Consider the following 144,179-nt stretch of genomic DNA (forward strand, 5'->3'; position numbering starts at 1 on the left):
AATATCCCAGTAGGGGAATCTTGCAAAGAATCTAAAATATTCCCTAAAGCTCCAGAGGCTACCTGCACAGAACAAGGTTAACTTTATAGTAATTTTTCATGATTATTAGTCAGAAATCTAATTGTGCAGTTTGTTTCTTCATCAGAAGTCTACATTTTCAGGCCATCCCAAAAGTGGAGGTATAAGGTGTCATTTTGTAATTACTTGAAATTTGATTTCGTTGTCATTTAGTGAAAGAGGCCTCCCCACATTGGGTAGGGCCCAGAGACGTAGCCCACACTGGGTGAACTTTGTTATCAAGTCGTTTGTGTGCCTTTGATCTCATGGTTGCTTTTTATTTCCACTTCTTTTATGTGTTTATGTTACTGCAAATTTGTATGCATCCTTGAAGTAAATGATTTGCATCAAGTTTGGTATAAGAGTATGGCTTCTTGATGCGAGTTGCATGATTAAATGCTAACCAGGAACAAGCTCCAAAAAGGTAAAGGAAAATTCAAATCCTTTGATCCCGAAGGGGGGCGTGGAGCACGAAGATGGAAAATGGCAAGATGAGGAAGCTCAAATAGAGGAAGAGCAAAATTATTGCAAGATCTTTTTCACCATTGCAGAGAAAGTGGACAAATTGTTCGCAGAATATGAGAAGACAATCAGGCTTGAGAAGAAAGAGCCAAATGATCGTGCCTTAGTAAACCATGGTGGTGGAGGAGAAGACCCCCCTTCCTCTCCATCTTCCAATGATAGTTATTCTTCTTCCTCTTCTACTCATTCTAATAGACATCATACAAATGCATCTAAAAATGCATTTTATAAACTAAATGTAAAGTTTGATTTTCCCACATATAATGGAGAATGTAGTGTAGAGAAGTTAAACAATTGGATTAGACATATCGAGGTTTATTGTAGGATTCAGCAGATCGAGGAAGATAAGGCCAACATCCAATCAACATATCTTTGACCAAGTGGCACCACTCACGTTTGGTGGGAGAGAAAATTGCAGAAAGGTAGAAAAAACTTAGGTCATCTCCTTTCTTCTTGGTCCAATTTTGTTTCTGCATTAAAAGATAAATTCTATCCTTTGGGTTATCGACTAAAGGCTTTAATGGAATGACAATATTTGAGACTAGGAAAGGGTCAAAATGTGCAAAGTCTCACCGAAGAGTTTAGAAAACAAGCTTTAAATTTGGGCATTTCACTTGATTCACGAGATCATCATTTGCAATTTGGCAAGAGGAACAATTAAAACATATCATATCAACACTAAAAATATTTATCCTTGGAATAAAGATCTAACTCTTTCAACCTCATCCCATAGTAAGTTTTTTCGCCAATCAACAACCTCAACTCTTACTAACTCAGCTCCAATGTCCTAATATTAGAATTGCAGGTGCTTTGAAATTGTGGCTACAGGTACTCTGAAATTGTGGCATTTATCCATAAGAATTTAAGGGACATTTACCTAGAGAAACAAAGACTCTTGGGCTAGTACAACCAAGAGTCAAAACATTAAAGCAAATAAAAAATCAACGCACACACTTTTACGGAGCTTATGAGCCTTTTTATTCTCGCATTAAGTAATCAAGAACTGAAACAATTGTTGAGAAATCTAGGGGCAACTAGATTAGGTGATTTCTATTACTTTGATAACTGTTTGTGATGTATTTTTACTTAACTTGATTAGCTTCTTCATTCACTTGATTATTATTATGTTCTTATCATCAAACAACTACCAAACTATGAAGATCAAATAGACAAGGGGACACAAAATGTAGGTTGTATGTCAGGGCCAAAACCTCTCCTCTTGAGAGGAAAACCCACAAGAATTCTTCTCTTCTTATAGAATGTTCAGATGATGAATTCCAAGACCTAAGACCCTTGTCAAAAACCCCTCCAAGTCCAAGTCAAACTTCTCCTTCTTGATGAACCTTTCCAACAACTTCGACCCAAAAACTTCCAGCAACTTCGACCCAACAACTTCCAGCAACTTCAACCCATCAATTTCTAGCAATTTTGACCCAACAACTTCCACTCAACAACTTCCAGCAACTTCGACCCAACAACTTCCAGCAACTTCGACCCAACAATTTCCGACAACTTCAACCCAAAAATTTCCAACAACTTCAACCTTCCAACAATTTTGATTTCCCCTACAACTTCTTCAGCAACTAAGACTTCCCCAACATTTTCTTCTATAACTTCGACTTCCCCAGCAACTTCTGCAATTTCGGTCTACCAACTACTTTAGAAACCCTGACATGAGAGAGAGAGGGGTCCAAAACTTTGATCTTGCTTCTCTTTCTTCTTTTCCTTGATCTTCGACCTTTTGTAGCTTCTTTGAGGACATCAAACTTGCTTTCTTACTTGAATGAATGTCCCTCCAAATGAAGTCGAGATTCCCTTATATATAGGCTTCTTAGGAGGTCGAATTGTTGCCCATGAGGCCGGCTTGATCCTTCTTTTAGGCCAACTTGTTTGACAAGGTCTTGGAGGGTCTTTATGACACTTTTGACTTTGACTAATTTTTCTTTACAAGATACAAAATTTTTAAAGGGGTCTTACATGTATGACAATGACTCTTTTGACTTCATAGTTCTATGACAAACCTAGAAGCACTCAATGGGTGCTTGACCTATAAATAAATTTATCTTGAGCATGAAACCCATTGCATCAAGAATGACAATAATAAATTTTCAAAATCTTGGAAAAGCAGCAAAACCAGACTCAAATCGAAGAGCTCGTTGTTCTAAATCCAACGACGCGAATGACACCTCAATCCGACATCGTATGAAGAAGTTATGGCCCACTGGTGCTTTTGGAAACAACTAAATTTTTTGCAGGCAAGACCCATAGGGACACTTGGGAAGCTAAGGCCAAAAGTACTGATGTTGACGTCAGTCATATGGATCTTGATGTTAGCAGGTGATATGGTCATATGGACGAGGGAGACCCAACAAGATTGCAACATGTGGCAGCATGACATTAACAACTCTGTTAGCAACCTAGTCAATTGTACGGGCCAATCAGAGCGTGACACGTGGCAGCCCAGTCAGCGTCACCAAATTTCCTTAAAGAGGCGACAATTTTGACCTTTCTCGTGGTTGGCGACGAGGAATTTGTTCCCTACATAAAATAACAATTGACCCCTAAAAATTGGGAAGGAAACTCGGCCGTTGAGATTTAAATAATAATATTTCAAAACAAATGTCAGTTGCCTGCCGGTGGACGGTCAACATTGCCGACTAGCCAACAGCCAAACCATTACGAAAACCACACACACAAACAAACACATACACATATATAGTTTTAAAATCCGATGGAGGGAGTTGAACTGTCCCAGCGGGTCCGTCAGCGCTGATATAAACCAAAAACGACACACCAAAAAACATTACCACTTGCACCTTTTGGGGTTCTACCCTAGGTCGCTCGGACCCCAAGTTCGGCATGCTACCGTTGAACCATGGTGACAAATTTTGATAAGTCTGCCCACTGTCTTAAACTTAAATTGTCTCAGACCCAATGCCAAGGAGGAGGCCGCATGGCGAAGCGGGAGCCACAAAACCCAACACATGACCTGTGCGCATTGAAATCGAGGTGGGAGAATATTCTTGATATATTCCAAGGATATTCCAAGAATATCCCTGTAGGGGAATCTTACAAAGAATCTAAAAGATTCCCTAAAGCTCCAGAGGCTACCTGCACAGAACAAGGTCAACTTTATAGTCATTTTTCATGATTTTTCGCGAGAAATCCAACTGTTCAGTTTGTTTCTTCATCAGAAGTCTACATTTTCAGGCCATCCCCAAAAGTGGAGGTATACGGTGTCATTTTCTAATTACTTGAAATTTGATTTTGTTGTCATTTAATGAAAGAGGCCTCCCCATATTGGGCAGGGCCCAGAGACATAGCCACACTGGGTGAACTCCTTTATCACGTTTTTTGTGTGCCTTTGATCTCATGGTTACATGATCTTTTAAAATGCAATTTTGTATGCATCCTTGAAGTAAAAGATTTGGATCAAGTTTGGTATTAGAACAGGGCTTCTTGATGTGAGTTGCATCAGTGAATGCTAACCAAGAACAAGCTCCAAAAAGGTGAAGGAAAATTCAAATCCTTTGATCACGAAGGGCGACATGCAGCACAAAGACAGAAAATGGCAAGATGAGGAAGCTCAAATAGAGGAAGAGAGAAATTATCGCAAGATCTTCTTCACCATGGCAGAGAAAGTGGACAAATTGTTTGCAAAATATGAGAAGACAATCAAGCCTGAGAAGAAAGAGCCAAATGATCATGCCTCGGTAAACCATGGTGGTGGAGGAGAAGACCCTCTTTCCTCTCCATCTTCCAGTGACAGTTCTTCTTCTTCCTCTTCTCCTCATTCTAACAGATATCATACAAATGCATCTAAAAAGCCATTTTTTAAGCTAAATGTAAAGTTTGATTTTCCCACATATAATGGAGAATGTAGTGCAGAGAAGTTAAACAATTGGATTAGACAGATCGAGGTTTGTTTCCAGATTCAGCAGATCGAGGAAGATGAGGCCAAGATCCAATCAACATCTCTTCGGCCAAGTGGCACCACTCTCATCTGGTGGGAGAGAAAATTTCAGAGAGGTAGCAAAAACTTGGGTAATCTCCTTTCTTCTTGGTCCAATTTTGTTTCTGCATTAGAAGATAAATTATATCCTTTGGGTTATCGACTAAAGGCTTTAATGGAATGACAATATTTGAGACTAGGAAAGGGTCAAAATGTGCAAAGCCTCACCGAAGAGTTTAGAAAACAAGCTTTAAATTTGGGCATTTCACTTGATTCACCAGAAACTGTAACAAAGTATATTGGTGCTTTACATAGTTACATCATGCATTCTTTGTTGTTGTTTGAGCCTACTACTATTAATGTGGCCAATGTGAAGGCCATTCACCTTGAAATCAAGGGCAAGAATGACAAAGAAGATCAACCCAAGAAATCATCTTTCAAACCTCATAATGGCAAGTTCAAAGGAAAAGGCAAGGGAAAGGACAAGACAACAACTACAACCAAGAAAGGAGGAGTAAAGTCATCTTGCACACATTGCAAGAAGGAAGGCCATGATGATGAACATTGTTGGAAGTCGCATCCAAAGTTGAGGCCAAAGAGATTTGGTGGAAAGGGCAAGCAAAAGACAATGGCAACCGTGCAACAGGACCTTGGATCTGATTCCAGTGACGAGACATAGATCACAGCAGTGGGCATACAAGGTAACCTTTCTCTTTATACTAATTAAAATTTTGAATTGCATGCAAGTACAAGTTCTTCAAATGAGTCTCTTGTTAATGAACAAAAGAGCATTGAATTATTCCACATTAGAGTTGTGATGAAACATACTAAAGTGGAAACCTTGTTTGATTTGGGTTCTCAAGTAAACTTGATTGTAGAATCCTTAGTTAATAAAATAGGGTTGGAGACCAAGCCTCATCCAAAACCCTAACCTCTTGTTTGGGTGTGTGACAAAGCCAAATTACACGTAACCAAACAATGTAGGGGCTACATTGCCTATCCCTGAGGGAGGTCAAGTTATTCTTTTTTTGAGGGCCAAATCATTGTTCTCAAGAGGGCCAAATTGCTTGTTCATGTGGAGGCTGAATCCATAATTCTACGAGGGTCAAGTTACTGACTACATGAGTGTTGGATTGATTAAGATATTTGTTGGAGTTTCTACTATAAGTGTTTATTTGTTTTGCATACAACGTGTTCAAAGATAAGCTTGCACACAAAGTGTTTGTCAAATTCCTAAAAGAGAAAATTTAATACTTTTGCAAGTTGTTCTAGCATATTTTAGCAAAAGGATATTATATTGATATCAAAATTTGGAAATATTGGTAAAATTATTTTTTCAAAATATTACATCTCGGTTGAAGCAACGAATGCGCTACTAAGTTCAAACCGTTGTTGGACTCATAAAGCTTGACGTGACAATGCCACTTGGACCAAGGGTAGGCCATGTGGGTGCCATGTGACGCCTTGGTGATGACTTTTCCTTCTGTAATAGGCCAAAATTTCTATCTAGCATAACATTTAATCTGAGACTCTGATCGAGGAGAAATTTATATGGCTGGAAAGTTCGCACCGAGCTAGATGTTACGATGATGACAAATTTTAATTCTGCAAACTTTGAAAAAGGAGCATTTTTTGTAACCCCCTCTTCATGGCAGATAATGGAGCTGAAGTTAAGATATTGGTAACACCTTCCACAACTCAAGATAGTAAAGGGGTGGGAAGGAGTGTTGCAACTTTCATTTTCTATGTATTCAAAACCAATGACTTGAAATCTGACTTTGTGGTTGAGATGAAACATAATATCTTTAGGATGTTGGCATGCCTAATCATGGCCAGGGTCTCCACCTCTGCTTCAAATTCATTTCCCCTCTTCGAAATCTTCTTAACATCCACCTCCTGCCCATTCCGAAGACTAGCCTTGTACACTTTTTTAGCGCCAACTGTTCCCATCACACTAACTTTGTTGATAGAGACAACCATCCCCATCCTCTGCACCGGAGCTTTGTCGTCCTAGTGCCAAGACATCTCGGGTATTGGCCTTTCTTTGCATTTCCTCATAATTCCAAGATAGATACCTATTGCCCCAAGATCTTGATTCTGAAACAAGATCATGACCTCTAACTTCATAGCAATTCAAATGAGAATCCGCGTCTCTAGAGGCCTGTCAAATGACAGATTGAATGTGGTTCTCAGGGCAGTGATGCACTTCGATTCTCAAATCTCGGCCTTTCTCAGGTTCTCAGCAATTAAATTTGCTTGCAATGGCCCGAAAGCCCAAGACATATATGATGACACCAATTCAAATTGTCAACTAACAAATCAGACATATTTGTAGATTTGATTTAAAAGTAATGGCCCATAGTCCAGCACTTAGGCAACCTAGCTTTCAAGTTTCACATAATACCAGAAATGAATTATTTTCATGTCTAAGTATTGCCAAACGAGATGAAGCTCATTTGATAGAATGAGAATTCTCCACTCCATGTGGAACTAGAATGCATATGTTTGCAGGTCCAGCGTTCATGTCCTCCAAAAGAAGATTTAAAAGAGCAAGCGTGACAGGACCTTCTTTTCCGTTTCCAATTGGATGCTCATCCCACATAACTGGGAGAACATACTCCTCATTTCCAATCAACATCATTTCTTCTACTGCTTTTCCTTCTTCCACCTTTATCTTCTCTATTCAAATACCCTTGATAAGTCCCTCCTCGAGGACTCTTGTCCTTCCTTGAGGATTCTTGGTACAAGAGCTAGCAAATGCTTTGGAGTACAACCACTGAGAATTTTCTCAAATGAAAAATGCGACATTTGCGTTTGGTTCTTCAGCAAAGGAACCTTCATTATCAAGCCAAATATCAACAAAAGATCTTTTTCTTCTACTTCTAGTTTAGAGAGAACATTGGGAAAATAATTTTCATTCTTCATGACTTCAAATTCAAGATGTTACAAGTTTTACACCTTGTCCATGTGGTGATGATTGTTCTTCAATAACCACTGCATAAAAAGCAGTAGGACAATCATATGAAGAAAGCAAGAAACCTCTGGGACTTGCAGTTAACTGATACCTTAACTCTCCTAGTTTGAATTATGATGCGGCCACTGTTTGCACAAGAGTACTTCTCAAATATGAGTGATTAAGAGGAACAATCTTGGCCATTGATGCAGATCGTAAAAACCGGTCTGGGTGGGTGATCCAAATGGATCCAAGAAACACTCTCTAAGTCTTGAAATCTTCTTAAAAATCATTTCAAAGGTCAAACCGATCGCATGAAAACAACCCTTGGAATGGCGAAAAACACTATCGGGAAGCAAAAAGACTGAGAAAACAGCAGAAACAGGCGTATCGATAGTTTAAAGCAACGTTGAATCAGAGCCATCGGATCTGGCTGATCAACGGTCCTGATCCGATCGACGAATAACAATCAATAAGGATGGACAGTGGGTATCAGCACAAGCCACATGACACTTGCGACAGCGATTGGCGGAGTTAATCTGGACCATCGAACAAATGCGCAGATCGACGGCCCATATTACATCGCAGGATCACTATCAGAGCTTGCAGGAGTGCTTACAACAATCCAGGGGTTATTGCGATGAGCGATTGCGATATTGCAATCGGAGTAGCCTAATGGAGCAGGGGGGCCAATACAAGCATAACTTGTGATAGCCAGACCCGATGGAAAAATAGGTGATAGCATATATTTTTTTAAGTCCAGTATGCGAGATTTTACAGTGTTTTAATGTATTTTCGTATTAAACGAAACACAAAGGGACAAAGCCATTGCAATAAGCGACAAAGACCAATAGGCAGACCTGATGGGAGAATAGGGTGCAGATATGAAATTTTGAAGTCCGTTTTAGCAGATTTTCATAGTTTTGAAAGGCATTTCTCTGTGTGACAGTCAGCGGCTGTTACAGGGATATCAACAACCCAATGCACTTATCTGTTAGGAAACAGGTGGCCACCTCCCCGAAAGGCGTTATGCGATGCTTGCTAATGCTTAGCAGGGGGATTCGAGTGGATAGAGGGATCGGGAGACCAAAGGCCAAGAAGGCGAAGGTGAATAGGCAGCCCTGAATGGCTTTAAATCCATAGGACGATAGGGACTGAGACAAAGAGGGAGTGTTGAGGAAGAACTACGATAGAAACTGAGAGTGAGAGAGTCCGTGTACTCAGGAGGCTTGAGTGGTTCAAGCTGAAGCTCTTGTTGTTCTTATTTGTTGTTGATACTCAAGTTGAGCTCACACAGTTGTAAAATTTGCACTGGAAGACATAATATAATGGCCACCACTGAGGCTGGACCGGGAGAAATAGCCCAAGGGTTGGGTGAATTCCATATTAATTTCGTTGTATCATGGATATTTTCTGTTATGTTTTTTTCCCTCACTGCTTAATTGTTCATACTTACTCGCAATCTGAATGATCCATTGCATAAGTAATATAGGCCGATTCATGCATATAAGTCTGCAAAACCTTATTATTGTCTTAGATCTCATTATCAGATCAAGTGGTATCAGAGCTTTAGGTTGCTAAGGTTAGACAAGCTTGTGCTGGAATATTTGTGAATGATAACTAGGTCAAAGATTAAATTAAGAGAAGGAGAACTGGTTGAAACTAACCCAGAAATTGGTAGAGTCTATCCTAGGAGGAAAATGGAAGAAGAAAATCCCTTGGAATCAGACTCTCAGTTCATGGATAGTATCATGACCATGAGATACATGGCAGAAGAAATGTATAGAGAATTTAAGAAAGGTCAAAGTGAAGATTCTTCAACTTCCAAACAAGACAAAGGAACAGAAGAATCTCTTCTAGATGGCCATTCTTAAGGCAAAGGGAAAGGAAAACAGGCTCCTCTATCCACACCTCCTGATAGCCTTGAAAATACAAAGAATAAAACATCTTTGATTAAATTAGATGTTAAATTTGATTTGCCAATATATGATGGAGAGTTAAATGCAGAGAATCTAGATAACTGGATTAGAAAAATTGATGTGTATTGTAGGGTGCAAAGCATTGATTCAGATAGGAGTAAAATTCAGCTGGTCAATCTATGCCTTGGAGGAACCGCCTTGGTATGGTGGGAAGGTAGGACACAAGTTGACTTGAAGAAGCATGGTAAAATTCTTTCTGTCTGGAGTGAATTTGTTTCTGCAATTAAAAAACAATTCTATCCACTAGCTTATATGCAACAAGCTATGATGAGTTGGAAAACTCTTCGCCAATTAAAAGGGAAAAGTGTACAAAGCTACACCCAAGAATTTAGAAAAAGAGCTTTGATTCTAGGCATTTATTTATACTCACTTGAAACTTTGCTGAAGTATATAGGTGGTCTACATAGTTATTTGAGGCCCATCATTCTCATGTTTAACCCTCCTAGTATAGATGAGGTATCTGTTCAGGCTACCCATCTAGAGGCTAGAGGCAAGAATGTGAACCCAAAGATTGGGGGATCATCAAAACCCATTGCAAGCAATAACAACCAAAAGAGGAAGAAGAAATGGAAAGAGAGGAAGGAAAATGTTGTACAAAAGGCCAAACCTTCATGCACTCACTGTAAGAAGGATGGACATGATGATGAACATTGTTGGTCGTTGCATCCGGAGCTAAAACCCAAGAAGTTCGATGGCAAGAAGAAGAAGGCAGTTGCTATTGTTCAGAAAGATTTGGGGTCAGACTCAGGTGATGAAACAACCATCACAACCACAGGTGCACAAGGTAAAAATTCTGAAGCATCTACTAGTAATTCTGCCCAAACTATTGATAGTGAAGAAAATGAGAGGAGATGACCTGAGCTTTTTCATATTAGAGTTATTTCCAAGCATCAAAAGATTGATACTTTGTTTGATAGTGGCTCGCAAGTAAACTTAATTTCTGAAGCAATTGTAAAGAAGCTGGGATTACTAACCACACCTCACAAGAAGCCATATCCATTGGGTTGGTTATGTGATAAAGCAAAGCTACAAGTGACTAGACAATGTAAACTTAGGTTTGCCATTGGTTCAACATTTGTAAATGAGGTTGAGTTAGATGTGATTCCCTTGGATATATGTGGAATTGTTTTAGGAAGTCCTTACTTGTATGATAGGAAAACCATTTTCTATAGAGCTGAAAATAAGTATCAACTTGTTAAAGATGGAATAGAATATATTGTAAGAGCTCACAAACTCAAAAATAATTATACTCTCATGAACTCAGGGCAGATGAAAAGGATTGTAAATTCATGCAAGAAATTTTTATTGATGGTTGTAAAGGAAAAGAAACCTGAAAAAACCAATGTATTTGAGGGTTGTGATGCTAAACAAAAAGCTAATTTAAAAAGAGTTGTTTCAGAATATGATATCTTATTTCAAAAACCTAAAGGTCTGCCACCAAAAAGAGAAGCTATACATGATATTAATTTGCAGCAAGATGCTCCGTTGCCTAACATTGGAATGTATAGGTTATCCTCTTTAGAGAATGTAGAAACCAAGAAGCAAGTACAGGAGTTTCTCGAGAAAGGGTTCGTAAGACCAAGCACATCACCATGCGGATCTCCAATCGTGTTGGTGAGGAAGAAAGATGGTTCGTGGAGGATGTGCATTGATTACTGAGCACTGAATAAAATAATGATCAAGAATCGTTATCCCCTTTGTCGCATTGACGATCTATTGGATCAGCTGAAAGAAGTTGTTTACTTTGCCAAGTTGGACGTATGTAGTGGTTACCATCAGGTCAAAGTAGCAGAGCAAGATTCATGGAAGACCACTTTCAAAAAAAAGCAAGCATTGTATGAATGGCTAGTTATGCCTTTTGGCTTAACTAATGCTCCTACAACTTTCATGAGAGTTATGAATTATGTACTCAAGCCTTTTATTGATGATTTTGTAATTGTATATCTAAATGACATTTTTTTATTCAGTAAAACATGGGAAGAACATTTGAAGCATGTAAAGCAAAGTCTAGATGTTTTGGAAAAGAAAATCTCTATGTTAATTTATCAAAGTTTGAATTTGGTAAAACATCTTCAAATTATTTGGGTCATATTGTAGGGGGTGGTGAATTGAAGATAGATCCCTCTAAGGTTGCAGTCATTGTAAACTGGCCTAAGCCCAAGTCTGCTACAAAAGTTAGAAGCTTCCTAGGAGCAGCACAATATTGGAGAAAGTTTATTGCTAACTTTTCCTTAATTGCAGCTCCCTTACATGCTTTAACAAGATCGAACAAGGTGTTTCAGTGGGGAGGCAAACAATAGAAAGCCTTCAACACCTTGAAGAAAAAAATTAGTACAGCCCCAGTACTAGCATTGCCAAATATTCAATAACCATTTGAGATCGAAACAGATGCCAGTGATTATGCCATGGGAGCAGTGTTGATGCAACATGGTAAACCCATATGCTACCATTCTAAGACTTTTAATTCTGCAGTAGTTAATTATCCTACATATGATAAAGAATTGTATGCATTAGTTCAGAGTGTGAAGAAGTGGAAACATTACTTAATGGGCAAAGAAACAATAATATATACTGATCATCAACCACTTCAGTACTTGCACTCACAAACTAAATTGCAGCAGTCAAGACACTATAGGTGGATGGGTTTCCTACAACAGTTTCATTTAGTCATCAGATATAAAAAGGGCATACACAATAAAGTTGCAAATATGTTGTCTAGACCAATTATAAATGCATCTACTATACTTAAGCATAATTCAGTCATGCATGAAAGCTACATTGAAAAATATGCTCAAGATATAGACTTTAAAGATGTATATGCAGCTTTAAGTAATGGAAAAAATGTAGAAGAATTGGATTACTATGTTAAGGACCAACTCTTGTATCATTTGGGAAAGCTATGCATTCCACAAATAGAGAGAGTTAACATAATTAAGGAGGCACATACTTCCCTGATATCAGGTCATTTTGGTGTAAGTAAAACAGTTGCACAGCTGCAAAGATACTATTATTGGCCAAAAATGCATGAAATGGTGTCTAGATATGTAAGAGGGTGTACCATGTGTGCTAAAAGAAAGCCCAGCAATAGAAAATCAGGCTTGTACACTCCACTACCAGTTCCTTCCTGTCCTTGGGAAAGTGTTTCCATGGACTTTGTCAAGGCAATTCCAAAATCTAGAAAGGGACATGACTATTTATATGTTATTGTGGACAGGTTCAACAAAATGTGTATTTTAATACCTTGTAATAAACAGATTACAGCTGAACAAACAGCGAAATTTTTCTTTCAGCATGTCTGGGTGCATTTTGGGTTACCCACTTCCATATTATCTGATCAAGACTCCCGATTTGTTGGGAAGTTTTGGTCAAGTCTGTGGGAATTAATGGACACCAGACTGAAGAAAAGCACAACCTTTTATCCACAGATAGATGGCCAAATAGAGGTAGTCAACAGGATAGTGATCCAGTTGCTCAAGGGTTATTGCAGCAAGCATCCCAAGCTTTGGGATGAGCACTTATGTTATGTGCAACATGCTTACAACCGTGCTAAACATTCTTCTACACAAAGATCTCCTTTTGAGACCTGTTTTGGTTTCATACCAAGGTCTCCCTTGGATTTTGTCTTTGAAAAAGACATAGCAGTTGTTGGACACAGTGATGTGGACAAAGCAACCAGATTCATTGAACAGATCCAAGAAATTCACCAGGAAGTGCAGGAGCAGCTGGAAAAGAGCCAAGCCAAATACAAGGCAAGGCATGATAAACACCGGGTGGAGCACAACTTCATGGCAATCACAAGGGTTAAAATGGAAATGGGTTCAGTTTTAGACAAGCTTGAACCATAGGGAACTATGCTTGGATTCGGTTTCATGTCTACACAAGCTTGAAATGAACAAACTATGCTTGGATTCAGTTTCATTTTTACACAAGCTTAAAATGAAAAACTGTTCTTGGAACTAGTTTCATTTTTATACAAGCTTGAAACGAGGAAAAGCATTGCTTGAAACTGGTTTCATTTTTACACAATCTTGAAATGAGAAAAAACTATGCTTGAAATTGGTTTACATGCCCCCAGCATGATGAAAGGGAGATTCTCCTATAACCAAATGGAAGTCACTGCAGTGAAGTAGGACGGTTATCCAACACCTTTTGGCTTTTTCCAGATAGGGACAAAGGTGAATGCGGTGATTCCCTTCACATAACCTACAAGGAAACCTAACTTTAGAATTAGGTGCACGCCCCCCAAGATTCATTACATTCACCTATGTAGACTACTCATGGCTATCAGGTGGATGGAATGAAGGTTCTTTCATGAGATCAAGTGAAAGAATCGACTGGGATTTTACAAGATCTACTCAAAGACTCGACTTGGAACTTTTCTCTCGGGGACCTTGTTTCATTTTTTAATGAGCTCGACACAAGACAAAGAACTATGCTCATATCCTCTTTTTCATTTTTTATAGGTTGACACAAGACCATGAACTATCCTCATTGGCCTGTTTCATTTTTTTAATGAGGTTGACACAGTAAAAGAACTGTCCTCGTGCGCCTTTGTTTCATTTTTTAATGAGGTTGACAGAAGACAACGAACTATAGTCGAACCCCTTGTTTCATTTTTTAATGAGGTTGACACAAGACAACGAACTATCCTCGGACTCCTTGGTTTCGCAACCCATACGAGGTCATGAAGGAGAGATCTAGTTCCAATTCCCCTAGTACATGATGTAGAACATCACTGAATTGATCGTCAGTTGATGTAGGTATGGAACAGGTTGCCACATAATTAACCTGGGGTGGGGATGATACCATTGGTACAAAAGGACCACTTAGGGAAGATGGTTGATTGGAAGCCATATTTGGACTCAGAAATGAAAGCTGGCCAATGGTGACAATTCCGCCTTCATGTAGGAAACAAATCACTCGAAAGAGTGTTGAAAAAATAGCTCCCATGTCATAAACATAGTCACGCCCAAGAAGTAAATTGTAATCTAAAGGTCCTGGGACTACCATCACATTCAGATAAATGGTTTTTCCTCCCAAAGTAATGGGTAACCGAGGGAGGATCCCTAATGGTCGACTCATCCCTCCATTAAAAGCCAACAGATTCTATGTAACTGGCACAAGTGGCGGCGAACTGAGTGCTTGCCAAGCAGTTGAGGAAAGGATACTCACAGACACACCTTCATCTATAATAGTGCCTGATACAATCATATTACAAACTTGTACTATGATCTGGAAAGGCACATAAGAAGGAAGGTGGAATTTGGCCACTCGATTCCAATCGAAGGAAGTGGCTAGACTACTTGGAGGGGGTACTGTAGAAATAGGAGAATTAACCCCTTCAGTTACGAGAACTGGAGGATTTTCCTCCTGTCTTGATGGAACAGGAGGATTTCCCCCAAGTTCATAGAATCTAAAGAAACAAAAACAACTTGAGTGGTATCATTTTCACTCTCTTCAGGAAAGGTACGATTAGCTGAAGGTGGAATCAAGTCAACTGTTACCTCGACCTGTTGATTTAGGTTGGGTATAAACTCATAGGATTCACTTTCAGAGAGAGTGGTTTCGATCGACGGTTGATTTTGGTCAGTCAATTCATCAACTAGTGAGGGATTTAGGGATAGTTTCCTGTAACCAGATGGAAGTCATTGCGGTGAGGCAGGACGGTTATCCAACACTTTTTTGGCTTCATCTAGATAGGGAAAAAGGTGAATGGGGTGATTCCCTTTACATAACCTACATGGAAACTTAACTTTGCCCTCCTTTCCATGAACTTTACTACCACTAGTTGATGGTGTGTCACCAACATGATCTCCAGAGGTTGATGACACAATATGATGTGAAAGAGAAGACCATTCTTCTAAGATCTGAGGAATATCAGGACATATTTTGAAGAAGATGGTGCACCGCACAAATTTTGCATGGATATCGAACTTTGTGAGGCTTGACAGAAGGTTTCTCATCATATGTTGCACTCAAAGCAATGGTTGCTTGGTTGGCACTCTACTGAATTTGCTTTTTCTTCTTCTTCTTCCCTTTCTTCATCTTCTTAGCCACCTGGTTACTAGTACTAGTACTTTCACTAGGCGAAGAGGAAGAAGGGGAGGAAGAAACAACCAAGGAAGAAGACAAAGGGTCAACTTTAGGATCAACTGGAGGTTGATTCTTTTCCAGTTGAAGGTGTACCTGATTGCTGAGAAATCACGAAATTTTGAACCAAGGAGGTTGAAAACAACCATACTGGCAAGCCAATGATAAATCCTGGAAGGGACAATGTAGCCATATAAGGAGCACCAATATTTCTGAAAGGAGGAAAAGGATTAGGATTCCCATCAAAAGGAATTCCTTGATCTGTGGACTCTAGATTTTTCGCCATATGTTTCAACCTAAGATCAAATAAGGAGCGAGCGTGGAGGATGTTATCCATGGTCAATTAATGTTTACGACACTGGAACACAACTTCACCTTTTCATTTTTAAAGAGTTGAGAAAAAATAAAAGATGACTCTAGCTTGCTTTCGGTGTTTAATGAGACTGAAAGGAAAAGTGCTCAAATGATCCTTTTACTTTTAAAGAGTAGAAAAAGGAATGAAATTTACTGCTCTAGAGATTCTAGACAAGAGCATTTACCAGAGAAATCGTAAAACTGGAATATACACCTTGGTGATAAATGAAAGAGAAATGACCAAGGACTTTACGTATGGCAGTCAATCTTGCCAAATGATGTTTTCTGTGCATTGCGATTGGTAAGGTGGCAGGCTCGGCTTCCTAGGGATAAAGGATTTCAAGCTATTGGGGTCTTCCACCATATAATCGATGGTACAGGGAGCATAAGTCCATACTAGCACTTATTGAATCACATAGGAGGAATCGCCCAACCTCAGTGAAAACGACAGCCACTAGGTTTAAAGATGCCAGAACACGTCTCTAGCTTAGACCTATAGATGTTTTCGTTAAGTTCCAATGCGTTATTAGATTAATTGATGTAAATTTTAAGTTGATCTTGCTTAATATTTTCCTTTGAGGGTTCACCATGAGATGTTTTCCAAAATTACTAAGAATGCAACTAGAATGAGAAGCACTCTTTCCATTTGTTTCAGCAATGAAAATCCTAGCTATGAGGGATAGAGCATACAAGTACATTTTGAACTAGCAACAAAGAGCACAAACTAGATGCAATTACCTAAACCATTCCTTTCAAGAATTCACAAACTTTAATATTCACAATGCATGTTTTTCTTTTTAGTTTCTCTTAATGTGAATGATGCAATAAGAAAAACTAATACACAAACGATTCAAAAGTCTTTTCATTGAAAATGATGATTTGTGACAATTTCTTTGAAAGGGAAAGGAAGACTATACAACACTTTCGATTTTAAAGAAATGAAGATTTTCGACACTTTAAATGAAAATACAAATCAAATGCACACATCAATCAATCGATCTTTTATGAATGAAGATTTTACAACAATTTAGTTTTCAAAGGAAAAGGTGACTTTACGACACTTTCTTTCAACAAAGATCAATCGACCAAAAAATAACTTTGACTATAGACTAATAATGACAAAGAAAAAATTAAAGAAACATTAATCAATACAATCAAAGTAGGGTTGGAATAAGGAAATAAAAGATTGTTTTTAGAGATAGGACATCATTTACATTCAACAAGAAATTCAAATTGACGAAAATTGACAAAAAAATTTAGTTCCTAGATGGGAAAACTGACCCTAAAGGGATCATCGCAAGCAGCAGTTAGAGAAAGTGCAATGCATCGCACTAGATCTATATAGGAAGTGCACTGCATCGCACTGTGTCAGTCATAGAAGTGCGATGATTACTGAAGGAAATTTTATGCTTAAATTTGATTCAATTTTCAGTGATTTTAGACTTGAATTCCATAAATGAAAAGAAGTACAGTACTTGAAAGTGATTTAAAAGATAGATAAGATACTACAAGGGATAGGATCGTTCCCCAGCAGAGTCGCCATTTTGTTTTGGGAAAATTGAGTGTTTCTTCAAACGCCTAACCCTCTAGACCTAGTAGCTAGTCTAGAAACAACAGACAAAGTAATTCATCACTTTTCCTATAGTTAACAGATAAGATAAAGAAGAACAAAGGTACCAACCTATAACTTTCACTTGATCCCTCTCTCGTTTGACCGATTTCACCACTCCTTTCTGTACTTAACTCGCTTGGAAAGTACCTGCACATAAGCTGAGACAAAAACGCATCAAAGTATACAATAATGACTATCTGTTAACTAAACATATCATTGAATCAAGAATACGATATACATCATATAAACACAAGAATGGAAAAAGCTTAGAATTCTTTATTGATAGAAGGAAAGATTACAACCCATGTAGATGCATGATCGATTTAGTGTCATCCTTCCAGCTTCAAACCCTTCTCTCCTCGTGAAGCAACAATTTGACATCATCACAATACTCTTGCAAATCTCACTCAAACAACATTTCCTTAGCTCCAAAAGTTCCAACCTCTCCAAGCCTTTCAATGATTGGTCCATTTATAGCTGAATGGATCAGGTTAAGCCATTAATGGCCCTCATGAATGCTTTGCCAAAATTGGGAAGTGGTTCCATGGATGAAGTGATAATGGATTCAGGTTCATTCATCCTCTTCCTCATCCAAAAGCGAGCTCCATCCATCTGGAAACTTCCAGAAGCATCCATTGGATGAGGAATCCAATGGATTCATTTCAAGAATTCAATGAATCTCGCTCAGCGGACGTGAAACAAAGGCTAGGTGAGATGCATAGCACCCAGACAGTGTAGGTTCTGCAATGCATTGCAGCCTGATAGAAGGCCACCTGCGTTGATCTCTCTAGGGGCATTTATTGGATGAATGGTGGCATGAAACTCTTGGGAGGCAAGCATGATGTAGGTTTACCTCATTAGGGAATGAAAACAACTAAATTAGGGGTTGATGGACCCTAAAAATACGAATCTGGAAGTCAGGGTTGATGTGCTGAAATTGACCTGTAACATTGTCCCACACCATCCTTTTATCCTAGGGTATGCACATCAGGTTGAACCTAACCATGACTAAGTTTCTAGCCATATCAACCATTGAGTCATTTTTCACTAGGACATTTGATGAGAAATGAACTTCAGGTTGAACCTCAAGTTTTTCATAGTCTTTCTCAGTCAAATCAAGTTATAACTCAATATTTTCCAACCTTTTTAATATATTTTCCTTCAAGCTACCTAAATCATCTTCACTGCTAAATTTCCCTAGAAGCAGAGGTTGAGGTTGTATTTGTATATAAGTCTCACTATTTTGGCATTGCTTTAACACAAATGAGGCATCTGAATTTTTGCAATAATCCAGTCTAACCATTTCAGAAGCATGCATACTTCCAACCTCTTCATTTTTCTTAGTTCCATCACTGATACCAAGGCCTACAACTCAATTCATTTGTATTGCAAAAATGTCCTTATCCATTTCAACACATGCATCACCAGAACCTACACATGTTTTTTGATTTTGCAGTAAAATAATATTATAACCATAAATTAGAAATCAAAGTGGCACTAGAAACTACTTATAGACACAAGTTCAAAGATAATGGAACTATCTTGTAGGAAAACAAGCCGAATAACCATCACTTCCAACCCATTTAGAAGTTGCTAATAGTGAAATGGTTCTTGAAATTTAATGGAAATTGCAAATGAAAACTTATCATATAATATTCCTAGTAAATGATGCCCCCACAACATCCTGAAGATGAACTTATGCTATTATGAAATACCATATTTTATTTTAAATAATTACTAAAATATTTACTACGTAATAGGTTGTCGTTAAGAAATGACTTTACATCAGTAGCGAGTCCAATACAGGGTAAGTCATCATTCCTACATATATATCCACTAAACTTTGCTATTTTAGTGAATCTTAAAACTCACAATATCTCATAATAAAAGCTATATGGTTTATAAGAGTAACATTTTACCTATATTGTAACAACATTCTGAACACAAAACCACCACCCAATAACCCATTATGTGTGCAAGACATCGATAATCAATCATATTAAGGCCTGATCTATATAAACAGAAAAATACAAGGAAAACATAGATTATTAAATTAGGGTTCAGGATAAATGAATAAAACCACAAAAAGTCCATTACTGGGTACATAACAACTTTTTCACTGGAAAACATGCAAGTTACTAAACCATTTATATGTTTAACACATATAAAGTAAATGGTTGAAAAAAACAGTTTGTGGCCTAGGTTGCAGGAACAATTAACCAAAATTATAAATAATAGTTACAACACTTACCATCAGAAACCACTTTTGTAGAAATTTCTTCTTGACCATGTCCTATACCTTGATGAGGATTGTCAGCATGACTTAATAATTTTTCCTCTGAACAATTACTCACCCTTCCAAAGGCAATCTTTAGCTCCTCTAGCCATCTTTTTCCCACAAAATGTGTTCTTGTCAAGAAGGAGTAGAGAAAGATTTCTATACCACTTTTTAATTAAATAATCAATTTTTGTTGCTTCCAACTACAAAATTCTATACTAATCAGTATCATATCCATTTAATTATGCATGGGCAACACAATTCACATCACAACAACAACCATCTAGGAGAGATTCTCAAGTGAAGGAAATAGTTGCACACAATTGAAGAACCACATGAATTGTAATTGTTGGAGGGTCTAGTTGCAAATATTTGAATGATATAATCATTACTAGGTTTTTAATCTGTTTTCATATATCCAAAAGGATTTCCCAAAATCTACGTGAATGGACTATTGCCTTTAATGTTGTCATCGAAAGAAGAATTTTTCCTATTACCTACAACACCTACACTAGCTAAAGTTATATCTTCAGAATCAGAGGTAGGTGAAGTTCCTTGCATAGAACCAATGTTCTTGGAATCTATAGTAAGCTAAAGTTATCATTGAATCATATGGTCAACTATGAGCAATAACATAGTCACCCACTTGGGAACTGAAGCTTTTTCACCTGTCATATAAAAAAATTCAATAAGTCCAATGTATACCAACAAGTCCATTATTGGGTCCTATATCTCTAGTATTGTTGTCTTCACTAAAAACTAATGCCAACATATGAGAAATAATTGATAATGGACTAGTTCCTTTTTTAGATCCATCCACCTTACAAATCTTTAGTTGTTGAATAAGGAGGGAAACCACTCTTAGAAGGTATTGGCCTTTGTTTTAGTTTCAAAAAGTCACAATCAAATTAGTCATGGAAAGAGAAATCACATCTTTACTTTGCAATAGATTCATACATGTAGTTAAGATATCCTCAACGAGAGGATTTTCTAGAGCCATCTCTTCATAAGAAACATCTCTTCCTTTTTCATTATTATTGTCTTTGGGAACTTTTATCACTCAGGTTGTCCTTAAGCTCCGGAAAAGGATACGGTCGAGGTAACCACAAACCAACTTTGGACTGCAGGTTCTAGCCAACCTGCAATCAGAGAGGGCTCTCTCTTTTAGATTTAGCTTTGTTTGAAAAATATTTTAGGCTAGGTCTTGAGTTGAGAGGGTTTTTGTTTTGTTTTTAGTGGGAAGGAAGATGTCTCAAGTAGAGAGGCAAAACATAGTCTGGTAAGTTTCAAACCATTGGGCGTGGAGTCAAGGAGTGGGACTGCTGGTGCGTTTTCTTGGTCACAAGAGAAATAAGGAGCGAGGTAGCTACTGATGAAACAACACTTAAAGCTTAAAAGGATGGAATGAGGGATAAGGAATGAGAGGCAATAAAGAATCTCTCACTCGGCTTAATAGGGGGAAGGTGAATGAGCTCTGTCTAGGAGCAATTAAGAATTCCTAGACAACTATCAAATATGAAGGGATTAGGGGAAACATGAGCCATATGGAATTCATATTCATTACTAACCCAGATGAAAACATAAAGAAATAGCAGAAAATGAGCATAGAGGGCGTTTAAACCAATTCTAGACTATTCTTTATTTCTACTATTTTAGACGGTATATCAATGGAAAAACAGAGGTAGGAAAACTTATTGAGTCATGTTGCAGCACAAGAATTCCAAATTCACTTCTTCAAAACCATTAGACACAGAGCAGAAAGTCTTTCCTCCAAGCCTTTCAGCAGTCTTTGATTACAGAAACATATCAAGTATACAGTGCGAGTCTCAACTGAAGACCATCAACCAACCGACCCTTAAAACAATACAGAGGGTGGTATATATAGGGAAGATTTATCCAAAATTTATCTATTGTAGCCGACCTAACAGGTCTGACAGAAAACTGATTGCTTTAACGTAATCTTATCCAGAAATAAATGCTAGAAAAATATCTTTGAGCTATGTTGGGGGCAACTGTAACAAGATGAGTTGACGTCTGTCCTGGTGGCTGTGTGTTGTTCATCTCTTATAACTGTGCATTGGTCTTTGCACCCTTGCTGTTCGATGGCATTGAATGCTCCTGACTGTGATTTGAGAGCTAGGACGGGTTTACTCTTCTTGTTTTTGACTTTCTGGGGGGCTCATCAATGTTCAGGTGCTTCGGGCCCCTAAAAAATCTTCGGATTGTACTCTTTGGCTCTCCTCCTTCCTCTGATACTCTTTGGCACTAAATTGATGCTGTTTTGGCATGCTGTGGGTCTCATTCACAAATTAATGGCCGTTGTTCAGCCTCTGTTTGTTTCAAAACTATTTTATGCTCCTTCCGGCAAGCTTTGCGAAGAAAAATGGGTCATTCGGCGCCTTTCGGGCTTGTTGGGGGCCGTAGAATGAAAAGATTCCCTGAAGATTCCCCATTCAGGCCCAAAAAATAAAAACTGCCTCAGAATTGGATTCCGGGGCCCGAAGTGCGATTTTTGCCTCTGCGCAAAAAACTGATGATGACGTGATGTTGTACGGCGGGTGACGTCAGCGATGATGTCAACATGATGACGTGGTGGGATGACATCAGCATGACATCATCATGTACGGACGGTGACGTGGCATGACACGTGGCAAGGGGCCACGCAGGCAGATGATTGGACATGTGACTGGGCAGAGGGGGGTGACGTAAGCAGTGACTGTGCAGGGGGTGACGTATGCGGTGATGTCACCGGGCAGGAGGCGGTAAGCGGTATTGTGGCGCACCACCTTTGGGGGAGAGCGGTTTCGTGATGGGGGCCTCCGCCACAGCCCAGGAGCTGATGCGTGGCGGGATTTGGGTGGCAATACCGCCCATCTCCCGGACGCTAAAGCTTGGGCGGTTCGGGGATGGGGCGGCCCTCCAGCCATTGATCTGCGGGGTGGATAATCCGACGGCTAGTGGCGAAGGTAATACGGCGGGGAGATACGGCGGGGGAATATTCAAAGAATATTCCTTTTTTAATAATGTGCACGGTGGGTTATAACTTAGGGAATGGTGGATTATGAGGGTTAATAGGGGCGGGGTTAATATTTTACACGAAAAACTTTGGGTTAGGGGCGACGAAAGGGGGTTTGCGCGCGGTTGAAGTTTTTACAGCTGGGACTTGGGGATGAGGGGTAAAACGTGGGTTTTTGAGGGTTTTAGGGCTAGGGGAGAGGTTGTTAGCATGACCAGGTGTCATCTAACCCTTGCTATGACTCGGATGGGCTAAAAACAGCCCCAAATGGACTATTTTTTCCCGAACTTTATAAAAATATGGCTATATTGCCAGGGAGGGGATATTTACATAGGGTAGTTATATGTACATAGCTTTAGTAGGGGAATGGGAAAACTGATAGGGAGTTATATAATACTGTTAGTAGTTAATATGAAGGTGACTAGCAAGCGCTAAGGTCAGGGACCTTAGGCAAATTTTGGGGAAAAGAACTTGTAGAGAAATGAACTCCTTGAGTGAAGCAGATCTTCACCAAGGCAACTGATATGGAGTATGATGAGACTAAGAGGCTCAAGTAGATCTTGACCTCTTTGGGCCGTTAGTAAGTGACTTGGGAAATTAAAAGAAGGGGGAAGTTAGTGATGTCCAGCTCTGAGCTCCTTTGAATAAAACTGCCTGCACTGATCTGAAAAGATAAAACAGTTTGAAACACAAAATTGATCATCAATCATCATTCTGCAACCACAGCTACCTACCCAGCCTACTCACCTAACATTTTTTTCTTTTTCTTTGGGTGCACTTAGACTTGCAGACCCAGATTTACAATTTTCTTTTGAATTCCTCCTATCTAGATCTATACTTATTTCTGCCAGGGCCCAGATTAAACAGTTGGGTCCCTTTGATTCTCTACCTATCTATAAATCTGCCAAGATTAAACTGTTTGGACAGATATCATTCTCTATATTCTAAAACAGGAAATTGAAACCTAGGGAGGCCAGGATTTAGCTGTTTGGCCTTCCCTTAACTGAAAAAATTATCAAAAATGGAATACAATAGTGGCATTTGGACCAGCACACTTTCATTGCTTCTTGTGGAAATATGGAACACTGCAGCTTGCAAAGTATGACATATTTGGCATGTAAAAATGTCAATCATGAAAGATGAATACCTGCTGCAGTAGGAGGCTAACAGTGGCTCCACTTGGGGATGGCTTTTCCTTGTGAAAAACCAAGAACAGCAGGTCAGACTGCCTTGTATTCAATTGCTGCTGTATTCTGCAAAATTTTCCTGGCCGGCTGCCTTATTAATCCTACCTACCTACCCTAACCAACATTTCCTTTGCTGTTAGGTGTAATGAAACAGCCAATGCAGCCACTTAAGCATTATGAACATGAATGGCTTCTGCTGCTCGTGCTTGCTGTTACTTGAAATGGAGATCTTGCAATCTGATGTGGCTTTGTTAATCTTTGAGAAGATCAGGTAACTGCTCACCTTCTTTGCTGAAATAAAAAACTGTACAAAAGGGTCCTGTAGCATATATACATTATTGCTGGATTGAACTAAAGAACTGTACAAAAGTTTGGGATAGCTATCATGCTTTAGAATTGGGGGATCATCAACCACTCGATACCATGGTTCGCAACCTGCTATCGGAGAAGAGCAGTGTTTTACCTCATCACGCAACTTACTATCAGATGAATTCTACAAAACATGGAATGGTACCTGTAATTCTTTGAAAGCTGGCTCAGATGGCACTTGACAGATTTGCGCTGACTATTCTTTTGTTTCTTCAAATATCTCAGATGGCTGCAAACCCAACGGTGGGGAATCCAGTTGGATTATCTGGTCACATGCTGCCACTTCTGAGTCTTCCTCAATCTGACATTCACTGGCACTTTGGGGCTGCAAATCTAGTAGTGATACTTTAGGAGCAGGGCCTGGATTTTCCTCTAGCTGATCAGTAACAGAATATGGTGACACTTGATTGTTAACGGCATGATAATTATCCCTAATAAACTGAAAAGACTTGAAACAAAATGGTAAAGCTCCTTCACTGAATTTAAAATTTTCTGCCTTTTCCGCCTTTTCCTCATAGTTGAAATGGGCATGCTGATCATTGTTTTCAGGCAGCTGATCCTGAACTGTGCTCTCTGCAAAAATAAGATGTGACTCTTCTGCAAGACTGATTTGGTCGTTAGGCTCACAGTCATCATCATACTGATCATATTTGGGCAGACAGTTGAAAGAAGAGAATCTATTATATTCATACATTATATCAGGAGACTGCTCCATCATGTATGGCGGTATGAATATGTCATCTGTTTTGTAGCTAGTTTGTTTATGAATATCATTACCTTCCTTTTGCAAAACAGATCTGTTCTGGTGCTCTAAACATTCAACTTCTATTGTGCACATCTGCTTTAATTCCTCTGCTTTCTCTAAAAAGATGTCAAGTTCATCCTCTTTTTTTGCTTTTAACTTCTCCTCCCTAACTTTCAGATTAACCTCTACATCTACTGCCATGTTCTGCATCTGTTGCATAGTAGAGGGGCTCCTTTCTCTCAGATGAAATTCCATTTCTGGATCAAATGCTGTTGGATAATGTAATAGGGCCAAATCAGGGGGAGGTCTTATATTCAATGGTATGGAATGATAAACTTGATTGAATCGGTCAGAAAACTGCTGAATAGATTCATTTGGAATTCTTTTTAACTGATTATATTCTTCTATGAGCACGAGGAAATTGACTTTGATCATCCATCTATCAAGGAAGAGTTTGAACAACTGCTGGAGATTTGAGATGCTTGCCTCAGGCAATGCTTTAAACCAAGTCCTAACTTCACTTTGCAAAGAAAGGGCAAACAGCCTAACACTAACATCCTCATCCTCCACTTCAAAAATGTTCAAATAATCTTCAAAGGCCTGAATATGCTTTTGAGCAGTAACTCCACTCTCTCCATCAAATCTTGGGAGATATATGGGATGATTTTTGGGCAAAGGATTAAGCACGGGAGGCAGAATGAGTGGTTTATATCTATCAGAAACTTTACGAGGTACGTGATTGTGTACAGGGACTAAATGACTGGGTTCGATATGAACAGGGATAGGATGATTTGTTTTGACAGTAGTGTCCTCCTTGACTATAAGGTGAGCATTAGCAGCATTTAAAGGATGTTGTTCGGGTGTGCAAGGAGGGCTTTCTTCAACATTTTCTACGGGAAAAACATAAAAGTCAAGTTCAAACAATATGTACAACAAAAACTTTATGGAGGAGAAAGAACATGACCTCTTGGATAATAATCCAAGTCAAAAGCCTGATCTGCTCATAAATTTCTTTTGGGTTCATTTCTCCAGTGGAGTCTTTATTATGAGGATGATGTGGAGTCGCCAGGTGGATACGCTAACTTTGAGTGCCTGATCTCTGTCCACCATCAAAGATCAGAACTTAAACTTTGGAAAAGTAGTTTTGAAGGTCTGGGTCTTCCCAGTGGAGCTTTCCAACTTTCTTTGTGAAACTATCTGAGGAAGTTCCCCAGCGGAGCATTCCAACTTAATCAATAAAACTTTCTGAGGATTAGGTCCCCAGCGGAGTCGCCATTATGTTAACACTCAGGTTCTCCTTAAGCTCCGGAAAAGGATACGGCCGAGGTAACCACAAACCAACTTTGGACTGCAGGTTCTAGCCAACCTGCAATCAGAGAGGGCTCTCTCTTTCAGATTTAGCTTTGTTTGAAAAATATTTTAGGCTAGGTCTTGAGTTAAGAGGGTTTTTGTTTTGTTTTTGGTGGGAAGGAAGATGTCTCAAGTAGAGAGGCAAAACATAGTCTGGTAAGTTTCAAACCATTGGGCGTGGAGTCAAGGAGTGGGACTGCTGGTGCATTTTCTTGGTCACAAGAGAAATAAGGAGCGAGGTAGCTGCTCATGAAACAACACTTAAAGCTTAAAAGGATGGAATGAGGGATAAGGAATGAGAGGCAATAAAGAATCTCTCACTCGGCTTAAAAGGGGGAAGGTGAATGAGCTCTGTCTAGGAGCAATTAAGAATTCCTAGACAACTGTCAAATATGAAGGGATTAGGGGAAACATGAGCCATATGGAATTCATATTCATTACTAACCCAGATGAAAACATAAAGAAATAGCAGAAAATGAGCATAGAGGGCGTTTAAACCAATTCTAGACTATTCTTTCTTTCTACTATTTTAGACGGTATATCAATGGAAAAACAGAGGTAGGAAAACTTATTGAGTCATGTTGCAGCACAAGAATTCCAAATTCACTTCTTCAAAACCATTAGACACAGAGCAGATAGTCTTTTCTCCAAGCCTTTCAGCAGTCTTTGATTACAGAAACATATCAAGTATACAGTGCGAGTCTCAACTGAAGACCATCAACCAACCGACCCTTAAAACAATACAGAGGGTGGTATATATAGGGAAGATTTATCCAAAATTTATCTATTGCAGCCGACCTAACAGGTCTGACAGAAAACTGATTGCTTTAACCTAATCTTATCCAGAAATAAATGCTAGAAAAATATCTTTGAGCTATGCTGGGGGCAGCTGTAACAAGATGAGTTGACGTCTGTCCTGGTGGCTGTGTGCTGTTCATCTCTTATAACTGTGCATTGGTCTTTGCACCCTTGTTTTTCGGCAGCATTGAATGCTTTTGACTGTGATTTGAGAGCTAGGACGGGGTTACTCTTCTTGTTTTTGACTTTCTGGGGGGCTCATCAATGTTCAGGTGCTTTGAGCCCCTAAAAAATCTTCGGCTAATACTCTTTGGCTCTCCTCCTTCCTCTGATACTCTTTGGCACTAAATTGATGTTGTTCTGGCGTGCTGTGGGTCTCATTCACAAATTAATGGCCATTTTTCGGCCTATGTTTCTTTCAAAACTGTTTTCTGCTCCTTCCGGCAAGCTTTGCGAAGAAAAATGGGTCATTCGGCGCCTTTCAGGCTTGCTGGGGGCCGCAGAATGAAAAGATTCCCTGAAGATTCCCCATTCAGGCCTCATCAAAAACTGCCTCAAAATTGGATTCCAGGGCCCCGAAGTGCGATTCCCGCCTCTGCACCAAAAACTGATGATGACGTGAGCATGACGTCAGCATGACATGACGTTGTACGGCGGGTGATGTCAGCGATGACGTCAGCATGATGACGTGGCAGGATGACGTCAGCATGACATCATCATGTATGGACGGTGACGTGGCATGACACATGGCAAGGGGCCATGCAGGCAGATGACTAGACATGTGACTGGGCAAAGGGGGGTGACATAAGCGGTGACTGTGCAGGGGGTGACATATGCGGTGACGTCACCGGGCAGGAGGCGGTAAGCGGTATTGTGGCGCACCACCTTTGGGAGAGAGCGGTTTTGTGAGGGGGGCCTGCGTCACAGCCCAGGAGCTGATGCGTGGCGGGAGTACGGCGGCAATACCGCCCATCTCCCGGACGCTAAAGCTCAGGCGGTTCGGGGATGGGGCGGCCCGCAAGCCATTGATCTGCAAGGTGGATAATCCGACGGCTGGCGGCGAAGGTAATACGGCGGGGAGATACGGCGGGGGAATATTCAAAGAATATTCCTTTTTTTAACGCGCGTGGTGGGTTATAACTTAGGGAACGGTGGATTATGAGGGTTAATAGGCGTGGGGTTAATATTTTACACGAAAAACTTTGGGTTAGGGGCGGCGAAAGGGGGTTTGCGTGCGGTTGAAGTTTTTACAGCTGGGACTTGGGGATGAGGAGTAAAACGTGGGTTTTTGAGGGTTTTAGTGCTAGGGGAGAGGTTGTTAGCATGACCAGGTGTTATCTAACCCCTGCTATGACTCGGATGGGCTAAAAACAACCCTAGATGGACTATTTTTCCCCGGACTTTATAAAAATATGGCTATATTGCCAGGGAGGGATATTTACATAGGGAGTTATATGTACATAGCTTTAGTAGGGTAATGGGAAAACTGATAGGGAGTTATATAATACTGTTAGTAGTTAATATGAAGGTGACTAGCAAGCGCTAAGGTCAGGGACCTTAGGCAAATTTTGGGGAAAAGAACTTGTAGAGAAATGAACTCCTTGAGTGAAGCAGATCTTCACCAAGGCAACTGATATGGAGTATGATGAGACTAAGAGGCTCAAGCAGATCTTGACCTCTTTGGGGAGTTAGTAAGTGACTTGGGAAATTAGAAGAAGGGGGAAGTTAGTGATGTCCAGCTCTGAGCTCCTTTGAATAAAACTGCCTGCACTGATCTGAAAAGATAAAACAGTTTGAAACACAAAATTGATCATCAATCATCATTCTGCAACCACAGCTACCTACCCAGCCTACTCACCTAACATTTTTTTCTTTTTCTTTGGGTGCACTTAGACTTGCAGACCCAGATTTACAATTTTCTTTTGAATTCCTCCTATCTAGATCTATACTTATTTCTGCCAGGGCCCAGATTAAACAGTTGGGTCCCTTTGATTCTCTACCTGTCTATAAATCTGCCAAGATTAAACTGTTTGGACAGATATCATTCTCTATATTCTAAAAAAGGAAATTGAAACCTAGGGAGGCCAAGATTTAGCTGTTTGGCCTTCCCTTAACTAAAAAACTTATCAAAAATGGAATACAGCAGTGGCATTTGGACCAGCACACTTTCATTGCTTCTTGTGGAAATATGGAACACTGCAGCTTGCAAAGTATGACATATTTGGCATGTAAAAATGTCAACCATGAAAATGAATACCTGCTGCAGCAGGAGGCTAACAGTGGCTCCACTTGGGGATGGCTTTTCCTTGTGAAAAGCCAAGAACAGCAGGTCAGACTGCCTTGTATTCAATTGCTACTGTATTCTGCAAAATTTGCCTGGCCGGCTGCCTTATTAATCCTACCTACCTACCCTAACCAGCATTTCCTTTGTTGTTAGGTGTAATGAAACAGCCAATGCAGCCACTTAAGCATTATGAACATGAATGGCTTCTGCTGCTCATGCTTGCTGTTACTTGAAATGGAGATCTTGCAATCTGATGTGGCTTTGTTAATATTTGAGAAGATCAGGTAACTGCTCACCTTCTTTGCTAAAATAAGAAACTGTACAAAAGGGTCTTGTAGCATATATACATTATTGCTGGACTGAACTAAAGAACTGTACAAAAGTTTGGGATAGCTATCATGCTTTAGAATTGGGGGATCATCAACCACTTGATACCATGGTTCGCAGCCTGCTAGCGGAGAAGAGCAATGTTTTACCTCATCACGCAGCTTACTATCAGATGAATTCTGCAAAACATGGGATGGTACCTGTAATTCTTTGAAAGCTGGCTCAGATGGCACTTGACAGATTTGCGCTGACTGTTCTTTTTCTTCTTCAAATATCTCAGATGGCTGCAAACCCAATGGCAGGGAATCCAGTTGGATTATCTGGTCACATGCTGCCACTTCTGAGTCTTCCTCAATCTGACATTCACTGGCACTTTGGGGCTGCAAATCTAGTAGTGATACTTTAGGAGCAGGGCCTGGATTTTCCTCTAGCTGATCAGTAACAAAATATGGTGACACTCTATTGTTAACGGCATGATAACTATCCCTAATAAACTGAGAAGACTTGAAACAAAATGGTAAAGCTCCTTCACTGAATTTAAAATTTTCTGCCTTTTCCGCCTTTTCCTCATAGCTGAAATGGGCATGCTGATCATTGTTTTCAGGCAGCTGATCCTGAACTGTGCTCTCTGCAAAAATAAGATGTGACTCTTCTGCAAGACTAATTTGGTCGTTAGGCTCACAGTCATCATCATACTGATCATATTTGGGCAGACAGTTGAAAGAAGAGAAGCTATTATATTCATACATTATATCAGGAGACTGCTCCATCATGTATGGCGGTATGAATATGTCATCTGTTTTGTAGCTGGTTTGTTTATGAATATCATTACCTTCCTTTTGCAAAACAGATCTGTTCTGGCGCTCTAAACATTCAACTTCTATTGTGCACATCTGCTTTAATTCCTCTGCTTTCTCTAAAAAGATGTCAAGTTCATCCTCTTTTTCTGCTTTCAACTTCTCCTCCCTAACTTTCAGATTAACCTCTACATCTACTGCCATGTTCTGCATCTGTTGCATAGTAGAGGGGCTCCTTTCTCTCAGATGAAATTCCATTTCTGGATCAAATGCTGCTGGATAATGTAATAGGGCCAAATCAGGGGGAGGTCTTATATTCAATGGTATGGAATGATAAACTTGATTGAATCAGTCAGAAAACTGCTGAACAGATTCATTTGGAATTCTTTTTAACTGATTATATTCTTCTATGAGCACGAGGAAATTGACTTTGATCATCCATCCGTCAAGGAAGAGTTTGAACAACTGCTAGAGATTTGAGATGCTTGCCTCAGGCAATGCTTTAAACCAAGTCCTAACTTCACTTTGCAAAGAAAGGGAAAACAGCCTAACACTAACATCCTCATCCTCCACTTCAAAAATGTTCAAATAATCTTCAAAGGCCTGAATATGTTTTTGAGTAGTAACTCCACTCTCTCCATCAAATCTTGGGAGATATATGGGATGATTTTTGGGCAAAGGATTAAGCACGAGAGGCAGAATGAGTGGTTTATATCTATCAAGAAATTTACGAGGTACGTGATTGTGTACAGGGACTAAATGACTGGGTTCGGTATGAACAGGGATAGGATGATTTGTTTTGACAGTAGTGTCCTCCTTGACTATAAGGTGAGCATTAGCAGCATTTAAAGGATGCTGTTCGGGTGTGCAAGGAGGGCTTTCTTCAACATTTTCTATGGGAAAAACATAAAAGTCAAGTTCAAACAATATGTACAACAAAACTTTATGGAGGAGAAAGAACATGACCTCTTGGATAATAATCCAGGTCAAAAGCCTGATCTGCTCATAAATTTCTTTTGGGTTCATTTCTCCAATGGAGTCTTTATTATGAGGATGATGTGGAGTCGCCAGGTGGATACGCTAACTTTGAGTGCCTGATCTATGTCCACCATCAAAGATCAGAACTTAAACTTTGGAAAAGTAGTTCTGAAGGTCTGGGTCTTCCCAGTGGAGCTTTCCAACTTTCTTTGTGAAACTATCTGAGGAAGTTCCCCAGCGGAGCATTCCAACTTAATCAATAAAACTTTCTGAGGATTAGGTCCCCAGCGGAGTCGCCATTATGTTAACACTCAGGTTGTCTTTAAGCTCCAGAAAAGGATACGGCCGAGGTAACCACAAACCAACTTTGGACTGCAGGTTCTAGCCGACCTACAATCAGAGAGGGCTCTCTCTTTTAGATTTAGCTTTGTTTGAAAAAGATTTTAGGCTAGGTCTTGAGTTCAGAGGGTTTTTGTTTTGTTTTTGGTGGGAAGGAAGATGTCTCAAGTAGAGAGGCAAAACATAGTCTGGTAAGTTTCAAACCATTGGGCGTGGAGTCAAGGAGTGGACTGCTGATGCGTTTTCTTGGTCACAAGAGAAATAAGGAGCGAGGTAGCTGCTCATGAAACAACACTTAAAGCTTAAAAGGATGGAATGAGGGATAAGGAATGAGAGGAAATAAAGAATCTCTCACTCGCCTTAAAAGGGGGAAGGTGAATGAGCTCTGTCTAGGAGCAATTAAGAATTCCTAGACAACTGTCAAATATGAAGGGATTAGGGGAAACATGAGCCATATGGAATTCATATTCATTACTAACCCAGATGAAAACATAAAGAAATAGAAGAAAATGAGCATAGAGGGCGTTTAAACCAATTCTAGACTATTCTTTCTTTCTACTATTTTAGACGGTATATCAATGGAAAAACAGAGGTAGGAAAACTTATTGAGTCATGTTGCAGCACAATAATTCCAAATTCACTTCTTCAAAACCATTAGACATAGAGCAGACAGTCTTTCCTCCAAGCCTTTCAGCAGTCTTTGATTACAAAACATATCAAGTATACAGTGCGAGTCTCAACTGAAGACCATCAACCAACCGACCCTTAAAACAATACAGAGGGTGGTATATATAGGGAAGATTTATCCAAAATTTATCTATTGCAGCCGACCTAACAGGTCTGACAGAAAACTGATTGCTTTAACCTAATCTTATCCAGAAATAAATGCCAGAAAAATATCTTTGAGCTATGTTGGGGGCAGCTGTAACAAGATGAGTTGACGTCTGTCCTGGTGGCTGTGTGCTGTTCATCTCTTATAACTGTGCATTGGTCTTTGCACCCTTGCTGTTTGGCGGCATTGAATGCTTCTGACTGTGATTTGAGAGCTAGGACGGGCTTACTCTTCTTGTTTTTGACTTTCTGGGGGGCTCATCAATGTTCAGGTGCTTCGAGCCCCTAAAAAATCTTCGGCTGATACTCTTTGGCTCTCCTCCTTCCTCTGATACTCTTTGGCACTAAATTGATGCTGTTCTGGCGTGCTGTGGGTCTCATTCACAAATTAATGGCCGTTGTTCGGCCTCTGTTTCTTTCAAAACTGTTTTCTGCTCCTTCCGGCAAGCTTTGCGAAGAAAAATGGGTCATTCGGCGCCTTTCGGGCTTGCTGGGGGCCACAGAATGAAAAGATTCCCTGAAGATTCCCCATTCAGGCCCAAAAAATCTAGCGATGAGCGATTTGCCCCATCAAAAACTACCTCAAAATTGGATTCCGGGGCCCTGAAGTGCGATTTTCGCCTCTGCGCCAAAAACTGATGATGACGTGAGCATGACATCAGCATGACGTGACGTTGTACAGCGGGTGACATCAGCGATGATGTCAGCATGATGATGTGGCGGGATGACATCAGCATGATGTCATCATGTACGGACAGTGACATGGCATGACACATGGCAAGGGGCCACGCAGGAAGATGACTGGACATGTGACTGGGCAGAGGGGGGTGACATAAGTGGTGACTGTGCAGAGGGTGACGTATGCGGTGACGTCACCGGGCAGGAGGCGGTAAGTGGTATTGTGGTACAACACCTTTGGGGGAGAGCGGTTTCGTGAGGGGGGCCTCCGCCATAGCCCAGGAGCTGATGCGTGGCGGGAGTACAGCGGCAATACTGCCCATCTCCCAGACGCTAAAGCTCGGGCGGTTCAGGGATGGGGCGGCCCGCCAGCCATTGATCTGCGGGGTGGATAATACGACTGCTGGCGGCGAAGGTAATACGGCGGGGAGATATGGCGGGGGAATATTCAAAGAATATTCCTCTTTTAATAATGCGCGCGATGGGTTATAACTTAGGGAACGGTGGATTATGAGGGTTAATAGGGGCAGGGTTAATATTTTACACGAAAAACTTTGGGTTAGGGGCGATGAAAGGGGGTTTGCGTGCGGTTGAAGTTTTTACAGCTGGGACTTGGGGATGAGGGGTAAAACGTGGGTTTTTGAGGGTTTTAGGGCTAGGGGAGAGGTTGTTAGCATGACCAGGTGTCATCTAACCCCTGCTATGACTCGGATGGGCTAAAAACAGCCCGAGATGGACTATTTTTCCCTGGACTTTATAAAAATATGGCTATATTGCCAGGGAGGGGATATTTACATAGGGGAGTTATATGTACATAGCTTTAGTAGGGGAATGGGAAAACTGATAGGGAGTTATATAATACTGTTAGTAGTTAATATGAAGGTGACTAGCAAGCACTAAGGTTAGGGGCCTTAGGCAAATTTTGGGGAAAAGAACTTGTAGAGAAATGAACTCCTTGAGTGAAGCAGATCTTCACCAAGACAACTGATATGGAGTATGATGAGACTAAGAGGCTCAAGGAGATCTTGACCTCTTTGGGGAGTTAGTAAGTGACTTGGGAAATTAGAAGAAGGGGGAAGTTAGTGATGTCCAGCTCTGAGCTCCTTTGAATAAAACTACCTGCACTGATCTGAAAAGATAAAACAGTTTGAAACACAAAATTGATCATCAATCATCATTCTGCAACCACAACTACCTACCCAGCCAACTCACCTAACATTTTTTTCTTTTTCTTTGGGTGCACTTAGACTTGCAGACCCAGATTTACAATTTTCTTTTGAATTCCTCCTATCTAGATCTATACTTATTTCTGCCAGGGCCCAGATTAGACAGTTGGGTCCCTTTGATTCTCTACCTATCTATAAATCTACCAAGATTAAACTGTTTGGACAGATATCATTCTCTATATTCTAAAACAGGAAATTGAAACCTAGGGAGGCCAGGATTTAGCTGTTTGGCCTTCCCTTAACTGAAAAACTTATCAAAAATGGAATACAGCAGTGGCATTTGGACCAGCACACTTTCGTTGCTTCTTGTGGAAATATGGAACACTGCAGCTTGCAAAGTATGACATATTTGGCATGTAAAAATGTCAATCATGAAAGATGAATACCTGCTGCAGCAGGAGGCTAACAGGAACCTCAAAATTACTCAGTGGCAAGGCAAGAGCTTGGGAAATTTCATCACCTTCTTGCGTTGGAGCCTGAGGATGACTAAAGAGCCACTCCATAGCTAGTTCAACACTATTTGTTTCAATGCGCCTCAATGCTTCCTCTACCCTGGACCTTGGAAATCCCATCTCAACCATCATAGAAATGGAAGCCTCATCCAGTGGATGTTGTCTAAATCATTGACTTATGCTTCCAGGAATACCATTTTTTATTCCTTTAAGATCACATATGGCAGTGTATACATGGGTAATAATGGAAACAACAAAGGTAATCAAAGATGGACTACAATGACAAAACATTGGATTGCTCCACATAGGTAGAACAACCTTGAGAACTTAAGCTTGTAGAGTGTGGACAAAAACCTTTGAATCGCTTGGAACAATGATAGTGCCTCAAACAAATGGTTGCACTAACTGTGACGCAGAGGGAATATTTAACAATGAAGGCGAATTCACAAGGTACTCCAAAAGCCTGCAATAGCTTCCTAATGGCTTTAACAACCAAGGTACATGCTATAGCTTGTCATTTTCAATACCTTTATCATTTTCAATATCTTTATCATTTTTTGTTTCCTTTCCTTGTTGTGACATAATGGTATTGTCCATAGTGAATGACCTATTGCTTCAAAATTAGTCAAAAGGATTTTGATTGTACCATTACCATAGAAAAGGTCACCACTATTGTATTTCACATTCTCTTATGTTTGTCATATAATTGTTGTCATGTCATCCACAAATTTCCTAGGGTAGTGACACTTTGAAGAAAGTGATGACTCTAACTCATATGAGCTACAATTCTCATCCACATCAAGACTATCATGAATTTTTCTTACAAGAGTAGCCACCACGCTTCAAGCTTCAAGCCTGCTATGGTGCTATCCAAGCCTCCTAAATCCCAAAATGATGTTGCAACATGATTACTATAGTCCATAAAAACCTCAAGAACATGAAAAAAAATTGTCACCAAGTGTATGTATTGTGGATCCAAATATTTGAGAAGAGGAAGAAAAGTTGGCATTAAACTCACATCCCTTAAAGCAATGTAGCCAGAAGAAAAAGAAACTAGAATTGTTACAAGAGAAAGCAATGCCTCTAGTAAATAGATAAAACAATAAGATGATTCACTGGAAAGTGAACTTATTTCCTTCTACATTAGACTTAGTAACATGCCATGATGTCCTATTGATGTGATGACATTTAAAACCTTTGACTAACAAGACCTATCCTTATAGAGGGCCCCTAATGCCAATATTTCCAAAATACAAATATCTTCAGTAACCACATAATCAAATCATACCAATGTTACAAGTTCATTCACAAACTTAGCTTCATTGGTGAAAAAAGTATATAAATCATGCTAAGTTTATATATTGTTATCATGCTAGGAAGGAAGGAGGACCCCTTTCTAAACCATATCAATCCTTTGTATTTGAGAGATTAGGGACAAAAACAGTTGCTCGGTATTGTCTTGTAACATGATTCATATCTTATTTCAACAATGTTTCACACCTTAAGTCATCAATATTCAGGTTCATGTTTGGGTACTACATAATATCCTATTGGATGCCATATATAGGTTGCTAAACAGAGATTCTAACTAGCCTCTGTGCAAAACCATGCACAAAGCATTTGCTCATAAAACTTGGCATTGTCATTTGCTCTACTACCAAACTCAAACATTTTTAGCAGACTTTGTTCCATAAACAAAATTCCAAATTTTGAGATTTGGAGGTAAGAGGCTAGTTGTATTTTCCACTAACAACAATATGGAAGAATGAACAATTTCATACACTTTTGATTATGAGCTCCATCTTTGGCTTCTTCAAGCCTTCATAATAGTCAAACAATTTTGTGTGAAATAACCTCGCCAAATATCACAAGAAAATTTCCATCAGAAGTGGTACTTGTGCTTCCTATAACATCTTTGTGATTTACTTCCACCTACACATATAGCTATATCTTGTAGTTTTTTCTATGGGATGGTTGGTTTACTTGGATACTTGGAGCTTTTTTAGAAGCTCATACTAAACACTACAAAAATAGGGTAACTTCATCAATGGTGGGATGGTCAGAATGTTGTATCTTTGTGCAAAGCAGTGCAAGTTGGAGTATCTTTCTTACAGCCCCAAGGTTTGTTCAAGTTGTTGCTACTTATTGGTCTATAGTTTCCATTACTAAATTGTTGTCTATTTTTTATAGAATATGCATTTAAATGCCCATGTAAAAGAAACCAAATTTATTTCTTGATTTTCTTGGTCCATGTAATATCCCAAGACAAAAAATATTCACAAATGACAAAAAGACAATCCCAACTAAAGAAAATTTAGAGTCATTATCATCTTACCAACTGAAGAAAATTAGAGTCATTATCCATAGCTTTCCTCCCTGTGAGTATCTATTAAAAAACAATGTCGTAGTTGTACACATCATACTTCTCATTAAGCCTAGACATCCTTGCATATTCATGGTCAATATAACCAATAACACCCATAACATAGGTATAGGTGTGGGTTTTTGTAGACAAGATACACTTGGCAATGCTAAAGTCTAAAAAATGTGCTTCAAAATTGTCATCTAAGAGAATGTAGGAATTTTTTACATCTCAGTGAATAATATGTGGTTTACAGTCATGATGGAGATATGCTAGACCTTGTGCAGCTCCCAAACTAATGCATGGACATGTGTTCCAGTCTATCTTAATATTCTTTTAAGATCCTACATACAGGTTTCATTTATTCGATTCTCTAAGTAGGCCATTAGAAAATATTCACTATATATGAAAGGCTAGTTAGAATCTTCACCCTTAACCTATTATTATATAAATCAAGATTAAAAATCAGAGAGAAAATGGCTTTTCTGAGATAATGTATGTCGATTGAACAGTAAAATAAGAGAATGTTTTCACGTGGTTTTATTAGTTACAGGATAAGAGAAGGTAGCATTGAATCTTACCAAAATTAAGTCTACCCCATGCAAGAAGTCTGCTTGATGAATAACCAGTAAAACAAAATTCACTTAGAGCACCCTGTATGCATTCCTGGGAGATGAATAATTAGAAAAATTTAATCTCCAATATTTCGAATGAATTCTCATATATGGTAAATCAAACTTATAGGTAAATAAATAGTAATACATGACCATCTGATTGTTCTTACCTTATAAATTTCATAATGAGTATAGGCATCCAAAGCTCTAAAAATGCCATCAAGAAAATAAATATTTGTATCTTGGTAGACAACTCATTCCAGTTGAATTTGTGGTTTTTATCCACCAATAAGGGTGATCCCTCGCTCCCCAATTTTAGTCCGATCTCCAAATTCCATCATTTCTAAATCATTTTGCAGTGCACACACCCGAATTGCATTCTGTTATGATCATGGTCCATGGGAAATACAAAGAGAATGTTTACTTCTATTGTCCCATTCTATATCCATGATGTTTGTGCCACAGATTCCATGCCACCACTCATTTTTACTTGTATGACAAGAAATTGAAAGAAACGTGAAAACGATGACAACATCTAATCAAATTTATTGAAACATTAGTTTGAGAATAACCTGAACAGAGCAAGAGAAAATTCACTGTGAATATGAAAATAATCCATTTCTATCTGATGTAGATGAATATAGGTTGCATAACAGTTAACACTCTTAAAGAATTATGTAGATTCACATTGTGCAATAGAAAATTTATGAAGCAACAAACTCAACAACATAGATAATAGGTTGAAGAAAGGTATTGCAGAAAACTAAGAATCATATTCCAAACCAATAGACCTATTTAGTCTGAGTGGACATAAAAAAATGAATTAAAAATGAAATGAAATTATATAAATGTTGATGAATAACCAAAATAGCCTTCCAAAGTGAAATAGATAATTCTCTAGGAGAAAAAAGATACCCAACAATAACAGTGCACCATGACAGGTCCTTTAGAAATCAACCAAGACTATGGAGGCTTAGGAAGAATAGCATCTTGACTAACATCGAATGAGGAGATAAATAATCATCCACCACTCTTGGCTTATGGGGGCTTGACCTAGGTTCAGAGTTATTTAGCCAAACAAATCCCTACACTACTGGCCCTTTTCGCATCAGCCCGCGGAGCCCAGACTGAAGTCTCACCCGAAGCAATATGGGGGGATGTTGGAACCAAGTTTCTGCACCCTTGAGATGGATGTGATGTCGGTTTATTCCTACTAGACTTGCCTTTGCACAGGTCACTTTGTGCTCTATTCTAACATTCATTACCTTCACGATTTGTTACCATTGGCTTTCGCGTAGTCCTAACTAGGGGCTGAGACACTTTCACTCCGCTAGGGCAGCGAACTGTGATGTTTCCCAAACTACGCCAAGTATCTTACTTAGCTTATTCATAGATCTTAATTATCTTCATGTAAATCAATATTCTAACTTGCGTTCACTTAATCAATACAATTATACACATTTGTTCATTATATAAGAATTAGAAGTGAAATTCATACCGAATATAACATATGCATAAGTCAGGAAATAAAGATGCAGAATTAATAGAATCTTCTCTTTATTAATACTTCCATATGATTACAGACTTGACACGCCCAACGTACTCAGCTACAGGGATCCGTGCAGTGAGCTGCAGACTACTAGGCCTCTGAGCACTCAACTGCAGAGCCTCTACCTACGCTATGAACCAAACTTGGTCTTCTACTCCAGAGCTATCTCATATACATCCTTATTCCATCTTCTACAACTGACATTACATTATCAAAATAAGGGTGGACAACCCTATGACTCTTTAACAACTATATGCTTCGCGCCCACAAAATACGGAGTCTTTACATTGGTATTACAAAATCAGACCAAAATTTGGGCTCTAAGCCCCAAAACGTCCCTTGGAGGATTCTGCGCCCAATAAGTACCCAACACAAACATCATGACTCACCCTTGAGTCACTCTGTAGGTGCGAAGATCTTAGCGTGAAGAACTCCCAACTTTGATTGGATTAATGCAAGTTTGGCAACACACTAAGTGGATGCTTGCTGGACTTCCTCCACGCACTGTTCGGCGACGGTTGTCGTCGAACTACTGCCCTGAATCCTCTCCTGAGTTTCTTGCAGATACTTTTATAAGCCTCATCAATCCATGGTTGTAGGCGCAATTTCAAAACTGCCTCTTTATGCCAAGCGGCATCCACCTACTCCTTGAGTGCCTTTGCATGTTGCATCCTTACAAGCCTTTATGTAAGGGAAATCATCTGCGCAGTCCATTTTACCTCATCGTATCTTTGTCGCAGCTCATGTGCCTCTGTCTCTAGGTGTTCTATGTTCGGGTCCTCCTATAGGGTGGTGAGGGCATCGAATGACTGCTCGAACAACTTCATGTAGTTTGTCACTGCACTGCCAACTGTCGCCATTGTTGTTGTGACTGTGGTGGTATGATGTTCTCTGACCTCCGGTGGAATTGAAGGTTGAGCCTTCAACTACAGTTCTACTATCTGCAGGTTCAGCTCCAGCTGAACCCTGGCCATTTCTTCTCTTGTATTGCGCACCCCTGTGGATAAATTTCGGACGCACACCTCCACCAGTTCGTCTGCTTGAATGGCTAACTCCGGGACCATCTGGTAGGCTTCCTCCACAACCTACACTATCTGTTTGTTCTACTCCACTGCCTCGTTGCGATACAGGCTCAACTGCTCAATGTTGATGTGTTGTTCACTCACTACCTGTACAACGCGACTCTCCCTGGCCCAAAGTTCTGTAGTGACTCCATCCTATGAGGGATAGAGCATCTCCTGAGGGAGCATAGCCATGTTTAACCGACACCTTTCAAACTGCTGATCATAGGCCTATCAACCTCATTCTCTACGATGAATGCTCCATCTGGTAGCACTATTGTGTTGGTCATCTTGGCACGCAACATTTCCTCGGCAGCTGAATTGCTGACTGTGAGGCTGGTGGACACTGTGCTAGCCTATGGACTGCACACCTGTAACTCCTGTATTTGTGCCCAAAGAGCCCCCAATACTAATTGGTGTTGTTCCTCAAACTGTTGTAGGGCCTATATGGTGACATCCCTCACCGTTTCACTGATATCATGCAATTCCCCTTCAGTAAGGGTGATAGGGTCAAAATATGTCTTCGAGGCCTTCATTGTCTTTCGTGGCCCTACCTGCTCTCGTGGTCATGGATATTTTAGCTGTGTGGATGTCATCTTTGGGTCCATGCCACCTTGTTCTGTATCGATCTCTGGTTCAGGTGAAGGTCACTTCTGTCCTTCGCACTCTTCTTCTGCCATTTTCTGCTTCTCTTCCAATATCACAGCGTTGTGCACTGCCTAGGCCTTAGCCGCTGCTTCTTCTTTCCTGCATTTTTCCACCAGCTGCGCCATCTAGAGTTTTGTCTCTTCCTTCTTTAGCTACATGGCAGACTTTTCTGCTTCCACAGTGGAGTCAGCTGGAGCACGCCACTTTAGTGGCCAAGACTCAAGGACCGCAAAAATTATATCATCAGTTTCCAAGTATGGTAACTCATGTGACGTCTTCATAGTGTCCTTCCACTCCCTGATGAAGACATCGTGGAAGTTTTCTTTGAATTCTACAAAGCTTTGTAGACTATTGTATACTGTGGGAAATAACCATGGCTTGTGATTGATCCCCATCCTGATGTTCATCTCCATGAGCACCCAAAATACCTTGCTCTCCCTTATCCTTTGTGCATCCCTGGTCAACCACAACAAAGTGTACTTCACTACCTCTGGAAGGTCCTACATGATCGATGGGAACTGGCTATCTTTGGGCAAATCTCATGCCACCAGTACTATCGACAATAGGAGCCATGCATAATGAAATGTCTTTCCCTGCTCCTATGCCTTGCGACAATTCACAAGGAACTCACCGCATAGATAGTTTGCCCAATTGAACTGGACCACTTCTACACGTTACACTGCTAGTGCAACTACTGGCATGGGTACCTCATCCGCACAACACTTCCACATCACCTTCCCTCCCAATATCTGTGTCATGACCTTGACTGCAGGGTTGTTGATGTTGGAGATGGCATACCCTCACTTCTTCTTCTCCAACTTGAACATTTTTTTCATTGCCTCTGTGAGGGCCAACTCGCCTCCTCTTCCATCTGAAATGTTTGTTGGGTCCTCCCCTGTGCAAGGGAGTCGTGTAATCCAGTGAATCATATGGTCTATGATGGGGATGGGCTTTTCCATCCACAAGAACCCATCATGCACCAAGCAGAGAAGCTTCCTGATGATGAAAACGGTCACTAGGGCATGGTGGTAATGTGGTACCTAGAGCAGGTTTAGAAACCCTGCATTCTCAAAACCTCTGAGCCATTTACATAGCTCCAACTCTATCATTCCAACCAATGCATCTATCTTTCGGCACACTATTTTTCCAGTTGCTAAATGTGGGAACTTCTTGTGGTCTGCGAGGTCCCAATCTTCAAATTTCAATATGGGAACCCATCCCAAGTGTGTGACCTCAAAAATAATATCATCTGGGAGCAGCGAGGTTATTAGAGAGCTCTTTCTCTCATCTATATCCTTTGGAACCTTAGCTTTACCCTTTTGCGGAGGAACATATTCCAGCAGCCTGGTGATAGGGTCCGCACCCTGGGTTTCGACTTCCATCTCTACATCTTCCTCCTCCACTAGGATTTCTTCACACTCTTCCTCCTTATTAGCCTCCAGATTAATGCCCTTCCCCATTTCTCTAGTGTGAGCCTAGTCCTCAGTGGATTTCTAGGCGAGACTCGCACCGATATCATGGCCTGCTTGTCCTGCTTAGGTCTCGCCGTGCGTAGTGATTTAGGGACCTCAGTGATTATTCTGGCACTTTCTAGGGCTTCTACTAATGCAATTTCCTACACGGCTTCCTCAGTTGTCACTACTCTGTTGTCCATGGCTTCTTTGAGTGCTGAAATAGTGCTTTTCCACAGTTCTCTCAGCATCTCTGGTAATTGCTCAAACATATCGAATAAGTCTCAGTTCATGAATAGCTAAGCATGTAGAAACATAGTTCTCAAATAACCAAGTGTTATTTTCTAGACAACCACTTGTAATTTATAATGCCTTTCGAATATAAATTCGACCGTTCCCCCCACATTCAGTCCATTAATGCTAGATTGGCAGCAGATTTTCAAGAATCTAGCCCATAAAGTTCACGTTAAATGCCTACCGCCTGCTCCATTTGGCCTCAAACTAAGCATCACGTCGTGAATAGGGACTGTAATGATCACTTTCTGGCAGACCTGCGTGGCAGCGCAACTGTCTTTGCGTTGTCATGGACCCTGTGACACTTCGCTACTATGCATAGTCCTGACATTGCGCATTTCCTGGGTAGAGTAGTTTATAGTCTCGCAACTCCTTTCTACTGCATGGAGCACTAAGACTGTGGTTCAGTCAGCTAGTCAGCTGGCTAGGCCACCTGTGTATCGCTTCAAATGACTTCCATTCACTTTTCCTAGGAAGGGATCGACATTCAACTTTACTAACTATACCGCGCCACCATCTGTAATCTCCTTAATAATATACGGCCCTAACCAGTGAATTCTAAATTTCCCTCAGAATTTATCAAACTTACGATCATACAAAAAAAAAAGATCATTTACCTTGAATGTGCGTAGCTTGATCTGTCGGTCGTGCCATGCCTTTTTGCACTGCTTTTGGACCTGCTAGTGGAATCCGGCCAAAAATCATTCTTCTTCGAGCTCTTCCAGCTGTAGGAGCCTCTCCTCTAGGGCTCTGTGATCCATCATACCTTTGAGTACTGTTATGCACATACTAGGCACTGTATATTCCATATGCATTACGACTTCCACTCCATAGACAAGCCTAAATGATGTATGTCCCATTAGTTTCTTGCTTTTCATTCGATAAGCCCATAACACTTTAGGTATGCATAGGTCCCAATCACTTCATTGTGCATTGCATGCCTTGGTCAGCATTCCAGTACTTTGTTGAATGCTTCTGCATGGTTTCTCTTCCTGCATAATTCTTCCCAACATTAAGAGCCATCTCTAAGTTCGCCCCCCCAACACATGCTTATTGACGAGGTATTTTAGCGCGGGGTACACGTGCCTCTACGCAGGTTGGGGCTTTTCTCCATAGGCCGATGTCCACTTGGCCAGATACACATGCAAGTCATCCTGTCCATCATACCTGTCTAAAATTTGCATCTTAGGCTTCCCAAAGCATGCTCTCATCATTCTTCTACATTCGTGCCAACCATCAAAACTCCCTTTGTGCATACCCCACCATCTTGCGGGCATAGCCCACAGTACCTAGTCCAAGGCCTAGAAGTGTTTCTTTTCCAGCACATTCCTTTCAAATGCATCCAAGAAGGTATCTACCTAGTTTATACCATCATAAGTATGCATATCTCTTACTTTTGTCGACACACAGTGCAATGAACTTGTCATCATATTGTATTTTAGCATAGTTACTTCGTGTAACCGATTCTACCAGACTTCTATTTCCTCATCATAATCCAAAGTACACGGGCTCTCACGCTCCCATCTAATCCATCAATCCACAGTGGGATTCACCTAGTCTTGGTCTCACATTGTTATCTTATAGATACAGTCCAAATCATCATCACATTCATAGCCGCAGACCGTTTCTTATAGCGTGATCCTTCAGTAGGGTCCAAGGGTATAATTACACATAATGACTTCTTCTCAAATACCATTTTACACTTCTTCAAATTAATTACCCCATTCATATCAGTTTCCTAGTGAATTCCTAGGAGCACAAGATAGGGATTGTTGTCATCAACAATCTCTATTACTTCAAAATCCGCCAGCACGCTCACTCCCTCAATATCCACACTTATTCCCTGCAATCGCCCCATGGGTATTAGTTTCTGCTGATCTGCCATCCTTAGCTAAATTGGAGACCATTGCAGCATGGGTCTCCCTATTTTGTCCCATGTCTGTTTTGGTATAACATTCGCATTTGATCCCAAATCCAAAATGACTTGATCCATCTCATATTCCCTGATATGCGCAGTAAGTCTCATTTCTCATCCTATTCTTGTCTTATGTTTTCCAATCTTCCAGACTACGCATGTTTCTCCTAGCATAGACCCAACACATCTATTGATAAGTTCCTGTAACCCTTTCACAACCTTAATGTCGTGCAATAACTTCATACAGGTTTCCAGGAAAGTTTTCAGCATGGATGGGTCCATTTCCTGCTCCAGTTTATATTTTCTTCCTGAATTGGAGGCATCAATGAAGCTCTTCTTAGCTTCCATGAAGGTTTCCTGAGCACGCTTCAAATCAAACTTGACCCCTTTTGTCGGGGCTTTACGAACCCAAGTACTGTCTTCTCGCTGTTTCCCTTTGTCATCTCCCATCGCGATTCCACTTCAGAGCACAATGTTTACATTCAGATCTTCCTCGTGCGGCTCAGACCTCATCATATGCAAGTTCTGAGTCAGGGGAGGTGGTAGTGCTCATTTATCGCGTATCTTGGCTATCAATGTAGGACAATATTCTGTCTCATGATCAAACAATGTGCAATACTTGCACGACGGGCGCATTGGATTCGTGCAATCGCGGACATAGTGTTGTGGCCCTCCGAAATTGTAGCAAATAAATTGTCCACGACCTCTACCAGGTCCTTGTCCACCTCAGCCTTGTCCATGCCCCTAAAATCCTGTCCGCGCATTCGTGCATTTTGGTCAAAGGGCTGCATTAAGGCTTGAACCATATATCTTGGAGTTTTGTCCATCATCAACTCATAACTTCTGCATGTACGCTCGTCATGTCCCACCAACCTACAAAATTTGTAGAAAAACTGTTGCAAAGTTTGTGTATATGTTTGTAACAAGTGACAATTGTCCGTGTCATGTGTTATCACCTAGATTGAACCTCAAGTTGAAGGAAGGCAATGTCAGGGTAACCGCAAACCATGCTTAGACAAGTAGCTAGCCCTACTAGGCTAGGAGAGGGCTCTCTCTTTAACAATGTCAGCCAAATTGACTTGATATAGAAACTAATATTAGGCTAGGTATAGTAGCACAAGGTTTGATTTGATTTTGAAGGGTTTTGATAGATCAGAAGGAACCAAACAAATAGGGCAAGGAAATTAGGTCAAAATTGTAGGGTGTTCGATGGGGCAAGGTAGGCACAATGATCGGAACCTTAGGGTTTGATGGATGAGGTGAGAAGATGGGTGAGGAGCTAGGAAAATCATGTAAGCCTCATGGATTCTTCCTAAACTGAGGAAAACATAGACTGTGAAATGTCTACCCAAAATGGAGCATAGAAGTTATGGATTCTGCCTTTCAGACTTGTATACATTCACATAAAGAGCATGAAATGATGAAATGGAATCAACAACACATTTTAACACATGAAAACATAAGAAAAACTGAACTAAGCATAATACCACATGGATCCCAAAGAGATAGCTGCAATTTTTTATTAATCTCCTGTTGTAACTGATACAAAATGATGTCTATCAAAGCCTTAGCATCCCACTGAATCCAAACCTTTACTATGAGAAATGAAAAGAAGATATAGACATTAATTCAATCTCCTCCCATCCTCAATGTTCGAATCCCTAATATGAGGAACTTAATCCATCAAAAGCTAAACAAGAAACTGGAATCATGCAATCCTAACAACTTGCATCTAAAGTAAGGAAACTGATTCATTTGTCCTCAAGATAACTTTTGATGCAATGAATCTACCCTCCAGTAACCAATATCCATATTATTTACATGCCTAGTCACCATTTACATTAGTAAAAACATCATCCATGGGAGAAAACCTAAAAATTACAGTCATGGCATAGTAAAGTGAAAATTCAGCATAAAATTGCCCTATGTGCAGCGCTCAAGCTCTATGTGCGCATTGTTTGCAGGGCCATTTTGGAGGCCTTATCGGTGTCCAAATTGATCTCATGATAGCTCATTGGAAATCTTATCCTGTCTACTTTCCAAATCTGCCTTTATTTTCCCATTTCGAGTTGATTTGACATCTCAAAACGGATTCTCCCAAGACTGCTTCTATGCGTAGTGCCATGGTCAGAAAGAGGGAAGAAAGGTCATTTTTTGGGTGTTTCTTGACCTTTTGGCTGAACAATTTTTCTCCAAAATCTTAGAAAATGCATAGGGTGCATGTACCCATCATTTGGAATCCAAAAATTCTAACCATTTCCTCATTGGATGCACCTAGGAAAAGCACAGTGCCACTGCGCTATGCATAGAGCCAATTTTTCTAAGTCAAAAATTACTAAATTCCTCAAAAAGGAAAAAATTCTCAAAACTCACTCAAAATTTGTGTAGAACACCACCATCAAATGCTTGGGTTAGGAAAGGAAGATTCAGTAAGCAACATAAGCCTATCACCCTCCTTTTTGTCTTTGAGTACTTGTTTTAGCCTTGTTTTCATTTGCTTGACTCTTATGTTACAAATCTTGTTTCGAGTCCTGTAATGGCGAGCCATGTGCCTAATGATTTGATTGTCCCTATTGGACCTTCATAGAAGCTTCTCCAAATTCAAATTGACCCTATCAAGCCATGTTTCTCTATCCTCCTCAATCTACTTTTCAAGCCTTTGTTTTGTAGTCAAGGTGGATGGGGTTTCTTCCTCTTGCATTACTGATTTGCCTTTTCACCTTTCCTCTTTGGCCTGAGAAGTTCCAGCCCCATGAGGACTTGCTTTTCACTTAGCTTCTTATTCTCTTGCTCAAGGTATTTAATTACATACTTAGCTCTCGCCAAGTTTCCCATCAGTGCTTGGATTTGTGCATCTTTCTCCTTTATGATTATATTTTCATTTGTCGCCTCATCTTGAGCGTCCAAGTCGACTATCCCAATGCCTTGATAAATGTGTGGCTGTTCTTGTCCATCATGTTCCTTCAAATCAAATTCCATTTACTCTACATCATTTAGGCTTTACTACAACATCTTATCCTTTCCTTTATGCACCTGCTACACCTGTTGTACCTATTGTGTTGATGAAGAAGGCAAAGCCCCTTCCATAGCTTGTGGAGAAAAAATTTGCCTATGAGCTGATGAAGAAGGCAAGGCCCCTTCCACATCAGGTGGAGTAAACACTTTCCTATCCACTAAAAACAATTTTCTAGCCCCTCTCTAATATGTTTTGTAGGTTTCTGGCTTCTCAACAACTTTAGTCTATTTAGCCTTCTTACTTTTCTTTACTTTGGCACTGCTGGAAGGCCTTTCTGCTTCTTGAGGCACTGGTGGAGGAACTTGAGGACAATTGAAGATGTCATTGGCAATAAATGTATCCCAGGAGATGTTGAGGAGGTTGAGATGATGTAGCACAATCATCTTAATCAAGGAATAGTGATAAATACTATTCATCTGTTGGGGGTATGGGCTTTTCTGTATAATGTAGGCCATCTTCTCAATGTTCCTGAATAAGATGTATGGGATGTTCATCATTTTCACTCTTGTCAATTGCATAAGAAGCCTAATATGATAGGTGTACAATGTGGAAAATCTACCCTCACATGTATAATACTTCATAATGATCCTCATCATAGGGGCATACTTTTCGTGAAGGAACCTGAAAGGAAAGGTCCTCTTCTTTTCATTCTTGTACCTAGATTTGATGTATGGCTCATAGTAGTACTCATCCAAATATTGTGCTTGATATCATTTTTCCCCCACATTCGGAATCCTTGTAGCATCAACAAATATGGAGGAGGAAACTGTAAATGTCACCCCGGAAAGAGTTACCTTGTTATCACGGAGATTGACTACAAAATGCCTAGTCAACTCAGGATGATGTTGAACTCTTTGTACATGCTCACAAAACTCATAACACCCTAGATGCGTAAAACAAGAGACAGTCATATGAGACGCCTATAACTCTCTGATGTTTGATGGTTCCTCTTTGATAATTCTACCTCCCTTATGTGGTTTTCTCTGATGCTGAGGTTCATCTCCCATGCTTTCATTGCCACTGTTTTCCTCCTCCTCATAATCTTTATGAGAAGGAGGGTATTTTTTAGTAGGGACTATTTAATAAGTATGGATTTAGGGATTTTGTTTGGGGGATTAGGGTATAGGGGATAGGTGTATTTGACAGTAGGAAGTAGGGAATAGGGGTGATATTTAGGGATATGGCAATAGAATGTGGGAATAAGGGATGTGACAGCAAGATGTGGGAATAAGGGATATGGTGAGTAGGGAGGGTTTTTAGACAACCTAGGGTTTGAAAATTTAAATAGAAAACAAACATAAAAATCATGAAATGAGAGTTGGGAGGATGGTTTAAGGAGTCTACTTACTTTCTTAAAGGCTCTAGGTAGTAAAAGAGCGATTTAGATGGCTGTTAGGTTAGTCTTGGTGTTTGTTGGCCCTATATGCAATGCCTTGTATAGGTGTGTAATGCTCTGTTGTACGCGTAGCGCCATGCAAAAATACACTGGAACACAGGCTCTATGTGCAGTGCTCTGGTTGTATGCGCAGTGCTCCCTGCTCTATGAGCAGTGCCTACACAATCTTCCCCTGTGCGCAACGCTCCTTGCTTAATGCGCAGCGCCCATGATTTGCTTAGCAACCAATTCCTTTCAACTCCCTTCTCTCTCTTTGTCAAATGAGTATGATGAAGTTTGAAAAATTACTTTGAAATCTTATATAGAGGGAGATTTTGATTTTTCCTTAGAAAAACCGACTTTATAATGTTTTTTGGAACTTTTACTTTGTCTTCAAATCTCAATTTAATGCTTTTCTTTCTTTGTCTCTTTTCAAGTGGATGATGCTTTGATTGAACTGATTTCTTCAATGGCTCATTTCTTACAGCAAGGAGAAATGCCTGGGCAGCTTCTGGGAACACTTATTACATGAAATGACTTGAATTACATCAAAAGAATATGAATAAACTAAAATACTCTGTTTTCATCTCAAAAACATGTTTTTGAGATGAAAATTACATCAGTGAAATAACATCTTTGTACAATAACCATGACTTACTATCAATCGCTCTTTGTTTATTGGTCTTCCTCATACCTTTGCTACCCTTTATTTACACTAAAACTATGCTTTTGACCTTGGAAATGAACCCTAAGACCTAATGGAAACATGACTGCCTTGAATCTAAAAATAACATAACTGAATGCAACATGGAGATGGGTCAGCACATGTACCTCATGAGGGAAAATTTGATTTTCTGAGAAGACAACCATGAGTGGACCATTTTGGCATGACCTAGTGGAATGATAAAAAATTTAGTATGAGACACCTAAAATGAAAATGCAAAGAGAAGATTTGATCCCTAATGGAAGTATGCATATACTGACACTAACATTGCCCTTATTAGGGATGGTAGCTCCTTGGAGGTGTCAAGAACACTGTAGAACAAGTGCCTAGTTGATTGAGCCAATACAGTCAAACAAATGAAAGACTAAATTTTTTTTGAAATTTTTGAAAAATTACTCGATACAAACTGAAAGCTAACTCAAAACCGACTCTAGACTGACTCAAAAGCCAACTAAAGATGAAATTTTTCTACCTTGGTCTTGTGGTCATAAATTTTCTTTATCTTCTCTTGCATACAAAAATTATTTTGAGAAACCTCTTCCCTTATTTCTTGGAGGTGAATCATTTTATTGATATGGCGTTGAATATCATCTTCTCCACTACTAACTTCTTGCAATAATCCCATGACAGGGACTGCAAGGGATGTTGGAAATGCTGTATCAGTACCATAAACCAATTCAAAAGGTGACATACCTATTGATTTCTTACTTCTCACTCTATTGGCCCACAAAGCATTGACAATATTTCGATGCCAATTCTTTTTGTTTGCCTCCAACATCTTCTTAATAATGTTTACCAAGGATTTATTTGAAGACTCAGCTAGTCCATTGCCCTGTGGATAGTATGTCATGGAATGACTTGAACATTGTTGCATTATCTGTAATAATCTTGTGAGATAAACCAAAATGGGACAAGATATTAGACTCTAAAAAGTGAATAATTACTATGTCCATAGCTTGCCTTTTCAGAATGGCTTCGATCCATTTGGTGAAGTAATCGGTAGCTGTCAAAATCCATCTATGTTGTGCTGATGATGTAGGATGAATTTCTCCTATGAAATCAAGCCCCCACTACTAGAAAGGCACATTGACTACAATTGGCTTCAAAGGAAGAGGAAGCAGCTTCCTTTTTCCTTGAAAAACTTGACATTCATGGTAGCTCATGACTATTTTATATAAATCTGAAAACAAAGATGGCCAATAATACCCTGCTCCCAAAATTTTATTAGCTTTTGTTTTCCAAAACAAGTGACCCCCACAATATCCTCTATGAAAATCATTCATTACCTGCTGAGCTTCATTTTCAACCAAACAATTAAGAAGAAGCCCTCCTGATCTTTCCAATAGAGAGCACTGCTTGAAATGTAGAATTTTACAGAGTTCGGTTTTAGTGATCTACCTTTACTTTTCGACATTCCAGGAGGAGGAGAAAGATGCTGAAGAACATATACTATATCAGAATACCAAGGTGAGTTGAGGAACATCTCTGATACTTGAATGAGTGTGCCACCATCTTCATCATCTGACATTACTACAATAAGATTTATGTCCAGAGCATGAAGATTCGACTCAGCCATGAGTTTTACCAAGCCTTGACCTTTGATTAGTTTCATAGGCTTAATCTCAAGATCATACTCTAACATCGCTACTATCCACTTACCTCTTCTTCCTTCCAGATCAGTTTGCATGATGACATCTTTGATAGCCACGTTTGGAATATATACTATGGTATGCGAATGTAGAATGTAAACTTGAAAATCCTTCAATGCCTTTATAATATCCAAAGCTTGTTTCTCAATGATATTATAGAGAAGATCCCCATCTCTGATAGTACAACTAAAAGATGCAATGGGCTGCTCCACCTGATCCTTCTTTTGCATCAACACCGCAGCCAAAGTGTGCTCAGATGCAAATGAAAATATAATAAAATCATGAGTATAATCGGGACTGATCACAATAGGGCCTATGGTTAAAGCAAGTTTTACCAATCAGAAAGATTTCATGGCATCCTCTTTCCATTTCACAGTGTTGTCCTTCTTCAGCATATTAGTTAACTCACGCAAATGCTCAGCCAAATTTGGTATAAATCTGTGTAAGAAGTTCATCTTACCGTTGAAGGCTCAGATCTCTGTTTTGTTGCACGGAAAGTCTATTTGCTGAATTTCCTCCAACCTAGAAGGATCAATGTGAATACCATCTTTGGAAATTATATGCCCGAGGAGCTTACCTTCCTCCATGGCAAAAAGACTCTTCTTTGGATTTAAAGAAATCCTGAACTCCCTGCATTTCTGAAAAACAATCCTCAGGTGGTGTAAATTCTCATCATCAAAATGAGAAAATATTGTCAAGTAATCTAAGTAAACCAATAAGAAAACATCATTCTCATTAGCGAAAGCTATATCCATGGCCCACTAAAAAGTGGCCTCGACATTTCTCAGCACAAATGGCATCTTCGCATATTGAAAAGTCCCCCATGGTGTTGTCAAGGCAGTTTTGTCTTGGTATTTTTTGTGCACCAAAATCTGATTGTAACCTGAGTAGCCATCTAGTAGTGACATCCGTGATGCTCCAACTACTCTTTGCAAAATGTGGTTCATCTTAGGAAGAGGATAATTATCTTTCAGGGATACTTTATTTAAGTTCCGAAAATCAATGGACAACCTTATCTCTCCGATATTTTTTTGTACCAAGACCAAATTTGAAACCCAATCAGAGAATCTAATTGGAACAATGATACCAGCTTTAAACAAGATATTTAGCTCTTTCTCGATGGATGGTAGTAGCTTTGGGTTTATCCTCCTCAACTTTTGTCAAAAGGGTTTTTAATCTGGCTTGATAGGAATGGTGTGGTGAATGATGTTCTTGTCATATACTTTCAAATCTGAGTAATCCCATGCAAAAACATCAGAAAATTCAAAAAGAAACTTAACATACTTATCCTTTGACTCGGGAGATAATGTTTTTGATAACTTAACAAGCTTGGGCTCGTCTGTTGTCCCAATGTTTACATATTCAACTCCTTTTTCAATAGGAACCAAGGTTGGTTTTCTCCCCACATCATCTTGATCAAACAACTCCTCTAAAGGTATAAGACCTCTAGGAATAACATTATCCTTCAACTGTAAAACATCCATCTGATTTACCTCAATGTCTTATTCATTGGAATCACAAACATCATCAATGAAAGCATCCTTAAACTTCCCTTCATTCTGCAAAAAGGAATTAATTTCATTTTCATCCCAGAAAACTTGCCAATATCTCAAATTATCGGGAATAGTAGGCCTATGTTTGACATGAATTTCAAATTTATTGCTAGAATTCATTGGAATTTTCATATTGCTCTTTGTTGTTGCAAGTGAATCAGCAATGATGTTTTGATTTATTGGCACCATTGTCAATGTGTATTCTGGAAACATCTTCAAGATATCCAGGACTGTGTTCCTATAAGCTCTCATCCGCAGATGCTTCTCTTGATATTCTCCTTTGACTTGTTTAATCACTAGCTTTGAATCACCATAAACAAAAATCCTTTTCGGACCCAACTTCTTCAAAATATTTAGACCTGTAATCAATACCTCATACTCCGCTTCATTTTTAGAGCAATCGAAAGCTAATTTATAAGAACACACTCTAACATTACTTGGGACTTTGTCTAGTTGAAAAATAGGACTTCGAATCCAAATTCCAATACCTGCACCATCCTTACCCAAAGCACCCTCGAAGTCCATGCTCCGAAGGCTGTCTTCATCTTCCAGATGTGGGAATTCTGCTTTTGTTTTAATCTTACCTTTACTGGTTGCTTCATTTTTCTATTCTTCACTGACTTTCTGCTCCTGTGGAGGTTGCTCAGAAGGAATTGCCACTTTTTTCTTTTCTTGATTAAGAACTTCTCTAAAACCTTTGGAATTTTTGGTACATCATCTACTTCTACGAGCTAAATATCTACATCATTCAATCCACTATCAGTGTACAAAACAAAAGACTCTAAATCTTTATGTACAACATTTGTTGGATGATTTATGGGCTTCTCTTTACTAGTGATCATATATTTCATCTTATTTTCCTGATACAACTTCCTCAATTGACCGAAAATAGGGATTGTAGCATAAGAGAAGTCAAGTTGTAAAGCGCCTTTGACTTTGGCTCCCCACGATCTAGAAAACAACATTGTAAATCGAGGTGGTATATCAGCTACTACCACGTCCATCAAAACATTCCTGGCTAGGATTTCATCTAAGGACACCATTAAATCTTTGATGAGACCAATGCAGTGAACTCTACCAGAATAAAATGAATACAAATCATGATATTTTTGGGTGATATCGAGGACCAACTTTTCCATGAGAGCCTTGGGCATAAAATTGTGGGAAGCTCTGGAATCAAGCATAGCATTATGAAGAATATACTCATGTAGTCTAAGACTCAAATGAAAGGGCGCGACTTCACTATCTTCTACCTGATTTTCTATAGCTAGACCAAAAATAAGTTTAGGATGATCAACCTCAACATTCTCCATGTCGGGAAAAGGATCAATTTGCAGTATTCTAGACACATGGTGTTTGTAATGGTTATTCTTAACAAGCTCAGTCAAAGGAATGGACACTTTCAATTTAGAAATTTTACTTTCTAAATTAAAATATGTGACATTTTCTACCTCTTTGACACTGATGTTCCTCTTATCTGTTTTCTCCTTTGTTGCACTATCCTTTTTATGATTGTCTTTCTCTTTTGTAGCTGTACTTGTTGATGGCTGATTTACCTTGCTAGGATTCTGATCGAAATGCTCCTTTCATTTTTTCTAATTGTTTGAGAGATCATTCTTTGACTGAACATCCTTCCTCTTTTGAATAGGACTGACCAGTAGATCTTTGCTCCTCAAAGAATATTGTTTCTGATGTGTGCTCAAAGCATTCATGTAACCATGTTGATAATCATCAGTTTCGGTCTCCAAAACAACATCATTTTCTAAGATGTAGTCCTCATCCTTTAGAATGTCAGAACTTTCTACATTCTCCTCGTCTTCGGTCATAAATATAGGCATACCTTCTGCAGTGAAGAAGTGCTTTGTTTCAACTACCAGATCTTCCTCCTCTTCCTCTTCCACTCCTTGAACATAATTATGCTATAACGGGGTTCTGATTTTCTGTTGTTGCAGTTGTTCTTCCGGTGCTTTTTGCTCTCTTTTCTTGATTTGGAATTGGGGCTGCTTCTGCCCTCTAAAGTTTGGGTTACAGATCTAAGGTTTAGGTCTGTCTATGATGGACAACCGATCAACCATCCTTTCCATCATTTGAATCAATGTATCCATTTTAACATCTGAAGTAGATGCTTCTTCTTTCATGGTCACTCTTTTCTTTGATCTCATTATTTCTCTTTTGGCCATCAAATTTTCTTCTACCCTCACAACATTCTATTGCATTTCTTCTAGAGTTGTAGGATCATGTTCATGCAACTGATATGCCATATTGGCATCAAATCCATATGCAAACTTAAGCAAGGCCAATCCCTCTGGTGGTTTGATATTTGCAGGGATAGCATTGTATACTGCATTAAATCTCACACAATAGTCTTGCACACTTTTGCCGACATTTCTTTTGATGTTCTCATCTTCAGACATGAAGGGGATTCTTCTTCACCTCCCACTGATCTAGGAACTGCCTTTGGCAGATAGGTAGAGTAGTGATAGAAGCTGCTAGTAGGGCTCTGAACCATTTCTGAACTTCCCCTCCAAAACTTTGTACAAATAGCCTCACCGTCACATCTTCGATTTCAACTTCATGGAGGTCAAAGAAATAATTCATCTTGTCTACGTGTTATTGAGTTGTAATAGTTTGGATGCCATCGAAGAAAGGTATTTTGGCTTGATAATCAGGGGGCATAGCACCAGGATTTTGAGGAAAAACCACGGGGTGCATATTGGGCGACCATAACTGGAGGTGGGGGAGGTAGTGGATTTAAAACAAGGATTGGGATATTTGGTATAATCAAAGGGGGATTAACGATAGCTTGAGTGGTGTGAACAATCTATGAAGAAGAAGGTGGAGGATGAGAGATTGTTTGAGTGGTAGTATATGCAATGGAAGTATTTTGAAAATCAAAATATGGCCTATGAATCTTATTTTTCATCCAAGTGTTTAAGTTTGAAGAAAGGTTCTGCAAATGATCAAGAGTGTGAATAAGTTGTGACCCTGATTTATTGTGTGAAAATAAGTCTTCAACAGGGTTATGTAAAGATATAGAGGAATCAACAACTGTCTGATCAATCCAACTTAAATATTTACTTCGAAATAAACTCTGCTCAAAATTAATATCAAACTCAATATCTTGCAAACTATCTAACCTTCCCAGGAGTGAATTAACTTGAGGAACGAAATCCTCACTTGATTGTTCTCCAGCTAAACTATATTTCCTTGAGAATTTCTTATATTTTAGCCCAATTTTATGAGGATCACTGACAATCGTTGGAGGATTCGTATCTGGATTAGATATGGTGTACTTTCGGGAAGCCAGTATGTCTAATTTTGAAAATTAAGATATTTCTTTACAAATTTCCAATTCAGCCTATGATTAAATTCTAAAACTCATCATCCACCAGCTTAATAATTCAAATAAAACATCTTACCGAGGTGATTAATTTCTAGTCTTTCATTCCCCAGTATGGTCGCCACTATGTTATCACCTAGATTGAACCTTAGGCTGAAGGAAGGCAATGCCAGGGTAACCACAAACCACGCTTAGCCAAGTAGCTAGCCCTACTAGGCTAGGAGAGGGCTCTCTCCATAAGGATCTCAGCCAAATTGATTGGATCTAGAAACTGATATTAGGTTAGGTATAGTAGCACAAGGTTCGATTTGATTTTGAAGGGTTTTACCGGATCAGAAGGAGCCAAAAAGTTAGGGCAAGGAAATTAGGTCAAAACTACAGGGTGTTCAATGGGGAAAGGTAGGCACAATGATTAGAACCTTAGCGTTCGATGGATGAGGTGAAAAGATAGGTGAGGAGCTAGGAAAAGCATGTAAACCACTTAAATTCTTCCTAAACTGAAGAAAACACAGACTGTGAAATGTACTCCCAAAACAAAGCATAGAAGTTATGGATTCTGCCTTTTAGACTTGTATACATTCACATAAAGAGCATGAAATGTAATCAAAAATACATTTTAACACATGAAAACATATGAAAAAATGAACTGAGCATTATACCACATGGATCCCAAAGAGATAGCTACAATTTTTCATTAATCTCCTGCTGTAACTCATACAAAATGATGTCTATCAAAGCCTTAGCATCCCACTGAGTCCAACCCTTTACAATGAGAAAGAAAATGAAAATATAGACATTAATTCAACCTCCTCCCATCCTCAGGGGTTGAATACCTAGGATGAGGAACTTAATCCATCAAAAGTTGAACAAGAAACTGGAATCTAGGCAATCCTAACAACTTGCCTCTAAAGGAAGGAAACTGATTCATTTGTCCTCAAGATAACTTTTGATGCAATGAATCTACCCTCCAGTAACTAATATCCATCCTATTTACATGCCTAGTCACCATTTACATTATTAAAAACATCATCCATGAGAGAAAATCTCAAAATTACAGTCATGGCACTAAAAAGTGAGCATAAAATTGTCTTATGCGCAGTGCTCAAGCTCTATGTGCAAAATTGTTTGGAGGGCCAGTTTAGAGGCCTTCCCGGTGTCCAAATGGAGCTCATGATAGCTCATTAGAAAGCCTTTCTTGTCTAATTTCTAAATCTGCCTTTCATTTCCCATTTGGCATTGATTTGACCCCCTCAAAAATGGATTCTCCCAAGAGTGCTTCTATGTGCAGTGCCATGGTCAAAAAGAGGGCAGAAAGGTCATTTTTTGGGTGTTTTTGACCTTTTGGTGAGCCAGTTTTGCTCCAAAAGCTTAGAAAATGCATAGGGGCATGTAATAACCATTTTGAATCCAGAAATTCTAACCATTTCCTCATTGGATGCCCCTAGGAAAAGCGCAGCGCCATTGAGCCAATTTTTCTGAGTAAAAAATTGTTAAATTCTTCAAAAAGGAAAAAATTCTCAAAACTTACTCAAATTTTGTGGAGAACACCACCATCAAGTGGTTGGATCAGACAAGGAAGACTCATCAAGAAACCTAAGCCTATCACACACCTTTTTGCCTTTGAGTGCTTGTTTTAGCCTTGTCTTCATTTGCTTGACTCTTATGTTACAAATCTTGTTCTGGGTCCTGTAATGGCGAGCCATGTGCCTAATTATTTGATTGTCCCTGTTGGACCTTTGTAGAAGATTCTCCAAATGCAAATTGACCCTGTCAATCCATGTTTCTCTATCCACCTCAATCTCTTTTTCAAGCCTTTGTTTTGTAGTCAATGTGGCTGGGGTTTCTTCCTCTTGCATTATTGATTTTCCTTTTTCACCTTGCCTCTTTGCCTTTAGAAGTTCCTGCTCCATGAGGACTTGTTTGTCACTTAGTTTCTTGTTCTTTTGCTCAAGATATGAAATGATATACTTAGCTCTCGCCAAGTTTCCCATCAGTGCCTGGATCTATGCATATTTCTCCTTTATGATTATCTTTTCATTTGTCACCTCATCTTGAGCCTCCAAGTCGACTATCTCAATGCTATGATGATTGTGTGGTTGTTCTGGTCCATCATGTTCCATAAAATCAAATTCCCTTTCCTCTACATCATTAAGGCTTTCCTCTAGCATCTTATCCTTTCTTTTATGCACTTGCTGCACCTGTTGTACCTATTGCGTTGATGAAGAAGGCAAAGCCCCTTCCACGGCTTGTGGAGCAAACATTTGCCTATGAGCTGATGAAGAAGGGAAGCCCCCTTCCACATCAGGTGGAGTAAACACTTGCCTATCTACTGCAAACAACTTTATAGCCCTTCTCTGATATGTTTTATAGGTTTCTAGCTTCTCAACAACTTTAGCCTCTTTAGCCTTCTTACTTTTATTTACTTTGGCACTGCTAGAAGGCCTTTCTACTTCTTGAGGCACTGGTGGAGGAATCTGAGGACCATTGAAGATGTCATTGGGAATAAATATATCCCAAGAGATGTTGGGGAGTTGATATGATGTAGCACAATCATATTAATCAAGGAATAATGATAAATACTATTCATCTGCTGGGGGTATGGCCTTTTCTGTACAATGCAGGACATCTTCTCAATGTTCCTGAATAAGAAGTATGGGATGTTCATAATTTTAACTCTTGTGAAGTGCATAAGAAGCCTAATATGATAGGTGTACAATGTGGAAAATCTACCCTCACATGTAAAATACTTCATAATGGTCCTCATCATAGGGGCATATTTGTCATGAAGGAACTTGAAAGGAAAGGTCCTCTTCTTTTCATTCATATATCTGGATTTTATGTACGGCTCATAGTAGTTCTCATCCAAATCTTGTTCTTTATACCATTTTTCCCCAACATTCAGAATCCTTGTTGCATCAGCAATGATGGAGGAGGAAACTGTAAATGTCACGCTAGCAAGAGTTACCTTGTTATCATGGAGATTAGCTAGAAAAATCTTGGTCAGCTGAGGATGATTTTGAACTCTTTGTACCTGCGCACAAAACTCATAACACCCTAGATGCCTAAAACAAGAGATAATCATATGAGAAGCCTGTAACTCTCTGATGTTTGATGGTACCTCTCTGATAATTCTGCCTCCCTTATATGGTTTTCTTTGATGCTAAGGTTCATCTCCCATGCTTTCACTACCACTGTTTTCCTCCTCCTCATAATCTTTATCCTCTTTATCCATGTTTTTTGAATTTGAAGCTTTATAAAACTTAGAGAAGGTAATCAAAAAGTGATTTATGGTGAATAGGGATAGGGTAAGGGGAGAGGAGTTTGTGTGATGTAGGATGAGATATGTATGATCTAAGAGTGAGAAGGAGGGTATTTTTTAGTAGGGACTGTTTAATAAGTAGGGGTTTAGGGATTTTGTTTGGGGGATTAGGGTATAGGGGATAGGTGTATTTGATAGTAGGAAATAAGGAATAGGGGTGATATTTAGGGATATGACAACAGAATGTGGGAATGAGGGATGTGACAACAAGATGTGGGAATAAGGGATATGGTAAGTAGGGAGGGTTTTTAGAAAACCTAGGGTTTGAAAATTTAAAGAGCAAACAAACTCAAAAATCATGAAATGATTTTTGGGAGGATGGTTTAAGGAGTGTATTTACATGCTTAGAGGCTCTAGGTAGCAAAAGAGCGATTTATATGGTTATTAGGGTAGTCTTGGTGTTTGTTGGCCCTATGTGTAGTGCCTTGTACAGGTGCACAGTGCTCTGTTGTATGCGCAACGCCGTACAAAAATACACTGGCACATAGGCTCTATGCACAACACTCTGGTTGTATTTGTAGCGCTCCCTCCTCTATGCACAGTCCCTCCACAAATTTTCCCTGTGCGCAACACCCATGTGTTGCTTAGACACCAATTCATTTCAACTCCCTTCTCTCTCTTTATCAAATGAGTATGATGAAGTTTGAAAAATGATTTTGAAATCTCATATAGAGGGTGATTTTGATTTTTCCTTAGAAAAAACCCACTTTATAATTTTTTTGGAATTTTTACACTATCTTCAAATATTAGTTTAATGCTTTTCTTCTTTCTCTCTTTTTAGGTGGATGATGCTTTGATTGAATTGATTTCTTCAATGGCTCATTTCTTGCAACAAGGAGAAATTCATGGGTAGCTTAAGAGAACACTTATTACATGAAATGACTTGAATTACATAAAAAAATAAAAAATGTATCAACTAAAATACTCTTTTTTCATCTCAAAAACATGTTTTTGAGATGAAAATTACATCAGTGAATTAAGATCTTTGTACAATAACAATGACTTATTACCTATCACTCTTTGTTTACTGGTCTTCCTCATACCTTTTCTGCCCTTTATTTACACTAAAACTGTGCTTTTGACCTTGGAAATGAACCCTAAGTCCTAATGGAAACATGACTACCTTGACTCTAAAAATAACATAACTGAAACCATAACTGAATGCAACATGGAGATTGGTCAGCAAATGTACCTCATGAGGGAAAACTTGATTTTTTGATAAGAAGACAACCATTAGTGGACCATTGTAGCATGACCTAGTGGAATGATCAAAAGTTCAGTATGCAACACCTAAACTGAAAATGCAAAGAGCAGATTTGATCAATGATGGAAGTATGCATATACTAACACTAACAACATGTTTTCTGACTATTTGACAGATAATGCACCACAAAGCAAGCGCTACACTAGTTCCTACTTCAACTTCTGGCCTTAAAGGCATCGATCCTCCTCTTGCAAGGTAATTCGTAAAAATTGACCAGTGGTCTTTGTGATGACCCTGACTCTTGCATTTTACACACCACACTTCTTTGCACACTTCTAGTCGAACCATCCTGTCCTGTTTCAGATTGATCTGCATCTCAAGGCATAGATTCTTCAGCTACGTTTGGATCTTCTGAACTGTTAGGATAGGATCTTACATTGGGGTCTCATGTAGCCTCATATCGATCTCTAAGGCCTTTGCCTAGTCGTTATCTTTTGTTGTGATAGTGTACTCCTTAAATGTTGTAGTAGCAAAGCTACAAACTACTCGCAATGTTTTCCATCTCTCAAATTCATATTGGCTTCACGAATTTTACATTTCAACCTTTGATCTAGTTCCCAAGGAGTCTCGCCTGGTAGAATCATCATCTATTTAAATCCCATGATCAACTATGCTTGAGACTTAGGCCTACTAAATTCTCTATTTAGCATTGTTTGGATATTCGTGACTCTCGCATTCAAGTTATCGTTGGAATACTTAATATAACAGCTCAATGCGCGATCCTACAAGGCACTAACCAGTGTCTCTTTCTTTATATGGTCATCTATAACACCTTGTGCTTCCCATACATCTCTTACAATAAACCAGAATTGGTTCGGATCCTCATTTCCTGAACCTTTGAACACAGGAAAAATTACTATGTTTTCCATATTGAATCGCGGTGGTGGTGGAGTTGGTATAGGTGAATATGGAGGTGATGGTGGTGAAGCCAGTGGTGGTGTGGGTGGAGGTAGTATTTGTGGAATTATTTGTCTTATCAGTTGAATAACACTTCACAGATAGACCTTCGTGATCTCTTCCTCATCCCATCATGGAGGTGAAATCAAGGGGCTATTTTGTGGAACCTTATTTCCTTCATTCCTGTAAACCTTTCTGGTTCATGTAGCTCTAAACATCAAGGTAACCACATAACTCACTTTTCACACAACAACATTTTAATCCAAGTATTCAAATACTTTACGTACTTACCTCGCAGTTCTTCGAGAAAGTGATACTCTTGCTCATTATAGCTAACTGAGGTGTCAACCATGAACTCAATAACAAATCCTCCTATAATCCGATCGATTCAATGATCATTGGTGCACGTGATGTTATCCTCTGATGCTTCCAACCTTTGCACTAGCTCTGGGGTCCACACAATGGGACTGTCAAGTTTCCACCTTCCTTGGCTATCTGCTAGCTTCACGATCCACTCGTATAGCTTAGTAGGGAAGGACGTCAAAAAGATTTCATGGATCTCCATATACAAGTAGTCGTCTAGCCACTCTTCTTTTGACAGTCATGGGTTTCTATTCACCTGCGTTGCGAACTCATGAATTATATTGTCCAACCAGCCTTCGAGTTCCTTCTTAGTTGGATTCTAGTGATATAACATCACACATCTCTAATGTAGATTTCAGTCCCGGTAATGGAACCATTTGTTGGCTTATGGGGGCCTGACCCAGGTTCAAAGTTATTTAGCCAAAACAAATCCCTACACTACTGGCCCTTTCGGTTTATTCCTACTAGACCTGCCTTTGCACAAGTTTCTTCGCTCTCTATTCTAACATTCAGTACCTTCACGATCTATTACCATTGGCTTTCGCGCAGCCCTAACCAGGGACTGAGATGCTTTCACACCACTAGGGCAACGAACTGTGATGTTTCCCAAACTACACCAAGTATCTTATTTATCTTATTAACAGATCTTAATTATCTTCACGTAAACATATATTTTAAATTGCATTCACTTAATCAATACAATTATACACATTCGCGCATACTATAGGCATTAGAAGTGAAATTTATACCCAATATAACAGATGCATAAGACAGGAAATAAAGATGCAAAATTGATAGAAACTTCTCTTTATGAATACTTCCAGATGATTATAGACTCAACTCACCCTACGCACTGGACTGCAGGAGTCTGCACACTCAGCTGCGGACTACTAGGCCTCTACGCACTTAGCGGTAGACTACTAGGCCTCTACGCACTTAGCTGGAGAGCCTCTACCTATGCTATGACCCAAACTTAGACTTCTACTCTAGAGCTATCTCGTATACTTCCTTATTCCATATTTGTATTATTAGATGCCTTTGACTACTTAGAGCTTTGCTCTATTTATACAATCCCATGGTCTGTGGACCATGGGTAGATCTTCTATAGCCGACATTACATTATCAAAATAATGGCGAAAAACCTATGACTCTTTAACAACTACGTGCTACGTGCCCACAAAATGCGGAGTCTTTACATTGGTATTACAAAATCGCACCAAAATCTAGGCTCTAAGCCCCAAAACGTCCCTTGGGGGATCCCGCACCCAGTAACCACCACAAGTATGGAATAATTATGGGGTAAAAATTTGAGGACCCCATTTACAGCCCCAAACATCCAATTCCAATAGATCCCTCCAAGAGGAAAGAAACCTTGATGAAAGCATATGTCCATGACCTCTATGGTAAGAATAAGGGTGAATGGTAGTCCCTTTATGCCATATGTGGAGAGCAGTCGGATGAAGTGGTTTCATGATATCTCATGTTGATGGCATATGTTTCAATAATGTGTCATTTTCCATGCTAGTGACAACATATATCCAGTCTCTTCATTCCTTTGATGCTTGAGAGGTGGAGTTGTCAACCAAGTAGGCCTTGAAAATCCTTGTAGGTCACATTGTCTATTAGTGACTACAACTTGCATTATTGGGGTAAACATCTATGGTTTAGGTATTTTTTTCAAAAGTCACAAGCGACTTGCTAGAGTCTCTATATAAGAAATGCAATCTCTCTAGGATCTCGTAGTATATGGGGCACTTGAAACACGAAGTGCTCTTTAGTCTCCACCTCCTAAAAGGAGGTGTCGACAAATCTTGTCCCTTTCAGGAATCTAATGATACATATCTCGACATGTAAATGGTGGGAGCATGATATTATTTGATGAGGGGAATCTTGAGTGCATGGGATTAACGCCTTCATATGTTGTTGTACAAAAAATCGTTGGTTAAGTTGCAAAAAATGCTTAGCGTAAAATGCTAACTTGGATCTAAGACATTGTGACGGAGAAAACCAAGTGATTAGAATGTACTGCCATTAGATGTCCTTCTTGATTGATTCATTATTCTCCTATTTGGGGGGAGAAATCAAGGGTACCTATAAAGAAAAAAAGTGGCCTCAAAGTCTCAATATTTCCTTCGACAAACATGACACAAGGAGACCAGATCTTTATATGAATGGAGAGATAGATATGGATCTCTCTCCCAACTCAAGGTAGAGTCTCAAAGGGCCTAGAATATTACCTCTACACCAAATTATTTTGTGGGTTGTTTCTTAATATTAGAAATAAGTGAGAGTTTCTTCTATTTCCTCCTCGGAGAATTTTATGCAAAATTACAAATTGGTTCCAATATTGAAGCCAAGTTACATAACACCATTCAATTCTTTTAGATTAAGGGAATTTCGTCCTCATTTTCTTTCTAGTAATTACTCAGCCAAAAAATATTGGGTATAACAAAGGAGAAACCAATTTTTTATCCTCTACCCACTATGGGAAGAATAAATATGGCACCTATCATAGGAAGCTTGCCCATTCCAATGAGGAATGTCAAACATTTAGGCCAAAGAGCTCTAAAAGGAAAAATACTTCCTTTCTAAGCATTATTGAGAGGTTGGAGACTTGGAGGTTTATGTCAACAATCCCAGCTACATTGATCCAAACCTGATGCTAATGCCCAAAGATAGCCTTTCTAGCAACAAGGAAACTCTTTGTACACAAAACTGTGAAATCAAGCACAAACTAACATATATGATCATTGATAATGCAAACCAAACTAAACTTCTCTTGCTTCAATTGGAAAAGGAACTCAAGTTACCAACCTCAACTCATCCCAACTCACATTAGCTTCAGTGGATCATAGATGAACATTAGCTTGTGCTAATCATTTGACAATAGATCAGACTGTTGCTAGGAGATGGCAAGATTTTTCCCAATATCTTAAATGTTCTTACAAACAATGATGAGAAGACTTAAGAAAATAAGATGACGATAACAAGTGTAACCAATTTCTCGCTTTCCTTGAAGTAATATAGGTGGAATTTAAAAAATAGAAGGAAGACTAGAAGAGAGGAATGCCACACATGCAGATATATTGTAGTACATAAAATACAAAATATAATGAAGTCAATTAATGGAGCAATTGATGGAGAAATGAATGGGGTTAGTGGTGGTTTTTTTTCTCCTAACCACGGGATTTACAATTAGATGTTTCCACTTTTCACCTAGTATTATTCTCACCTATTCCTCCTTGCCTGTAAGGAATTGTTCCCTAAATTAGCAAAATGGAAACCAACATGTCTTCCCTCACAAGGAAGCCACATGTTTTCCATTGAAATGGTAGGTTGTGTTATTTATTTGGGTTATGAATGGATAAGAACACTAGGACCTATCACCATGGATTTCTTGGAATTCTGCATTAGTTTTCAAGAGAATGGAAATTCCTACATGCTCAAAAGTTTGAAAGAAACCACTAGAGAAATAATAAACTACCATTGTATGGAAAATCTTCTGAAAAATGGCCATTGGTTTGAAAATCAAGGATATGTGAAATGTGAGGGAAGACATATTGGTTTCTGTTTTTCTAATTGACTATAAGAAAGGCTCAACTATTTTATGTACTTCCTCATTGCTGAAATGCTACGGGTGTTTGTCATGGGACCATTGGGACCATCAAAGGGGTTAGCCAAATTTTAGCCAAACATAATGAGTGTACCAAAAGATTTCTATTTAGAGGGGCCACAAGTAATGGTATGAGCTGGTCCACAAAATATGAAAAATTAGTTACTGTATAGTGACACCACAACAATCAATGTTGTACAAGGATTTTGTTGAGCTAGGTTTCCTGTTAGGGTATTGGCAGGCCCTAGACATATTTTTTCAATTTGAGGGGAGTATTACAACAGTGATGTGTTAGAGTCCTATAATTTTTAAGATCAATTGATCATTGAATAATTTCTTTTAGTATTTGAGATTCTAAATAACATAGATTTGTGCAAATGATTTCCAAAAGAAGATGGAAAAATGAAAATAAAAATTGAAAAGAGGGTATAAATAGAAAAAATAGAAAAAAGGAAAAAAGAAAATAAATGATAAATGAACCCCAAAAAAATGAATAAACATGAAAGTGATGTTAGCTTAAGTGCCACTACTAGCTTGTTGGCTTTGTAAAGAATTAATTCATGAAATTGTGTACAACTTGTTTAAAATGCCACAATCTCTTTCTGCTTGAGACATATAGTTTAATCATGTTCAAGCCAATTTCAATTTATCTTAATTAGGTTAGAGTAAATAAGTTAGCCAAATAGTTTAATCTTGGCTAAGATTAGATAGGTAGAATAGGTGAATAAAGTTAATCCAACTATATAATCTAGATTATTGTAGTTGAGTAGATTTGTTTAGTGTTTGAAATAAATATTTTTAATCTCTTTAGAATGAAAAATTAGCAGGGTTTGCACATTTAAATGCATCCTCATTTTCTTTCGAAAAGAATTAAGATAGGAAAATACAGGTTTTTTTTATATAAGTGTCTAATGTGATTCATAAGAAAATTTTGGACCTTGGGTTATAATTGATGTGCATGAAACATATTTTGGGACCAGCTGGTGTTAAAATCCACCTTGTTCACGAACCCCTGATCACCCATTGCATTGTTCCAATGACCCACAATATGTTTTAGAACCCCCCAGAAGTTATAACATTTAACGATAGGGGGAGGTCCGAAAATAAGTTTACCACCCCCTACATGTTGCTACCATGAGATTTCAAACCCCCCCCAGACTTACCAGATATGGCCTTCCCCCCCTCCGAAAGTAGTTTCGCCATCCTACCTCAACCCACCTTCCTGCCATGTCTCGCCTCCACATCCCATCGTAGCTCCCACTCTAATCTCACCAAAGTCGTTACTCCCAACACTCCAACCAATGGTCCCACACCACTTGCCCACAAATCCCCTACTTTCACGTCTACGAACGTTGCACCCTCCATAAATTTTCTTTTTGTTTTCCGTGTCCATTACAGAAATTAATGCCCTAATAAGATAGTTAATCCAATGGTAAAGTATTTTTGCAACTAATAAAAATCAAACTCTCACTTGCAATCACACCTTTTCTCTCATTGCCTCATGAACATCATTCATACCTCTATTCCACACATATCTAATAGTGGCATTTCCATTTCTTATCTTTGGTAAATTTATAGAGGTCTACCACTCTCAGTTCCCACCCATTATTGAACACACTGCGATTTCTTGTTGTTACATTCTTCCACTCTCCATTATGCAACTACAATGGCACCTAAAGTTGACCCTGTATTCAATCATATGTTCACTCCCCTTGTAGACTTAGACCATATTCCTATTGCAGACAAAGACTACAAGATTGCCCAAATATAGTATGAATTCGGCCTCTTCGAATTACACTGCTGGTTTCGAGCTAATTTACTTGATCAATCCAATGAGATACAACTTTTGCAATCCAAATTCCTCTATTTTTTGTCCCCCATTCTTATCATTTTCCCAAATTCTTTCTAATATGCCAAGCCTCTTACCTTTCGAGCAAGAGGGAAATTATTTCCCTAAACGGTGAAATTATCTTCACCATCACAGCTGACAGCATAAATCAAATGCTGAAGATTCCCCACTGTGATTCCCTCTCCCACTTATCGCTTGAATCTCTAAGAGAAGTTTACCAGAAATTTACCTTCCCCCAGAGAGCTGCCATTTTTCAAATTTTCCTCCCAAAAGACTCTCAACTCCCTAAGAAAAATCCCCCATATCCCTCTTCTATGTTCCCTTAAAGAAGAAGAGAGATTATCTCTATCTTGTCATCCATTCTCGGTTACTATTGAATGGGTAGACGAGCCTATTATAGGCTTTCTATCCACCCTTTCTTCAGGGGAAGGACCATCAATCACCTTTGACTATGGTCACTTCCTAGAAAATGTAATTCATGAACAATTCCTCCAGTTTTTAACTCAAGGAATGTTCATATATTGTTCAATTCTTAGGTATATGTTTATGTTCATCAAACAGATAAGTTTCCATTTATAGTGAAGAAGATTGATCAACAAAGAGAGCCTCAGTCAATTGTCTTATGGACTTCCTTAAATAGAAAACAATCACAGGAATTCAACTTCTCAGATTTCATAGATCACTTTGTATATCCAACAACTTGTTTGTTGAATGGCTAGTAGATTCCAAGGATTAGTGAATACATTCAGAAGGTTTTATAACTCAGTGAACATTTCAAAATAGGGGACTGGTACCTTTACAATTCATTCACGTAAATTAGAGTGTATGGTTTAGAGCTGGCACCATAGAAATTGCCCAAATAATTGCTAATGAGAATATTTGCCTTGAAGTACATCAGGAAAATAATTCATTTTGATAACATTCATTTCTTGGCAGCCAAGAAGAAGTCTCAGTTCTGGATCAAAATACAAATAGAACCCTTCATCTGCAATAGTGGAGCAACAAGAGAGGAAGCATACCTCCTGCTAAAAGAAATGAACTTATGTTTGAGTTTTACATGGTCTTATGACCCCTTTGGGGAAATTTCCAACTTAAGAGTGGAATAGAAAGCCACATCCTATGTTCATACTCAGAGGCCAAAAATAGAGAAAAATATGAAACAACACACTTGGGTAGAATATGCATTGCAAGAGGTCGAGGAGCAGGTAATTTCCAGGACAGCTTCAGAGACTCCCACACCCAAAGAAAATACAGATAAGAGATCAAGAGAGGATGATTCTCCATCAATCACATATGTCTCACCCAAAGAATTCAAAATATACACTAAGAATATTAAAACTCTCTAAAATAGACTTCCCATCACTCGAGGATGCACAAGGCACTATTGTGCTCTTAGGTTTGAAGACTTCTAAGTTGGAAAGTGGTACCACAGAGTCCCCATCATCGTTAGCTACTAAAGAGATTCTAGCTACTGTACTTCAAACACTAGAATCATCCACAGAGCAGAGGCAGTTGGACATTTTTCAGAGATAAAATGATATTAAGCAGAGAAATGAGGCAATTCATGACAATATATTTTCTCAGTTTAGGAAGCAGTCTTCCTCCATCCAGCATAGACTCATCTTAGCATATGATAGAGAAAAGGGAAGGACGCATATGGCATGCTTGAAAGCCTACGTCCCTCAACCAAATCCAGCACTGGATTTCAAACAAACCACTTTTGAATTTGAGGCAAAGGATATCCACCCTTTACATCAAATAGATATGCACATTCAGACTTGAGAGATGATATATTCTACATTCACACAGTTCTATTAATGCCTCTAAACTACATCTTACTTTAAATAATGTGCAGTGTCAGCTCAAATTGGAGAAAATGTCCTCACTTGCCAAAGATACCATAATCAAATACTTTGATGAAATGGTCATCAAAGCAAGCTTTGATCCAGACAATTTGAAATCCATGGAGGAGATAATAAAAAAGAATAATGTTGACAGAGGAGCCTTAAATAAGCAATTGAAGCTACCAGCGACAAAAGACCCCCAGGCCAAGGATCTTGGAGAGACAGAGCTACAAAAGGAAGAGATGTTGAAGCTTCTAGTGGAGAAAGGTGCACAAATCAAAGCAATGGAAGCAGAAATGGAAAAACCAATAAAAGAAAAGGAACAGAGTTCACAAATTGCAGTTGTTCCTCTTGATGCAGTTCCCACTGCATATCTACTACAAATAGGTGTCCCTACAACAACCATGACAACAAGAACATCATCTTCTACCGAGCTTCCCATATCAGTTGTAGATGAATCAATTAAGTTAGCTCAATCTATGTAAAAGATATATATATAGGAAGAATAGCTAAATAAAATGAAGCTGGAGGTAATGATTCTACAGGAACAGAGTACAACCTTTGAAAATTCCTACATGACAGAAACACAAAAGTCTGAGACACTGTCCCAAAGATTTAAGAAAATGGAAAAACACTGTGCCATGGGAAATACATTGGCATAGGAAAAGGAAAATATCTGGAAAAGGATCAATGAAAACATGGAAGACATTTGGCCATCAATCCAAATTATTTATGAGCAACAAGAACTAATTGAATAGTCCAATGAAGCCATCAAGAAGGTCAGAAAGAAACTCAGAGATAAACGAAATGAAGTCACTAAGATTATCAAATTTCTCAACTCCAAGAACAATGAGGAATTAGAAGAGTTGGAAATTGAAGACAAAAATGAAAGAGTTTTGGAAGTCAGGAAAGTACTAAGTAAAATAAATCTTATCAGACAGCTTGAAGAGAATGGCCGAATTATGAACACATGTATACATAAATTCTTTGCCAAGCTAGAGCCTCTTTACAAGAAAGGACATCCAAAATTTTTAGTGATTAATGACAAGCTCAGTACGTGGTTAGATTACAGTGAGAAGATTATGACCAAAGAAAGAGATAATTTAAAGGTTACAACCAAAAGACTGAGTATGACAGGAAAGGATTTTCTGGAATAATTATCATACGATCTCGATATTCAGTATGAAATTCCAAATCTATTCATCACTTGGCCAACATTTTCCAAATATATTGAACTCAACGAAGTGTACAGAAAGTTGATGACGATGAATATCCTAAGTGAACAATTCTAGGATAAAATATGTGAGTTATTGGAGTAAAATGTAGTTTTGGTGGCACAACTCAACATTACATCACATGCAAAATTTTAGTGCTAAACAACGATCTATTCCACATTTTTAGTGCAACCACTTCAGATAGTTCAATTTCCCCAATATTATTGTAATAAGTTACTTGATTCAGTTCTATTATTTTTTAGATACATCCTAGTCATTCTGACAATATATTTTTTGTAAATTAGTTATAAATGCTTCAATTATTGAGGTAATAGAGTTTGGTTTTTGTATGAAGAACACTATTGTATATTTTATGGAGCATCAACATATTACCAGTAATACAAAAACTCTTTCACAGGATTCTTGAGTCAAGGTTTTGGTGAAATGCATCTATCTGTCTTATGTGTTTATATTTATTTGTTTATAGCACATATTTTTTTTTCAAATATAAATTATTCAATAGATAAATAAAGGGAAGAATTTGTTTAAATCTACACTCTACACCCAGCTACGAATAATTTCAATGTTTTCTTCTGATCTTTAAATATAGAATTTAGGTAACAATTCTCTATATTTAAAGTGAACCTTAAATATGTTCTTCTTCTCCATTTCATAGACCTTAAAGAATCATTCAGTTTGGCTACCTTGCCCTATGAGATCTATCTATAGACACTGCAGTTAATCTGTATTTTATGTAACAGACTCCATATCCCAATGGCAATATAGTTTTCAACCAACCATTCAAATAAGAATCAAACCCAAAACTTCATATATAGCCTAATATTCAATCCAACAGAGTTAAATCTTACAGAGAAAGCCCTCTCTGAAGCTGGCAGGGGTAGATCCTAGCTTCCAAAGTTAGTTTGTGGTTACCTTGGTGATTTTCTTCTACAACCTTAGAAAATTAATAATTGCTAACATTCTGGTGACCATACTGTGGAATAAACAATTAAATCCTTTATTTCATTATCATAAGATTATTTCCCTAGTTTCTGTATCTTTATTTAAAGGAATCAAATGATTAAAAATTGGAAATAAAGGATTAGAGGTTGTTTTTGTTTTGAAGATCTGGCTCCAAAAATAATTTATATTGGAGCTAATCCTAATCCGAAGGAGAAGTTTGGCTGAAATCCAGCGAAGAAATAGCCCCCTTTCAAGGGCCAATTTGCTTCGTGAAATCCTCGACACCATTCAAGATATTTAGTTCGACCTATCTTTCGAGCATAGTATTTTCAAGACTAATTTTGAATATTTTGTTGATCAGAAAGTAGTTGATGAAACCATTCTTCAACCATATAAACCAATAAGACCATATGTTGAACCTAATTTAGATCAGCAAGCCCTTAGGGAGTTGGAGAAATTGCAAGATCTTGTATCACCATTGGATCAAGATGTACATCAAGCTTACATACAATAACCTATTGAACTTTATTCTCTTACTATTGTAGCATCTGCTTCATTTTCCCAATCAGTTCATCTAACATCAGTTGGCCCTATCTCTTCTATAATTTCTACTACTCATCCAATAGTATCACAAGTAGTAACTCAATTAATTCCCACAAATCCTATATATTCTCCAACCTTGAGACAAAATATCATGGTTGTTTGCTATGCATCCTTGGTTTTACATGCTCAAATGCATGATATGCCCTAGGACTATCAAACTAGGATTCCCCAATTTGATGGCAATATTGCTATCACTGCATACCAGCACATAGATAGGATGAATGAATTTTTTGATCTTCATGAAGTAGATAAAAATGATGTGAAACTAAGGCTTCTTTCTCAGAGCTTAGTTGGAGAAGTCAAAAAACTTAGCAACAGGTAGTATAACTAACCTTGTTGTTTTTTACCAATATTTCCTAACTAGGTGGGAAATTAAAAAGATTCATATGCAAATTCTTAATGATTATTAAAACCTTAAGAGAGTACCCAATGAAACTGTAGAAGAGTATAATGTTAGATTCAATAATTTTTACAATGCAATTCCCATTTCCATTAAAACACCATAGGGCTTGGCCCTGATACATTTCCGAGAAGGATTCGATGTTGATATGGCCTATCAATTGAGAGAAAGAGACCCCGAAACCTTAGAGCAGATGCAATAAAACACACTTAAAGTAGAGATTAATTTATTAGCCAAGAAATCTAAGTTAAACGTTGAAAAAAGAGTAAAAATAAAAGAGGAACCTGCATCTTTTGTTTTTGCTGATTATAAATTAGACAATCTATTGAGAACAATAGAGAAAATGATGGACATAATGTTGGAAATATTGAGGGGGGGTGAATCAGTATTTATTTTTCAACTATTGTTTTACCAATTAAAACATTTATATTCAGAACACAAGATGAACAACAAGAATAAATGCTTTTATTAATATAATCTTTGCAGTAAAATAGATACAATATATAAATGGTTGCAATCAGTTTCCAAACACCAACTTGGACTTTTGTGAGGCTCCAACCTCTAGAGCACCAACTTTATTTTTGTTAGGGCACTAACCTTGGACTTAGAAGCACCAACACCCAAGACATCAATCCTTCCAGTTCTGAGGCACCAACCTTAAAGACACCAATCCTTCTAGTTTTTGAGACACCAGCCCCAAGGACACCAATCCTTCCTACTTCTGAGGCACCAATATCTAGGACTCCAATCCTTATGACTTCTAAGGCATCATACCCAAGGACTCCAATCCTTCTTACTTCTAAGGCACCAATACAAAGGACTCCAATCCTTCTTACCTCAGAGGCATCAACCCCAAGGACTCCAATCGTTCTTACTTCTGAGGCACCAACCCCAAGGTTTCTAACCCAATCTTGTCAAGGCATTTTTGATAGTAATGTTCTGCTCTTAGAACTCTTCTTCACTAAGTTCTATCTATTTACAGCTTCATTGTAGTCTCCATATTATAGCATCAATGATAACCAATCTTCTTATGAAGGAGTATTTACAACTCTTCATACTATCCACACAGACTCTCCAATAGCCTTCACTACCTTTGATAATGTCTCCACACAGATTTAGTAAGTCTACTATTAGCTACACTAAGCTCTGCATAAGAACCAAATTTTTGTTCAAGCATCTGTTCTTACTGTCATAGTAAATGCTTCAGCATGACTGCTTCTCTTCTCACTACTTCTCCCTTCAAACAATGTTAGATAAAACTTTATTTATTACATTCCAAAATTGTTCTATAGACTACATTGTGTACCTGATTAATTCTTTCACAGGGTAACCCGATTAGTAGAGAAGCTCACCCTTCGAATGCCTCCTATCTTGTTGGTCCTTCAGCATTTTTCTGTATTGTTGGACCCTACAGCTAGCTCTATTTCCTCCAACTTTTTCAACAACAATACAATTTCCTTATTCTCTATTTTTGTATCTTCCTAATGCCTCTGATCGTTGGTTTCCTCTTTCCACTAGCTCCTTGGCTTCCTCCTCGGTCGTTGTATTTTCCTCTACCTCACTTGATCCTTCAGCTTCCCTCCTCGGTCACTATGGCTTCCTCTACGCTGGCTTATCCTTTGGCTTCCCAGCTTTCAGCTTTCTCTGTCTCTTTGAGTTCACCAACACTCCAGGTACACGTAAATTCATAAGAGAGGACCGAAATACACAAAGAAAACATGTTGCATATTAAAATTGTAACAGAGTCCCTTTTTCAATGATAATAGGCATACATAAGACTTTATTGTTCAATTGAGAGAGTGTACCAATCAGGAAGCCCCACCTGCCACATCACCATCACACTTCGCAATCGTCATCATTCAGGCCTCCTGAACTATCAGGTGCACTTTTATGCATTTTGGCCTTCAAACCCCGCACAATAAAATTTTTGAAATACACAAGAATATATGGAAGAACTGACCAAAGCACTTAAGGCCCGACTTCAAATTTATTACACCTGCATCTCTAACTACATCGGGTCTGCTGTGTAATCGCATTCGGACTAGGATGACTCAAGATTATACTTCTCTAGTTTATTCACAACTTGATAAAACTTACATTGGGGGTAAGCAATCATTATATCAACAACCGTTGCTTCAATAACCTTGGTAGCCCCAATATCAACAAAAACAATTCCAATAATACCAACCTCATCCTGGACTTGGTAAACAAGCCTTTTTTGGGTTTGGACAACAACAAATGTTTCTTGGTGCCCAACAACCACCTTATACCAGATATTCTCAACAAAATTACCCTTACCAAGGTTACCAGCAGCATATTCCTTATGTTGGTATGCAAAGGCCTATTTCTCAGGAATTTCCATCTTACCCTGGTTACACTCAACCTAACCTAAATCGACAATTACCTTTTGTAGCAACACTTGATTACCGTATTTAAACAGGATTACAAATGATCTGATTATTTATGAACCTTGGTAGCTAGTGATTCAACATAAATTACCTCCTGAAATTCCAAAATTCAATGGAAACCCTAGAGAAGACCCATCCAACCATGTTATGACTTTTCATTATGTTGTTCACCAAAATCCTTGAATGATGATTCAGTTATACTACGTATTTTCTAGCGAACACTTACTGGTCCGGCTACAAAGTGTTACATTGAATTACCATGAGCTTCTTTTGACAACTTTACATCTTTAGCCACCACATTTTTAACCCACTTCCAGTTACCCATTAGATATGAAACTAGAACGAAACTATTGACCAAATTTAAATAGGCCACTTCTACTCATGTTTCTAATCATATTCATGAGTAGTGTTGTCATCGTCAAATGGTCAAAACTTTTGTTTCTGATAAGCTTTTAGCTGAGTGGTTTATAAAATCCTTGTTGCTATCTATCACTGAGGATGTGGCGAATGGATGAGTTGTTATTGAAGAGAAAGTAATTGCTCGTGCCCGATACTTAGACTTGATTTATGCACAATTTGGCACGCTCTATGACAATATTCCAAATGCACCCACACGAGCTTTTACTGTTCCTCCACCACCATCTAGTAAGGACTCTCATGCTAGTGACAGTGTGATTGGTTCTCCGAGCACACAAATAGTAGGTAGACCATCTAGTCAAACACTTTCTATTTTGAATCAAACTCTCAATGCATCTGATAGTACTCTTGCTTTTGAAATAAATTCCATGTCATCTGATAAAGGTAAGAATGAAAAGCAACCTGGAAGTAAGAAGAAGAGGAAGAATAAAAAGAAACAAAAAAATATCCCTCAAGAGAAATCATCTGATTCATCTTCTCCAGCTAGGAAACCTTGTTACCTATGTTTAATCTGTAATGATGAAAATTTTACCTGAGGTTGTCGTTATGGTGCTAAGACTACAAAACTCGACTCAATCCACATAAATGTGTGTTTTGTGTTGGTTTTGGTCGTTTTCATGGTTTTGTAGTGTCTAAAGAAGGTGTTAGTGTCATTACTTGTAGCCTTCCACCAGCGATCAGGCATGCTCTTACAAAGTGGTCTTACGGTGTCAAAGTCAAATTTTTTCATTTCAGTGAGTATTCAAGTAAAAATTTGGTCACTGGTTATTAGGTCTAGGATTGTTTTCACTCTTCCAAATTTTTCCAAGTACTGGTCCATGTCACCCCTCAGCTAAGTGCACCATAATTCAAATATTTTTCATCATTATTAGAGGTTCCAAACTATAATCTATAAGTGAGTGGGACATCTTATACCTTGTTGCCTCAGTTGTGCTTTTCAGGCTAATTTCCCTATCCTAAGGTTTTGAGGGAATTTTTCTTGGTTCCATGAATCCCATGATAAAAAAATAAACAAAACTTATATCCTAATGGTCACATACCTTTCCCTACCCTCCATAGAAATTCTTAAACACTTCCCATCACTTAGATCCCTCAAATTCACCATTTTCCCACAAACCCTAGCCTATTGTTACAATTTGACACTTTTTTTAGGCTAGGCCTATGTTTTTCCCTTTTGGACCCCTTATCCTCACTTAATATCTGAAATTCCACCTTCCCTTGTTCCCTAACATCCCTCCCTACCTCCCAAAAGTTTCCTAAAAATTTAAAATCCCCCATCCCCTTCATTTCCCTTCCTTTCTACAAATCTCGTATTTGCCCTTCACTAAGCCCTAATTTCCTCTCCCACTGAGCTAGGGTTTTCTATGGAATCAGAGATATCTTAATAGAGGAGGCATAAGGGATATCATAAGGTATGAGGCCATTTAATATCATCAACATCATGTGTCCATCATTTGTCAAGAAGTCATTCCAAGGGACAAGTCATTTGCCACACATAAGGGTCGGTTTTTCTTCAAACTGTGTTTCTAACCAAGAAAAGATGAATTGGATTAAACGGAAAGAATTTTTTGTCAATAATATAACAAGGAAGAAAAACCTCCTTCATTTTTTACACAGGTGTCATGGTTTTGAAGAAATGTAAAAAATACAGGTCCCACAAGAAAGTTTCTGCACTTCTGGAGTGACCTTGGGAAAATCACATTTTCTCCTAGCTGGAGTGTCCAAATGACTTTCTTGATTAGTCAAATGACAACTAGACTAGAATATATTTCCAAAGAATTATCATAAGCTCAATTTTTAGTTTAGGAAGACCTCCAAACATTGCCTGCAACAACACTCTCCATGTTTTCACCCTCATTCTGCATTTGTTGACTAGTTTTGGGAGATTTCATTTTTGGCAGGAAAAGTCAACTCCAAATGGGAAACTAAAGGTAGATTTCGAAATTAGACTTGACAAGATTTCCAATGAGCTATCCCAAGCCTAATTTTGACAGCAGGAAAGCCTCCAAAAGTGTCATGAAGAAAGGTGCTACACGCCTATTAAGAGTGTTACACGTTTGCCCAGTGAGGTCCACGACCACTCAAAGCTCAGCAAAATACCTCCAAAGTTTAGAATTTTGTCACCTAAAGGATTTAATCACATGAAACAAGTAGGTTTCTCTCTATTTTATTTTCTCATACATTGTTTACATGATGTATCATTGTGTTTAAGTTTTCCTAAATTAAACTAAAAACCCTAACCCTGAGACACCTATTTTCCTAGGCTCCCTATACCCTACCCCAAATTCACATATCCTATCCATAAAACCCACTATCACTACTACCTCCCTATCATCCCTTTAAAATTCCAAATATCCTTCCCATCCCATCAAAATCACCTCTCATTACCACATACTCCATTCATCTATATACCCCTCCGTCACCTCCCTAGGGTTTTGTTTTTCACTCTAAATTACACAATGGTAGAGATGGACATGTAAGAAGAGAAGGCCTCCATAAGAAAGAAACATATTTTGAACTTATAGACTCAGACACAATGGAGGATGAATAGAAACTGTTATGCTCCTATACCAATAGGTATCATATTTCATGATTGACTGATGAAGTGCCAAATATGTTCATCCTTTCCATGTTACAAAGGTTCCTATTTTGAAAGAATCAAAAAATTTAAAAAATGAAAAGAGGGTATTCCCTAAAAGAAAGATCAAAGGGCAAAAAGAAAAAATTGGTCAAAAACAAAGAAAATTAACCCCAAAGAAAGGACCAGGAAAGTGTGCTAGTCCAAAATGCCACTACTATCCTATTTTTGCAAAGAAGTTCTATGTGTGCACTTAGGTGACTTCTGTCACAGTTGATGGATAGAAAAATAGCTCAATCTTGGCCAATCCATGTTTAAATTTCTTGTTTTAGAGATAGAGAGTGAATTCTGTCCAAATAGTTCAAGCTTGGCAAATAAATAGTTAGGTAGAGAAGCAAGGGTGCTCAACAATTAAATCTGAGCCACTAGAATAAATAAGGGCAGACTTGGATAGGATTGCAGCTAAAAGAAAAGAAGAGAGTAAGGGTTTGATAGTTCAAATGCACCCAATCAAAAAAGAAGAAAAAATGTTAGGTGTAATAGGCTGGGTAGGCAGTTTTGATGTTGCAGAAGCAGGTTTGTGAGAATTTTTTTCTTTTGAAGATGATTCATCTCAGGGATATCATAAAGCATCATGTTAACTATGTGGTCACAAAGTAGATGAAGCATGACTAATTTCCCTCCTCATTTCTCCAAGAACATTTACTAACTCCCCAACAAGGACATTGAGATCTGCTTAGTGCTCCTAGTTCACTTCATTTCATGCAAAAGATTAAGTGAAACTCCATTTTTACCTAGGATAATAAAGCCACATTTCTTGCGTAAAAATGTTTTTCTTCCATTATGCTAGGCCTCCAAAATTCATGACTCGGATCCCTTTTCCATTTCCCTATACCTGAATTTCACTTTTCAAACTTAGAATTTTGATTAAACCTACCTTTCATATTAATATACTAACTTTATTATATAGCTCCTACATAAAACCCCCCCGTATTATATAAAATGCGTAAAACCCCCAAAAAAGTTTAAATATCTTGACCCCTGGAAATTATAGCCATAAATCATTATATTTTGGGAATTAAGGGTTCTATTGGAGCCATGTAATAACCCTCCATGCAATAAAAACATTGGAATTCATTTAACATTTGGTTAAATGAATAGCCAGATCCGCAAACCCCAATAACCAAAGTTTAAATACACCGCAAAACATTACAAAACATTGTTTTATATGGTGGGTCCCCGCGCCGCAGCCCCCGCTATTTCCCGTTCGCCGCCAACTGTTGGATCGCGCCCCGCCCATCCAACAGCTCCAATCCATATCGCAAGCCCTCCTCTGTTCAATGATTAGCACCCGGGGAATGGTGGTTTTTCTGCAGTACCCTGCGACAGGTGGTAGGCTCCCGCTATGCTTGTTGCCCCCCTTCCAATACCACCATTGCCCAAAAGCGGTGCAGGGGCCAAACCGCTTACCGCCCATGGCCCCTCCCCACTGATGTCACCCTCCCATCATCTACTAACATCACAACCACATCATCCCTACGTCAGCGCCACGTCACCCCGCTACATGACAAGGCACTCCCTCATGCTGACGTCACCTGACCGAAATGCGCCAAAACCCGCCAAAATCAATTTTTTTCAAAAAGGCGTGAAAAGGTCATTTTTGTTCATTTCTTTTTGTTTTCTTTGTGTGACCTGTGCATGCGATTTTTCATCCAAATCAACTGTTTGACCACACAGTCCACCACCTAGCTAAATTGAGTCCAGAGCTTGGCCTCTCAGCTCATTCCACGACCTGCTAAACACACAGTACACTATCAAAACAGGTATTTACCCAAATTTCATTCCTAAACCCTGTGTTTCTTCGGTTTTCTCTGCAAAATCGCCCGAAGAACCCAAAGTTGAATTAAATATACTGTGCTGGCTTCAAACACATGCACCATAACCACTGTTTTGCCCATTCTACCAAGAAATCCCATAAACTACACCTCCCTCTGTAAATTTCACCCACTAAGCTAAGTTCAAGCTGGTTTCGGCCTGCAATTCTCTGAGAAAACCCTAAAAATTGTCATTTTACCTATTCTGTTGCAAAAACCCAAGCTCCAAGTTGAAAAATCACAGATAAGTGAGCAATGGAAGCTCCAGTTGCCCTAAACATTGCTCCCCTCAATGCACCTCACAAGGATTTGGAGGGGTTGCCCCTAGCTGATAGGGATTTTCAAATACAGGACTTAATTGGTGACAAAAAGCACCTCCAAGCATACTGCTAAATCAAAAATAGTCACCTACACAAAGTTGATCTCTTTGGGATATGGGAATCCAATCTGCCCAAATATTATGTCCCCTCAGTAAATGTATTCCCAGATTTCACTCGCCTGTGTTGTGCCAATTATGAACCTACTGAGAGAGCAGTCATGTCTCCAACTAGAACTGTCCTTTTCCATATAACTCTTGACTCAATCAATGAGATGCTACACTTCAAACCCACTCAGCCTCTGGCTTCTCTGTCCATGAAATATTTGTTGGACCAAGGCTCTAAATTATCCACTGTAGAAATAGGCCAAATAGCCAAGTTATTCATGAGACCAGATTGCTAGCCTAGAGATTCACCTCCTTTTTGCCAGGTCTGGTTTATTGAAGCTGGAAAATTCATTACTGACATGATATCCTATGTCTTGGGATTCAAAACAAGTGAATATATTGATGAGACCATTCTGGCTTTGATGTCCATGTTTATTCCAGGACATCTTCCTGTAGCCAAATTTGACTTTGCTACCTTCATTAGCAATAAAATCCATGAACAATTCATAAAGTTGGACAGAGAGGGAGTCTTTAAATATAACTCTTATATCTATCATCTGTTTTTATACTATCAAATAGACAGTTTTCAGTGTCCTATCAGAAAATTGGATACTAAAGGAGGAAGGAGGTCTGTGATATTTTGGACTTCAGTCTTCCATGAAGTCCATAGCTCTCCCTACACTTACTGTGAGATCATTGATCTATTTATACATCCAATCTCCTCTCTGCTAAAGAGAACTCCTCCCCCCAAACTCTCTGGTGACATGCAGAAAATCTTACAGCTCTCCAAAAACTACAAAATAGGTGACTGGTACTTCTACTAGAATCACACTGAGATCAGGATATATGGCTGTGAGCTATGCCCCTATAAACTTCCAAAATATGTGCCTATGAGACTCTTTTCTCTTGAATATTTGAAGCAATTTATTAGCTCATATTTGACTCATTTTTATGCTGCCAAGAAAAAGGCTCAGCTGAAATTAAGAAACCAATTAGGCCCCTTCATCATTAAAAAAACGAAGGATGGCAAAATGCTAAAAAGATATCGGGTGAACAACTCAAATTAAAATGAAGTTTTTGGTGGGTACCTTATGACCCAAATGGATTCGTTTGTGATAGAAAGGTAAAAAATAGGCTATCAGCCTATAATCATTGTGGGATACCTGAAATAGAGCAGTATGCTAATCAGGATGAGTGGGTAGAGGGCACATTGATAGAGTAGCTTACTGAGGAAGAAAGAATGGAACAAGCAATGAAAAATCTTGAAAAGAATCTTAACCTAGACTCTTTTGGACAGGTCTCTTTCAATTTCCCTCAGCAAACTGGAGTGGGCACATCAACTACTGCAACTTCACAGAAACCAGCCCAAGAAAGTGTTAGAAAATTATATATTATGGAGCAATGGAACACATAAAATATTGCAGAAATATAAACACAAAAAACGCACAAAACAAGAGAGACACAGATATATGTGGTTCACCTAGTTTGGGCTACGTCCACCCCGAACATCCAGTCCTTCCTTTCTATTATCCAGAAAAATGAAGATACACAACCTACAGCAAATCCGCTGTAATATCCTCTGTTTTCTCTCACAGTCTCACCTCTGTTTCTCGCTCACAGAATACACATCTATATCTCAGCCTCAAATACAATTCCCTCATACAAAGAGAGGGGTTGCCTTCTAGGGCAAAAAACCCTAAACTAAACATAAGTTCTACCATCAGATCATCTGCCCAATGAACGGGCCAGATTGACTAGAAATTACTATACCTTTACAAGGAAATCTTACATTTGTTTTTAGCTTCGGGGGCGCTGCCCCCGAGCCCCCGCCGGGGGACCGCTCGTCCCCGGACCCCCCAGGACCCCCGCGGGGGGGACAAGTCCCCCCCCGCACCCCCGTGCATGGAGGGGTGTACAAGACTTCTTGGGGTATACATCCGGCTGAAACAAAGACCTTTGAACAATCATGCTCCACACACAACAATCTCCCACTTGGAGAATGATTGTAGCAACTCCACTACTGCTTCATTTGCTGGACAATGACTCCTCTTTGGACCTGGTTGTTTTTCATCTTCATCGTCATCCTTGAAGACCAATTGAAACTGAGCATGTTCTCAGTTTCTCCCTGGTTACAAATTTTGTTAGCATATCTGCAGGATTCTTGCTAGTGTGTATCTTTTCCAGCTTCAACTCTCCATCTTCCAACACTGATCGTATGAAATGGTACTTGAGCTGTATGTGTTTAGTCCTGGAATGAAATGTTGAGTTATTTGCAAGATGAATGGCACTTTGGCTATCACTGTATAACTTACCCATATCATGCTCCTTACCCAATTCACCCATAAACCTTTGTAACCAAATCATTTCTTTACTAGCCTCTGTAGTAGCAACATACTCTGCTTCTATTGTTGAAAGTGCAACAACACTTTGGATTTTTGAAATCCAACTGACAGCTATTCCACCAACAGTAAATACATATCCTGTAGTGCTCCTCCTGTTATCCTTGTCACCTGCCATATCTGCATCAACATATCCCTGTAGAGAAATGTTTGCACCACCAAAGCATAACGCTTGATTTGTGGTACCTTTCAAATATCTGAGAATCCATTTCACTGCCATCCAATGTTCCTTTCCTAGATTGTTCATGTACCTGCTTACAACTCCCACTACATGTGCAATATCAGGCCTTGTGCAGACCATTGCATACATTAAGCTTCAAACCGTTGATGCATATGGAACTTTAGACATATAATCCATGTCTTCTTGGGTCTTTGGGCACATTTCCTTACTAAGTTTGAAATGGCTAGCAAAAGGTGTATTAATTGGTTTCGCATTGTGCATATTAAATCTTTTCAACACCTTTTGTATGTACTCATTCTGAGAAAATGTTAATTTGCAATTTTTCCTGTCTCTAGTGATTCTCATACCAAGGATTTGTTTTGCAGCTCCCAAATCCTTCATTGCAAATGAATTTGCCAATTTTCTTTTGAGTACATTTATTTCCTGCATGTTAGATCCTGCAAAAAGCATGTCATCCACATACAATAACAATATAATATAGCTACCATCATTTTGCTTTTTCAGATAAACACAATGATCAGAGTGACATCTAGTATAACCTTGTTCAGACATAAACTTGTCAAATTTTAGATACCACTGCCTTGGAGCCTGTTTTAAGCCATTCAAGCTCTTCTTCAACCTGCACACTAGTTTCTCCTTCCCTTTCACCTCATATCCTTGTGGCTGCTGCATATATATCTCTTCCTCCAAATCCCCATGGAGAAAGGTTGTCTTTACATCTAACTGCTCAAGATGAAAATCTTCAGCTGCTACAAGATTTAAAATAGTTCTGATTGAAGTCATTTTGACAACAGGAGAAAATATTTCATCAAAATCAATACCTTTCTTCTGTGCAAACCCCTTCACCACAAGTCTAGCTTTGTACCTCTGTTTTCCTCCATCTTCTTCCTTCAGCCTGTAAACCCATTTATTCTTCAATGTAGTTTTTCCTGCAGGCAACCTGACTAAATCCCAAGTCTGGTTATACATTAAGGAGTCCATATCTTCTTCCATGGCTACCTCCCACTTCTTCCTGCTTTCAACCTGCATTGCTTCTTCATAACATTCAGGTTCACCAGAATCAGTCAACAATAAATAATATAATGAAGGAGAGTATCGTTCAGGGGGTCTACTTATCCTGGTAGATCTTCTAACACCACTTTCAGGTGTTTGGGGTGCCTGTTGCTGTTGTGGTGGTTTTTATTGTCGATTATTATTATTTTCAGGCACCTTTACCTTTTCAGTGATTTCATCAAGAACTGTGTATTCCTTGTTTTCTTTTTCCTGTTTCTTTTCCTGCAACCGATTCTTATACAAGACCTTTTCATTGAATATTACATCTCTGCTCCTAATGATTTTGTGATTTTCGTAATCATATAAGTGATAACCAAAATCATTAACACCATATCCAATAAAGGTACATTTCTTTGACTTTGCCTGAAGCTTTGTTCTATTTTCTTTTTCAATATGGACAAAGGCCTCACAACCAAAAGGCTTTAAAAAGGAGTAGTTTACCTTTTTACCTGTCCATGCTTCCTCCGGAACACCACCATCCAAGGAACTTGAAGGCCCTCTATTTATTAGATAAACAGCAGTATCTACAGCATCTGCCCAAAACTATAAAGGCAATCCTACATGCAATCTCATGCACCTTGCACGCATGATTGTTCTGTTCATCCTTTCTGACACACCATTTTCTTGTGGTGTTCTTGGAACTATCTTCTCTCTATGAATTCCATGCTCTGAACAGTACCTATCAAACTCTTTGCTGCAATATTCACCTCCATTGTCTAATCTAAGACACTTCAATTTCTTTCCTGTCTCAATCTCAACCAAAGCTTTCCATTTCTTGAAAGTATCAAATACATCAGATTTATTCTTAATACAATAAATCCAAGTTTTTCTAGTTGCATCATCAATAAAAGTAACATAATAACGAGAGCCACCGAGAGATGATACCTGAGCAGGTCCCCATACATCTGTATGCACAAGCTCTAATTTTTCATTCTTCGTTTCTTTCCCAACTCTGAGAAATCTGACTCTCTTCTGTTTTCCATAAATTCAATTCTCACAGAAGTCCAAATCAACATTCTTCAAACCCGGCAACAAATTCCTTGAGTGAAGAATCTTCATCCCCTTTTCACTCATGTGTCCAAGCCTATGATGCCATAATGTTGAATATGCTCCTTTGGAAGTTAAAGCATTAACAGAGTTAGAAATACCATTGCATAAATATAATATACCAACCTTTTCGCCTTTTTGCTATTACCAGGGCTCCTTTGGTGACCTTCCAAGCTTTATCTATGAAAGTTGTCACACAACCTTCACCGCCTAACTGCCCTATTGAAATCAAATTTTTCTTTAGATCTGGAACATGCCTTACCTCCTTTAATAGCCATTGGTTTCCATTCTGCTATTTTACAAGAACCTTACCCATTCCAACGATTTTACAAGGTTTATCATCACCCAGATGAACTTGTCCAAAATCTCCTTGAACATAGTCATGAAAGTATTTCTTATCAGGTGTGGCATGGAATGAAGCCCCTGAATCTACCACCCAGGAATCAGTAATATTTTTGAAAGAAAGAATCAAAGCATCTTGTAACACCTCACCTGTCACATTTGCTTCATGATTGTTTTCTTGTTGTGCATCTCCTTCTTTTCCCTTCCAAGATCTACAGTATTTCTTTAGGTGTCCTTTCTTTCCACATTTCCAGCACACTATCCTCGATCTGGACTTGGATCTGCCTTTCCTTGATTTACTGCGATACCCTGAGCTCTTTCCTCTTTCCATTTTTCTTCCTCTAGACTCTGCACTCAAAGCATTTCCTGACGTCTCACCGGAGCTTTCCCGTCACATTTCCTCACTAAGGATAGCACCGACAACATCATCAAACTTTAAAGTACTAGATCCAGAAACGAAGTTACTAATGGCCATTACCAAACCATTCCAACTTTCTTGTAATGAGCACAAGAATAATAGAGCTCTAACTTCATCATCAAAGTTTACCCCTACAGAACTTAACTAACTTGTAACTGTATTAAAATCATTTAAATGGTTTGCAACAGATCCACCTTCCGACATATTCATATTGAATAACCGTTTCATAAGAAATACCTTATTTGAGGCCGAGGGTTTTTCATATAGTTTTGACAACATCTGCATCAAACCCTCTCTCGTGGTTTCCTTCGAAATGTTTAAGGCGACTGATGCAGCAAGGCACAACCGTATTGTTCCGAGTGCCTTTCTATCGAGAAGGTTCCATTCTTCGTCTTTCATACCCGTCGGCATCTTTGTTTTTCTGCCCAATGGTAGACCTACAGATCTTTCTGATACAGATAATCTTCCATAAGCATCTTCCACAACGAGAAGTTTTGGTCATTAAATTTCTCGACCCTAAACTTACCATCTTTTGCCATTGCTCCCAATCGAACCAGTAACCCTTCTTTCCTGTGAGTTTATAAGCCAAATAAACCTTCGGCTCTGATACTAGTTGTTAGAAAATTATATATTATGGAGCAATGGAACACATAAAATATTGCAGAAATATAAACACAGAAAACGCACAAAACAAGAGAGACACAGATATACATGGTTCACCTAGTTTGGGCTACGTCCACCTTGAATAACCAGTCCTTCCTTTCTATTATCCAGCAAAATGAAGAGACACAACCTACAACAAATCCACTGTAATATCCTATGTTTTCTCTCACAGTCTCACCTCTGTTTCTCGCTCACAGAATACACATCTATATCTCAACCTCAAATACAATGCCCTCATACAAAGAGAGGGGTTGCCTTCTAGGGAAAAAAGCCCTAAACTAAACATAAGTTCTACCGTCAGATTAGCTGCCTAATGAACGGGCCAGATTGACTAGAAATTACTATACTTTTACAAGGCAATCTTACATTTGTTTTCAGCTTCGGGGGCGCTGCCCCCTAGCCCCTGCCAGGGGACCGCTGGCCCCCAGACCCCCCAGGACCCCCACGGGGGGACAAGTCCCCCCCCCCCCCACCCCCCCGCGTGGAGGGGTGTACAAGAATTCCTGGGGTATACTTCCGGCTTAAACAAAGACCTTTGAACAATCATGCTCCACACACAACAGAAAGCACTACACCGGCTGCAGTGACATCTAAAGGCAAAGAAGTGCTGCATACAAAGCAACAAGAAATGATAGATCAAACAACATCATCAAAACAGCAAGGCCAAGGGGAAATTCCTCCTGCCCAAACCAAAGCACCAGAGGTACCAACATTGCAGAATCCTCTAAATGAGGAAAGGGGCAAAAAAAGGGACCGAGAAGAGACCACACCTGTAAGTGGGCCAGTAGAACAGCTAGGGGCAAAAGGCAAAGAATAGACCCTCTACCTGAAGAGGAAATTAGTGAGGAAATCATAGAAAGTCCAAGGGGTGAAAGGGAAACCAGCCCACAAACATCTCCAGTGGTAGAAACATCCACCAATTCTCATAGGCAACAATTGGAGAAACATCATAGTGTGGAAGTTTCCTCCTCAAGGCCGCAAAGCAAGTAAGGTGTTGATATCAAAAGAACATTCATGGACATCAAGGCCCAGAATGAGCCAATAAGACTGTAGCTTTATGATCAATTTCTCAAGATGACCCCTACCAAACAACAAAGGTTAATGTCTGCATATGAAATTAAGGAACGAAAGATGATCTTGAGACACTTCAAGCCTAAAGTGTAGCAGCCACAGTCAGCTGCTGATTATATTAGAACAAATCTGGAGGTTCTTGCCAAAGACATTCACCCTATGGACCAGATTGAGTTGCACAATCAAACTAGAGAGATGGTATATTCCACATTAGCAGACAAAGCAATGCTAGCTCAACAGTTGCAGAATTCATTGAACAACACATCTGCCCAACTGGACATGGAAAAGGCATCTTCTTTGGCCAAGGACAACAGGATAAAGTCCTTGGAAGAGATTATCATTGAGCTGGGACATCATCCGAAGGATGAAAAGGGAATAAAATAATTAATGAAGAAAAAGGAGGATGACATAGCTGCCCTCAAGAAGCAATTAAAGCTGCTCATTACTATGCATCGACAGACCACAGAGGTTGTGCAAGAAAAAGAAGAAGAATACATGATGGACCTACTAATGAAAATGAATCAAAGGTTAAATGAGACAGAGCAGGAATTGGAGAAGGAATTACAGGAAAAGCAGGGAGTGTTGACCTCCCAGCCATCTCAAACAGCTCCAACAGTTACAACTGTTCCTGCCACAGTTACAATAGTAGTCCCTTCCACTGTCCCAACATCAACAACAGGTACTTCATCAACAGCAGTAGCAGGCAGCAGCACTACCATGACCACTGAAGAATTGATAGCGACTATGGAGGATTTAAAACTCCATGTATCAGAATTAAGAGAAGCTAAAGAGAAATTGGCCAAGTTGGAAGTAAGTTACGACAAATCTAAAATGACTGTGGAAGAAAAAACAAGAGAGGTAAAGGCATTAGAGAATAAAGTCAAAGCATTAGAAAAGGACCTCTCTTTAGACAAACCTCTGGGAGAAATCAGGGGCATTCTATGGGCTAATATCAGTCAATCAATTAGCAATATCTGGAGATCTATTCAAACTATATATGAATAGATTGACTTGATAGCAGCAGCCCAAGTGGAGATTCAAAGGGCCAGAAATTTATTAGGACATAAGCCTGAACAGGCCAACAAGCTCATCCAATTTTTGAACACTGAAGCCAAGGAAGAACTAGCAACATTAGACATCAGGGACAGGATAGGCACCATCATAACAATCAAAAGAGTTATGACCATGAGAACCCTGATGCAGAATTTGGAGAGGAAGAGCCAGGACATTCAGGTGGAATTAGATTCTTTTGTAAAGAAATTTGCAGTTTTACAGGAAAAGGGCTTACCCAGTCTAGTGGGAAACAATGAATGCCTGATAAGACAAGCTGAGTACTAGATCAGATTAAATAAATATGCTGATGATCAACAAAATGCATCATCATCAAGTAGTCCAATAGAGAAGACCCTTCCATTTGGCCAATCTCTATACAGCAACTTAGAAAATCTGTTTTATATTGAGCATGAAGTACAACATCTTTTTACAGTCCAGCCTAACTTCTACATGTACACAGACACAGATGAAACCTTGATAAAGTTACAGAGACATCAGTTTCCAGAAGAGCAGTGGTGGTAGAGTATGCTGGAAATTTGTAGGTGAATTTCAAATTTTTGTTTTTTCGAAAATACAACGTATCATAAAGTAGAAAAAGAGCAGATAAAAATCGCGCTGGGCAGTGCTCTATTAAAGCAAAATTAAAGCGCGTAATATCAAAGGAAGAAACCATCGGCCGACTCGCTGAGCAAACAGTCAATGCATCTCACCAATTGAGCGGCCAGCACAGCATCACCTACTTCTGCATTTATTTCATCCTGTTCCCAAGATCATTTACTTCTCCTGTAGAGTAGGTAGAAGAAGTTATTACTAGATATTATCTCATTGAGATATTTTGTAAACATTTTGTACAAATACCTCCCCAAGAAAAGTATTAAGGTTTGGTGATACTTTTTGGAACTGCGTTGTAACTCTGAGAACTCTTCTGAATAAAAGGTTGTTGGAATGTGTTGTTGTTGAACTCTCTGGTTGTGGAATTAATGGTAGAGGACTATGTTGCAGAATTCTCGAATTATCTCATGAATCAATAAGTCTTTTTAACTCTTGTTTTACAGTTTCTGTGTTTTATATATATCATCTATGTTCATAATCTGAATAACGGGGAAAAAGAATAACCCAGAACTTGCTTAACTGTACTCTGTGTTCAATCACTATTATTTTTTATGTTTTCTTCAGAATTAGCATAAGCAGGAATTCTTAACTGCTCCTGTTTCCCTGGTTCTTGCATCTTGAATATAGCTAAGGAATTCTTAACTACTCCCCGGCAATATTCATCCACTTTCCCTCTGTCAGCATGATGAAGGATTCTTGATTGCCCTTCACCCCTTGACCCCATTTCACTTGATTCCAGCTTGCAAATTGTTCCATGGTTAATTACCTTTCTCTGTAGTTCCTCCCTCTATCAAAGAAACCATATCCAATAGTTCATCTTCATAGATTCCATTAACCCAATGGACTGAACTTCTCATATTTTTCACCCCTATTCTATTGAATGTCACCATCCAAAAATCAAACAAACCTTTGTACTTCATAACTAGCCTAATATACCCGAAAACCAAGCTAAATCATAAAGGGAGAGCCCTCTCTAGATTCATATTGGCTAGAATCTACATCTAAAAGATGGTCTGTGGTTACCTCGGCCGTATTCCATTTTCTCACAACTTTTGGGGAACAACCTAAGTGATAACATCATTGGTGACTCCACTGGGGACCTAAATCACTGTGTTTGTTACTGCTGTCTGTTTTCTAAAGCTACAGATGGAGCCTGGAGTTAGCTAGGCAGCCTTTGGAACTGTTTTTACTATGCAATTACAGGAGTAAATAAAAGCTACTTTAGTCTATCTCCAGTTTAGTTTTAGGATTTGAATAGCTGTCTCAAAAATTTGGTCAGTTTCCTTTTTGTTTTCAAACGATCTTTAGGAAAATTCAAGATTCTCACAATTCAAAATTTCCTAGAAAGATATTGTCAAAAGCTATGTTCTTCAAATACTTCTAGAAAATACAAAAAAATATATTTGGAAGCTGGCTCCAAATAAGAAAATCCGTTACACTAGATCAAATCCAAATCCAAATCCTCCAGCTATCTTTGAAAATCCTAATTTGATTCCTAAGAACCTTAGAAGCCGAGACAATCAAGAAAATTTTGTTGATTTAAACTTTGACACACCTCAGCAAAACCTTACCCAATTTGAGCTTACTCCCAGAAAAGTAGCAGTCATTTCTACCATTGTTGTAGCTTCTTCTAGTTCACCATCATCACTTCAAAGCATCTTTTCCACTCCCCCATCCATATCACATATTTCCACTATTATCCCCATTCTCCCAGTTGTCACATTTATCCCTGTGAATATGGAAAATCGATATGCTCCCTTGCAATTGCCTGCAAATCCTGGTGCTATGCCTCAATATTATCAAAGAAAGATTACCTATTTTGATGGTACTGGCACCTACATAGCACAACAACATACTAAGAAAATGATGGATTATTTTGAAAATTATGAAATTGATGATAATGATGTCAGAATGAAAATTTTTGTTCAAAGTTTAACCGGTGATGTAAGGACCTAGTTTAGGGTACTCCATGTGAACACTATTGTTTACCCAAATGCCCTTTATCAGACCTTTTTAAATAGATGGGAAAAGAGGAAGGACCCATTACATATCCTAACAGAATATGAAAGCTTGAAAAGAGGCCCACAAGAAATTGTTCAAGACTACTTTGCCAGATTCAATAATGTGTACAATGCTATTCCTCAGAACCTTAGACCTCCACCAGACTTGGCCTTGATCAAATTCCCTGATGGATTTCATTCTAACATGGCTTACCAGCTCAGGGAAAGAGCTTCTCCAAGCTTCGAAGACATGTAGAGCATAGCTGTTAGTGTAGAGGCCAATCTTATTTCTAAACGAGCTCAGGCTAGAGCTAAAAGAAGGATTGCTTTCAAAGAGGAACCTTTTGCATTTGAGAAAAAACTAGATGCAATTATCAAAGGAATGGATAGATTGGGTGATAGAGTAGAAACAATTGAGAGGAAATCATCTTGGGATGGTCAACCAAGTAACACCGGAAGAAACCCAAACTTCAGAAAAAATCAAAATCCCAATGCTGGGAAGGCTGGTCCTGACCAACACATTAGACCTCCATTCCAAGAAAACTATGTTGAAGCTTCAACTTCTAGCGAGCCAATAGAGGATACTCAAATCAACCTAATGGGTCTAAACACTGAGAAACAAATCTTTTTGACCCAAGATGATCAAGAAGCTCACACCTTTAATTAATTTCAAACCAAATCCGGAGAATCATTTGATTTTAGAGAGGGATATGATGTAGCTATCTATGAGGTTCATAAACAATACAAATTGAGGAGCAGAACAATAGATGTCCCTGAAACCAACAAGCAGAAAGATACCAAGCAGCCTAAAAAAGCAAAGGATAATACTCTCCCTATAGAACTCCCTACTAGAACAGACCTCAACCCAAAAGAACCCATGGTTGAGGACATATCAGATGGCCCACCATTAAATAGTCAGCGTTCCACCTCCTTTCCTCCCAAAGAAAATGCAAACAAATCTCTTGAAATTAATTTTAAAGCAGATTCAGTTCTTAACAGCACTCTTGATAAAGAAAAAAACATTGAAAATGTAGCAGAAAAAGAAAAGCTCGTTGCCCAAAATGCAAAAATTCAAACAAAAAAACCTTTCAATCTTGAAACTGAAATAGGCAAGTTAAAAATAGCCATTCCACTGTCCAAATTGGCTAAACATGATGTCTATAGAGAACAAATCAGCATGTCACTTCAAATTTCAGAAAACAGAGATGCATTGAATGTTTTAGATGACCAGCCAGAATTAATTTTTGGCCCTGAAGTAAATGGTAAATTAGTAGATGGAGGTGTTCCTCCTTTCTATGTAAGTCTAGACATTCATGAAAAAGTACTTCACAATGCAATGTTTGATTCGGGAGCTTCCCATAATCTAATGCCTAAGTCGGTGATGGAAAAATTGGACCTAGATATCACCAGTCCATACAAGCACTTGTTCTCTTTTGATTCTAGCCAGGTCAGATGTCTAGGCCTGATTAAAGATTTCTGTGTATCTCTAGTCCAATACCTTGCCAAGACAATTTTAATGGATGTAGTGGTATCTGATATCCCACCCAAATAAGGAATGCTTTTGTCCAGATCTTGGGGTGCAAAGCTCTAGGGATCTCTACAATTGGACATGTCTTATGCTACCATCTCATTCTTTGGCCAGCCGAAGAGATTGTACCGGGAAACGTTGATGAAATATGTGGTCAATAGTTCGGATATCAATTTTGGGAGACTTTGATTTGATTATTCAACAAATCAAAGGCAACTTTGTCACAATTGATCTCAGGTTAAGAGCTTATAGAGGGGCATCAATTGAAATACTCAATACCTTCCTAGAATCACAGCTTACCAAAATTCCAAGGAACCACAATTTGCATGCTCACAGTTTGGCAACATTCGCCAGCACATGTAAACTGCCATTTGAGCCTAATAATTAATTTACTGCTGAAATTAAACACAGGACGACTATTCCAGACAATGTAAAAAATTGGCAGGTGTTTGAAAATGACACTCAGATCAATAAATTCTTGACTTTAAAAGAAGAATTTGCCAGTACAAATATAGACACAAGCACCATTTGTGAAGCTGATCAAATGGATAGAATTGAAACTAATATTTTAGCTGAAACAATAAATCAAATATTACATCCAACAAAATTTCCCAACAAAGAATTACAAGAGCTAAAACAAATAGACTTTGATGAAACTGCTAAAGGAGAATCTGAAGTGATTGATTTAAAGGATAATTTTTTACCCACAGGCTTGACTCCTCTAGAGGATATTTTTGACTCTAATGATATTCCAAGAAAACCAAAAATGCAGCCATTAAATGCAGAAATTGAGGACTATAATATAGGAAATGCGGAAAGTCCCAAGATGATAAAATTGTCCAAAACATTGCCACCTATCCAAAATTTGAAATATATTGAACTGTTCAAAGAATTTCAAGATGTTTTTGAATGGAGCTATGAGGATCTTAAGTCCTATGACACTTCTGTGATCCAGCATACAATAAGTCTTTTTAACTCTTGTTTTACAGTTTCTGTGTTTTATATATATCATCTATGTTCATAATTTGAATAACGGGGAAAAAGAATAACCCAGAACTTGCTTAACTGTACTCTGTGTTCAATCACTATTATTTTTTATGTTTTCTTTAGAATTAGCATAAGCAGTAATTCTTAACTGCTCATGTTTCCCCGGTTCATGCATCTTGAATATAGCTAAGGAATTCTTAACTACTCCCCGGAAATATTCATCCACTTTCCCTCTGTTAGCATGATGAAGGATTCTTGATTGCCCTTCACCCCTTGACCCCATTTCACTTGATTCTAGCTTACAAATTGTTCCATGGTTAATTACCTTTCTCTGTAGTTCCTCCCTCTGTCAAAGAAACCATATCCAACAGTTCATTTTCATAGACTCCATTAACCCAATGGACTGAACTTCTCATATTTTTCACCCCTGTTCTATTGAATGTCACCATCCAAAAATCAAAAAAACCTTTGTACTTCATAACTAGCCTAATATACTACAAAACCAAGCTAAATCATAAAGAGAGAGCCCTCTCTAGATGCAGATTGGCTAGAATATGCATCTAAAAGATTGGTCTGTGGTTACCTTGGCCGTATTCCCTTTTCTCACAACTTTTGGGGAACAACCTGAGTGATAATAGAAAATTCAAATGGTCATTAAAGGTTAAGATGGTAATATCAATGGGCTCCAAACCAATCTTGATAGGGCAAGATACATTATTGACTTCGTAGAGCAGGAAAACAAGTAGTTGAAAACAAAACACTTCATTGATGAAGCGAAATGCATCAAAGCACAAAGAGAAGTAGAGAAGGCTAAAGTATTTCTTGAAGAGACATTAGAAAAGTATGGTGAACCTGATGATGAGGAGGACCATCCTCCAAGACAGAGACCTAGGAATAGAGGGTTGCAAAGAGCTCTAGAACTATAAAGGAAAAGACAATATGAGCTTGTTGAATAGCTTGCTATTGATGAACAATGGGAAAACATGATCAATCAATATCGAGAATATTGGCTTGATAGAGTCAATGAGCATTTGGAGAAGCTCTTGGCCAAGACAGAGAAGGATAATGACATGCAAAGGAGGATGGAAAACCATTATGCCATCAGAAATCAAATTGGTATAGCCAAGCTCAAAAGAGCTCAAGAAAAAATTGAAAAGCTTACCAAGCAAGAAGAGAATAGGAGGCTTTATATACTTGCAGAGGCATCCCTTGATCCAAAATGGATCTATTTTTGCCTTCGGATCAAAGTCTTCAAACTTAGTTGAAAGCAGATCAAGTCGAAGTTCTTGATGAGATGATTCTAATGGTGTGAACAGCGTGAAAATCTGAGTTCGGATGAAGAAGTTAAGGCCAGTTAAAGTTTGAGGCAAACTAGGGAAAAAAAAGTCAAAAAGTCAAAGTCAAAGAAAGTCAAAGTCAAACAGGTCAGCAGTCAATAGTCAATGCTTACGTCAGTAGGACACGTGTCATCTTGAGAATGCGCCACATGTTTTTTATGATGTCAACATGGAAGGGGACGTGGCAGTTTATGATTGGTGCACATGGGCCAATCCAGTGTTGACACATGGCAGCTTAGATTTGTCCAGTATTGGCATGTAAATCCCAAAAATTTGGGGGTATGAGAGGATCGAAAAACTAACCTCTCAGATTCCTAAGTTTTCGTTGGATTCCACTCACCGGATGAGCTATCACATCTCTTGTTATCAATGTAAAGATATGGTATTTATTATTGCAGTTTGGTTCTGCCAGAAAAAGAGCCGGATGGTTGGGGTCAACCCTAGACCACTAGTCTCTTAACTATATGCCAAACTAATTATCGGGAATCAAAGTAATATTGAAACGTGGTAAGTATATAAACCATACACGATATATTATATATCGTACGACATATATCAAACCATATTACCATATCAAATGAACCATGTAAATCCCAACCATATGATATCATATATCAAATCAAATATATGATATATATTCCAACCATATAAAAAACAAGAAGTGTTGGGTAGGGGTTTCCAGAGCCACCTATACTAGTATGTAATGTCACCCTAGTTACTCCTACTATTACTGGTTTATCTTATACTGAAATGGAACTTTTACAATTACCTGAGGACACTAAAAGTGAAACTAGTGAAATGGTAATTAAAGTTGCCCAACAAGAAGTTGATCCTCAACCCAAAGTTTTTCAACAAGAAACTACTTCTGAGCCTGAATCTTTTGAACTGGAAGTTAATCCTGAACCTATCACATTTCAACCAGACGTTACTTCTGAACTAGAAGTTGTTCAAGAATGTCACCCTGAACCTGGTGTTCTTTTACTGGAACACTTGGATCTCGAAGTTGAAAAATCAGAAGTTGTTACTATACCGAAAGATGATCGACTGGTTTATCCTCAAACATCTATAACTATTGACACCTCCCCTTTACCGCAGAGTCAAATACTGGAAATCTATTACATACCTAACAGTTAAATCCTTTCACTAAGTTTGATTCTTGTTGAAGAGGAATCTGAAGAGTCTCCGCCCAGAACTCCAACTCATTTTGGGCCAGGGATTTATCTTTACCCCTATACTCCTCAATTTACTGTGCCTTTTTATCTTGTTTCCTTTCAAACTCTCCTTGATCCTTTAGGACATTTATTGGGTCATTTAACTATGGCTAAACCAACAACATCCCAGACTATATCATCTGATGCAGCTGTAGGAGAATCTACTGTCACTACTTCTTTGATGTTTACTACAACTCCTTAGTCACATTTGTATAGTGCTCTATCCATCCCACCTGGTTACCAACCTTTATCTGGAACTCACTTAGTTGTTGCTTCTAGTCCATGGTCTTCACCCATATCCTCCACTAGCATTTTACCTTGTTCTTCACTTACGGGTACTGAATAGTTTGATCCATAACAACAATATCAAGCTGGTCCATCTGGTTACCATCCAATGTATCCACTTTACACTGGATTTCTTCCATATGGAGAACAATATGCCCAATATGCTTATCCTTCATTTACTGAGGGTCCATCATATGGCAGTATCTCTTTGTCTTTAGGTCAGCCTGGAATGACTATTTGTAAATGGTAGCCAACACTCCTCGTTCAGCTAAGGCTTGTGTATCCATCACAACCAATGCAACCTATCTCATGTGTACCTACTACACATGTGGTTACGACTTTACCATAGTTGCAAGCTTAGTTAGCTGAATCTGAACCTTTGCAAGCTGGTCCTTCAACCTCTTACCATCAAGTTTCAAGTCTATAGCCTTAGACTTCTCAGGCTGTTTTACAGCAATTGTTTGCTTCTTGAGCGCGTGGTTTCCAAAAGTGGGTTTTCACATCCAGAAGTGGTTTTGACAATGCAAAAGTGGTTTTGTGCAGTAGAAAAGTGGTTTTGCTACAGGCAGAGGTGGTTTTTGAGTTTCCAGGGTTCTAGAGGTCACAGTGCAAATATGGTCAAGTTTATACTTGTTTGACTCGAAATTTCAAGTTGAACGCAGTGGTGAGGTTCATTCTCTCATCTGAGACTCACTAGGAGACATAGCCAGGAAGTCTGGTGAACTCCTTTATTAAATTTTGTTGTGTTTATGTGCTTGAATGTCTCTTTGAGTGATTTATTTGTTTATGTTATTCACAATATTTTCGATTCCATCGCATTAAGTAACATAGGTGAATTCACACATAGTCTATACTACCTTTTTTCATTAATGGATCAAGTGGTATCAGAGTAGCAATGTTTTTAAGGTTTGACAAGTTTGTGTAAACATTTGGATGCTTACTAGGTTGAGGCTCAAACGAGGTGAAGGAGAGCTTGTTGAGGTGAATCCAGAGATTGGAAGGGTCTTTTCAAAGAGAAGGATGGTGGATGAAACTCCACTTGGGTCAGAATCCCAATTCTTGAATAGTTTCATGACAATACATTCCATGGTGGAAGAGATGTATCATGAGTTTAAAAAGGGTAAAGGTGAAGGCACTTCATCACCTAAACTAAACAAAGGAGTAGAGGAACCTTTTCTTTTTACACCTCTAGATAAAGAAGATAAAGGAAAGGGAGAAAAACCTTCGCCATCTCCTCCATCATCACCATCATCATCATCATCATCGTCTTCTTCTCATAAAACTAGTTCTTCTAAGAAGAAGAAAAAGAAAGCCTCTTTGATCAAATTAGATGTAAAATTTGATTTTCCAATTTATGATGGAAAACTTAATGCTGAAAGGCTTGGTAATTAGATAAGGCAAATTTATGTATATTGCAGGGTGTGGAAAGTTGAATTAGAAAGGAAGAAGATCTAGCTTGCTAGCCTTCGACTTGGAGGAACCGCGCTTGTATGGTTGGAAGGCAAGACACAAGCATATCTCCAAAAGCATGGTAAAATCATTTCAACTTGGAATGAATTTTTTTCTGCTATTAATTTTTTTTTTTATCTATTATCTTATATGCAACAAGAAATGGTGAGTTGGCAAACACTACGTCAATTAAAAGGTCAAAGTGTTCAAAGTTATACTCGGGAATTCCATAAGAGATCTTTAACATTAGGCATTTCATTGGACTCACCAAAAACATTATTGAAATACATAGGTGGTCTTCATATTTATTTGAGGCATACCATACTTATGTTTAATCCCACTAACTTAGACGATGTATCTATTCAAGCAACTCATCTACAAGCTAGAGGTAAAAATGTAACCCCAAATGTTGGGAAATCATCCAAACCTATTGAAGGCAAGAATAAAGGCAAGAAGAAACTTAAGTGGAAGGAGAAGAAAACAAACACCGTGAAGAAGGATAAACCTTCATGCACTCATTGTAAGAAGGAAGGACACGATGAGGCACACTGCTAGTCTTTGCATCCACAATTGAAGCCTAAGAAGTTTGGAGGTAAAGAGTGAAAGAATGTTGTTGCTATTCAAAAGGACTTGGGATCATATTTAGGTGACGAGACAATGATTACAACTATAGGTATAAAAGGTTAAAATTCTAAAGCATCTACAAGTACTTCTTCAAAATCTGTTGATAATGATAATGATGAGAGGAAAAGAAATGAGCTATTTCAAATAAGAGTCATTTCCAAGTATACTAAAATTAATAGTTTATTTGATAGTGGGTCACAAGTCAATTTGATTTCTGAAGCAATTGTAAATAAGTTGGGTCTAGAAACAAAACCTCATAAAAAGCCATATCCATTAGGTTGGGTGTGTGATAAAACTAAGCTACAAGTTACGAAACAATGTAAACTTCGTTATGCTATTGGGTCAAAGTTTGTAGATGAGGTTGAGTTAGACATAGTTCCATTGAATATATGTGCCATTGTATTAGGAAGTCCATACTTGTACGATAGAAATGATATTTTCTATCGAACTAAAAATAAGTATCATCTCACTAAGGATGGAATTGAATATATTGTAAAGTCTCATAAACTCACAGATAACTTCTCTCTCATAAATTCTGGACAGATAAAAAGAATTTTAAATGCAAGTAAACAATTTTTACTCATGATTATAAAAGAAAAGGATATTCATAAATCCAATGCATTCCAAGGCTGTAATCCTAAACAAAAATCATATGTAGTTAAATTTGTTTCCAATTATGATATTCTATTTCAACAGCCTAAAGGGCTTCCACCCAAGTGTGAGATAGAACATGAGATTTATTTGTAGCAAGATGCTCCAGTACCTAACATTGGAATGTACAAGTTATCAGCTCTAGATAATGCAGAAATAAGGAAGCAGGCATAGGAGTTGCTCGATCAAGGGTTTATTCGACCAAGCACATCACCGTGCAGATCACCTATTGTGTTAGTGCGAAAGAAAGATGGTTCGTGGAGAATGTGCATTGATTTTAGAGCATTGAATAAAATCACAATAAATAATTGTTATCCTCTTCCTTTTATTGATGATTTGTTAGATCAGTTAAAAGATGTAGTTTACTTCTATAAATTGGACTTGCAAAGAGGCTACCATCATATCAGAGTTGTAGAATAGGATGTACAGAAGACTGCCTTCAAAACGAAGCGAGGACTCTATGAATGGATGGTTATGTCTTTTGGCTTAACTAATGCTCCAACCACATTCATGCGAGTCATGAATGATGTATTTAGGTGATTCATTGATGATTTTGTAATATTCTATTTAGATATCATGCGAGTCATGAATGATGTATTTAGGTGATTCATTGATGATTTTGTAATATTCTATTTAGATGATATTATTGTTTTTAGTAGAACATGGGATGAACATGTTAAGCATGTAAAGCAGATTTTAGGTGTTTTGAAGAAATAAAATCTCCATGTAAAATTGCCAAAATGTGAATTTGGTATTTGGAGTATATTGTAGGGGGTGGTGAATTGATGATAGATCCCTTTGAGGTAAAAGTCATTGTAAATTGGCCTAATCTCAATACTGTTATATAAGTTATAAGTTTGTTAGGGGCATCGCAATATTGGAGAAAGTTTATTGGTAACTTTTCATTGATTGCAGCTCCTTTACATGCTTTGAAAATTGTGAAACTGGTGTTTCAGTGGGGAGGAAAACAACAGAAAGCCTTCGACACATTGAAAGCAAGGATTATTACAGTGCCAATACTGGCACTACCAGATATTGAGCATCCATTCGAGATCGAGACAGATGCAAGTGAATATGCCATGGGGGAAGTGTTGATGTAGCACAGAAAGCCTATATGGTTTAATTATGAAACATTCACATCAGCAGTAGTTAACTATCCTACATATGGTAAATAATTATATGCATTAGTTCAAAGTGTTAAAAAGTGGAAACATTACATTATGGGTAAAGAAACAATCATACATACAGATCATCAACCACTTCAATATTTACACTCACTAAATTGCAACAATCACGACATTACAGGTGGATGGGTTTCCTACAACAATTTCATCTTGTTATTAGATATAAGAAGGGAATACATAATAAGGTTGTAGATATGTTATCAAGGCCAATTATAAGTTCAACCACAATACTTAAGCAGGTAGAAGAATTGGATTATTACATAAAGGACAAACTCTTATATAATTTTGGCAAATTATGCATTCGACAAACTGAAAGAGTTAATATAATTCGAGAAGCACATACTTCTGTCATATCAGGTCATTTTGGACTAAGTAAAACAATTGCACAATTACAAAGATTCTGCTATTGTCCACGAATGAATGAGATAGTTTCTAGATATATTAAAGGATGTACTATGTGTGTTACAAGCAAGCCAAGTAATAGAAAATTAGGCTTGTATACTCCATTGCCAATTCCTTCTCATCCTTGGGAAAGTGTTTCCATGGATTTTGTTGGGAGGTTGCCAAAGTATAGAAAGGGTGATTATTATTTGTATGTAGTTGTGGATAGGGTCAGAAAAATGTGTATTTTGACACCATGTAATAAACAAGTCACAGCTGAACAAACTGCAACGTTGTTCTTTCAAAATGTATGGGTTCATTTTGGGTTACCCACTTTTATTGTATCCGATCAAGATTCTCGATTTTTCGGGAAATTTTGGTAAAGTATATGGGAGTTAATGGACACAAGGTTAAAGAAGAGCATGAAATTTCATCCGTAAACAAATGGTTAGACAAAAGTGGTCAACAGGACAATGATACAGTTGCTTCAAGGATATTGCAGCAAGCATCCCAAACTTTGGGATGAGCATTTTTGTTATGTACAACATGCTTACAACCATGCAAAACATTCTTCTACTCAGAGATCTCCTTTTAAGACTTGTTTTGGTTTTATACCAAAGTCTCCCATGGATTTTGTCTTTGGTAAAGACATAGCAGTTGATGGACATAGTGATGTGGACAAAGCAACCAAGTTCATTGAACAAATTGAAGAAATTCACCAGTCAGTATAGGAACAACTGGAAGGAAGCAAAGCAAAGTATAAAGAATGACATGAAAAGCATCAAGTTGAGCATAGTTTTGAAGTTGGTGATTAAGTCTGGTTGTACATCAGAAAAGAAAGACTGCAAGGGGAAGGTAAAAAGTTGAAACCAATTAGATATGGTCCTTTCAAAATACTTGATAAAATTGGTGAAAATGCTTTCCTCCTAGATCTATCAGCTTATATGCAGATCTATTCTGCCATAAATGTTGAAAACTTGATATTGTACGAACCTTCATTGATTGAAGATCCCAAAGAGCAAGTTTAGCTACCTTCCATTGAAGATCTTTTGCCCGAGTATCTCAATGAGCTACAAGAGAACACAGTTCTTGGCAGGAGGATAAAGACTTCGCGATGGGGAAATGTTGAGTATCCTCTTGTTGAACTCAAAGGTACAAATCCAAGTAAGGCATGATGGATAGAGATTGGAAAAGTGAAGGAAATTTATCATCACTTTCCAAAAGCTTCCAGTGGGGAGGAGTGATCGAAAATGGATCCAATTTTGCCTCAGGATTAAAGTCTTCAAATTTAGTTGAAAGTTGGATCAAGTCAAATTTCTCGATGAGACGATTCCAATGTTATGAATGACGCGAAAATCTGAGTTTGAGTGAAGAAGTTAAGGCTAGTCAAAGTTTCAGGTAAACTAGAGAAAGAAGTCAAAAAGTCAAAGTCAAAATAGTCAACAGTCATTAGTTAATGCTTACATCAGCAGGACATGTGTCATCCTACGAATTTGCCACATGTTTTTGATGATTTCAGCAAGGAAGGTGACATGGCCATTTGTGATTGGTGCACATGGGCCAATCGAGTGCTGACACATGGCAACCTTGATTTGTCCAGTATTGGCATGCGAATCCCAAAAATTTGGGTGTTAGGGAGGATCAAACCCCTGACCTCCCAGATTCCTAAGTTTTCGCCAGATCCCACTCATCAGATGAGCTATCACATCTCTTGGTTATTAATGTGAAGATATGGTATTTATTGTTGTAGTTTGGTTCCAAAGGAAAAAGAGTCGAATGGTCAAGGTCAACCCCATAACGTTGGTCGCTTAACTGTATACGAAACTAACCGCTAGGAATCAGAGTAATATTGAAACATGGTAAGTATATAAACCATACATGATATATTATATATCATACGATATAAATCAAACCATATTACCATATCAAATGAACCATTTAAATCGCAACCATATGATATCATATATCAAATCAAATATATGATATATATTCCAACCATATAAAAGGCTGAAAGTGTCTGGCGGGGGTTTTGACCTACTAACCTCCCACTTACAAATACCAATGACTTCACACCATTCTTTGGATCAAGATGTCAAGTGTTCAGGCTTGATATAAAGCCGAACCACCTTTTATTTAATCCAGTTGCAGGTACAATTTGTTGAGGAGCACGCGGTTTCCAAAAGTGGGCTTTCACATGCAGAAGTGGTTTTGACAGTGCAGAAGTGTTTTGGTGCAGTAAAAAAGTGGTTTTGCTATAGGTAGAGGTGGTTTTTGACTTTCCAGGTGGTCTAGAGGTCGCAATGGCCAAATATGGTCAAGTTTATACTCACTTGACTCGAAATTTAGAGCTGAATGTAGTGGTGAGGTTCATTTTCTCATTTGAGACTCTTTTTTTTAGCTCATGCCTATAACATCATTTTTGAAAAAAAATAAAGAGGTCAAGACTAGAAGTGAAGGTACTAGGAGACGTAGCCAGGAAGTTTGGTGAACTCCTTTATTAAATTCTATTGTGTTGATGTGCTTAAATGTGTCTTTGAATGATTTAATTATTTATGTTATTCACAATATTTTCGATCCATTGTATTAAGTAACATAAGCGAATTCACACATAGTCTATAATACCTTATTGATTAATGGATCATCCCTTCATGCCTCTAACCTTTGATAAGTCATAAAAACACATTTTAGGGCATGTTGAACCATTTTTGAGCTTGAAGGAAGTTGCTATGTTTTGCAGTCTAGTTTTTGCACAATTATGGAAGTCAAACGCGCAGTGCCTTGGGTGTTGCGCTCATTGTTGAGGCATCTAATGAGCAAAAGGTTAGCATTTTTGGGTTTATAGTGATGAGTACATACACCCTGTACTTTTACTAAGGATTTGGAGGAGAATTGGTTGTTCAAAAGGGCCAAAAATCCTCAAAAAATGACCTTTCTGCCCTCTTTTTGGCCCGAGCGCTGCACGCTAAGTAGTGTTGGGAGAATTGACATTTGACAGGGTACATGAACTCCAAATGAAAAAATTGAAGCCTTTTTAGAAAGTATACTTGAATAACTTTCCAACAAGAGATTATGGGCCCAATTTGGACATTGGTTTGGCCTCCAAAAGTGTAGCTAAAGTTGAAGGGCACACCTGCACTTGGTGTTGTGCACTGGCACTTGGCGCTACACATTTGACACTTTGCCCAAAATTCTGTAAATTCGACCCAATTTTCACTTCTACCATGGAAAATGATGTTTTTACCGTTGTAATTGATAAATTGAATGTAATTATGATGCTTATATTCCTTACTAAGGTATATTCATTAGGTAAAACAAGTTTATGACGTGTAATGTATTAGTTTGTTTGGATTAGGGATGAGTCAGTTCAACCACCTTATTTTCTTGCTAGCAGTTTAGATTTCATTGGAAACATCTCCTCCCTCATGGATTTGACTCCTTGAGCTTATGATGAGTTGTTTTGGGTCTATATGATGCATTTTTCCCAGTCATTGTAAGGGTTGGACTCAATGGGATGCTAATGTTTTGATTAGATATCATTTTGTATCAGTTACAACACGAGATTAATGAAAAATTGCAGCTATTTCTTTGGGATCCATGTGGTATGATGCTTAATTTAGTTTTTCTTTTGTATTCATGTGTTAGAATGTATTTTTGACTTCATTTCATCATTTCATTGCCTTTTGTGAATGTATACAAGTCTAAGAAGTAGAATCCATATCTTTTATGCTCTATTTTGGGTAGACATTTCACAGTCTCTGTTTTCTTTAGTTTAGGAAGAATCCATGTGGTTTACATGCTCTTTCTAGCTCCTTACTTTTCTTTTCACCTCATCCATCAAACCCTAAGGTTCTAATCATTATGCCTACCTTGCCCCATCGAACACCCTGTAGTTTTGACCTAATTTCCTTGCGCTGACTGTTTGGCTCTTCATGATCTAGCAAAACCCTTAATAATCAAATCAAAACCTTGTACTACTATACCTAGCCTAATATAATTTTCTTGATCCAGTCATTTTGGCTGAGATTCTTATGGAGAGATCCCTCTCCTGGCCTAGTAGGGCTATCTACTCGACTAAGTGTGGTTTGTGGTTACCCTAGATTTTCCTTATTCAGCCTGAGGTTCAATCCAGGTGATAACATAGGGGCGACCATACTAGTGAATGAGCAAAAGGTTTTGTATTCCCTGGGAAATATCATCAAAGTTTAGATCTAGATCTGATTGTTGATGGTGGAAAACGATCAGACATAGGAACGTTGAAATCATTCACCTGGTGACTCCAAATCAGTTTCGAGATCATATCTAAAGACTGCACTAGAGGATGAACCCGACAAACAGAAACGTGAAAGGACAATATGGAAAGATTCAGTATTCAAGTTTTAATTTCATCCAAGACATTATGTTCTTTGTCATCAATTATTTTTTCTCTTTTCCCAAGAATATCAAAAAGGTTTTACAAAGTATATTGTATTTGAGAAAATATCCTAGATTTGCATCTGATTCCTTCCCTTTAAAGATTGTGAAAACAAATTCTTCGTACACTTTTGATCTTGATCAAGACCCTTATTCTTAATCTTATGATGACCATATTCAACCTGATGAGCCTATAGAGACCAAGACTAATTCTACAGCTTCTGTACATACTCCTACACCTTGTAAAATTCCAAATCAATACAAACCACTCATCTTACCTCCTATACTCCATGCTTTCCCTGAAAATCATTACCTATACCTACCGAGGTTTGATGCTGAATATGACAATATCACTACTAAGAGACATACGCAAAATTTTGAGACTTTCCTCAACCTTTTTTGAATTCAATGAAGAGGATGTCAATATCAGGCTATTCACTCTTTCTTTGCAAGGAAAATTCAAGAGTTGGTTCAAAAACCTGCCTGATGCGAGCATCTCAGATTTCCAGTAGTTCATCAAAGTTTTCCTCGACAAGTGGGTGGTCAAGCAAAACCCTTTCTTGATTCTAGAAGAGTATAACCAGTTGAAAAGACTATGAGGGGACACAACACAATAGTTTTCTACTAGGTTTAACCAAGTCTGTTTTTCAATACCTGCTAATATAAGGCCTCCTCCTGGATGCTCTCTCTTACACTATCTGGATTCCTTTGATCTGGAAATGGAGTTTCAGCTGAGGGAAAGGAACCTTGCAACATTTGAAGAGATACATAATAGTGTAGTAGATGTAGAGGCTAATCTGTTGATCAAAAGGGAAAAGCTGAAGGAATAAGAGAGGGAGAACATTGTGGAGCACCTAACATATTTAGAGGTATAGCTTGACATTTTGGTAAGTAAAATGGAAGAAATGATGCAAATAATCACCTCGAGAGATGAGTTTTCTATTCAAGATCACCATGACCCACCTGTCCCAGAAAAAGAAAAGATTTCTAGGCCTAAAAAATTTCTTGCTAATCCTAGCTACCATAGATTTGAAAATGGATTTGTAGATCAATCTAAGGAGAAACAATCTTATAATATAATGTGTATGATGGGTGACATTGCTTATATTGATTATTTGGTAAAATTTGATCAGTACGAAAATTATTATGTTCTCCAAATAGAAGGTAATCTTGCAGAGAAATCAACAACTGGTTTGTGGGAGGAGGAAGTTTAGTTTCAGTAGATATAATACAATAATCAGCTGAAGAATATCAGCTATGATAATGATGAGGTAAGTGCAGAAAATTTGGAATTAAGTGAAGGATATTTGCCTCTTTGTTTTACTTGATTTCAGTTCATCAGAGGTAACTTTGATGTGATAAAAAATCAACATTCATTGAGTTTTGATCTGGAGAATCAAGAGGATAATCAAATTTTTTATCGAAGCTCCTTACCCTTGTGTTTATCCGCATTTGAAAAAATAAAAGAAAAATATAAGAAAGTGGATAAGCGAGTGGTAAACACTATAAATGATGAACCTTCTCATGCATTTGTCAAGGAAATCATCTGTGACATAGAAGCCTCCCTAGCTCTATATTTGCAACCACCGAGTTCCATTGAATTTCAAATTGCAGATGAAGGCTTGGAAGCTAAAACATATGATCAAATGATGCAATATGACTTTGTACCACTATGTTTTGAAACATTTGAATTTTTAAAGAAAAATTCTCATAATATCTCTAAAGAAAAGGGTCAGCAGCCTGTAGAGTGTCATGCAGTCTCATTAAAACTAATGCAAAATAGGTTGCTGCAATATTTGCAAGTTTTTCATGACCCAATAGCTGATGTGTTGGATGATATATGTATTAAAATTCCTTCTCCATTAGCTAAGTATGAGCTTGAAAATAATATTGATATAAACTTGATCCGACAACTGACTTCATTGTCTTGTTTAGCAGGAGTTTCATTACAAATTTCGTACCAAGATTTGCAGTGATATCAGGAGAGTAATGAAGAAGATTTTTGTTTTGTTGTTGATCATCAAGAAAAATTATTCATTCGTGAGTTTCAGGATCCTTTTGTCAATTTTCTACAGTCATCAAACAAAGTAAACATAGATGTTAGGAAAATTTTAAAATGAAAGTACGAAGACTACCGAGAGTGCAGCAATAACATATTAGATGGGCTAGAAATCAATATGTATTCCTATGAAGATACTTTCGCAGCATTCTTGAGGTCAGTAGGTGGGCTCATGCTTTGCAATTTTATCAATATTCAGTATGTTGACGAATTTTCATGTGAGTTGACTTTCAGTAGTTCTCTTTTCTTACCCATAAACAAGCACTTGTGGAGAATTCAAACAACAACCAGAATGCTTACTTGGTTGTATTGGTTGTTTCATTTCACTTGATCAGGTGATGAATGGAACAGTTAGAGTAGGTTTTATTGAATAAGCTCCATTTTGAGCATCTTTTCCAGTTTGTCAGTTGTGTTTTAGTATTGAGTCAAGATGTTATGTTGAGTTTCAACAATTAGTCAATTTTCTTTAGTTTTTTACCGTATTGACGAGACGAGTGTGTGTTGATTATAGGAATGTAAATCAGGCTTGTCCAAAACACAACTATCCCACTTCCTTTATTGACCATATAATTGATGAATGTGTCGGATGTGAAATATTTTCATTTATGGATGGCTTTTCCAGCTATAATCAGATCAATATTCACCCAAATGACCAATCTAATACTGCCTTTATTTGTCCCTGGGGCAAATTTGCATATAGAAAACTCCATTTTTGTTTGAAGAACACTGGGGAAAATTTTCAAAGGGCAATAAAATATGCCTTCCATCACATCAAACACATTTTTCAACCCTATCTAGATGACTTACATACTCATTGATGAAATAGGACTGATCACCCGCAGCATTTGAGAGCAATATTCTTACGGTGCTGACACTACAAAACATGACTCAATCCACATAATTATGTGTTTTGTATTGGTTTTGGTTGTTTTCTTAGTTTCGTAGTATCTAAAGAAGGAATTCGACTTGACCCTTTAAAGGTTCAGGGAATTCTTGATCTGCCTCCACCTTCCAATCTGGTACAGTTACAAAGACTCCAATGGAAGGCTAACTTTATAAGGAGATTCATTCCCAATTATTCTGAAATGGCTAAAGGATTTATTCATCTTTTGAAAAATGGGATTGCCTTCCATTGGGACCAGGTTGTGCAAGCTTCCTTTGATGCTCTCAAAGATACCCTGATTAGACCATCATTAATGTATTCCCCTAATTATCAAACTAATTACATCCTCTATCTCGCTCTGTAGATACAACCAGTGCTATCGTTTTAGTCCAAGAAGAAGATGGGATTGAACATTCGATATATTATTTGAGTCACAATCTCAATGATATGGAAGTTATGTACTCTTATGTTGACAAGCTAGCTCTGGCTGTTGTTCAAGCTGTACAGATATTTCACCACTATATCCTGCTCCGAACGACCACTGTCATTTCAAATTGCAACCCTATGACATACATCTTGTCACGTCAATTGATGGGGGGCAAGTATTCTGAATGGATTGTTATTTTGCAGGAATTTTGGAATTCATCAAATCCAAGCCAAAGAAATCTCTAGTTTTTGCCGAGCTTCTTTACAACCTTCCCTTGACTTCCATCCTCTCAACAACAGAACCATCAATTATGGATGAGTCTTTGTTTCTAATTTCGTCATCTCACCTGTGGCATGGAGATATACTGATTTATCTCCAAATCCAAACTTTTCAGCCCAATACCTCTCACTCCCAACAATGACATATTCTATACCAAGCCAAAGATTATCTGATCGTTGGTGACACCCTTTATCATCATGGTATTGATACAATTTTACAAAGGTGCCTCACAAATGAGGAAGCCAACAAAGTTTTGAATGATTTCCATTCTAATGCTTGTGGTGGACATTTATCTGGTTATGCTACAACACAAAGGATTCTTTGTGTAGGTTACTTTTTGCCAACCATATTTAAATATTGCGTTATTGTTGTCAAAAGTTGTCATGCATGCCAGATCTTTGACTGTAAAGTTAGATTATCATCTACACCACTACATCCTATTATCGTTGTTGGACCATTTGCAAAATGGGGCATTGACTTCATGACATGTAACCCTCACTTGGTCGAGGGGCATGGGTATATTATAGTCACCATTGACTATTTCACGAAATGGACTGAGGCGATGCCCACATTAAACAACAGTGGCGAGATGGCTACACTTTTCATTTTCAACCATGTGGTTGCACGGTTTGGTGTACCATAGTATATAGTTACAAGTCATGGTTCACATTTTTGCAATCACATGATCACTGATTTAACTGCCAAGTTAGGACTTTCACATGATAGTTCTAATCCTTATTATCTGTAGGCTAATGGACAAGTTGAAGCCATCAACAAAGTCCTTAAGTGAATGCTTCAAAGAATGATAGGAGTTCATAAATGAAACTGGCATGTAATCTTGTACTCATATTTGTGGGCATACTGAACCTTGGTGAGAAATTAAACTAGATTCACACCCTTTCAATTGGTGTGTGGTACAGAGGTGATGTCTACAATTCAATGTGAAATTTCATCTCTTAAACTCACAATTGACCTATTACCTAACATTTCTAATGAGGAAGCTCATTTGTTAGAACTCATCCATCTAGATGAAACCTGTCATGAAGCCACATTAGCTAACGAAGCACATAAGAAATGAATAAAGATGCAATATGATCACAATGTCAAGCCTTGCATCTTCTCAGAACGAGACCCCATCTTAATTTATGATCAGGAAGCTGATAAATTAGGAGGAGGAAAATTTGAACCAGTATGGATGGGCCCTTAAATTGTCAAGCATGTTTTGGAAAAAGGTGCTTATGAGTTGGTGGATTATGATGGAATTCCATTGTCACAGCCTCGAAATGGGTTGTATCTTAAATGTTACTATGCTTGATTGAGTGTAGTAAAAATATTGTATATATGCTTTGATTGTATGTGTGTGTGACAATGTGTCTTTTATATTTTTTATGTGGTTAGTAATCCACTTTGCATTTGTTGCAAATGTCGAAATCTTTGGAACCATTTGTTGGCTATGTCGATGGTGCTAGTCATAGTATGCAGAACCTATCTTCTGTAGCATGGGCCATTTTCACTCCAATTGGTGAGTTATTGAGTTTTTAAGGGATTTTTATCGGTCGTTCTACAAACAATATTATTGAGTATAACACATTGATCAAACTCCTCTCTGATGCCATTTCACTTGGCATTCAATGAATCATCATTAGACTGGACTCACAATGTTGGGTCCCTATAATACTAGTGATTACCCCATTACTATTGTAGTTATAGCCCTTATTTATATTTTTGTGCCCCATAGAATCCCTCTATTGTTATTTTTGTGGCTTTATATTATTATTGTTAGGTCGGCTGGATTATATTGTGACTCCTTAGACTCCTATATATAGAAAGGAGGTTTTGTCATTTGAATCATTAAAGAATTGTTCATTTATGTAATGTAAAGGAGGTTGCCCCCTCGAAGAGGCTAAATTCTAAGGCGTTGATCTATCTTTTCTATCTTTTCTTGCGCTGGTTTCATAACATTTGGTATCAGAGCTTTGGATTCTAGGGTTTCACTGCTCCAAACAGGTCATCGTGGAATTTTTGCTATAACGTTTGTTCTGTGATGTTTCAGAAGTTGCAAAAAAAACCCATTTGAGAAGAGATCATGCTGAACCTTGGATCCGAATTGAACAACTTTTCATGTGATATTTTCGGAGATATGATCTGAGGAAGTTGGTCTTTTTGCAGACTCCTGAATTACATTCAAAATAGGTGACCTGGGGAAAATCGTCATAACTTTCTATCTGAGGATCAGAATGAAATTTCGTAAGAAGGCACAAAAAGAGGATGGATTGTACTTTCTTGTATGCATTTTTCAGATCCATAGGTCGAAACAATGACTCGTGGCACGTCGTACAAGTTTGCTCTACTGAACAAGTCTATAAGCAAGTCACTGTGGGAGATTTCGCATAACTCTTCCTTGAAGAAACCAATTTGGGTCAGACTCATGGCATTGGAAAGAGGACCCAGAAGGCTACTACAGATCAAAATTTCAGAACTAAATGATATGAAATTACAGAGATACATCAGATTCAATATCAGGCTTCTACAAAGTGAAAAAAGGTGTGTAGTTTTTTTTTTAATTTTTGCATAAGCTTGGTTTGAAGGAATTCAAAGGGCATAGTAAAGCATTATTATTAGTAACTGATACCCCGAGGAAAGAAAATGCAAACACGTAGTAAGGAACCTGAAAGCTCTAGCATGACTCATGAAGAAGAGGAAGAAATTCTACATGATATATCAAAATTACAAGAACAAGTGCAACTAATGTCACGCTCACAAAATCTAACAGAAGCTAAGATAAATGGCGTGGAATCTAAGATAAAGGGAATGGAAGCTAATATGGATGATTCAAACACAGATTTGAAGAGAGACATGGCAGATTTGAAGACAGATATGGATGAATTGAAGATAAATATGAATAAGTTGCTACAAGAAATGGGCACTAAGGATGAAAGGGTACTAAAGGAAACTCATGATGAGAATAAAAGAAATGTTAATCATGATTCCATAGATGCTAATTTTTGATCGAAGACTCACCATATTCTGAAAATCGATATGAGGAAGTTTGATGGCAAGGATCCTGCCACATGGATATTACAGATAGAGCAATTCTTCGATCTCAATAATGTGCAAAACACACAAAAGGTACGTATGGCAATTGTATATTTGGAACCAAATCAGTTTGTATGGTATCAATGGCTTTGCTCTCGTAAACAATTTATCACTTGGGTAATTTTTATGGAAGAATTGATATCACATTATGAGGATACAAAAAGCAACACTTTTTTTAGCCAATTGATAAGTCTCAAACAAAAGGGTTCAGTAATGGAGCACATTGAGGAGTTCCAAAAATTGAACATAAGGGTAAAAGATATTCCAGAGGAGCATAGGGTTGATGTGTTCATAGGGTATTTAAAGGATAATATCCAACATGATGTTCACCTTTGGGAACCTGATTCATTAGAGAAGGCATTCAGGTTAGCAAGAAAAATGGAAAGAAAAATTATGGCAACCAGGAAGCATACCACTCACAACTATAAAGATGGAAGTGTTGTTGCCCCTAGTCTTCCACAACCTATAAGGTTGACACACAAAAATTGGAAGAAAAAAGAGCAAAAGGGCTTTGTTACAGTTGTGATAGCAAATACACTAAAGGTCATAAGTGTGCCGAGAAGAAATTATTCTACATAGATTGTGAAGAGGAAGAAGAAAAGGAGCAAGAAAGGTCAAAAGAAGAGGATATACTCCAGGAACAAAGCCTAGATGAAGAAAAACTAAATCCAACCATTCTTGTAATGCATTGGTGGGAATTACCACTCCTCAAACCATAAAGATAGAAGGACAAATCAAGAAGAAAAAGGTAATAGTGTTGATTGATTCAGGAAGCACCCACAATTTTATTCATTGTAGGGTAGCAAAAGAATTGAATTGCTTCCTATATCCAGCACCAGAGTGTCAAGTGATGATTGCAAATGGAGGAACAATAAATTGCTCTGGAATGTGCCATAATATCAAGCTATCCATGGGAGAATATGTATTGACTAGCCCAATGCTTTCCATTCCAATGGGAGGTGCTGATGTTGTACTAGGAGTCCAATGGCTACAATCCTTGGGTACAATAGCTTTTAATTTTCAAGAACTTTTCATCAAATTTTATATGGAAGGAAAGGAAGTTGAATTAAGGGGTATTGAAGGGAAACCAGGAAAGATAATCAGCTCTAATGGTATGACAAAGCTTCTAAAAAAGGAGGAAAGAGGTGTAATTGCACAATTATGTTCGCTAGATGTTTCCACATCGGAATCATCTATTTCTCCAGATCTCCAAAAAGTCCTGGACAATCATTCCAGGGTATTTGAGACTCCCAAAGGTCTCCCACCTATGCGTGATCATGATCATGCTATTCATCTGATTCCAGGAAGTGTTCCTCCAAACATCAAGCTGTACAGATATCCCTATGTCCAAAAAAGTGAAATTGAACGTATGGTTGCAGAAATGCTAGAGGCTGGTATAATTCAACCGAGTCAAAGTTCTTTCTCTGCTCCAGTAGTATTGGTGCACAAGAAGGATGGATCATGGCGCATGTGTCCAGATTATAGGGAGCTCAACAAGCTCACTATTAAAGATAAGTTCCCCATTCCTGTCATTGATGAATTACTGGATGAATTGCATGGATCAATTTACTTCACCAAGTTGGACTTCATTCGGATATCATCAAATCAGAATGAAGATTGAAGACATTCCAAAAACAACATTTAGAACTCATGAGGGTCATTATGAATTTTTGGTCATGCCTTTTGGCCTTACCAATGCACCTTCAACATTTCAAGGTTTGATGAATTCAATTTTCAAACCATTCCTTAGAAAATTTGTGTTAGTATTTTTTGATGATATACTAATCTACAGCAAGTCTTGGAAGGATCATGTTGAACATGTTGACAGGGTGCTACAACTATTGGAGGAGAAACAATTATATGCAAAAAGATCCAAATGTTTCTTTGGAGTCCAGGAGGTGGAATATTTGGGTCATATTGTATCTCATGAAGGAGTTAAGGTAGACCCTAGCAAAATTAAAGCCATTAAGGAATGGAAAATCCCCACATCCATAAAGCATCTGCGAGGATTTCTTGGGTTGACAGGGTATTATCGCAAGTTTGTTAAGAATTATGGGAGAATAGCAGCACCTCTAACAACATTATTGAAGAAAGATGCATTTTCATGGACTCCGAAAGCAACAAAGGCCTTTGAACATCTTAAAGAGGCAATGTGCCAAGCACCAGTCTTAGCTACACCGAACTTCACAAAAACCTTTATTGTGGAATGTGATGCTTCAGGAAATGGAATTGGTGTTGTTCTAATGCAAGATGAAAGACCCATTGCTTTTGAAAGTCGTCCAATCAAGGGAAAGTTTTTAAGAAAAGCTATTTATGAGAAGGAAATGTTGGCAATACTCCATGCACTTAAGAAATGGCGACCCTACCTAATGGGAAGACACTTCAAGGTAAAAACGGATCATGATAGCCTTAAATACTTTTTAGAACAAAGATTATCCTCTGAAGAGCAACAAAAGTGGGTCACAAAGATGTTGGGTTATGACTTTGAAATCATCTACAAAAAAGGGAAGCAAAATGTGGTGGCAGATGCACTCTCAAGAAAGGATGAGGATGTGGAAGCATTGTTGTATGCCATTTCTATTATCCAACCAGATTGGATAAATGAAGCAAGGGAGGAATGGAAGAATGACGAAGAAGTGTGGGCACTTATTCGAAATCTACAACAAGATTCCAGTATGTCTGATACATTTAGCTGGCAAAATGATTCGTTATGGTACAAAGATCGCTTATACCTCTGTAAGAATTCCCAGCTAAAACAAAAGATTCTTATGGAATTGCACACTTCTCCCTTAGGAGGGCACTCAGGATTTCTAAAAACTTACCACAGGGTTAAGAAGGAATTTTTTTGGGATGGCCTTAAATCAGATATTCAAAAGTTTGTGGCGGAATGTTTGGTTTGCCAACAAAATAAAGTTGAAAAAATTAAGACACCGGGTCTATTACAACCTTTATCCATTCCAAGCCAACGTTGGGAGGAGGTTTCAATGGATTTTATCATAGGTTTACCCAAGTCTGAGGGAAAGAGTGTCATCATGGTGGTAGTTGATAGACTTACCAAGTATGCACACTTTTGTGCATTATCACATCCATTTAAAGCCAGTACAGTTTCTACTGCATTTATGGAAACAAGTCAAAAGCTACATGGAAACCCAAAGATTATTGTAAGTGACAGAGATTCCATTTTCACTGGAAATTTTTGGACAAAATTATTTTCTTGTCTTGGTACTCAGTTAGCTCATAGCTCATCTTATCATCCTCAATCTGATGGGCAAACTGAGATAGTAAACAAATGTTTGGAAGGATATCTTCGTTGCTTTGTATCTGATAAACAGACTCAATGGGTCAAATGGTTGCCTCTGGCTGAATGGTGGTATAACACTTCCTTCCATACAACAACAAAAATGACCCCATTTATGGAACTTTATGGGTATCAACCACCATCCATCATGTGAACTCGTTTGGACGGGTCGTTTGAGGGCACCCGTGTGAACTCGTTCGGGCGGGTCGTTTGAGGGCACCCATGTGAACTCGTTCGGGCAGGTCGTTTGGGCGAGGGCGCGCCCAGGCGAGCCCGTATCAAAAATGCTAAGTTGTGACTCGAGGTTGCCTTGTGCACGTTCGTGCAGCTCGTTTTCCCGGGATCATATTTAAGAGAAAATTTTAAGGTTCAAGCAGTGGAACATCACATCAAACATCAACAACAAGTCCTCCAACTCTTAAAGGATAACCTCGTGTTGGCACAAAATAGAATGAAACAACAGGCAGATCAACATCGCAGTGAAAGAAGTTTTGATGTAGGTGATTGGGTATTCCTACGGCTACAACCATATAAGCAAATGTCCCTAAAGCAAGCTAAGAAGGATAATAAATTATCACCAAAGTATTATGGTCCGTACAAGGTGTTGCAAAAGATTGGTACTATGGCATACAAATTGGAGCTTCCTGCAGCTTCTCGATTGCACCCAATTTTCCATGTTTCATGTTTAAAGAAGGTTATAGGCGACAAGCTCCCAGTTCAAACAATATTGCCAGAACTTGACGAGGAAGGAAAAATTATATTGGAACCGAAAGCAGTCACAGAAACAAGAACTCGACAGCTACGAAATCGATCAATTTCAAAGTATCTTATCAAGTGGAAGAACTTATCCGCTGAAGATTCCACATGGGAGGATGAGAATTTTATGCAGAAGTATCCAGAACTACTCAAGCGTTGAGGACAACACTTTTTTGAAGGAGAGGGGCATGTTGGGTCCCTATAATACTAGTGATTACCCCATTACTATTGTAGTTATAGCCCTTATTTATATTGTTGTGCCCCTATTACCCCCATATTGTTATTTCTGTGCCCCATAGAATCCCTCTATTGTTATTTTTGTGGCTTTATATTATTATTGTTAGGTCGGCTGGATTATATTGTGACTCCTTAGACTCCTATATATAGAAAGGAGGTTTTTTCATATGAATCATCCAAGAATTGTTCATTTATGTAATGTAAAGGAGGTTGTCCCCTCAAAGAGGCTGAATTCTAAGGCCTTTATCTATCTTTTCTATCTTTTCTTGAGTTGGTTTCATAACACACAACTTCTTGTACTAAAACTTACAAGTTTTTATACCGTCTGAAACCCAACTATTTATCGTATGTTCCTTAGGGTTCATCTTTTGGAAAGACAATTTGAGTACATTCAATATCAACACATTTTCAAAAACTTTAACACATTAAATGATTCATTAGCGGACTATGTGTTAAATAGACATTTGTGACATATGTAAACGATAAAATTCTAATTCACATCAATAGTGGAATAGGATTGCACATAACTATATATAAAAGCTTTGAAAGTAAAATTGATAGATGTTTAAAAGTTTTATAAAATTTGTTTCCAAGACATGTTTGGTCATTTGACTTGAAAATTCAAAATGCATACATAAATCATCCTAAGTAGACCTAATGATGCTCATGATAACAGGTCACAACTTGAGCTATCATGTGCAATAGCCTCATCCAACAGCTAGGAACACCAATAGTATGGAACTGCAGCCTCATTGGTAACTCCTTGATCCAGACATCTAGTATACTGAGGGTTAACTCCTCTCTATGATCTTGCAACTCTGCCAACGTCTCGGTCAAATCCGAATCCTGGAGAACTGCTCTTCCAACATTTCTCTGCGTTGGTCCATTTCTTGTTGATGACCCATAGGCTGAATATTACTATTAGCTCTGCTATAAGCTTCAGTGCTTAAAGGTCAAATTCAGGTCTGATGGTTGGTTTGTTCTGAAAGGGTGCATGGAGCAATCTTCTCCTCCTTCCTTCTTCCCTATATTCTCCTCATACTCTCTTAACTCCTGCTTAATCCCTTGAACCCTGTTATCCTTGTTCTACCCTGAAATTCAACCTAAACCCATATTTACCTAACCCCCCACTACATGTGTTTCCCCGTTTCACTTCTATTTTGTTTTGAAAGCCTACGTTCTTTTAGGCCCTCAGCATTAATTCTTAATCGCCATGTGACCTGATCATATGATTTGTCACTTTCTTTTAAACCCTGCCTTGATCTCCACCGTTCATCACATCACGATCAAGTAGTCTCCGTGTTTCCCACCCGATGTTAAACATCATTCACTTCCCCACCATTGACCGCATCCATCGGCAGATTCAACAGTGGACGGTTCCCCCGATCGCGCGACCTGCACACACGTTAGCCTGTGGGGATGGCGGTTTTCATCTGCCACACGTCGTAATATTATGGGATCATGCGAACATATACGGAAACCACTGAGCCCCTGTAGGTAGTGCGGGGAATATCACCCACCCGCTATACCACCATTCTACCATGCGGCTTCCGCTCCCGATCACCGTCAGATCTGCTGTGTCCAGATTCGACGACGCTCGTTTCTCCATCCACACCACCTCCCGATAGCCTGCATAAATTAATCACAGCCATTCATCCCTGTGATCCGACGGCTGGGCTTCATTTCGCCATTTAGTCGTGCCTCCTCCATTTCATCCGCACCTTTAACCTATTCTATGTTCCCAGAGGAAGAAGGTGGCCTGTGTTTCAGCTCTCAGTGTAATAAATCCTCAGCAACCGCATTTAAATGACAGAATGGCCAAAGGACAAAAAGGACATTAGACTATCTAAAAAGGTCGATTTTGTTCATTAAAACACACATATTGCAGCAGAGATCCATATCTAATTGTAAATGTGGTTGGTGGTCTATTAGGAGCCCTCCACGCATAAGATAACAGATATTTTGTAATCAACCTCCATATATACCTAGAAAGAAGGGGTTGATGGTTGATGACTGTTATTTTGTTGTAAGCTTCAAGTTCTGGAGACTATAACTACTGTGATACTTGTAGCATCTGGTCTTCATTTTCAGCTAATACAAGCTTCTTTTGCTGTTGATTGCTCACTTCCCACTTCTTCTTTGTTCCAGGATATTCCTGTTATGCATTTATTCATGTGTTGTTGATGTTTAGCATTAGAGGGGCTGTCATCCCACCTCTGTGTTAGAATTTAGCATGTATTATTGAATATGTATGCAGGTTTATGTTGTTTTAATGCCAGAGAGCTGTCATCCTGTTTGTGCATTAAGAAATAGATTTACAGACCTTTTAAATGGTTGCAGCTAGCCATCATAGGGTCCTATGCATCTGCTGGTGTGATCATTATTCTCCATCATCACATTTTCTTTAAAAATGTGAGTAATTGGTGGTCTAAAGCCTTGTAGTCTGGGGGTGTTCACCCATGTATGGTGTTAAGCATAGTAGAAGTGGTTATCTGGCTTGAATATGCAGCATTTCTTTCATTCATCCACCATTTTCCAACATTTTTGTTGAGTTTGTAATGTTCCTGAGCATCTATGATATACAACCCAAGAGAGTTTCTTAGGGTGATAACATTAATTGGTGTCATTGCTGGGGAGAGGGGATTTAAGCTCAGCTTCCCTGGGAGAATGACCTAGTTCCAAGCTTTGATGATAGACAAGGTTTGGACAGATATGTTGGTTGTAATCATCTATTTGGTGACTCCATTAGAGGAAGACCAAGCTTTGGCGACTCCAAATTGCAGTTCTGGCTCAGTTTGTGAGGTATGTTCAGAGATATCTTCAGAAATCACCAACTGAACCAATGCTTGATCCTGAGAAGATCATTCAGCAGAATAAAATATCACAGTAAGGAGCATCAGGACTAGGTAAGCCTTAGAATTCCCATGTATCTCTGTTAGGTGAAAGTCGCCCTCAGAGATTCATAAAGCTCCTTAGTCATTCATTTCCTTTTCGGACCTCAGTTCAAAGAAGCATCCATGTTGTCCATCATATTCCTCTGTTTCTGTCATTCTTTTCATTGATTCGTTCCACTCAGTCCACCAGTATCATTTTGTATACCCTAGCCATGGCAGGTCAGCAATCCCTTACAAAGATAGAAAGAATAGTTTCTACTAGGTATGGACCTCTGGTCTTGCCTGTCTCTTTGAATGCCATGCCTGTAGGAGATCATCAAGAATTCATGGCAAAGTTTACTAGTGCAGAAGGAGCATCAGCTGAAGAGCATTTAGAGGCATTTTATAGCTATGCTGATAATCTAGATATCAATGAAGAGGATGTCTGGATGAGGGTTTTTTGTACAAAGCCTAGATGGGGAAGCTAGAAAATGGTTCAGAGAATTACCCCCTAGGTCCATTGCAGACATTGAGGCCCTAGATGATGTGTTCCTAAAGCACTAGGGGAATAATAAAGACCTGCTCTTTTATCATACTGAATTTGGGAACCTTCAGAGAGGAAATGGTGAGTTGCTGTTTGACTTCAACATCAGATTCAATCATATGTACAACAGAATGCCAACTAAAATAAGACCCACCCTTGCTTCTGCTATGCTCGCTTATGCTAATGCCTTCGATTCCCAGTTCTGTCTACTGTTAAGAGAAAGAAGATCTGCTTCTTTAGCTGATATGCAAAATGCAGCCTTTGAGGTAGAAGCAAACATAATTAATGCAGAAAGACTTGAAGGTGATGCCGTAAGGAGAAGACAGGGAGGAGAGTCCTCATCATCCTCAGAGCCTAAGATCGATCAATTAACTAGGATGATTGATTTTTTGGCCTCTGAAGTTTCCAAACTAAAGGCTGAGCAGTATTCTAAGGAGGTAGGAGCTCATTGTTCCATTTCTTTTCCAACTCCAAATCCATGTAGAGGAACACATGAGCATTTGCAGATTCTACAAAGAAATAAAGTTACAAATGAAGATAAAGGGGTCGAGACCCTTTTGTAGAATTCAGTCATGGAAGAAGAGCAGTCTGAAGAAGAGGAGGAGGTCCATGGTTTGGAAGGTGCTCCTTTCCTAACCAGGGCTGCTTATAAGAAAGTAATATCCAAAGGCATTGCTTGTCAGTTTGTTGTGCCTACAGAACAACAAGCTTATCAGCAACAGCAATCAGCAGAAGGCACCTTCATCCTCCAAGAATCTATGCTCGATGCTAGCTCACCTTCACATGGCTATGCAGATCTGCAAAATCAGCCAGCCTACTATCATCCCTGGACCAGTAATCAGAGAGGGAGAGGAAAGCTCCCCATCATCTTTTGTCCCTCTGTCTGCTCAAAAGAGAATCCCTCAAAGTTGCCCCTTGAACACTGAGGCAGAACAAAATTCAATGCTCAAGGCTAAAACTGATCACCTCAGTCTTGATGTTTTGATGCCTACTCAGGTGGCCTCTACACAGATTAAAAGGGTAGCTTTTCATATGACAGAGGAAGAGAATGCACAGTCTTGGATCTCCTTTTTAGATGAGTACTGTGCTAAGAAAAATAAAGGAGCAGATGATGTTTCTATGTCCCCTACACAAGAAAACGAAGGTTCATCATTCATATTATTTGTGTAAACCACAGATGACATAGACAAGTACATAGCCATGATTATTCAACAAGTGTACAAAGGCTCCCATGAAGAACATACAAGGAGGAGAGCACTCAAAATGGAGATGAAATTTGATCCATATTTACCCATTAAGCTCAAATGTCCTAAAATTTTTGAGGTAAAGGATCAAATCAATCCTGTTTTGCAGGTCTACGATGAAGGGGCCAAGAGCAGGAGAGACAATTTTGATGGCCCATCAGTTGGCCAATTTTGAAAGATTTATGTTCTCAGGCCTTAATGACTGTAAGCAGTTTGTCTTTCAAGTTTTAGAGTAGACTTGGTTTGACTCCATGCCCAATGGATACTAGGCAATGTTTTTAAGCTGGTTTTGTATGAAGGCATTGGTCTATAGGTTCCTGAGACCTCACAGGGAGGATCTCATCCCCAGAAGGAGCTAGTGTTAGCTCTGCTATAAGCTTCAGTGCTTAAAGGTCAAATTTAGGTCTGATGGTTGGTTTGTGCTGAAAGGGTGCTTGGAGCAATCTTCTCCTCCTTCCTTCTTCCCCGTATTCTCCTCATACTCTCTTAACTCCTGCTTAATCCCTTGAACCCTTCTATCCCTATTCTACCTGAAATTCAACCTAAACCCGTACTTACCTAAACCCCCACTGCACGCATTTCCCTGTTTCACTTCTATTTTGTTTTGAAAGCCTACGTTCTTTAGGCCCTCAGCGTTAATTCTTAATCACCATGTGACCCGATCATATGATTCGGTGCTCTCTTTTAAACCCCGCCTTGATCTCCACCATCGATCGCATCACGATCTGATGGTCTCCGTGTTTCCCGCCCGACATTAAACATTGTTCACTTCCCCACCATTGACCGCGTCCATTGCTAGATTCAACGGTGGACACTTCCCCCGATCGCGCGACCTACGCACACATTAGCCTGCGGGGCAGTAGTTTTCGTCTGCCACACGTCATAATATTACGGGATCGCGCCATCATATACGAAAACCATTGAGCCCCCATAGGTGGTGCGGGGAATAACGCCCACTCGCTATACTGCCATTCTCCCACACATTATTCTCTGCATGGCTTCCGCTCCTGATCACCATCGGATCTACTGCGTCTAGATCCGATGGCCCTCATTGCTCCATCCACGTCACCTCCCAATAGCTTGTAGAAAGTAATCATAGCCCTTCACCCCTGTGATCTGACAACTGGGCTTCGTTCCGCCATTTAGTCGTGCCTCCTTCATTTCGTCCACGCCTTTAACCAGTTCTATGTTTCCAAAGGAAGAAGGTGGCTAGTGTTTCAGCTCCCAGTGTAATAAATCCTCAGCAACCGCATTTAAATGACATAATGGCCAAAGGACAAAAAGGACATCAGACTATCCAAAAAGGCTGATTTTGTTCACTAAAACACACAGATTGTAGCAGAGATCCATATCTAATTGTAAATGTGGTTGGTGGTCCATTATGATCCCTCCATGCATAGGATAACAGATATTTTGTAATCAACCTCCATATATACCTAGAAAGAAGGGGTTGATGGTTGATGACTGTTATTTTGTTGTAAGCTTCAACTTATGGAGACTGTAACTACTGTGATACCTGCAGCATCTGGTCTTCATTTTCAGCTAATACAAGCTTCTTTTGCTATTGATTGCTCACTTTCCACTTCTTCTTTGTTCCAGGCTGTGCCTGTTATGCATTTATTCATGTGCTGTTGATGTTTAGTATTAGAGGGGCTGTCCTCCCATCTCTGTGTTAGAATTTAGCATGTATTATTGAATATCTATGCAGGTTTATGTTGTTTTAATGCCAGAGAGCTGTCATCTTGTCTGTGCATTAAGAAATAGATTTACAGACCTTTTAACTAGTTGCAGCTGACCATCACAGGGTCCTGTGCATCTGCTGGTGTGATCAGTATTCTCCATCATCACATTTTCTTTAAAATTGTTAGTAATTGGTGGTATAAAGCCTTGTAGTCTGGGGTGTCCACCCATGTCACGGGTTAAGCATAGTATAAGTGGTTATCTGGCTTAAATATGTAGCATTTCTTTCATTCATCCACCATTTTCCAACATTTTTATTGAGTTTGTAATGTTCGCAAGCATCTTTGATATACAACCTAGGAGATTTTCTTGGGGTGATAACAATTAACAACATTTGTATGCATGAGAACTATTTTAGGTTAGTCTTGAAAACATCAAAAACACAAAAACATGTAGAAACTTAAAAAGTCAAAAACACTTGGTTAAAATAATTTACCTATAGAACCCCATTGAGAACCCACTGGTAAAATCAAATCTGGATCTCCATGAAAATCCATTCCTATGTACGGATGCTCCTCAACAACAATATGTTGTCGACCAAGCCAACCGAAAAATCCAGTAGAAAATATTATTTATGACTGACCAGCATGTCTAGCCATTAACTCGACCCATCTCTGCCTCCGTGGATCTCTAGGAGTAGCTACACTCAGTGTTACATGCTGAGGTTGCATCAATGGAATTATCTCTAAGGTAAAAGTGATTAATATGGATCCATAACTAAAATTCTTTGTCTTACTTCTCTTTACTTTTATGAGTTGTTCTTTCATCGAAGAAAGTACGACCTCACAACAGTTGAACACAGTTGGCTCAAGACACTCAAGCACATACTGCATGTGTGATCTATTCGCTAGATGAAATGTAACACTACCTACCAACTTTGCGATAGTGAAAAGGATTGTTCTCAAAGTCATATCACGAACCTCTTTGATTCTTATCTTTTTGTCTTTGCTAGGATGTGTAATTGGCCAACATAATTGTCAAACATAGTCCCTCACTGATTCACCCCCATGGCCAGAATCTGATATAGAAACGGGGGCACCATGTCTAGACAACCCTGTAAGAAAATAAACATCGTCAATCAATATAGGGACCACTTTGTCCCCAATGTGAAAAGCCTAATCTTTTGGATCCCATGCATGAACTAAGAATTGCAATAGTTCAAATTGTTGCCTCATCTCAGATAACTTGAAGTATTCGAACAACCCATAGTCTATGAGGGCCTCAACAATACCCAAATCATTTAGGGAAACCATATCCCATTCTTCATGCTCTCTTTCTCACTAAGTAATAGTCATTCTAATCCAATCAAAGTCTGAAATCAAACCATAGGCTTAGTTAGGATCCATTTCATGTAAAAAAATGAAGGTTTTTTGGGTAAAACAAAGGAAACAAATTTCTAAACTACACCAAGTGCACCCCTTGTCAGGAGACAGTGCGCTACAGTGTAAGTACCTATATGTTTCGGTGCATTGCAGCACAAGTTTCGATGTGAAAGGTTGTGTTGATCCCAAGGCGAAGTATACTTTCCCTAGGAGCCCCAAAACCCTTAAAAATTTGCCTAAAACTACAAAATAATGACATTAAAAGAAAGAGAAGAGGTAGATCTCCTACCTGGTCCTGACGGCATGAAAAATGATACACAAAATCTCTCACAATTAGCTTCTGAAGTTTGAGGTAAAAACCAGCTCAAAGCACAAAATTGAATGGTAAATATCAAATTGTGAAAATACTTTGTAAATTCTTGTTTTATATTTATTTCATGTTCATTAAATGAATAAAATATAGTATTTACCTATTTTTTCCAATGAGACAGGTATGCTTAATCCGTTTGGTGGTTCTTTGAGCAGGTTTACAGCTGGCTTACTCAATTTAATGTGCACGATCGTAAATTGTACTTTTTACCACAGAGCATAATTTTATCTCTTTTTCGAGCTCTGTTAAACATAGAAAAAGGAACACCTCCTAGATTCCTCTTTAAGCTCTTTTCAAACTCTCGAAATATGAAAAGAATGCCAAGTGCTTGTACTTTTCAGCTCATTAACGATTTGGAAACAACATCTACTCAGTATAAGTTTAACCCTTTTCAGGACTGAGATAGATTACTTATGAAAAATGAATATGTTGATTGAACATGGTCAATAGGTTCTCCCTTGTATTATTTTATTATTTTTCAGACTTGAGAAACAAACTTATGAAAAATAACTTGTGGAGTTCTCTTCTTGTCCCTTTTCAAACTCTCTAAACATGAAAACAACCGAGTTCTCATTGTCGTTAAACTTTTTAAAACATCAAATAGCGACAAACTTGTCCATCATGACAAGACTGAGTTTCACCTTCACTAGATTCGTTAAAACATCACATAGTGATGGATTCACCCAAAGGGTGGAATTATACAACAAGCATATGTTATCCTCCTCAAACTTGATAAAAAAATAAAGAGCTACTAGTCAGCAATGACTGGGGAAAATGGGACAAGGGGTAAACCACTTTATGGTAGCAGGTCGCTCTTGAACATCACATTTTCACTTCATCACTATGACTATTTGGGTTGGGTTATCCTTGATGGTTATCATCCTATGGTCTATCACACCATCCATGACTTTGTTTGTGGGTCAATGCTGTAATTCAGTGTCACCGACATATTCAAGAGAGGTTACTTAGTAAAATTCATCCTTTGCAATACTCATAAACCTTCATTTTCGTGACCGACATTCCTCAACCTTGTGTTGTCAGTCACATTCTATCTCCAAAAGATTAGTACACTCGTTTTGTATCATTTATGTGGGGTATAGCAAGGCCCTCCTCCGATGAGTTGCTTCTTGTCAACATCAGCACATTATCCAAGAAGTTGACTTAGAAACACTCTTCCAGTACCTTGAGGCTTGCATACATCAATGGCAAGTTTCTCACTTCCGGTGATAGGTTGACATCACTGGCCTTCGACCGAAATACTTTGTATTATGTTTGACATCAAAACATCTATTCACACCATGCACAATGTACTACAGTACCTTGAGAATCATTATCATTATCAGTAATTTCTCTTATGTCTATTGACAACTTACATCATTGGCTGGTAAGCAGATAACGTCTTCCCATGTTCGACTTCAGATCACATATTCGCATTGTTAGACTCATACTTGAGTGAACAATCAGATGAGATAGAAGACCCCGAATCTAGTTTCATCCATCTAGGCTGTGATTTCAAGAAAGTACTAAATCATGTATACGATGGCTTTACACAAATGGTCATACTATCGTGATGACTATCTGATTTATGTACATGTAACGAAAAGTTTATATGCTGAGCATGGGTATGCCTTCCCTAAGATTCATGAAAATCCAAAATATCATGATATTATGTATTGTAATTGATGCAGGTCACCATCCACTTCAGGTCCTCCTCGTCACATAGTAAAGCATATCACTCGACATTATTGTTTTTGACTTCATGCTTTAGGGGGCAGTTGTTATAGGTCTATTTGGGCACATCACTCCCAACATTTAGATCAGTACAATTAAGGCTCATCAAAACCCAATTTAGTTGCTACATTCCCTAGACAAGCCATCACATTGAATGCCTTCAATCCTGAGAGTTTCCTGGTTTGAAGACCTCTTGAAACGCATCCTTCGGAGACCAGCACATCCTTGGTCAGGGGTAACTAGATTGCAGAGAACTTAGGCCCACTTACACCTGCACTGGGTGAGAAAGAGAAAAATTTACATAGGGTTCTAGGAATATTCCTTAGTTTTAGATCATTCTAGAATATTCCCACCTCTTATCCCCTCCTATGACCTCAAAATTGGATAGGCTAAGGATCCATTAACCTCCTATCCTCTCATCCCTTCCTCTATGGAAACTAACGCCAAGTTTGGAAAGCCATGCATGCCCAATTTAAGAAAAAAAGACCTACATTTCCCTATAAATTGAGCACTCATCATAGTGATCAGGGGTTGGACTTTGAATATGTAAGGAAATACTATTGGTTTGAGGTTTGAGATCATAAACGATTAGTAATGTTATGTTGCTAGAGTGGTGTGGTTTTGGTGTGATGAAGGATGGAACTCAAGTTGGATGAGTGACATGGGGTCAGACTTCTTTGGTTGTAACTCTTCTTTCTACATTTAATAAAGTTGTTTACACCTTTTCCCATATTCTTGTCTTTATGTATTAGGATTATATGTGAAAATTCTTTTGATTCCATTTGCTTATAGTAGATAGATCATTTGCTTTGATTGGCTTTTTTCCTCTGTTTATGATTGTAGGTACTAATCGAGTAGATTCAGTTTGAGAAGGAGCGACATGAACAATTCAAAGGAGAAAAATGGAAGTGAAAGATAACAAGTAGGTCTCTTGCCTTATCTATCTATCATAGGAAAAGGTTGAACTCTTTCTTTCTGTTGTTCTAGGTGTAGCTACCCACCTAGGGAAAATGTGTTTATATGTAGATGCAAATTCCATATGACACCAATACCTATTGATCAAGGTTGGAAAATCATTCATCACCAACACGCACAAAGGAAACTCAAAAATTTGACTGGTAAGTGCCAACCAAGCCAAGAAATTTATCAGTTCAAGCAAGAAGTATGTTTTATTATTTTTAAGGGAAAATGAGTGTGTAGGGGAGCCAATAAGAGGCAAGGCATCCCTAGAGGGGTATACTGAGAAAAAAAAACAACAATTAGAGGACATTTTATAGGAATACAATGAAATATTCCAAGAGTCTAAAGGGTTACCCCCTAAAAGACAAGTAGAGCAGAAGATCCAACTATTGTGAGACTCCCCATTTCCAAATATTGGGTTATATAGGCACTTTGTTAGAAAAACAAGTACACCACCATTTTGGTCACCTATCATCATTGTGCCAAAGAAGGATGGGACTTGGAGGATGTCTATAGATTACAAGGCATTGAATACAATCAATTTCAAGAACATATAACACCTACCCACGACAGATGATCTACTAGATCAGTTGCAACAAGCAAATTATTTCACCAAGTTGGACTTGAAATCTGGATATCACCAGGTTCGAGTCAAAGAAGAAGATACATGGAAGACTGCCCTCAAAACTAGGCAGGGTGTGTATGTGTGATTAGTTACGAAATTTGGCCTATGTAATGCACTAGATACATTTATGAGATTAATGAATGATGTATTGTAGCCTTTTATAGATTCGTTTGTTATTGTTTATTTGGATGATATATTGGTATATAGTGCTACTTGGAAGGACAATATTTAACATTTGATGTAGGTGATGGAAACATTGAAGAAGCACCAACTCCTGGAAAATCTCAAGACGTGTGAGTTTACGTAGCAGTCCTTGGTGTATTTGGGATATGTGATTGGCGGAGAAGAATTAAAGATATATCCTTCCACGATTGAGACTGTCATGAAATGGTTAGTGCTTTCTAATGTTATTGAGGTTAGGAGTTTCATTGGATCATCACAGTAACTAAGGAAATTCATAGCCTCATTTTCAATGGTATCACCACCACTCCATGTCATAACAACAAGTGGCAAGAGTTTCTAATGGGGAAAAGGGTAGCAAAAGACTTTTGATGAGTTAAAGAAGAAGATCAACAAAGCACTAGTTCTAGAATTGTAAAACTTGCAACGACCCTTTGAAGTGGAGATAGATACAAGTGGGTATTCAATGGCAGTTGTCGTGATGCAAGGAGGAAGTCCCGTTTGCTACCATTCTGAAGTATTTCATGGGGAAGTTCTTAATTACCCTACCTATGACAAGGAGCTTTATGCCATGGTGAAATCTGTGAAGATGTTGAAGCACTATCTGATGGGAAAGGAGACAATAATGCACACATATCACTAGTCATTATAGTACTTGCAGGCTTGAATAAGTTACATTTGTCTAGGCACTACAAGTGGATGGGGTTTTTATAGAATTTTCATTTCGTGATCAATTATAAGAAGGGTAGTAGAGACAAGTTGGCTGATATTCTCTCAGGGCCACTAATATCAAATATTGTAGCTATGGGGACTCTTATGCACATGGGCCATTCACCCATGATGCATACAAAGAGGCATATTTAGAATATGAGGACTTCAAGGAGGTGTATCAATAGTTGCAGAGTTAGAGTCATATGCATGATTGTGACAACATTGTTGACTACCTATTGGGTGCAGGAATTACGCTTAAGAAAACTCCTTAACACTTAAATTTCAACCCAAGGGTTTCGTAAACATAGAGATGAAGCACTGGAAATTCTAGAAGTGGTATGATTTTTTCCTATTCCTAATCCTACTTCTTAAAGGAAATTCTTGCAGAATCAGAAAAAAAACAATCATAAAGGAAATTGACACCAAAGAAACTCTAGTGCTGGAATGTAAATGAACAATTTGCAGCTAAATCAAGTAAAGAATTTTTCACACAATTGAAACAATCTTAAATGTTGGAATGAAATTCTATCTTCATCTTCATATGGATGGCTGACAGACTGACAAGTGGGCCCTTATAGATATCTATTTTCCTCTTGATGTTCATTCTACACAAACAACATGTTCTTGCATTGTTGCAATCTGCTTGCACTAGTGTAGGTACAATGTCTCTGTGTAAAAGTATATTTGACCTCCATGACTAAAGATTTATTTCTTAGTGAAGGTGATCTAAGCTTCAAGGCTTAGATCACTCTATTTCTCTGACAAGAGACCAGCTCTTGCATCGAGGCAGAGTTTCCTTCACCTAGTTTACAACTTACTTTTGAAAGGACTGAAATATGTGCTAAAAAGGAATTGCAACTGCAAATGAAATCCTGAAGTAAATTCTCTGTGGAAAAGAAATCCTTTTGATTAATTGAAGCCTGAAAAGGAAGTAAAATTCATGAAATGAAAGCAACTGAAAGGAATCAAGGCAGTAGTCTATGTGATCTGCGTGTGTCAAATAACTTTGGTAATCCACTCGAACTGTTTCTTTTCTTTGTTCATAAGACATAAAATGCAAGTATAAGATGTTTATGATAAATTCATGCAACTATTCTCAAATCTTCTTGAGATATATTTTTAATGTTGAAGAGAATTACTAAATTTAACAGTTCATTCGCTTGAAAAATAATTGGCAAAAAAATGTAGGAAACTAATTCAATGTTTGCTGAAAAATGAAGAACAGAACCAAAGTGCAGGCAACCACATGCACTAGTGCGGGATATATCTTCCTGCGCTGATCCAAGTGAAAGTAATTTGAGACAAGGATTGAGAGTAAAGAAAATGTGAGAAAGGAATTTCATAAACGAAATAAACTAAGCCAACTCCCAAAGCCAAAGATCTGTTTCACACTTTAACTAGCAAAGAGATTTCAAACAGAATTTCAGAAATAAATATAAGAATTGTCACAACACGCAGATGCAAAGGAAATATTCACATTGTCTTTCTGAATAATGGACGTACAAGGGGTAAACGATCTAGGTTGGTTGGGCGCTAGCCAACCAGCTCGTTTCCCGTCTAATAAATGAAAAGGCTCAACACTCAAATAGGCATCAAAGATAAATTAAACACTGTGTATTAAAATGATGGCGGATTTCTTGTATTACTCGAGTCAGAAAATGTACATAACAGTGCAAGTCTAGCCCCAGAGCGAGGCGATACCCATATTATATGAAAATGAAATTATAGTCGATGGTTTGCTATCTATTCCTACCTATGATCTATATCTTATACATCCTTTCGGCCTTAGCTATTTTCCACTAATTATAGGCATTTTCTTATTCAAGCCTTTCGGTCAAACAGACTAACAACCGAAATTACAAAATCGGCCAACAGTTATAATGGAACATGTATCTCGCTTGGTCGTAGACTAACTTTGGAAAACATTCCATGATTGTGTGCCACCATTATCCTTCTTTAGTTCTTCAGCAACTAAACTTGGAGTCAAGGATCAAAATCATCCTCGTGGAAATATTTGGCTCATGAAAATTTCGGACAATCCTCATGGTGGTGCAGGAATATACCTGGATTGGTCATACTTACTCATAATTAATAATAAGTTCATCAATTACTTCTAGGAAATTAACATAAGTTACAAGAGGTACACACTAGGCATGAAATCCATATAAAAGTGATTAATAAAGCACTTTAATAAATCTTAATGTAAAACATGAAGCATGTGAAGGAATAGGTAGTTATCTTGGACTAGTGCAGGAAAGAGAGGTTTATGTTGAGATAAAACAGAGGTTAAAATGGGGTAGAAAATAGCGCAATTTGGGACAGCAACATCCTCCCATCCCTAAGATTGTGTGTGTCCTCACACAACGTTTTACCTTCTACAAAAAATCCTCAAAAATGAATCGCCAGCTCCTCAATCCTGAACATCAATGTTTATTCCTTCTTTCACTATCTTCGGTTTTTTTTCTTAGGCTCTTCGAAGATGCTTAGTCACCTTCTTGAGGCATTTATAGCATTTGGAGGCTCAATACTTCCATACCTTTACTTTCTACCTATGTCTTTTTACCTCTACAAGTAACTCTACCTCGCTCTACTTTTTTCAACTCTGTTCCTTCATGACTTGGTTCAAATCCTCTAGGTTAAGAACTTACTGCTCCAAATCTACTATTCGACTATTGAGGTAGAGAGTGGAGGGTGTCATGCTAAGATCTTCAAGTGTGAATGTCTTCTCTGTGACGGACTCGAAATAGGTCCCATTGTCGTCAAGGTCAAGGCCGTCAAATTTTTTCATTATGACATCATCGAAGGTTTCTACACTCACTGTTTTCTTGTCACCAAGGGTTTTTATTCCCTCCACAATATTTGTGCCAAGGGTTTCAATACATTGTGCACTCAATTCCTCAGGGCTTTTAACACCCTGTTCTTCTAGTTTCTTAGGGGATTCAAAACCTTGTCTTTCCAAATCAGTAGGGGTTTCAACTCCCTGCTCTTCTACAATAGCAGGGGCTTCATTACCATGTCCTTCTAGAACTGCGGGGAATTTAGTACCATGTCCTTCTAAAACAGTAGGGGCTTCAGTACCCCATTCCTTGAAATCATTGAGGGTTTCCATGTCTGGTTCACTGAAGTTATCAAGGATCTCTACATGTTGTTCCTCTTCATCCTCATGGCCCTCTACATGGACTTCACTAGTACTCGGTGTCATTTTCCTTTTCCTTAATCTGCTAACAAAAGTTGAAAACAATACATCGTCCTCCATGTTCTCTTCATCTTCCATAGTGTGTCCTACTACATCTGTAAGCACAGATAGATTATGAATTGTAAGGGAAACTTGGGTTTATTCATCGATTATGATCGAAGAGCATGACTGGTTCGTCCCTTGGGAGATGGTCTTCCTCCTCATTGAAGTTCTAGTCTTTCTCTTCTTAGCCACGGGTAGAGTATTTTCAACAATATTCTTCTCTTCTTTCACTGGTGTAATTTCATCTCATTGCTTTGGAGGAGATGATGTCTCTTCTTTCCTCCTCTTACTTGTACTCATGCTAGCAGGCTTCTCTACACCCCTCGCTTGAAATTGTTTGAGAAATTCTCCCCAAGTTACTCCCTTTTCTTCCAGTTTCTCCTTGACTAGAATCGTGATAAGCCCATGATGGTAGAGATTGGATGCAACTTGGCTTGCATTTCCACTCTAGATTCCTTTCACCATCTTCTCAAGACTCCTGAGCAAGTAGTAAGGGAAATTAATCAATTTTCCTGACTTGAAGTGTGGAAACAACTAAAGGTGATATAAAAACACAAATGTATAGCATCCCTCCCCAAGTACACATTTCTGCAGTATAAACAATAGGTCTCTCCACTTCCCGACCATGGCACTCTGTGGAAGTCCATTCCTCTAGTTGACGTTAATCTTCTTTTCAACCATGAACCAGTGCAATCATTTCTTCACAAGCCACTCCTTTTTAAGCCAGTGGTATCTTGTAAGTGGAAAGCCTGTGGCTTGTGCAATAGACTCCTTTGTAGCTTTGAACTAGTGGGCTTCGGACCCCTACCTCTTTTAGACATTCATTTCAAAAAATGTCAAAACGGAATTCAAATAAAAACTGCAACTTAAAAACGAAAATAAAAATAAGAACCTATAAATTCCTTCAAATAGTAGAAGCACACTGTAGGAAAAAATAATAGAAGACTTACCCCTATTGCAAAAATGGAAAATTCTAACCAATTCAAATCGCCTCAGGTAACGACGCCAAAATCTTGGGTGTAGGAATTACACTTAAGCAAACTCTTCAACACTTAATTGTCAACCCGGGTGTTTCATAAAATTAAAGACGAAGCACAGGCAATGCTAGAAATGGTATGAACTTTTTCTTTTCCTAATCCTACTTCTTAAAGGAAATTCTTGCAGAATCAGACAGAAAACAATCGTAAAGGCAATTGACACCAAAGTAACTCTAGTGCTGGAATGTAAAAGAACAATTTGCAAGTAAATCAAGTAAAGAAGCTTTCACACAACTGAAAAAATATTAAATGTTGGAATGAAATGTTATGCTCATCTTCAGATGGATGGCTAACAATCTGACAAGTGGGCCCTTGCAGAGATATGTTTTCCTCTTGATCTTCGTTCTACACAAACAACATGTTCTTGCATTGTTGGAATCTGATTGCACTAGTGTAGGTATAGTGTCTTTGTGTGAAAGTATATTTGACCTCCCTTACTAAAGATTTATGTCTTAGTGAAGGTGCTCTAAGCTTCATGGCTTAGAGCACTCTATTTCTGTGACAAGAGATCAACTCTTGCACTAAGTTAGAGCTTCCTTCACCTAGTTTCCAACTTACTTTTGAAAGGACTGAAAGATGTGCTAAAAAATAATTGCAACTGCAAATGAAATGCTGAGGTAAATTATCTGTGGAAAAGAAATGATCTAATTAATTAAATCGTGCAAAGGAAGTAAACTTCATGAAACGAAAGCAACTGAAATGAATCAAGGTAGTAGTCTAAGTGATCTGCATGTTTCAACTAACTTTGGTAATCCACTCGAAGTGTTTATGTTCTTTGTTCATAAGAAATAAAATCCAAGTATAACATGTTTATGATAAATTCATGCAACAATTCTAAATTTTTTTGGAGATATACTTTTAATGTTGAAGACAACTACTGAAGTTAACAGTTCATTCACTTGCAAAATAACTGGAAATAATATGTAGGAAAGTAATTCAATGTTTGCTGCAAAATTAAGAATTGAACCAAGGTGCAGGCAACCGCATGCACTGGTGCAGGAAGGAGCTTCGTGCATGATCTGAGCTAAATCAATTTGAGACAAGGATTGAGAGTAAAGAAAATGTGAGAAAGGAATTTCATAAATGGAATAACTCAACTAACTCCAAAAGCCACGAATCTGTTTCACACTTTAACTACAAAAGAGATTTAAATCAAAATTTTAGAAATAAATATCAGAACTGTCACACCATGCAACTGCAAAAGGAAATATTCACACTGTCTTTCTGAATAACGGAAGTACAATGGGTAAATGAGTTGGGTTGGTTGGGCCCTAGCCAACCAACTCATTTCCCGTCTAAGAAAAGGAAAGGCTCAACACTCAAATATGCATTAAAGATAAATTAAACACTATGTATGAAAATCATGGCAGATTTCTTGTATTACTCAATTCAACAAATGTACATAACAGTACAAGTCCAGCCCTAGAGCTGAGGCGATACCCAGATTATATGAAAATGAAATTACATTCAATGGTTCACTAGCTAGTCCTACCTATGATCTGTATCTTATACATCCTTTCGGCCTTAGCAGTTTTCCATTAATTACAAACATTTTCTTATTCAGGCCTTTTGACCGAACAGACTAACAACCGAAATTACAAAATTGACCAATAGTTATAATGGAACATGTATCTCACTTGGCCTTAGAATAAATTTGGAAAGTGTTCCTTGATTGTGTGCCACCAGTATCCTTCTTTAGTTCATCAACAACTAAACTTGGAGTCAAGGATCAAACTCGTCTTCGTGGACAGATTTGGCTCACGGAAATCTCAGACAATCCTCGTGGTGGTGCAGGAATCTATCTGCACTAGTCATACTTACTCATAATTAATACTAAGTTCATCAATTACTTCTAGGAAGTTAACAAAAGTTAAAACAGGTATGTAATATGCATGAAATCCATATAAAAATGATTAATAAAGAACTTTAATAAATCTTAATGTAAAATACGAAGCATGTTCAGGAATAGGTAGTTATCTTGGAGTAGTGTAGGAAAGAGAGGTTTATGTTGAGATAAAATAGATGTTAAATGGGGTAGAAAATGAGGAAATTTGGGACACCAACAGTACCATCTCTAGGATGGGTTACTCCACAGGCTAGATAAACTATGTGTTCCTAAAGGTGATAATTTACAACTGATTAGAAAGGCTCACACCTCCAATGTTACTGGGCACTTTGGACTAGGGAAGATCGTGGCTAACTTGCAGAGGTATGTGTATTGGCCCAAGATGTAAGAAAAAGTAGTTAGGTTGATAAGAGGATGCATGCTTTGTTGTACTAGCAAGCCTAGCAATAGGAAACAAGGTTTGTATCATCTGTTACCTATACCTACTCATCATTGGGAAAGAATTTCCATGGACTTTGTGGGAGGTCTACTGACAACCAGGAAGGGACATGACTACCTGTTCATGGTAGTTGATAGGTTCAAAAAGATATGTTTTATGATTCCCTATAAAAGACCATCAGCAGATAAGAAGTAGCAAACTTATTCTTTGCACAAGTCTGGGTACACTTTGGGATACCAAGCAACATAATTTCAGATAGGAATATAAGATTTCTCATTCCATTCTAGACTACATTGTGGGAGAATATGGACACGAAGTTGAAGGTATATACAACATTCCTTCCATAGACAAATGGGCAAACATAAGTAGTCATAGCATTTTGGTGCAGCTTCTGAGGGGTTACAACCAAAAGCATCTAAAGACCTGGGATGAAAATATGGTATATATACAACATTCTTATAATAGGGTAGTCCACACCTCTACATGAAAGTCCCTATTTGAAGCTTGTTCTGGATATTTTCCACCTTCAACTTTAGATATTGCATATGGGAAGCAAGGAGTGAAGGAAGACATTACATGAGTGTTAAGGGATAAATTCCCCTAGGGTCTTGGGTTGATACCCTAGCAGATCAGAGGTTATTTATAGAGAGAAACACACATTCCATACAGCCATGATGCTAATATAAACAAACTATACGAAAAAGGGGTGCACCTGGGGGTCCTCCGTTTGAGAAGATCCAGTTAGGGTCCAATCCTCTTGGAGTTCCTTTTAGTCCTTCAACCTGCAAAACAAACAATTCCAGAAAGTACAACAGTATATTGACCAAGCATCATAAAGAAATCATCTTCATAACATAAGGAAAGGTAGTTAGTTATACAATTAAAAACAACCATTCACATATGAATTATAACATTGACATCATGAACATGAAGAACATTTATATTAGGAACAAGACAAGTGTTTCTTTTATTATAAATAACTAAAGTACAGAAAGGAATGATTTCACCTGATTCGTCCTTTCACAGGCTCCAAGCAGAACCATCCTCTGGATTCGTCCAGTCTCAAGCCTTCAACAAACTCCTTCCATGACTTACTCCATGATCTCTCAAGTAGTAGAAAGACATCATCACACAAGGAAACAAGGGTTTCCTGTAAATGGGGGAAGTGCTGGAAGCACAAGGATCTTCAGACCTGGTCAGGGAAAATCTCAGCAGAGTGATATTTCTCTCTATTCTCTCCTCCTTTAGGCCTTCCCATTGAAGCCTTTTATACTTCTCCCAAAGTAGTTTTTTAGTTGGGAATTCATTGGGAACAGTTGGGCCATGGGCACTAATAGGTAATCAGCAGGTAAAACCCGCGATCTCCACCCAAAATTAAGGAGTTTTAATTTTTTAAAGTGTTTTAAGACATATACGTGGGTTGGGTATATACAAACCTGCGTACACATGCATTTAGCTCAGGTCAATGTCGCATATAGGGAGTAAAACACTATTTTTTGTATATTTGGACTAGGTCTGGAAGGAGGGGTTGCCCTAGGCCATGAGTGCAGCATCACAAACATCAAGAGTGAGGTTTGGAGCTGTAACAAATGCCGCCTAATATATGAGGTCAGAAGGGGTACATGATGGCCGAAATATATTATGTAAGTACATGGAAAGGAAATCTGCCAAAAACTGAGAAGGACTTCACTAGAGTTCAGCCTGCCAAGCCACAAAAGGAGATCAGAAAGAAACGCTATCTGAGGCAGGCATACCCATGCTCAGAGAAAGTAAAGCATGTCCGCATATCAAGTACAAGTGGATCCACTAAGTATACAAGTATAAAGAACTGGAAAATACATAATGGATCATCTGATCACGATCGAACAAGTACATGTCTTAATATCACATATAAGAATGTCAATGATGCTGAAGAATGAACCAGATCACTGATATCAAAGACTGATCAAAAAAGGTACCAAATGAACATGATGGAATAGGATGGTACCACACTGCAAACCCAGGTGCCAGCATATAGAATGTCGCCATGAATGACTGCAACATATAAGGTAGAGTGGTATCAACTAGTAGCAATAGGAACAACTGTCAAGTGACCCAATGAATGTTGATGCTATCTAAGGTCTTCACCGACTGCCGTGGTACATTTCTACACCATGGGAATAAATGATCTAGAGTCCACCATGTGAGAAATCGTTTGATTACCGGTCTTTGATTTATACTTTTAACAAACACGAGACTACTCACCAATAATGATAATGAGCGTCGAGGTACCTAGTACAATCTAACAAGTGTGAATAGATGAGCTGGAATCGAACACCTATAAGAATCTATCAATCAGGAGATAATGATGGTTTCCCACTATCGATAGCGAAGGATCTGCCACTAATGACTGCAAACCCCAAGGTACTGCCAAATGGACTCTAGATCTTTTCCCCAGAGCAATGAGTTGTAGTCGATAGGGAAAGATCCACTAGAAGGAAGGCATTAAGGCATCCTTCATCAATCTAGCACGAGTGTAACCCGTAGGCCAATAATGTGGAAGGAATCAGACGAAAAAGATGTAGTAACCTGACTGAAGCATGTTTTTGGCGTACACAAGATGTAGCTAGCGCACGATAGAAACCCTCTAAACCAACCAATAATGAAAGATGACACAGAGGCGAGGTATCCACCAATAGGGTCAAATGGAAACCAAGGTACTACATGAATCCCAATGTGTGATAATGTAAGCTGATGTCGAACACAAGGGAAACCACTCAGTCAAAGACCCATGATATTGAGCGATGCTGAGCACAAGGTGACCTATCAATAATGAAAATACAGCCAGGGTGCAGCTATAGGCCTGTCGTCAGAGCAAGATGTCATCATCGATAAGGACAAGACCCGCCAGCAAGAAGTCAATGGGGACCTTCTCAAACTAGCACGAGTAAAGGACCAATATAGCTGATGTGATGATAGACATGATACTGACAACTAGGAATGGTCGACTGAAATATGAGTCAAGAGACACCACAGAGAGGCCGACTCAGGCTAACTTCCCTTGAACAAAAGCACGACTCAATGTGACTATGTGGCAGCATATGATGACTCTGTATAAGTTCGTCATGCAAGAGGCACAAACGAACCCTCCAAATGATTGGAAGAGATAACCAATCAGGGGAGAACTGACTCAATAACAAAGTTAATGCGTGCCTAGGTCAAACTAAATCCCGCCCAAACGGAGAAGACTTTGCTTTGAGAGGTTTGTTTAAGGGCGACACAACTGACTCTAGCTGCCAACAATAAGTGGAAATATTGTCCCGTTCTCACTCTTTTTGGAATATATAATTTTTTTGTCTTTTTCTTTAAGCTGGAAAAAGAATAAAAAAATTCTATAGTATAGCGGAAAGAATGAGTGTCAGTGAAACAGATGATCTAGTTCTTGGGATTGGAACGTTCCTATGCTCAATGCAAGGAGGTGAAAATTGGTCAAAGACACTCAAAGGTGTGTTCCTTCCACGGATCAAGGCGTGTTAAGTTGCAGAAGGCAAAGGCATGCAAGTTTGATTTTGTAGTAGTCATGGTCAAAAGTTGGCTTAAACATGAGTCCAAGTGAAGCCGGCTTAAGGCAAAAAGGGTGCAAATGGTCAAAATGCAATGCAGTAGTAAAACACAACACAAAGAAGCCTCTAGGGTATAATGCCAGAACGAAGCGAAGAAGCAAAGAGGAATGATTCTTCATCGCATAAGTCATGGTGGGACTACAGAGGACTCTCAAGCCTATTCAGACCGAAGTAGCATGGGCAACAAATTTCAGTGAGGTGCTAACTACGATGCCCATGAAAAGGATGGCTCTACCATCGTGTCATGATTTAAAAAAAAATCGGCGAGTGAAGGTGGTTTGTGAACCATAACACGATGGGATCGACCCTATGGCAAGTGTATTGACAAATGGAGGCTAGTATGCATAATGCAATGGAAAAATGACTTCCCTAACCTATATGCCAGTGAGAAAACGATACCTGCCATGACAGGTCAACAGTCATGGAACTGACTCAAAACTATCGAAAATGTCCAAAATGTCCTGGAAATCAAACCATTCTTGACATTACAAGCTCCTAAGTTAAAAGTTACATGAGAACCAACAAAATCAAGTTTTGAAAAAATTTTGCATTTTCAAAGCCTATAAATAGTTTTTTGGACTCACCATTTTCACCATTTGAGTTTGAGAGCAGAGGAGTGGAGCAAAATCACCAGGTGACCTTTATACTTGTCTTGCATTCAATTGTGACTAGTTTTAGAATTTTTAATTTAAGTTTTACTATTGAATTTTTTGTCAAAAATTTCATCGTGTATACGCGGGTTGGATATATGAAACCCGCGTATACACCGTGAACATTTCAAACAAAAAAAACTAGCGGTCTAAAATCATTTTTTCTTCAGGATGCCAGTCACTTGGTGAGAAAGAGAGCATACCTCAATGAATGATGAGGTTATGAACAATCCTAATGCTTTGGATGCCTTACGGGGATGTGGTTTGCTAAAATTCTTCAAAATGCCAAATATGAAAGCAAACACATGCCTGCTTGAGATGCTCATTCACTACTAGAGCATCGAGGATGATCCATTTATGATTGACCAGATGCCACTCAGGATAGAAGTGGAAGACATTTATTTCATCACAGGCCTTTCCCAAAGGGGAGAGGTAGTACATTCCAGGGGCAGGACACGAGGCAGTCTCTCGATCAAGGACTACGTACATATATATTGCCCGGGATATCCGGAGAAGATTGGAAGTCAAATTCCAATCAATCATGTGGAGAGTATATCACTGAGGATAATCTTGTTCACTATAGCTAGAATGAACAAATCAGCTTCTCTGCACTAGGCATCATGACCAGCCATGAGCTTGGCAGTAGATTGTCTCACCACCGTATTTGACTGGTGTACTCCTCTTCTGGCCAGACTGAAAAGCCAACTTACTTCCATCAAGAGAGGGTAGACCAAAAACTTTGGATATGGGTCTATTTTGTGTTCTTTCTTTTTTTACAGGTCCTTGCACTTCGACCTAGAGTACCGGTTTCACTTAGCACCCCATGAGATCCACGAATGGGTAGGTGGGCTAACTTGATGAAACATCTAGGAGGTGGGGACGTCCCACAGACTGCATTTGACGATGACTTCTTCTCTTGGTGGGAGCAGTAGATCATTGCCATAGATGACTACCCTTATGCTGGGTTGGACTTTTGAGGAGATCCCAATCTAGTATTACCACCAACCGTAGCATGGGGTGACATAGGTAAGCATTTTTATTTTTTAAATTTTTTTTTTTTTTTTTTTTCGAATTAATGAATTTTGAAAAAATATTTTTGAGAGGATTCAAATGATTAATATGATGATCATGTTCCAGATATTGGGACGGTATGACCAGATGAGTTCCCATGGCACAGACCTCGTGACCGAGGTGACGAAGAGACAACTGCAGATACAGAGCAATTACTACACACAGTTCAGTGGCACTTGGTGAGACTAACCCACCAAGTACTGATGGCAGCCATAGAGGATCTCCCTGAAGATATGCAACGTCATGTGGTTGGCATGCCAGGAGACTAGGTTCGCACTCTTACGCATGTGGCCAACGCAATAGTTACTTACTTAGCCGCTCATGTGGCCAATGGGCAAGTAGTTACTTACTTAGCCGCTCATCCTGAGCCGGGGCATTAGATGTACTAGACATGATTATGGGCATTTGAGTCCCAATTTTTGTATACTATTTTGAACACACTTATGTACACTCAATATATATATATATAGATATATATAGTTGACTTTTTGATGTTTACTTTTATTGTGATGAATGATTGATGTGCCAGTCTAATGCTTGATTAGCGATAGAATCAGCTAACCAATTATGAGATCTTGGAATGTGCAAATAATTAATGTAATTAAATGATCTTTGCAACAACCTCACCCTTAAATACTGGCGATATAAACATGGATTCCTTACTCGATAAATGTTATTCAATTGTGACACTATCAATTGTGAATCAAGATAGACTACCAGTGAATCAATTTCATAAGAAATGGCTTCGGATTGTAAATTAATGACGGTAGTATACTCAGCCATATTATTTGAAGTGGAACTAATGCATATTCGCCTTGACACCATCAATTGACCAATTGGATAGTAGAGTACCCAAGCTGCGGAAGTGAGGTTCTAAGTGTGCCGACTAGCACCATCGGCGAATCCAAAATAGACCAAGTCATCCATCAACACCTGCCACAATAGACCAAAAAGTGTCGATATCAAAAACTCTTGATGAGATATGTACAAATATACAAAATGTACAAAGAAGCCATTGCCTAGTTACTACTTAAGCAAAGTACTTCTTGAGGTAGAGCCTATTTTGGGGCTCTGCCAACTTGTTTCCCTCAAAATCAATTAACTCATATGACCCTTTTTCTAAAACTCGTTTAATCATGAAGGGACCGTACCACATAGGCTTGAACTTGCCTACCCCGAAGGTGTCCTTATCTTGGTCGTAGACCAAGACAAGGTCGCCTTTAGAAAATACTCAAGGATGGACAGCTTTATCATACTGCATTTTAACCCTTTTCTTATGAGCCTCATTGATTGTGGCGGCATCTCAACTCTGCTCATCGAGATGTTCCAAATGAAGGAGGTGCTCTTCGAGACTAGAAGTCTCTGGAAGGAGCTCAAAAGCTAACTTAAGAGATGGAATTTCACATTCAACAGGAAAGATAGATTCCATCCCATAAATTAACTGAAAGGGTGTAAAACTAGTAGCAGTCTTTAGGGAGGTTCAGTATGCCCAAAGAGCTGGATACAACATAAGATGCCAATTGGATCGATTTTTGTCGATTTCCCTTTGCAGGATCATCTAAAGAGTTTTGTTGACTGCCTCAACCTGTCCATTGGCCTGAGGATAATAAGGAGATGAATGTTCCTACCGGAAACCCAATTTAAGAGCCAATTCAGACATTAGTTGATTCTGGAAATGACTTCCATGGTCAGTGACAATCTCTCTTGGGATACCGAATCTTGAGATAATATGATTAAAAAGGAACAATGCTACCATTTCACTATCGTTTTTATAAGTGTGCATGGCCTCGGCCCACTTCTTAAAGTAGTCTACAGCCACGATAATGTACTTGTGATTCGCTGCTAAAGGCGGATTACAAGTTGTAAAATTAATACCCCACTTAGTAAAAGGACCAACAGTGACAATGGGAAAAAGAGGAGTTGGATGTGCACGCATTTTCTGAGTATAGATTTGACAGGGGTGACAGTGTTTGACCGCTTCGACACAATATTTGAAGAGTGAAGGCCAAAAATAGCTGGCACGCAAGATACGCTGAGCTGTAGCAAACCCTGATAGATGACCACCACAAGCTCCATTGTGGCAGTCATTGAGCACTGACTCTGCTTCCTCTAGGGTTAAATAGCACCGAAGGATTGAATCAACCCCTCGACGGTATAATGTATCACCAATGATAACATAATTCTTGGCTAGGTGATGTAATTTTCGGCGTTAATCCTTAGAGAAAGTAGAGGGAAACTTCGAAGTCTGGAGATAGACAATGATATCTCCATACCAAGGGTCGATTGAAGAGATGAGGAATAAATGTTCATCGGGAAAACTTTCCTCATAAATAGTATCCTCTCCACAAGGTAGCTCGGAAATTAGCTCGGCAAAAACCATGGATTTCTTAGACTTGGCGGAGAAGAACTCGAGATCAAATTCTTGTATAATGACTATCCATCAATTATATTTACCCCCAATCACTTGCCTACTGAGGACAATCTGAAATGGATTGACCATTGCTAAGACAAAAGTTTTGCATAGCAAGATATAATTATAGAGCCGTTGGACAGCATGGACAGTTGCCAAAGCCAACTTCTCAACTAGAGAATAGCGAAGTTCAGGACCTATCAAGCCTCAGCTCAAATAATAAATCACATGCTCCGTGAGACCATCACCTTCCTGAACGAGAACCATACCAATGGTTGATTCTGCTGCAGCGAGATATAAAAGGAAGTCTCTACCATAATCTGGTAGACTCAAAAGCGGGGCAGAGACTAATGCCTTTTTCAAAGCATCGAATGACCACTGCACAAAGTTGTCCCACACGAATGGAACTCCTAAAGTTGCCCCACATGAATGGAACTCCTTTGTGTAGCAAACACATAAACCCTTTAGTGATCTCGGCATAATTTGCTATAAACCGTCTTAAGAAATTAGCCTTCCCTTGAAGACTTTGAAGTTGTCGAATTGAGGACGGGGGAGGCAACTGGATTATTGCCTCAACCTTGAAGGGATCAACGCGAATCCCTTCATTTGACATGATGAACCCTAATAGCCAACCAGATGTAACTACAAAAACACACTTATTGGGATTCAACTGGATCTTATAGAAATGATATCGCTCAAAAACCAATCGAAGATGACTAGGATGATCAGTTCTCTTTCCAGAACGGGTAGCTAGATCGTCCAAGTATGCTTCGATGATATGTTTAATGTCGTGGAAAGCATATGACATGGCCCGCTGGAAAGTAGCTCCAACATTTTTGAGACCAAAAGGCATCTTTCTGTATGTGAAGGTACCCCAGGGACATAAAAAAGCTATCTTATGTTGATCTTC

At 38.6% G+C, this 144,179-nt stretch overlaps 1 pseudogene; it reads right to left on the reverse strand.

The window, feature by feature from the left end:
- Positions 1 to 6,983: 6,983 nt before the first annotated feature.
- LOC149164101 (D-amino-acid transaminase, chloroplastic-like) lies at positions 6,984 to 67,546 on the reverse strand (annotated as a pseudogene).
- Positions 67,547 to 144,179: the final 76,633 nt, after the last annotated feature.

The sequence above is a fragment of the Pinus tabuliformis genome, chromosome 5_1 (genome assembly GCF_031772625.1).
Source record: "Pinus tabuliformis cultivar Carrire ecotype Pingquan chromosome 5_1, CPIR1, whole genome shotgun sequence".
Classification (NCBI taxonomy): domain Eukaryota; kingdom Viridiplantae; phylum Streptophyta; class Pinopsida; order Pinales; family Pinaceae; genus Pinus; species Pinus tabuliformis.